At 42.3% G+C, this 130,295-nt stretch overlaps 2 protein-coding genes, 1 long non-coding RNA gene, 1 other non-coding gene and 2 pseudogenes across 4 annotated transcripts; 2 read left to right on the forward strand and 4 right to left on the reverse strand.

The window, feature by feature from the left end:
* Window positions 1-1,316: 1,316 nt before the first annotated feature.
* LOC127484147 (translation machinery-associated protein 7-like) lies at window positions 1,317-1,511 on the reverse strand. The gene has a single exon (XM_051823410.2). It carries the CDS (start codon window positions 1,509-1,511, stop codon window positions 1,317-1,319), a length of 195 nt encoding a protein of 64 aa, XP_051679370.2.
* Window positions 1,505-8,221, forward strand: LOC127484146 (ubiquitin-conjugating enzyme E2 D2-like; annotated as a pseudogene).
* Window positions 8,222-23,005: 14,784 nt separating this feature from the next.
* LOC138845347 (uncharacterized) lies at window positions 23,006-29,398 on the reverse strand. The gene is made up of 2 exons (XR_011382377.1): window positions 27,700-29,398; window positions 23,006-27,571 (listed from the first exon to the last, which is right to left on the reverse strand). It is a non-coding gene; the product is annotated as an uncharacterized lncRNA (long non-coding RNA).
* A 6,264-nt stretch (window positions 29,399-35,662) lies between these two features.
* Window positions 35,663-39,338, reverse strand: LOC100343590 (homeobox protein NANOGP8-like; annotated as a pseudogene).
* On the reverse strand, window positions 36,734-36,840 carry LOC127484311 (U6 spliceosomal RNA). The gene has a single exon (XR_007911180.1). It is a non-coding gene; the product is annotated as a U6 spliceosomal RNA (small nuclear RNA).
* A 17,164-nt stretch (window positions 39,339-56,502) lies between the features above and the next one.
* On the forward strand, window positions 56,503-119,961 carry SLC16A12 (solute carrier family 16 member 12). The gene is given in 8 exon segments (XM_002718378.5): window positions 56,503-56,582; window positions 89,288-89,414; window positions 89,417-89,535; window positions 102,933-103,036; window positions 106,743-106,886; window positions 110,318-110,882; window positions 113,446-113,705; window positions 117,200-119,961. Coding segments are annotated over 7 exon segments (1,536 nt in total). The 5' UTR covers window positions 56,503-56,582; window positions 89,288-89,333; the 3' UTR covers window positions 117,463-119,961.
* The last annotated feature ends 10,334 nt before the right edge of the window (window positions 119,962-130,295 follow it).

Below are 130,295 nucleotides of genomic sequence, written 5' to 3' on the forward strand. Positions count from 1 at the left end.
CATCTTCCTCTGCTTTCCCAGGTACACTAGCAGGAAACTGGATCAGAAATGGCAGCAGCTGGGACTTGAACTGGAGCCCATATGTGATGCCAGTGTTGCAGGCAGCAGCTTAACCAATTATGCCACAATGCTGACCCCTACTTTTCATATTTTAATTTTACATTTCCTTCACATTTGCTTGTGTATACCTGTCAAAGAATGGGAGTATGAGTGAATATCTGAGAAAGGATGGAGATTAGCCCAGTGTGGTCAGAGAAGAGGGAAGTCAGTCAAGGTTTTATTTTTCCTTTAAAAACACTGTACCCAATAGAAATCTCTTGGGCCTCTTCTATGGGGGAGACTCCAAAATATTCGTGGAAAAATGAAATTAAAAGATAAACTTAGTGCAAAAGCTTTTGGAATCTATGCAGAGTTTTTTTGTAGTACACATTTTCCATGAACTTGGAGCCATCTTCCACTCATTTCCCAGGCACATTAGTGGAAAGCTGGGTCAAAAGTGGAGCAGCCAGGTCTCGAACCAGTGCCCATATGGGATGCCACATCACAGGTGGTGGCTTACCTGCTATGCTACAATGACGACCCCAACAGACAACATTTTCATATGTTGATTTCATTTTCTTTGAGTAAATTCCCAGGAGTGGGATGACTGGGTCGTATGGTAGATCTGCTTTCAGATTTCTGAGGAATCTCCGCTCCATACTGTCTTCCATAGTGGTTGTATTAATTTACATTCACACAGTGCATTAGAGTACTTTTTCACCACATCCTAGGCAGCATTTGGTATTTTTTGACTTTTGGGTGATAGCCATTCTAACTGGTTTTTATTTGCATCTTCCTGGTGATTAATGATCCTGAACAACTTTTTATGTGTCTGTTGGCCATTTGTATTTCATTCTTTGAAAAATGTCTTTTCATATCCTTAGTCCATTTCTTAACTGGATTGCTTATTTTTCTGTTGTTGAGTTTCTTGAACTCTTTATATATTCTTGATACTAATCCTTTATCAGATGTATAGTTTGCAAATATTTTCTCCCATTCCGTTGGTTGCCTCTTTACTTTGTTGTTTCCTTTGCTGTACAGAAGCTTCTTAGTTTGATGTAATCCCATTTATTTATTTTTTTTTTTTTACAGTAAAGTGGGGTCTATTCCCCTTTTTACAAAATTTTATTTGTAAATCTACAACAGGCTCCAAGATAACACTTAACTCTTAACACTTCATTCTAACTATGGGTGCCATAAGATGTTATGGCCGGGAATCGAGATGTTTAGCTAGGAATGCAATCAAGGGCATCATCACTTCAGGCACAAGGAACAGCTTACTTTTTGCCAGATTTCTTAATTCCACCTGTGACCAGGGGGCCCTTCCCCACCGCCTTCACTTTTAGCTCCTCAAGTTTCTTCTGCTCCTCTTTCTGTTTTTGCTTGAAAGCCTTATCTTCCTCATCCATCTCCTTGGCCTGCTTCTTGGGCTGTTTCAGGGGCTTCTTCTTGCCACCTTCCTGGCTGGACATCCCATTTATTTATTTTTGCCTTTAGCCTGTGCTACTAGGGTCTTATCCAAGAAGTCTTTGCCTATGCCAATGCTTTGCAATGTATCTGCCATATTTTCCTGTAGTAATTGAATGGTTTTAGGTCTGAGATTTAGATCCCTGATCCACTGTGAATTGATTTTTATACGGGGTGTAAGGTAGGGCTCTTGTTTCATACTTCTGATACAGAGATCCAATTTCTCCAACACCATTTGTTGAAGAGTATATTTTTTCTCCAGGGAGTGATTTTAGCTTGTTTGTCAAAGATTAGTTGGTTATAGTTGCATGGATTAATTTCGGGGATTTTTAGTCTGTTCCATTGGTAGACGTGTCAATATTAGGGTATTTTGATTATAACTACCCTGTAATATGGTTTTTTTTTTTTTTGACAGGCAGAGTGGACAGTGAGAGAGAGACAGAGAGAAAGGTCTTCTTTTGCCGTTGGTTTACCCTCTGATGGCCGCCGTGGCTGGTGCAATGCGGCCGGCGCACCACGCTGATCCGATGGCAGGAGTCAGGTGCTTCTCCTGGTCTCCCATGGGGTGCAGGGCCCAAGCACTTGGGCCATCCTCCACTGCACTTCCGGGCCACAGCAGAGAGCAGGCCTGGAAGAGGGGCAACGGGGACCAGGCAATCCGGCGCCCGGACCAGGACTAGAACCCGGTGTGCTGGTGCCGCAGGCGGAGGATTAGCCTATTGAGCCGTGGCGGCAGCCCCTGTAATATGTTTTGAAGTCAAGCATTGTAATGCTTCCAGCTTTATTTTTATTGTTTAGGAATTGCTTTAGATATTTGGGGTCTCTTGTGGTTCCATATGAATTTGAATTTTAGGGTCATTTTTTTCTAGATCTGAGAAGAACATCCTTGGTATTTTGATTGGGATTGCATTGAATCTGTAAATTGCTTTGGATGGTGTGGACATTTTGATGATATTAATCCTTCCAATCTAGGAACATAGAAGAGTTTTCCATTTCTTGGTGTCTTCCTCTATTTTTTCCTTAATACTTTGGAATTTTCATTGTAGGGATCTTCCACATCCTTGGTTAACTTTTTTTTTTTTTTTTTTTTTTGACAGGCAGAGTTAGACAGTAAGAGAGAGAGACAGAGAGAAAGGTCTTCCTTCCATTGATTCATCCCCCAAATGGCCGCTAGGGCCGACGCGCTGCGCTGATCTGAAGCCAGGATCCAGGTGCTTCCTCCTGGTCTCCCATGCGGGTGCAAGGCCCAAGCACTTGGATCATCCTCCACCGCCTTCCCAGGCTACAGCAGAGAGCTGGACTAGAAGAGGAACAACCAAGACAGAATCCAATGCCCCAACTGGGACTAGAACCCCGGGGTGCTGGCACCGCAGGTGGAGGATTAGCCTGGTGAGCTGTGGCGCCAGCCATTGGTTAACTTTAATACCAGGTACTTAAATTTTTTGTAGCTATCATGAATGGGCCTGATCTTACAAGCTCTTTCTCAGCCATGGCATTGTTTTTGTATATAAAGGATATTGATTTTTAAGTGTTGATTTTATATCCTGCAACTTTGCCAAACTCACTGTGAGTTCCAACAATCTCCAGCTCTCCCACATGGATGCAGGGGCCCAAGCACTTGTGCCATCCTCTAATGCCTTCCCAAGCCATTATCAGGGAACTGGATTGGAAGTGGAGCAACTGGGACATGAACTAGTGCCCATATGGGATGCTGGTGCCACAGGTGGTGGCTTTACCTGCTATGCCACAGTGCTGACCCCTTCAGTAATCTTATGATCATTCTTTTGAATTCCTTCTCAGGCATTTTATCAGTCTCTTCATCTTCACATTCTAGTATTGAAATATTGTATTCCTTTTGGGAATTCATAAATTCATATTATCTCCCTTGTTCATTTTTCTTGTATCTATGCATTTATTTTTAGGCATCTATAGAAACACTTTTTTTTTCCTGAGGGCAGTTCTCTTTGAAATATACCTCTGTGGCTTAGTGGAGTGTCTGCTCCCTCAGCAGATACCAGAAGCATGTGCTGAGTGGGGCCGGGGAGCTCTAGCCAGTGCTTGAGGGTAAGGCAAGAGTCTAGAGTGACACGCTATTTTGGCATGGTAGACTCTGTGGTTGGCAGGTGGGGGAAGGTATGATTGTGTCTGCTGGCATAATCACAGCCTCACCCCCTCTGCCAAGGTGAACCAACTGCCCAGAGTGAGCCCATAGTGGCTATACACTCCACCCACACAGGTACATGAACCACCAGAGGCTCTGTGAGTTCTTCAGTGTGAGCGTGGAACTGTCCGTGGTGACCCACCATAGGCACTCAGGGAACTCTGAGCCCCTGAAGTCAGACACAGTGATTGCCCAGAGACCCAGCCACATCCCATGCCCTATTGCACCATCACAGAATCCCCACAGTCATAGCGTGCAGAGCTCCCACAGTCACAGGAAGCAGGGATCTGCTCTTAGTCCCATGAGAGCTGAGGCGTTCCCAGAGCCAGGTGCCTACCTTATAGAAGTTGGTGCTCCACCTTGGCTGGTTGAACCTGGGTGCCTTGATAGAACTGGGGGAGGGGAGGGTTTCACAGGCCTAAGTGGGCATCCTGCCCCTTGCCAGCCCTCTAGGCCAGACTCAAAGTCAGCGGGGATTGCAGAATTATCCGTTTGATAAAATCCCGCATTGCAACTGGGCTGCTGCAGCTTCTACTTGTCTTCCTAAGATGGCGTTTTCTCTCTGCTAGTTACTGGGTGCCCTTGTGGGAGGATGGGGAGAAAGAAATGTGCTCTCCCTTCACGGGGTTAGGTGGGCACACTGCCCCCCTGCCCAGCCTCCAGGACGAACTCAAAATCAGCGTGGTCCACAAGGTTCCCCCTCAGGTAAAATATCACCAGTGACACGGGCTGCAGCAGGCTCCTCTCACCTTGCTGCAAGGGCATAGCATCTCCTCCAGCCACCAGCCTGCTTAACTTTTATTATTTTATTATTATTTATTAATAAAGCGTGACAGAGAAGGGTGAATGACCACTTGCTATGGGAGTTCAGAACCAGAGCCACTTAGTGTGACCTAGGTTGGCCCAACCATGGACGAAATGTGGAGATTCACGAGGCAGTAGGAACAGTAAGTACAAAGGCACTGAGGTGGGGAAGTACCCCGGGGTGAGAGCACTGCCTGATTCTTCAGAGTTTGTGGTGGGGCTGATGTGTGCGAGGGGTTTGTGGGTGGCTAGAGCGCTGGATACCATCAGAGGAGCAGCAGGAGCCAGGGCTTTTAGGATCTTGCACACCACACTAAGAATGCCTGATTTTGCCTGGGCAGCTTTGAAACAGAGGAGCAGGATGGGAGTGGGGGATTGGTAATAAAATTACCTCGTGTTTCAGATAAGTGTTTCTGAATGGAATTTGAAGGAAGGCTCAAGAAAGTGACCAACTAGAGGTTTGGAGAAGCAGTGCAGATGGGAAATACAGTGAATGACTCAGGGTAATATTTTTATTTATATTCTTGGTGCTTGGTGCCTTGAAGGACCTGTGATAGACATATTTGACAGGCATTTTTGTATTCTAGGTAAGAAATCCAAAGTGTGTATAAGGAGCTAATAGACTCCATTGAAATCAGAAGTTTGGCTCTAATTACCTGGGGGAAAGTGAAAGAATGGAATGAAATAGATCAAAGAATTGAGGAGAATAACCTTCTGTGCTCATGCTATACCCAGGTCATGTCTTGGTCATTGCACCTTTCTTTTTTTGCTGGAATAATCTTGCTGTGTGTTGGAGTTTTTAACAGGGCCAACTGTTGCAGAAAGGCAGGCAGAGAAAGAGAGAGAGAGGTCTTCTATCTGCTGGTTCACTCCCCTGATGGCCATAACAGCAAGAGCTGGCCCAATCTGAATCCAGGAGCCTGGAGCTTCTTCCAGGTCTCCCACGCAGGTGCAGGGGCCCAAGGACTTGGGTCATCTCCCACTGCTCTCCCAGGTCATAGCAGAGAGCTGGATCAGAAGTGGAACTGCCAGGACTCGAACCAGCATCCACATCAGATGCTGACACTGCAGGTGACAGCTTCACCTGCTATGCCACAGCACCGGCCCCAGGAGTGTGTTTTGTTTCCAGTATTACTGCCATTGCACAGTTTCAGAGGACTCCCTTCATATGTCTGTGTTGTTGTGTCTATACTGTGAGTACTGCCCTTTGACTAGTGCTTCAGCTGTTCCTACTTTGTTGATCTGGGCAGCTGTGATGGTATCTGCTATGGTTTGTCTGGTTTGACAAATCATATTGAAACTTAGTCCCCATTATGAGATAATGAGAGGTGAGACCTTGGACTGCTGTAGCAGGCCCGGGGGCTGAGTGAGTCCTGGCTTCCAGCCTATCCCTTTGAACCTGCACCACCCCAACTCCTGGTCCTCTCCTGCCAACCTCAATCCCAAGTCAGCCTCAGGCCCGCTCATTCCTTCCCTGTCCCACCCCCATCACTGCTGGGGGTAGCTGGGTCCCTGCTACCCACCTCCCACTATGACTCTAAAGAGAATTTACAAGGAATTGAGTGACCTGGCCCAGGACCCCCACCCCCGCCGCAGCACAGTGTTCAGCAGGTCCTGTTGGAGATGATCTGTTCCCTTGGCAGGCTAATATGGGGCCAAATGACAGTCTCTATCACATTGGAGTATTTTTCTTGACATTTCATTTCCCTCTGGATTACCCCTTCAAACTACCCAAGGTTGCATTTATAGCAAGAATTTACCACCCTGATATTAACAGTAATGGCAGCATTTGTCCTGATATTCTATGCGCACAGTGGTCTCCAGCAATAACTATTTCAAAAGTCCTCTTGTCCATCTGTTCTCTGTTGTGTGATCCCAATCAATGTGATCCTTTAGTACCTGAGATTGCTTGGATCTACAAAACAGAAAAAAATTACAACACAACAGCTCGGGAATGAACTCAGAAGTACACAATGTAATTAACAAAACTATTGGATAACCTCTACAAAGAAAGATAAGGGCACTCTGAAATAGAAAGTCCTTTTGATTTCCATTTGACTCTTTCTATAAGCCCACACCTCATCTTCCCCTCTGCACATGTTTACCTATTCAGCAGTGCTACGTGTTGTACATACTTGGAACAACAAGCCAGAAATACTGTACTTCAGTACCAACATCGCCTTCTAGCCAGCTCTCCTGGCATAACCTAGGTGTGAGGCTAAAGTCTTTCCTTATTGGCTTAAATCTGACTAATGTCAAGGTGTGAGGGGTGGTGGGTATGGTGTGTGGTTGGCTAGAAAAGTTCCACTGATCTGTAGGAGGTTGGTTTTAAGTGGAATCCATCTTAACCCACAGCAGTTATGAAAGGCAAAGTGAAGAACACGAAGCTGCTTCTGTATTCATTTTATTGTGAAGGACTTAAGTCCTAGGTAAAGTGTTGTCCAACCAGATTAAACTCTATCCACACCCTGTACTTGAAGGCCTACTTTTAACTGGTCAGCATTTAAGTGGATTGGAGCTATTAGTATGTGAAGTGTGACAAACTTTGTTCCCAACTCTTACATCGCCCCACCCCTTCAACCTTTAAAAAATCCTCTCTCCATATTCCTTGGTTTGTATGTGGTTTCTCAGTTAATACACGCTCTTATTTTTCTTATGTTTTCAACTGCTTAGGTCTATTTGGATGTAAGAGTGAAAATTAACTTGGTGGAAGCACTGGTGAATATTTAAGGATCCAGTTGCTCCTCTGGAGCTTGTCCAGTCAAGAATGATTAATCTGTGTAATACACTGATGACTACATTCATTAAATATTAAAGAAAAGAGAGGTGATACCTTTCAGAGTTGATTAGTGTTCTGCCCTTATGAATGGATTAATCCATTCATGCAATGAATGAATTAATGTTTTATCTGGAGAGTAGGTGTGCTATAAAGAACCAGTTTGGCTGGATCTCTTGCTTACTCCCTGTCTCTCACCATGTGCAGCCCTGCAGTACTCAGGAGTCTGCCAGCAAGAAGGCCATCACTAAATGTGGCCTCTTGACCTTGGAGCAGAACTGTGAGACCAAATGAATCTCTTTTCTTACTGACTTACCCAGTCTATGCTATTGTAAGCAACAGAAAACTGAACCAATGGCAAGTGTTTGATATGTTCATTGAATAATTTAATAAATGATGCTGCATAATCTTGAGCAGCGTAGGAGGAGAATGGAGTGCAAGAAAGGAGGAAGCAGGGGTCCGTGGGGAAGGACAGCCTATCGTGGAATTTCAGGGAAGGGTTTCAGGAATGGGAGAGGTCAACAGTGACAAATGCCACAGACAGGTTGGTTAATTAAGGGTAGTGGAGTAAAAACTGGCAGTTGGGAACCATTGGTGATCACTGTCAACAACAGCTTGCGTGGTGTACAAGGGAGGCAGGAAGCACATTCCACTGCACTGAGGTGGGAATAGGAAGAAGAGTGGGGAAAAAGCAGTGTGGACTGGTTCCTAAGAGACTGGGTTTGTGAAGGGATGGGAACAGTTGGTAGTAGTCATAAAGGGTGGGAAAGCTAGAGGGAGATTTTCCTCCCTGCTCTTTTTTTCCTCTTCCCTTCTTTTCTTCCTTCCATTCTTTCTCTTGCTTTCAAGAGGAGAGAAACTGAAGTAAATTTATAGACTAAGAAGGATGCAGTGGAAAGGCCTAGGTTCAAAATATAAAATGAAAAGAAGGGATACTGACTGAAGAGAGTAAATAGAAAAGAGGTAAGGATGCATGTGGATATGGAGAAACTGGAGGAATAAGTAGAATGAAAGGAAATGAGAAAAACCCCAGCCCAGCTCAATTCTCCTTATAAAGTGGTGGCCAACGAGTTTGGAAACTTTCTATATTCCAAGCATTGCTAAAAATACTTTCATGCATGTAGCTTGATAAATCCTTATCATAACTCTGTGGAATGGAATTATTCTCCAATTTTACAAATGACACAGAGTGGTTAAGCCACTTTCCAGAGGTTACAGAGCTGAGTGACAGCACAAGGATGCAGAGCTGTTTGCCATCTTCTGTACTGCTGAAAATGAGGGGGATAAATAGTACAAAAGATTTCAAATCACCAGTGTGCACAAGGAGCAGGCAAAGCATATTGTTACTGAGTCACAGTAGGCCCTTAGTTTCTGCTGGAATTCACAATTGTGTTGCACCATTAGTCAGCAAGATTGAACAATTTTCTCTTGCAGAACTTCCCTTACCAGTTATATGAGTGGAAATGGTTGAATTGATATGGAATTTGGGATTGGTAGCTTGGGTGAAGGTGCCAACAAAAGAACCATGAGTTCTAGTTCTAAGAAAAAAGAAAAGAGCAGGACCAGCTGATGGAATAGGAGAAAGTAGAGCAACAAAAGTCCTAAGAACTCAAGGTGGTTGAGAACCAGGTGCATTGGGGCCAGCACTGTGGCATAGCAAGTAAAGCTGCTGCCTGCAGTGCTGGTATCCCATATGGGTGCCAGTTCGAGTTCTGGCTGCTCCACTTCTAGTCCAGCTCTCTGCTATGGCCTGGGAAAGCGGTAAAAGATGGCCCAAGTCCTTGGGCTCCTACACCCATGTGGGAGACCTGGAAGAAGCTCCTGGCTCCTGGCTTCGGATTGGTGCAGCTCTGGCCATTGTGGCCATTTGGGGAGTAAACCAGAGGATGAAAGACCTCTCTCTCTCTCCCTCTCCATCCCTCCCTCCCCTCACCCCCCACCCAGCCTCTCCTTATCTCTCTATGTAACTCTGACTTTCAAATAAATAAATAAATCTTTCAAAAAGAAAAAAAAGAAAACCAGGTTCAATAGGTGTTAGGGAGGTGGAGACTTGTGGAGGATAGAAGCTTGGGATAGAGAAGGATGCTTAATTGTCACAACAACTGTAGATTTTAGAAGTGGTGGCTGGCACCTGTGATGATAGGTTGATGGTGTGGCTTTGGGAATACATGACTGAAATGGATTGGAGGTGAATCTTATGGGAAATAAGGTGATCAAAGTTGAGGCTAAAATCATCAGAGACATTGCTAGGTATTGACAAGGCCTACTTCTCAGTGGAGGATGGTGCCCGGTAGCTCTAAGGACTGGTCTAAACTTTAGAAGGCTGCAGATCAAATGTGCATGGTTGAAGGGGAAGTTAGAAAAGGTTCCCTGGTATTTGTGTACAATGAAGCTCAGTATCTCAATAAACCACTGTCAAAGAGCAGTTAAACAGATTACATTTTTCTGTAGTTTTTTTTTAAAAGATTTATTTATTTTATTTGAAAGGTACAGTTACAGAGGGAGATACACACACACACACACACACACACATATCTTTGAACTACTGGTTCACTCCCCAGTTGCTGTTATCAGCTGGGACTGGGCAAGGCTGAAGCCAGGATCCAGGAAGTTCGGTCTTCCACATGGGTGGCAGGGCCTCAAGCACTTGGACCACCTTCCGCTGCTTTTCCAGGTGCATTATCAGGGAGCTGGATCAGAAGTGGAGCATCTGGGACTTGAACCAGCACCCATATGGGATACGGTCTTGCAGGCAGTGGCTTAACCCGCTGTCCCATAATGCGGGTCCTTTACCTATAGTTTTTGAAAAAGAACTTGAAGTGTGAATTGGCAAAGTAACACATTGCCTGGGTAACTTTGGATGCTTTAGCAAAATCATCAGTATTGCCCTGGGAAGAAAAGACTCCATTCCCTGATGAAATCCCCACTTCCTTCTCCTCCCTCTTTCTTCCCTCTTGGTTGTGTGAGAATAACACTCTCTGGGCAGAGAGAGGCAGCTGAAGATCATCAGGCTTCCAGATGTGAAGCTGTGTTATGACTTGTGTGGGTGGGGGTCGTGGGAGCAGGGCCGGAAGTTTCAGTGGGACTCAGTGTGGTGTCGCCTGTTTCTATAGTTAGCCACATGATGGAAAACCAGCAACATATTCTCTTTGTACAGCTGGACATATCATTGTCTCCTTTTTTCTTCTGCCCATGTAGGATTCAGAAAGTCAAAATTAGATCTACTGTGAACTTACAAAGCTCCATATGTGAAGATAGGGAGCTGCTGCATAGGGATAGACTATGAGTACCGGGTCTGATATGTGAGTGGCGTGAGTAGATAATATATCCAGCAGGATATTTTTGGGTGTAAGGGACTCAGATGGACTTGGCCTGGTTTCAATCATAAGGCCAAGAATTCCCTCATGTAGTAGGAAGTCCAGGAGTAGAACGTCTGCGCTCTGGGTTTCCTTCTTTCTGATTTTCTTGGCTCTGTGTGGCCATATATTGATCTCATTTTCAACCTGATTCCTTCTCCTTGTGGGCCCAAGATGGCTACAGCAGTTTAGAGAGTCAGTCTAAGACAGGAACTGTATGTGGAAGACAGAGATGACATCTCCATGTCTCCTCAGCAGCAAGGGAACCAATCCCTGGGGCTTCCAGAAGATTCTTCTTCAAGTTGTTGGTAAGAATTGGGTCTCTGCCCTTTCCCTAAACCTATCCATCACCTACAAAGGGACCAGCAGTGTCAATTTCCAGATTAACCATTTTGGGTAAACTAGATATTGGAACTTAACTATAATGTCCATGCTGGAGAGAAGGCTAGAAGATATCATCATGACTCAGAGAGCACTGCCATGGGGAAAGGCCTCCCATGGCAGTCAGGTCTCTAATGCCAGCTCTTGTGAGCAGTATGGACCTGGACAGATGACCAGCTTCTGTGAACCTCATTTTTCTCTTACAGGATCATTGTAGGAACTGGGTGCACTTTATATAAGCTCTATGTGGCCATACATGTATGAATTGTTTGTTTAATAACAATAATCATGATAAGAATAATACTTCCATTTACTCAGTGCTTGATTTTCCTGGCACTTACTACATGGGCTGCATTCTCCTTATTACTCACAAAATGCAAATCAAGCAGTGATCATACTTGTTTCCTGTTTCTATTAAGCTGTAGTCTGGCACATTATGGCTTACGGGTAGGAGCAGAGAACAGGTGCAGGCTGTTTTACCCAGGAGTTCCTCTGTGACAGAGTGGTAGCAACTGTACTAGTTCAAGGTTCACTGCACAGGTGATTTTTCAAAACCTAGGTGTATATGTACGTTGAAAGCCCTTGATTTTTCCACTTTCACTTTATTTCTCCCAAATACGAGATGGTTGTATTTTTATGTTTTTCAAGCAGTAGATGGACTTACAAATGCTTGTTAAGTTCTTGTATATACCTTGTCTTTCTTGAACCTTATGTCGAAGTCAAGCCTTGTTTCATTGTGTATCAAGACTTGGTGGCCACAGGACCTGGCAGTGAGGTATACAGTTAGGAAGTAGGAATCACAGTTTTTTTTTTTTTTTTTTTTTTTTTTTGACAGGCAGAGTGGACAGTGAGAGAGAGAGACAGAGAGAAAGGTCTTCCTTTGCCGTTGGTTCACCCCCCAGTGGCCGCCGCGGCCGGCGCGCTGCGGCCGGCGCACCGCGCTGATCCGATGGCAGGAGCCAGGAGCCAGGTGCTTTCCCTGGTCTCCCATGGGGTGCAGGGCCCAAGCACCTGGGCCATCCTCCACTGCACTCCCTGGCCACAGCAGAGAGCTGGCCTGGAAGAGGGGCAACCGGGACAGAATCCGGCGCCCCAACCGGGACTAGAACCCGGTGTGCCGGCGCCGCTAGGCAGAGGATTAGCCTAGTGAGCCGCGGCGCTGGCCCATAGTTTTTTTTTTTTATATGTCACAAATGGCCTTGCTGTGAACATCATTAGGATATGAAAATTTTCCATAATTTAGTTCATATTCTTCTGTTAGTTCCCCAAAAGGACAATAGCTAAGTAAAAAGGATTTGAATTTTTTAAATGTAGATTGCCTGATTGATCTGTGGATTTTTTTTTTCATTTTACTTGAAAAGCAGAGAGAGAGAGAGAGAGACAGAGAGAGAATCTTCCATCTGCTGGTTCACTCCCCAAATAGCTGCAACAGCCATGACTGGTACAGGCCAAATCCAGGGGCTCAGAACTCAAACTGGGACTCCAACAGGAGTGGCAGGAACCTGAACGCTTCAGCCACCACCTGCTGCCTTCCAGGGTGTGCATTTTCAGGAAGATGAAATGGAGAGTAGAACTGGGACTGGAACCTAGGCACTCCCATATGGGATGTGGGTGTTCCAAGCATTGTCTCAACAGCTACACCAAATACCTGCCCCTGTGGGAGCTTTTTGAATGTAAAAGTGACACACTTGGAGTGTTATTTGGAGAATATGTATTTTCTTTTCCTATAGTGTTTTATATGCCCAAGATAATAAATATTTCCACAAAATTTAAGTTGTTCTGATAACATGTAACCTGCTTTCCCCCAGACCTCACATGCAGTTATAATAATAATAATAATTATTATTATTATAATAAATAATAAAACATGTTCCTGTGGCTCAGCCTGTACTACAGTTTGAGGAAATCCAACCGCTGTCATTTCCTCCCCCAGTATTCCTGGGAAGAAACCAAGTGTGTGTGTCTTAATTCATCCTTCCCTAGAGTGGCTTACTTCTCATGAGATATCTTGATCCTGTATGCACAGAGAGTCCCTGAAGGCCTGGCCCTAGACACATCTGCTTTTTATTCATAGTTCTGGCTCTCATGCTGGGACTCCTGCTATTCTCTTTAAACAATTTGTGGGTACATTCATAGGAAACATGCATTGAGAGAGGCTGGGATTTTTTTTTTTTTTTTTGCTACCAGAGTATGAATATGGAATTTTTGTTTTGGACTTATAAGGGAAGTAGAAAGACTTTCATTGATAATTGCTTGATGTCTCATAAAATTCTATCAACAATTTCTAAAATGTTTCTCTTCAATTCTTCCTGCCTCCCACAGGATATATTGGTGATGAAGCTGCATAGCAATGGCAGTTCAGAGGGATGAACTGCCATTATTCTTAAAAAGATTTAAAAAGTTTTTTTTTTTGACAGGCAGAGTGGACAGTGAGAGAGAGAGACAGAAAGGTCTTCCTTTTGCCGTTGGTTCACCCCCCAGTGGCCGCCGTGGCCGGTGCGCTGCGGCCGGCGCACCGCGCTGATCCGATGGCAGGAGCCAGGTACTTATCCTGGTCTCCCATGGGGTGCAGGGCCCAAGCACTTGGGCCATCCTCCACTGCACTCCCTGGCCACAGCAGAGAGCTGGCCTGGAAGAGGGGCAACCGGGACAGAATCTTGCTCCCCGACTGGGACTAGAACCCGGTGTGCCGGTGCCGCAAGGTGGAGGATTAGCCCAGTGAGCCACGGCGCCGGCCTAAAAAGATTTTTTTAAGGTGAACACATTTCATGTATTTCATATACACAGATTTAAGAGCATAGTGATGCTTCCCACCCTACCCTCCCTCCCACCTACATTCCCATCCCCCTCCTCCTTCCTTTCTCATTCTTTCCCTTTATTCAACAGTAGAGACAAGGGCTGTAAACAATCATTGAAGCTCAAGTCACTGTTTCTCATAGTGTCCATTCACTTCAACAGGTTTCCTTTTTGGTGATCGGTTAGTTGTCAACGATCAGGGAGAACATATGATATTTGTCCCTTTGGGACTGGCTTATTTCACTCAGAATAATGTTTTCCAGATTCCTCCATTTTGTTGCAAATGACCGGATTTAATTTTTTTTATGCAGTATAGTATTCTATAGAGTACATATCCCATAATTTCTTTATTCAGTCTTCAGATGATGGGCATTTAGGTTGATTCCATGTCCTAGCTATTGTGAATTGAGCTGCAATAAACATTAAGGTGCAGACAGCTTTTTTGTTTGCCAATTTAATTTCCTCTGGGTAAATCCCAAGGAGTGGGATGGCTGGGTTGAATGGTAGGGTTATATTCAGGTTTCTGAGGAATCTCCAGACTGACTTCCATAGTGGTTTTACCAGTTTGCATTCCCACCAACAGTGGATTAGTGTCCCTTTTTCCCCACATCCTCGCCAGCATCTTTTGTTGGTAGATTTCTGTATGTGAGCCATTCTAACTGGGGTGAGGTGAAACCTCATTGTGGTTTTGATTTGCATTTCCCTGATTGCTAGTGATCCTGAACATTTTTTTATGTGTCTGTTGGCCATTTGGATTTCCTCTTTTGAAAAATGTCTATTGAGGTTCCTTGGCCCATCTCTTAAGTGGGTTGTTTGTTTTGTTGTTGTGGAGTTTCTTGATCCCTTTGTAGATTTTGGTTATTAATCCTTTATCTTTGCATAGTTTGCAAATATTTTTTCCCATTCTGTTGGTTGCCTCTTCACTTTCCTGACTGTTTCTTTTGCAGTACAGAAAGTTCTCAATTTGATGTAATCCCAATTATATGTTACATTTTTTTGGTACCCATAATTTTTTGGTACAGATCAGGGGAAGCATATAGTTTTTGTCTTTGGGGGACTGGCATATTTCATTAAGTATAATAATTTCCAGTTGTATCTGTTTTGTTGCGAAAGACAGGATTTCATTTTTTTAAATAAAGATTTTCTTTATTTGAGAGGTAGAATTACAGATAGAAAGAGGGAAACACAGAGAGAAAGCTCTTCCATCTGCTGGTTCACTCCCCAAATGGCCACAATGGCTGGAATTGCACTGGTCTGAAGCCAGGAGCCAGGAGCTTCTTCTGGATCTCCCATGTGGATGCAGGGGCCCAAGCACCTGGGCCATCCTCTACTGCTTTCCCAGGCCACAGCCGAGAGCTGGATCAGAAGAAGAGCAGCTGAGACTCAAACTTCCCCCATATGGGGTTCTGGTGCTTCAGGCAGAGGATTAACCTACTGTGCCACAGGACCAGCCCCCAGATAACTCTTTTATATGCTGATTTCATTTAGTTTGGGTAAATTCCCAGGAGTGGGATTCCTTGAGCTTATAGTGATCTATTTTCAGCTTTCTGAGGTATCTTTATATTGTCTTCCACAGTGGCTGTACGTGCCTGCTTCCCATTGGACAACAGCTGCTGAGGCCCAGGGGTGCATTGTCCTCTCCAGGACCCGCCTGGGCTAGGCTTGCAATGTGCTCTGGACACAGGGGACTTCCATGCTGAGAGCGCCCTGGCAGCCCAGCCTGTTGAGAAAGGGGAGCTGTTTGTGCTCTCTGCCTGCCTCCCTTGCTGTGGTGTCCCAAGCAGAGAACAGAGGCCCTCCACAGTGGAGAGTGGGGGAGAGGCCCAAGAGTTGCCTCTTGTTCATCCCTGTTTCAATAGTGTCTACCTTGGGTGCCCCTTTACAGTTACATTAAAGGAGTGAAGAGATCTTTACCCCAGGTCTGCAGGTAAATCATTGAGTGACATTGGACAAGTCACATCAAGATTAGAAGTCTGGGGGCCAGCATTGTGGCATAGTGGGGAAAGCCACATTCCGGCTGTTCCACTTCAGATCCAGCTTCCTGCAAATGGCCTGGGAAAGCAGTGGAGGATGGCCCAAGTCCTTGGGCCCCTGCCACCCATATGGGAGAACTGGAAGAAGCCCCTGACTCCTGGCTTTGCCGTGGCCCAGTGCCGGCCATTGCAGCCATCTAGGGAGTGAACCAGCAGATAAAGAGCTCTCTCTCTCTCTGACTCTCCCCCTGCCTCTCTCTAACTCTGACTTTCAAATAAATAAATAAATATTTTTTTTAAAAAAGATTAGAAGTCTAGGGGCAGGTATTGTGGTACAACAGGTTAAGCCTCTGCTTGGGATGCCTATATCCCATATCCATGTAACTGGTTAGAGTCGTGGCTACTCTGTGCCTCTGATCCAGCTTCCTGCTGTTGCACCTGGGAGGCAGCAGCTGATGGTTCAATTAGTTGGGCCCCTGTCACCTATGTGAGTGTCCCAGATGGAGTTCCTGGCCTAATCTGGCTTTTGTGGGCATTTGGAGCATGACCCACTTGGGGGATTATCTGGTTTTCTGTCTGTCCTTCTCTATCATTCTGCCTTTCAGATAAAGAAATAAATCTTTAACAACAACAAAAATTGGAAGTCTAGTCTTAGCTTTCTCCTAGTCTAACATGTACCTTTTTCCTTATTTTATTGTTTCTAAAGTAAGATATGGTTTACATTATGTATATGTATTTACACATTATGTGTATGTTTATATTAGGTGTATGTATTTAATAATGTTTCTTTATTTTTCCCTCTTCTTGAAAGTGGGGTGAATTAGCGTTTTGTTATTTAGGATGGTGGGAATATGGCAGTCTGTTCTGTGAGGAGCCCTTCGGGGAGCAGCTACTGCCTGGCACTGTTTTGTGAATTCTGAACTGCTACACAATATAAAAGCTCATAAAACTGACCAGTTTCTTCACTGCTGCTCAGAGATGCCTGGATAGGAACTTCTCAATTTAAAATGTGGTGACATTCTTGTGTTCACTAAAGTTGATATTCTGTGCTCTAAGACTATATTTCTATTCTGTCTCTCCCCGCCATGGGGCTCAGTGAGCTATTTTTATTTCTAATTAAATAAACAAACATAGCTCTTAAACATTTGAATTTTTCTTGAGTTAGGCCTTGGTAGGAATGGTTTGCTTACCATGGATTTAGTGGAGTCCTGACCTTTACTGGAAATACTGTATCATGATGACCGTAGAACTCCTACAACTTAACAGATGTTAATCCAAAAGGAAGTGCTATAATTAAAAAATGGAAAACTAGAATGCCAGGAGTGCCTATACCAAGCCAAATGACCACAAGGTATTAGAAACAATTACTCAGATACTCTGTTCCAATCCAGGTGAAATTCACTTTGGAGGGAACAACGCATGGAGCCTAGGCACTGAGCTCAAATTTCAAATTTTCAGCTTAGTTTGACCTATTTGTTCTAATAACAAGTCTGAAGGAGTGTGCAGTTTGAGAGGAAACAAAGTAGACATTTAGCTTGACCACTAAAACAGGGTACCTGTCAAATAACCAGCAGAAACAAGAGCACACAGATAGTATTTACATCCCGACAAGAAGCTCCCCAGTTATTCAGATATCCATCTTTCAAATAACTTAATAGTCTGTCACAGCATTTGATAGGGTCAGATGTCCTTAGGGCCTTGAGTGCGAAGTAGCTGGGCTGTGACACGGTCCATAGGGGCTGGGGCTAAGAGGGTGTGGCAGGGTTTGTTCCCTCCCTGTTCAATAGGTATGGACGTTCTATCCTCAGTACTAGGCATACATCAGTGGAGAAAATCAATAAAAATCGGGGGAAGATTCATGGAGAGAGGATAATTAATGGGTAGAGAGGTGCAGATGAATAGGAGGAGTAACTTATAATGTTCCGTAGTCGGGTAACTATGTTTAGCAACACTTAATTATATATTACAAAATAGGAGAGTAGAATTTTGATTGCTTCCAACATTAAAAGATGGCAAATGTTTGAGGTGATGGATACAACAGTTACCCTGATGTGATCATTACACACTGGAGACATATTGAAATATCACATGGAATACCATAAGTACATACGATTCTCATGTTGTCAGTTATAAAATTTAAAAATCGACCAAAAGCCCTGCCGTCCTGGAGTTTGCATCCCCTTTGGCTGCTGCTTTAGAAGACAAATAACTAAGCTCATCAGAACTCTTTTTGGAGGAGGAGTGAATGAGTCAGACACGTTGGTGTGCTCCTGTGAATAAATCACATGGATTTCGATTTTGTTGGCTTTTAGCCCTTTTGCACATAGCTGATTTCTGGATAAACAAGAGTAGCATAATTATTATAAGTGAAGGTAGCTTATTTTCGACATTGTACTTGGCCTGTTGCCTTGATTTGCCTTACAACCATAATAATAGAATATTATTGGCTCTACAAGGCAGTGCCTGCTTTTTATCTAGATTTGCACTTCAGTGGAAAATCAAACTTCATTGTGGAAAATCTCATTTCTCTAGACTGATACTGATTGCAATGACTTTCTGAAGTTACCTTGTGATGATTTAGGGCTAGGGGGCCACAGGAGGGGATTCGATGGCTTGGGGCTGGAGCGCTGTGATTTAGCTGAGCTCCGCAGGAAACGGTCATACAGGGAGCAGCTTGCAGGTCTGGCTTCCCTTCCAGCAGCTCACTCAGGCTTTTCTGCAATGCGACCCAGGTGAGATCACTACAACAGCCTGGGAGCGTGGACCTAGAAAGCTGTGTGTCTTCTCTTTGAGTTTCTTGTGGGAAAACAGGGATAAGAGGCATTTGTATCTTCACTTACGTTCCATTTCAGTAACGGAACTTCCCCTAGGTCTGCAAAGTGAGGTAACATTGGTGGTTGCCCAGAGAGAAAAAGCTGGCAGTTGGCAGGGGGGATTGGAGCCCTCAGACATGGATGGTTTAGTCTTCCAAGCCCTGGGGGCTGTTTTGTTTTGTCAGCAAATTACTGGGCATTAAAGATGTGCATGCCTGAAGCTGGGTTCCTGTTTCAGGAATTCCTGTTTCCAATGTGTATCCTGAAACTCATTAATTCTACCAAACCAGGGCATCAGTGTTCCTGAATGGGGAAACTTTTCCATTGGAAGGGCTTGAGAGTCCGGACTGGAGAATCACAAAAGGGGTCTCGGGGAATCTGTGTGCCCTGCAGTCATCACACCCTTTGCTGAAATCACTGCCAGACACCTGATGGGCATCTCTCCAAAGCCCATGGGGCAGCATATGGACCGAATGTTGTGTCTCTCCACATTTATACATTTATGCCCTCACACCTATCAAAAGACAAAATTACAACCAATAATTTACGGGTCTTAATCAGCTTTATTTATGGTTCTAGAGTCAGGCAATACCATGTTCCATAAAATGGAATGAAAGTTGTTATAAACAAAGCAGAAGAGCTTGGTTTTATAGACTGAAAAGGGTGTGGAAAGCAGAAACATAGAACAAAAAGTAGATTGGTCGCTTCAAAGCTATTTTTCTTACAAAGGTTAAAGCAGAGGGGATGTGCCAATCATGCTGATTAGATCTGGCCTGTTTGGAGATTTGGCACATGTCCTTCTCAATCTCTCCCCTCCCCCAATTTTCATGGAAAATAAAATAAACAACTTGGGTTCATCATGGGGACATGGACCTTTACCATGAATAACTCCATTTTGGTTTGGTTTAATGAGCTTCATGCAGGATCCCAGTCCAAATGAATGATCTCCTGTGAATTCTATTTAACACTTCCAATGTGATGTTGGTATTTGGAGGTGGGTCTTTGAAAAGTGATTCGATTTAGATGAGGTCGCGGGGGTAGAGCCCGTTAAGATGAGATTACTCTTACAGCAAGCTCTCTCTCCACCAAGCACAGGCACTAAGGCAAGGCCATGTGAGCACCTAGTGAGAAGGCAGCTGTCCCTAAACCAGGAAGAGGGCCCTCACCAGAACCTGACTGTGTTGGCACCCTGATCACAGGCTCCCACCCTCCAGAACTGTGAGACAATAAATGTTTTGTGTTTAAGCTTCCTAGTCTATTTTGTTAGAGCAGCCTGATATAGGACTGGCACAGTGCATGTTTTCCTAAGGTCTTAGCTGGTTGATGGTGTTATTATTTTTATTCTTTGACTTCAGGGACATTATGCTTACCTGGATTTCTCTTTACCTTTCTGGCCATGTTTTCTCCATTCCTTTATAGTATCTTATTTTCCTAATGATTTCTTAGACACTTGGGTTCCTCAAGTCCTGATTTTTCTTCTCTTTCACCTACCTGCAGGACACCTTGCTACTCAAATCATGGTTCCTTGACCAGAATAAACCTCCCTGTGAGCATGTCAGATGTGGATTTTAGTCTCTACCCAAGCCTGCTGAGGCTGAATCTGCCACTTGACAGGCACTGCCCACGGAGGTCTGAGGAGGCCTGCTCTTTGGATATCAGTGATGTCCAACTGTGTGCCCAGCTTCCAAGTGTCCATCTGGCACCTTGTCACCTGAGACTAGGCAGTTTATACAGGAAGGATATTTATTTGACTCATGCTTCTGGTGCCTGGAACGTCCGACTAGCATGGTGCTGTCATTTGGCCAGGGCCCCCTGCCTGTGTGACAATGTGGTAGAGAAGTGGATGGGGAAGCATGTGTGTGCAAAAAGGCCCAGCACATGCAGTGGCCTTGCTTTATAACAACTGGAATTCTTAGTAACTAGTCTAGTTCCATGATGCCTAAGCCACTCCCAGGAGCCGGGCATTAATCCTTTCCCTAGGAGGTGTTTCTGTGACCTACTCATCTCCCTCTAGGCCCCACCTCTCAGGGGACCACCTGTCTCATTAGGAACAAAGCTTCCAGCACAGGAAGCTTTAGGGAACAAATCAAATCTGAACCATGGCTTCTGGACACAGACCTCTCTCCTAGGCTCTCAGTTTATCCAACAAAGCCCCTGGCCTGTCCACGTCCACGTCCACAGGGATCCCACACTGTGCCTGTACACAGTCTGACTCCTCTTTTCGCACATATGTTCCTTCTTCTTCGGACAAACAACAAAAGATAGTGAGATAGAGCCTCTCCAGAAACTTTTACTCTAGAGCTCCCACGTGCTCCTGGTTACAGGGTTTCTTTGGGGTTGACCAGGCTAATAGTGGGTATGTGCTGGTCTGGTGGGCCTGTTGTTCAGCTAGCCTCTTTTCTGAGCACTCAGCCTCTGTCAACCTCCTGCTGAATACTTTGTATATACCAGAAGTATTTAAAAAGTTCATGGGAAATTCACATTATGAAAAAGCTCTGCATGGAATTAAAATTTGTTAGTCCCCAAATAAGGTTATCTTTTAACTCCATTTTCCATGCATTTTGGAAGTAACCTCTTTTACTCATCATCACATTCAATTAGTAAGACATCTAATGTTTTGTCTTCCCTATCAAGTTTCAAAATGTAAAATCATTTTATAAAATAACATTAATCATTATAGTTATTAATATATTACAAATATGCATGGTTAATAAGTTAAATTTTTAAAGTTTATTTATTTTAATTTGAATGAGAGAGCTTTCATCTGCTGGTTCACTTTCCAAATGTCCATGACAGCTAGGTCTGGGCCAGGCTGAAGTTAGGAACCTGGAATCCATTCTATTCTACCACATGGGTAGTACTTGAGCCATTGTCTTCTGCCTTCCAGATGCACAGTAGCAGGAAGCTGGATTGAAAACAGAGTAGCTGGGAGTTGAACCGGACAGCAGGCACTCTGATATGAGACCCAGGTGTTCCAAATGGTGACTTAAACTGCTGGGCTAAATGCCTGCCCTAATACTTTTTATTTGAAAGGCAGGATGACAGGGGGAGAGAGACCAATCAATCTTCCATCACTGGTTCACTTTCCAAGTGGCAAAATAGCCAGGACTGGGCCAAGCCAAGGCCAGGAGCAAGTCTCCCACATGGGTGGTAGAGTCTCAAGCAGCCTAGTCATCATCTGTTGCCTCCCAGGATGTATACCAGCAAGAAGCTGGATTGGAACTGGAGGGGGGACTCTATCCCAAGCACTCAGATATGAGGCACAGTCATCCCAAGTAGGTGCTCAACTTGCTGTGCTACAGCACCTACTCCTAGATAGTTTTAATGGTGAGGAGAAATGATCTCTGATTGTAATGTCAGATTTTCAGAATATCTGTGAATGGCTATCATGAGTCCAAAGAAGGACCATCAGGAATATAATATGACTTGACATGTCATGTAATTGAATTATACAAATTATTTTTGGTAGAGAGTAGTCAGAGGCAAACTGGTAGTTTGGTGAAATCAATTATGGTATGGTTTTACAATGAAATACTTTGCAAGCCATAAGAGGTTAAGATAGTATTTTTTTACATGAAAGTACATTTAATTTATATGAAGTAAAAAGAAAATTACAAATGATCAGTTTTGTTTTTTTTAAAAATTATTTAAAAAGTAACACAAAATTTACCATTTTTTATTTTTTTAACTTTTATTTAATGAATATAAATTTCCAAAGTACAGCTTATGGATTACAATGGCTTCCCCCCCATAACGTCCCTCCCAACCGCAACCCTCCCCTCTCCCACTCCCTCTCCCCTTCCATTCACATCAAGATTCATTTTCGATTCTCTTTATATACAGAAGATCAGTTTAGCATACATTAAGTAAGGATTTCAACAGTTTGCTCCCACACAGAAACATAAAGTGAAAAATAATAGATGATTTTTTAAATGATGATGAAATCAGATCAGACCTATTGTCATGTTTAATCCCAGTGAGAGTCAAGTTGGGAATTGATAATTTCTTCTTCTTCTTCTTTTTTTTTTTTTTTTTTTTTTTTACAGAAGATCAGTTTATTATACATTAAGTAAAGCTTTCAACAGTTTGCACCCCCATAGAAACACAAAGTGAAATATACTGTTTGAGTACTCATTATAGCATTAAATCTCAATGTACAGCACATTGACAGAGATCCTACATGAGGAGAGAGTGCACAGTGACTCCTGTTGTTGACTTAACAAATTGACACTCTTGTTTATGGCCTCAGTAATCTCCCCATGCTCCAGTCATGAGTTTCCAAGGCTATGGAAGCCCCTTGAGTTCTCCGACTCTTATCTTGTTTAGACAAGGTCATAGTCAAAGTGGAGGTTCTCTCCTCCCTTCAGAGAAAGGTACCTCCTTCTTTGAAGACATGTTCTTTCCACTGGGATCTCACTCACAGAGATCTTTCATTTAGGTGTTTTTTTTTTTTTTTTTTTTTTTTTTTTTTTTTTTTTTTTTTTTTTTGCCAGAGTGTCTTGGCTTTCCATGCCTGAAATACTCTCATGGGCTTTTCAGCCAGATCGGAATGCCTTTAGGGCTGATTCTGAGGCCAGAGTGCCGATTAGGACATCCGCCATTCTATGAGTCTGCTGAGCATCTCGCTTCCCATGTTGGATCACTCTCCCCTTTATTTATTCTATCGGTTAGTATCAGCAGGTACTAGACTTGTTTATGTGCTCCCTTTGACTCTCAGTCCTTTCATTATGATCAATTGTGAACTGAAATTGATCACTTGGAGTAGTGAGATGGCATTGGTACATGCCACCTTGATGGGATTGAATTGGAGTCCCCTGGTATGTTTCTAACTCTACCATTTGGGGCAAGTCAGCCTGAGCATGTCCCAAATTGTACATCTCTTCCCTCTCTTATTCCCACTCTTATGTTTAACAGGGATCACATTTCAGTTAAATTTCAACACTTAAGAATAACTGTGTATTAATTACAGAATTAAACCAGTCATATTAAGTAGAACAGACAAAAAAACTACTAAGAGGGATAATGTATTAAGTTGTTCACTAACAGTCAGGGCTATGCTGATCAAGTCACCGTTTCAAGTGTACAGTTCTGGGGCTGACATTGTGGCATAGTAGGTGACCTTCTGCCTGCGATGCTGGCATCCTATTTGAGCACCAGTTCGTGTCTTTGCTGCTCTACCTCAGATTCAGCTCCCTGCTAATGGCCTGGGGAAAGCAGCAGGAGGCAGCCCAAGTGCTTGGCCCCTACCATCCATGTGGGAGACCCAGATGAAGCTCCTGACTCTTAGCTCTGGCCTGGCTCAGCCCTAGCCCTTGTGGCCATCTGGGGAATGAACAGCGGATGACAAATCTTTCTCTGTGTAACTCCAATTTTCAAATAGATTTTTTTTAAAAAAAATGTACAATTTTGTGGCATTAAGTACTGAATAAGGAAAGAAAAGTGTTTTTCTGTCTAGGCTATTCCTGGTAGTTCACTTATGACACCAGGTGTGTGGGGTTTTCCACACCAAGCAATTCTCCAATTCTCTGTGGACATGGAATAGGTGTGCATCCTACAGTTTAAGGCCATCCTGACACTATGCCCTTGGAGATAGCGGGTTCTACAAGAATGCTCCCATCTCAGAGGTGCATGGCAAGTCCAGGCTGTTTCCTATACTTTGACCTGATTGGCTGTTAAAAGAGGTTCCAATGCCCCTGTTGAGTGTGAACATTTGCTCAGACAGCTCAGAGAACTCAAGCAATCAGTTTCCTGACTAGGGGTCCCCTTTATGACCATACAAAGAACATACTAAAGAGCACAAAGGCAGAGGCAGCTGAAGTTACCTAGGGAGAGGAGGGAGCAGTCCTGTGGACAGAAGCTTCTCCTTGTCTGAGGTTGGACCACCCTCCTGGCACTTGCCTGCATCCCCCTCCACCAGCCTGGAAGCTCTCTGGACCCCATCCTTTAAGTTTTCATGGAGGTTTCATTATTTAAGCATTGTTGATTGAATCATTTGCCATTGGTGATTAAGTCAATCTCAGGCCCTCTCCCCTCCCTGAGGATAGGGGTGGGGCTGAGAATTCCAAGTCTTAATCACATGGCTGCTTTTTCTGGCAACAGGCCTGCCTCTTGCTACCCAGAAGCCCCAGTCACCAGTCATCTCATTAGCATGCAAAAGATGCTTACCATTTCCAAAGTCTTTAGATTTTCTTAAAATTTCCAGGGCTTTTAGGATCTGTGTGCCAAATATCTAGTTCTTATTATGTCCCAGGAGCATTCAGATAGTACATCCATTATCAGTATTCATCCCCAGAACCTTCTCATCCTCTCCAACTGAAATTCTGCACTCATTAAACACTAACCCAATACTCCTCCTCCTACCCTGACAACCGCCATGCAACTTTCTGTCTCTATACATTTGATTACTCTGGGTGCCTGACAGAACTGCAGTTAGGTAATGTCTGTCCATTTGTGAATAGCTGCTTTTTTTTCTTTTTTTTTTTTTCACTTAGCATGATGTCTTCAGACTGCATTCATTTTGTGGTATGTGTTAGAATTCTCTTCCTTTTTAGAGCTGAATTAATAGTCCATGGTGTGTGTGTGTGTGTGTGTGTGTGTGGATAGATAGATAGATACTGCACATTATTTACCCATTCATGCATTAGTGGGTACTTGAGTTGTTTCTACTTTTTGGCTGTTGTGAATAAGGCTATGCACAAATATCTGTTTGAGTCCTGCTTTTAATTATTTCCTGGAGCAGCATTGCTGAATACTATGGTAATTCTATTTTTAGTATTTAAAAATTACTTAATTACTTATTTATTTGAGAGAGAGAGAGAGAGAGAGAGAGAGAGCCCACATCCACTGATTCACTCCCCAAATGCCTGAAACAGCTGGGACTGGGCAAGGCCAAAATTAGGAGCCTGGGATTCAATGTTGGTCTCCAACGTACATGACAGGGACTCGACTCCTTTAAGCCATCATCTACTGCCTCTCAGGGTGCACACCAGCAGGAAGCTGGAGTCAGAAGTGGAACCTGGACTAGAACCCAGGCAGCTGATATGGGGTGTGGGCATCTCAAGCAGCATCTTAGCCTCTGTACCTAATGCTTGCCCCTGTTTTTAATATTTTGAGGAACTACCGTCCTGTTTCCCAGGGTCTGCCCCATTTTTCACGACTGTCCTCAGTGCCCAGGGTTCCGATTTCCCCTCATCCTCTCCAGCATTTCTTATTTTCTTTTGGAGCAGCCATGGTGATAGGTATGAAGTCACACTTTTGTTTTTAAAACAATGTATTTACGTAGATCTCTAAGTATAGAAAAAAAAAAACATTCCAGATGAAAATAGTGGCTAACTGAGTGGCAAGCTGCAGATGATTTTTATGATTGCCTTTTTTGCTCTATTTTCTCCTTTTTCTACATAAGCATATAGAACATGTTTGATGAAAAATGTTTGAAAAGCAGAACTGAACTCCATCAACTCAGAGGTCAACAGCAACTCCTGTTAGCCTGCGGTTGTTCAGCTTTCATGCGGGTCCTCACCTTCTCGACTCAGGGCTTACGCCAGCACGCCACATTCTGCACGCCGAGGCCATTCTCACACGCTGCAGGGCATGGGGTCCAGCTGCCACACGTTCCTTTGTCCAGTGAAACAAAACCGGGATTCCTTGTAGAGACATGACTACAGACACATTGTGATCGTGTCCCAGAACACGCCTGGCCACGGCCCTTGTCCATCTCCCTTTGCCATCTTAATATTTAGCACAAAGGAATCTCCTTTTTGGATTTATTTACTTACCAAGATATTAATTTTTTTATTAATTACAACTGCAAGGGAAGGGTACTTTTCCCCTCATTTTGTCAGGCTGTATATTCTGTGATTTTCCAAAGTCTTCTTAGCTGACTGAGTGACCATATATAGATTCTATATATATAAACCAATTTAGAAAAAGTTGAAAGACATCTTCTCATACAGCCAATGTGAAAATAGGATGATGAGCCTTGGCAGCTCATGTCAAAAGCCTCGGGTGATCACTGATGCCATAAATAAGAGTGTTAATTGTTAAATCAACAACAGGAGTGTCGCTCCCCCTCTTCGTGGAGGAACGACACCAAGCCCTGCCTAGGCTCCATATCCGAGTCACGGCACCATTATGTCGCTCCCCCTCTTCGTGGAGGAACGACACAGGACCCTGCGCTGTTCTTTCGTCTGCTCGGCCCTCCCCGGGTTTGCTGCTGGTTCTTCCCGGGTTGGCTACTGTCCCTTCCACCTCCGTGGAAGGGCGGTTCCCCCTGGCCACTTTCCCCACTTCCGCAGGGGAGCGGCACACCGCCGGCCGGCTCTCTCGGGGGCTGCACAGGTGTTCCCTCAGATGTTCCCCTTAGATGTTCCTGGTGCATGCCGTCTCTCTCCTCCTTTATAGTCCTCCTCCACCAATCCCAACTCGGCTGCCCACACGCCGAGTACGCTGCTCTCCTCCAACCAGGAGCAGGTCCTACAGTTCCTTGGTTGAACTGGAGGCAGCTGTGTAGAAGCCTGTTTCTTCTCTCCCAGCGCCATATTGTGGGAGAGCAGATGCATAGAATAAGTCTTAATTCCAGTAACAATATAGTCCGAGTTGCTCCCCACAGTGGGAGAGCAGATGCATAGAATAAGTCTTAATTCCAGTAACAGTATAGTCCGAGTTGCTCCCCACAGATCCCCCTTTCTTTTTATTTTTTTTTGGCGTTGATACGCGCCTGTCTTCGGTGTCCCGCGGCACACACTCTGCTCTGCTTGCTAGAGTTGCCACAGGTTCTTACAAGTCCTATCAATCAGGCAAACCGAATCCGGGTCCTCTCTTCGCCATGTTGTGAGGAGGTTTTTAGGTGCTGATGCGTGCCTGTGTTCGGTGCCCTGCAGTGCATGCTCTGCTCTGCCTGCAGGGGCTTACAAGCCCTAACAATCAGGCAGACCGAATCCAAGCCTTCTCATTGCCGTATTGTGGGGGAGACTTATTAGTGTTGGTTCGTGCCTATCTTCGGTGACCTGCAGCTCATACTCTGGTCGAGCTGCCTGCTGGTGCTTATCGCCTAATCAGACAGACCGAATCCAAGCCTCCTAATTGTATTGTGGGGAGGCCTTACTGATGTTAATTCGTGCCTGTCTTCGGTGACCTGCGGCGCATAAGCTGCTAGCCGCCGCAGGTGCTCATCGCCTCACTTAATCAGGCAGACCGAATCCAAGCTTTCTTATTGCCATGTTGAGGGGAGGCCTTTCTATTTCTCTATTTCTCTATCTCCGGGCATTCCTATTTCTCCCATTCCACTTCTATCTTCCAGCATTCCTATTTCTCTCACTTTACTTCTAAAACTTCTGTTTCTCTTATCCCCGCAGCTTCCCGGCGCCCGCCCGAGGCTGCTTCTCGGCACCTCGCCCCGTGGCGGCTTCACAGCTCTGCGCGGCTTCCCGGCGCCTCGCCCCGCCGGCGCCCGCCCCGCGGCGGGTTCCCGGCTTTGCGCCGCTTCAGCCCGCGCTTCTCTCATCTGCGCGGCTCGGCTTCGCGCGCACACTCCGCGGTCTCCACGCACTTCGCGCCCGCACCATGGCCTCGCGCCAGCCCTGTGTTCCCTATCTATTCACGCCCCGTGCTCTCTCTGCACGCGGCGGCTTCCGCGAATGTTTCCGCCACCACCGGCATTCAGTCCAAGTTCCCCGGACTAACCTGGCGAATTTCAACCTGGCGGCCCACGTCTCTGCCTCTGGTTCCAGATCTTCGCCTCTTGCTCCCCGGGGTGACTTGAAGAATTCCAAGGTGGCTTATGTCTCCGCCTTGGCCTGCACTCGTGGCTTCATCCTCCCTAACATTTTTCTCTACCCGGTATGTTTCCTTAAGTTTTCTTCCAACAATATTCCTCTCATTTCTCCTGGCTTCTCCCCACAGTCCGTATCCAAGTCTAAGTTTCTTCTTGCTTTCACTTTAAATCCTAACTTCTTTCCCACAGTCCATATCCGAGTCCAAGCCTCCTCCAGGTTTCACTTTCGCTTTCAATCTCCTAGCTTCCCCGCCATAGTCCGCATCCGAGTCTATGAAAGCTTTCACTTTCGCTTTCAATCCTAACTTCTTTCCCACAGTCCATATCCGAGTCTATGCCTAGGCTTTCAATAGCTTCTTCCGGCACCTAGGCTCTTTGCTAGTCTCTCTCTCCGGTATTTTCCTAGGCTGTTTGCTAGTCTCTCTCTCCGATATTTTCCCAGTTCTTCCCGTTTCTTCCCTCCTAAGTTTGCTATCCGTCCTAGGTTTCCTATCCGAGTCACGGCACCATTATGTCGCTCCCCCTCTTCGTGGAGGAACGACACCAAGCCCTGCCTAGGCTCCATATCCGAGTCACGGCACCATTATGTCGCTCCCCCTCTTCGTGGAGGAACGACACAGGACCCTGCGCTGTTCTTTCGTCTGCTCGGCCCTCCCCGGGTTTGCTGCTGGTTCTTCCCGGGTTGGCTACTGTCCCTTCCACCTCCGTGGAAGGGCGGTTCCCCCTGGCCACTTTCCCCACTTCCGCAGGGGAGCGGCACACCGCCGGCCGGCTCTCTCGGGGGCTGCACAGGTGTTCCCTCAGATGTTCCCCTTAGATGTTCCTGGTGCATGCCGTCTCTCTCCTCCTTTATAGTCCTCCTCCGCCAATCCCAACTCGGCTGCCCACACGCCGAGTACGCTGCTCTCCTCCAACCAGGAGCAGGTCCTACAGTTCCTTGGTTGAACTGGAGGCAGCTGTGTAGAAGCCTCTTTCTTCTCTCCCAGCGCCATATTGTGGGAGAGCAGATGCATAGAATAAGTCTTAATTCCAGTAACAGTATAGTCCGAGTTGCTCCCCACAAGGAGTCACTGTGCACTTACTCCCCATGTAGGACCTCTGTCCTTAATGAGTTATACTATGAGAATCAAATGTAAAACTTGTTTTCAAACAGTATTTTATACTTTGTGTGTCTGTGTGGGTGCAAACTGTTGAAATCATTACTTAGTACAAAGTTAGCCTTCTATATATAAAGTTAATTAAAAATGAACCTTAATGAAGAATGGGATGGGAGAGGGAGTAGGAGGTGGGATGCGAGTGGGGGTAGGAGAGTGGGTATGGGGGGAAGCTGTACCTATGAAATTTGTATTCATTAAATAAAAGCTTCCTGAAAAAAAATAAAATGAGATTTTCCTATAAAAAAGAAAATAGGGTGATGGCATGTTTACAATAATATAACTTATTCTTTTATTTTTTTCATCTACTGCATTTGATCTTGCACAGGCTCAAAGGGTAGATTAGAAATTACATTTGATGTTTAGGGTTAGAGGGCTTGGTGAGCCAAGGGACAGGTGATAAGATAAGGCATAGTTAAGGGTTAAAGGACTCTTTACACATGATTGACTATTTTAATAAATGATCAGTGACCTTTAGTGGGAACCTTTTTTTTGTTTTGTGGTGTTTTGTTCTGACATGAGGATTCCGGCTGCATAATTTTAGAGCCAGGAATTTTAAGCAAAAGGACAAGACTGTTGGAGCTGCCTGCCTGAACTTGAACTGTGGGGATACGTGCTGGTTTTGTGCAGGTAGGGAAAGAGTGGTAAAATTTAATTGACTATTTTGGGATAGAGATGGAGGACAAATTGTGTATTGGTGAGGCACAAGGGTAGCTCCATTTCCCTTCCTCCCTCTCTCCCTTCCTCCCTCCTCCCTCCTTCTCTCTCTCTCTCTCTCTCTCTTTCTTTCAGATTATTTATTTGAAAGTCAGAGTTATGGAGAGATGGGGGGTGGGGAGAAGTTGGGGCGGAGAGTAAAGGTCATCCATCCTCTGTTTTACTCCTCAAATGACTGCAATGGTCAGGGCTGGGCCAGGCCAAAGCCAGGAGTGAACTCCATCCTGGTCTTCCACATGGGTGGCCGGGGCCCAAGTTCCTGGGCCACCTTCTGCTGTTTTCCCACGCGCATTAGTAGACAGCTGGATTGGCAGTGGTGCCCATGTGGGATGCAGGCACTGGCTTAACCGGCTGTGCCACGATAACGGCCCCCTCTATTTCTCAACCATGAACAAGGCATCGCTTTTAGTCTCCCCTCAGCATGAATTCCTGTGCTCAGTTTTCTCACACTTTGCAAAGGAGAAGCAGTTGATGGCTTCGGGTCTTTGCTTTGTCTCACCTTCTTCCCAGGCCTCCAGCTTTCAGGCACACAGCCTCGTCTCCTCCACATCCTGTTCCTCTCCATCACTGTGGTCCCATCTGGTGGCCCAGATTGTATGGGGATCATTGCAAGCTCAGCTGCAGGCATCTCTCAGTCTGTTCCTATTCTCATTGTGGACTTGTCTTCTCCAATTTCAGACAGTCCTGACTTAAAATACAATTTCAACCTATGACAGCATGGAAGCAGTACTCAACCAGTAGAAACCCCACCTTAAACTTTGAATTTTGACCTTTTCCCAGGCTAGCAATATGCAGTACAATGCTCTCTCTTGGTACTGGGCAGCTGTCCCAGTCAGCAGCAGCAATCAGGAGGGCAAAGAGCAGATATCCCACAGTGTCCTGTGTGGCCTACCGTGTGACTGGTGCTTTGGGGGCATTGTGGTTTTTTTTGTTTGTTTGTTTGTTTGTTTTCATGTTCCATCATGTCTACCTTACACTTACCTCTGTGTGTATGTGAGATATTCAACACTTTTTTTTTTTCATAAAGTAGACTTGTGTTAGGGGCCAGTGCTGTAGCGTAGTGGGCTAAGCCTCTGCCTGTGGTGCAGGTATCCCGCATGGGCACCAGTTTGTGTCCTGGCTGCTCTTCTTCCAATCCAGCTCTTGACTATGGCCTTGGAAAGCAGGGCAAGAAGGCCCAAATGGCTTCGGATTAGCTCAGCTGTGGCCGTTGCAGCCATCTTGGGAATGAACCAGTGAATGGAAGAGCTTTCTCTGTCTCTCCCTCTCTTTGTCCATCACTGTGCCTATCAAATAAATAATTTTTTTTAAATACACATGTGTTTGCCCAACTGTAGGCTAATGTAAATGTTCTGAGCATATTTAAGGTAGGCTAACCTGAGCTATGATGTTCAACAGGTTAGGTGTGCTGTATGTTTTTGACTTACAGTATCTTCAACTTACAATGAGTTTGCTGGGATGTAGCTCCATGTAAGTTGAGGAACCCCAGCATTCTGCACATGCCTGCTTCTGTTGACCTACCTGGCTCCTTGTTCCTCTTCAGGTCGCTGCCTGTAATTCATTTGTCTATGTCTCGGTAGGCACTTCTGGAAGTCCACCTGGCCTATGCTCTTTCTGGACCTACCCTTCTCTCTCTACCCTCATGGTGTGAAACCACTTTGTATTTCATCTGCTTCATCACGCTGTGTGGCTGCCCAGGAAAGGTCAGTAAGAATGAGGCCTTGGGCAGGCTACTTGACTTTTACAGGGACCTTGCATGATTCTAACTGGAACTGGAATAATAACTATGGAATAAATGGCATTACATTAATTGTGAGATTTGGTTTTTTCTTTGCCAAAGTGAATCACCACCTTATTTTTTCATCTTTTTCAAATAAACAAGGCTGTTTACATAATGATGCTTATGCAGAATGTACCACATTGGTAAAGCATATTTAATGTAAAAGGAAAACAAGGCAAAAAAGAAAAGGCTACACGAGAAATCAGTCTTTTGGGTAAATATTTATAATTTAATAAGATTTGTTATGCCAAGAGTGTTGCTTTGTTTTCTTTAATGCTTCTTGTCTTTAATGATGTGAGGCTATTTCAAAAATAATTGCTGGAGAGACATGAACTAAATGCTTGTCTGTTTTGACAAGGTTCTTATTACCAAATAGAAAGCCCCCTCGCCCCCAATCCTGACCTCAGATTGCAGATTTGATTGGGGGCAGAGCACACATTTCCTAAAGGCTTTCTTGATCACTGTCACTCCTTTTCTTTTCAATTTTTGATGAAGAGAGGAGAGAAAACAGACTGCAGGCTTCTTTGGACTGATGCAGTTCTCACTGATGTGAATCTGGGGAGAGATCCCGATCCTCTACCAAATTAATATTTATGAGTCATGTGCTTTCTATCTGTGACGACCAATATGACTTGGCAGCTGGAAACTTAAATGCATGCTCCTTATGGAAGAGTTATTGACTTTAACAATGCCAAGAGCATTGTGCACATGTGCAGCCAAGTGGATGACTAATGTTTATTTTCTTCTATAATCCTAAAGGCCTTTAAAGGCGCTTGGCCCATTTCTGATAGCTCTCCACTGTGAGCTTGGAAATCCTGTCAACTCCTAGGCAGGGTGAGTGCATGCAGGATCTCATTCTCAGTTGTCCCACTACTCTCTTTGTGGGTGTCACTTTTGCCTGAATTCCAGGATCAAGTGGTCATTGAGCTGTGTACTGCCTTGCTCCCCTCTAACTAATGTGGGCATTTTAGGCAGTTGTGAATCTGGGCAGTTGTGAACAACCAAGCATGATTACTTAAAAGCAACATGGCAAGGATCCAAGTTGTCTTCCACTCATGTCTCAGTGTCAATAACATTTATTGGGACTGGCATGGTGGTTCAGTGTGTTGAGCCACTGCTTGCAACACCAGCATCCCACTAAAGTGTTAATTTTTTTTTTTGACAGGCAGAGTGGACAGTGAGAGAGAGAGACAGAGAGAAAGGTCTTCCTTTGCCGTTGGTTCACCCTCCAATGGCCGCCGCGGCCGGCGCGCTGCGGCCGGCGCACCGCGCTGATCCGATGGCAGGAGCCAGGAGCCAGGTGCTTTCCCTGGTCTCCCATGGGGTGCAGGGCCCAAGCACCTGGGCCATCCTCCACTGCACTCCCTGGCCACAGCAGAGAGCTGGCCTGGAAGAGGGGCAACCGGGACAGAATCCGGCGCCCCAACCAGGACTAGAACCCGGTGTGCCGGCGCCGCTAGGCGGAGGATTAGCCTAGTGAGCCGCGGCGCCAGCTTAAAGTGTTAATTTGAGTCTGGATGCTCTGCCTCTGATCCAGTTTTCAGCTATGTGTCTGCAAAGGCAGCAGAAGATGGCCCATGTGCTTGGGTCCCTGTCACTCACATAGGAGACGCAGATGGAATTTGTGGCTCCTGGCTTCTTGGCTCAGCCCTGGCTGTTGTAGACATTTGGAGAGTGAACTAATGCATGGAAGGTCTTTCTCTCTCTCTCTCCCCTGCCCCCCCATCTCCCTCTCTGTTGCTCTGCCCTTAAATAAACAAATACATCTTTAAACAAAAATAAAACATTTAATGGGAACCCTTTCATGTGTTAGGCATACATATAGGAGAATTCAGCAGCAAATAAGATGAACAAGAGTTCCTGCCTCATGCAACTTATACTTTGTACTGAAGATGAAAATAATTGAACAAATTAATAAGTGGGACAACTTCAAAGAGTGGTAAATGTGCTATAAAGGAAATAAAACAACCTAATTTAATAGAGTGGGTAGGGGGAAGAGTCCTTAGAAGGAGACATTTGAGATTAGACTTTTAGAAAATTATTTATTTGAGAGAGAGACCCTTATCTGCTGGTTCACTCCCTAAATACCTACTGTACAGCTAAGGCTGGGCCAGGCTGAAGCCAGGATCCAAGAACTCAGTCCAGGTCTCCTATGTGGGTGGCAGGGACCCACCTGCTTGAGCTGCCTCTCAGGGTGCACATTAGCAGGAAGCTGTAATTGGAAGCAGAAATGGGACCCCAATCCAGGCTTTCTGATATGAGATGTGAGTGCAATGTGAGATGCCTGCTCTCCAAGCTGAGGTCTGAGTGATGAAGGAGCGGGCAGTGTGAAAACCGAGGAAGAGCATTCCATGCAGGAAAGAGCAAGTACAAAGGCCTGCGGCATGAATGAGTTTAACATGTTCTGAGAACAGAAAGGAAAGCTGGGAAGCTGGTCCACCGTGACCAAGAGTGGTGAGAAGTTATGTTTGAAGCTTTTGAAGGGAGTTCAGATTATTCAAGGCATTGTGGGTGATAAGGAGGTTGTGTGGTCTTTTTGGAGCAATGAAGAAACCATTAGAGAATTTTAAGCATGGAGTCATGTAGCTTAGTAGTGCTGCCTTCTACTCAACTTTACATCAATATTCTGATCTAAAAAGCCCTTGAGAATGTGTCACTGTACCTATTTGTAAGAATGCTATTGAAGATGTTAGCTAGTCTTATGTCACATGGCTTTTCTATGAGGCATTGAGGTACTGTAGCAGATAAATTTGCTCTATCTGAATCCCAGCATCAAACGGAGTTTGAAGGGACTCTGGACTAGGCCCTCTAGGCAGAGTTTAAGCATTTGTGTGACCGTAGGTGAGAGGTTCACTTCTGTGTGCCCCCATTTTCCTATTATAAAATAGTGCTTGTTTGAATTATTAGTACTGGGGCCAGGGTTGTGGTGCAGCACTTTAAGATGCTACGAATGTCACCTATTTTTGTCCTGGCTACACGACTTATGATTCAGCTTCCTGCTAACGCACTAGGGAAGGCAGTTAGTGAGGGGGCCCTGCCAACCATGTGGGAGATGCAAATGGAATTCTGGATCCTGGTTTTGGCCTGTCCCAACCCTGGCTGTTGTGAGCATTTGGGGAGTGAGCCAGTGGATGAACGATCTCTCTCTGTTGCTCTGGCATTTAAATCTATCAATCCATCAACAAATCTTTAAAAAATGAATTACTGATGTTGATAGACATTTGGGTTTTTCCAGTTCGGGTTTTTCCAGGGGTTGCCTGCACGAACACCTTCATCCATGTGTTGTGGTGCATTTGTGTATGCATGCACTTAGGAGAGGTGTTGCAGGACACCTTTCTTTAGATATTTTAGATATTGCTGAGCAGTTTTCCAAATTAATCGTGCCGATTTTCACTCCCACCTACAGCGTATAAGAATTCTTATTGGTCCCCTTCCTTGCCAACACTTGATATTTTTTTTAACTTTTATTTAATGAATATAAATTTCCAAAGTACAGCTTATGGATTACAATGGCTTCCTCCCCATAATGTCCCTCCCACCCGCAACCCTCCCCTCTCCCACTCCCGCTCCCCTTTCATTCACATCAAGATTCATTTTCGATTCTCTTTATCTACAGAAGATCAGTTTAGCATACATTAAGTAAAGATTAAAACAGTTTGCTCCCACACAGAAACATAAAGTGAAAAATAATAGATGATTTTTTAAATGATGATGAAATCAGATTAGACCTATTGTCATGTTTAATCCCAGTGAGAGTCAAGTTGGGAATTGATAATTTCTCCTTCTTTTTTTTTTTTTTTTTTTTTTTTTTTTTTTTTTTTTTTTACAGAAGATCAGTTTATTATACATTAAGTAAAGCTTTCAACAGTTTGCACCCCCATAGAAACACAAAGTGAAATATACTGTTTGAGTACTCGTTATAGCATTAAGTCTCAATGTACAGCACGCTAAGGACAGAGATCCTACATGAGGAGTAAGTGCACAGTGACTCCTGTTGTTGACTTTACAAATTGACACTCTTGTTTATGGCATCAGTAATCTCCCCATGCTCCAGTCATGAGTTTCCAAGGCTATGGAAGCCCTCTGAGTTCTCCAACTCTTATCTTGTTTAGACAAGGTCATAGTCAAAGTGGAGGTTCTCTCCTCCCTTCAGAGAAAGGTACCTCCTTCTTTGAAGACCTGTTCTTTTCACTGGGATCTCACTCACAGAGATCTTTCATTTAGGTGTTTTTTTTTTTTTTTTTTTTTTTTGCCAGAGTGTCTTGGCTTTCCATGCCTGAAATACTCTCATGGGCTTTTCAGCCAGATCGGAATGCCTTTAGGACTGATTCTGAGGCCAGAGTGCTGTTTAGGACATCCGCCATTCTATGAGTCTGCTGAGCATCTCGCTTCCCATGTTGGATCACTCTCCCCTTTATTTATTCTATCGGTTAGTGTTAGCAGGTACTAGACTTGTTTATGTGCTCCCTTTGACTCTTAGTCCTTTCATTATGATCAATTGTGAACTGAAATTGATCACTTGGAGTAGTGAGATGGCATTGGTACATGCCACCTTGATGGGATTGAATTGGAGTCCCCTGGTATATTTCTAACTCTACCATTTGGGGCAAGTCAGCCTGAGCATGTCCCAAATTGTACATCTCTTCCCTCTCTTATTCCCACTCTTATGTTTAACAGGGATCACATTTCAGTTAAATTTCAACACTTAAGAATAACTGTGTATTAATTACAGAATTAAACCAGTAAAAATATGGAACGCTTCACGAATTTGCGTGTCATCCTTGCGCAGGGGCCATGCTAATCTTCTCTGTATCGTTCCAATTTTAGTATATGTGCTGCCGAAGCGAGCACAACACTTGATATTGATAATATTTTAAAATCTTAAAAATCAATTTGGTGTTTGTGTTTAGAGACCTGATTTTGTGTGTGTGTGTGCACACGATTAGTTAACAGAAATAAAGCTATTTCTTAGAACAGTTTCTAAGTTTACAGAAAAATTGAACAGAAAGGAAAGTTGGAGAGTTCTCCTACACTCTCTTTTTGGCCCCCAACCACCTGCCCAGTTCCTCCACTATTACTGTCTTACGTTGGAATGGAACATGTGTTACAATTGATGAACCAACAATGATATAGTACTGTTAGTTAAAGCCCATAGTTTACATCGGTGTTCCTGGTTCTCTCATCATACATTTCATTTGTATTTTTCTGATTATACATAAGGCTGGGCATCTTTTTGTATATTCTCTAGCCATTAGATTTTTCTTTTCCATGAATTGCCTAAGATCTTTTTTGTTGGATTGCCTCTTTTTCATACTGATTAGTAGCGGTCCTTTTACATTCTTGTTAAGAACCTTTGTTGGTTCTATAGGTTGCAAGCATAGTCTTTCCCTCTTGTCTTGCTTTTTTAACTCCTAATAATGTCTTTTATAGACATAAGCTATTAATTTTAATGTAGAGAAATGCAAATGTTCTCATTTTTTGCTGGAGCTTTTCGAGCTCTATTTTAGAATTCTTTCCCTTCCTCAAAATCATGAGATATTATATTCTTAAAGCTTACTTTTTTTTGCTCTTTTTTGCTGCTAGTTTTTGGATAATAGATCTGAAATCAATTTTTTTGAATGGCATGACATGGAGGTTGTGGGGTTTTCCATTAATTTTAGTAAAACATATTTTGGGTATGTTTTTAGGGTGTTTATCATTTATTTCACTTTGTTTTCTTTGTTTCTTGAACTACTATTGATTAAATATTGGACATCCTGAATTAATTAACTAATTTTCGCATTCTTAATACTCTATATATTTATGTTTTTGTTTATTTTGTGGGATATTTCTTTGCCTTAACTTCCAATCCTATTACATTTTAAGCTTACACTATTTTATCTTTAATTTCAAGCATTTTTTAAGTTTCTAGATGCATCTTTCTTTCTTTGTCTCTCTTCTTTTCTTTCTTTTAAAGTTCAATTGGTTATTTTATTTATTCGTTATTAAGGCAGCCAAATTGGTAGTTATTATCATGATGCATCCAAATACAAAACATCTTTCTACAAATATTGGAGTAATGAGCTAACTAACAAATTAAAGTTTGTAGTAAAACACAGAACCAGAGACCAGAGGAAATTAATAAAGCAAACTATAGTTGAATTTGAACAATTGAGGCCTTCAATGAAGTCAAGCCTCCCAAATCTGAGAAAATAATTTTTCATTATATATCTTTACTTCCTGCTCCTAAGGCTAGATTCTAGATCCTAAAGCTCTCCAAACTAGAATTGTATCTACTCATGCATACCCAGAGATATCTTGCCATCTGTAGCAGCCAAGGTTATTGAACTGGCTTTGTATGACTCCAATCATACCTCATCTCCCAACTGACCTAAGAGACATAATGAGAACCAGATCATGAAAGCAGAGATCCACAAATAGGTCAGAAACAGCGATAGTCTCAAGAGAAAGCAAGCAGTGTAGCCAACCAGCGTACCCAGGCTGAAGTTGAATAATATACCCATCTTCAGTCTGCACATTCACAGAATAATGTAGGAGCAAATCTGTGGTTTGTGGGACATTGAAATGCTTGGTGGTTGGCTGTACAATGTTCTTGCTTTCCCCAGAAGTTTTCATGACACCCTGCAAGTAACTGGCAGGAAAATTCTGCTGGGACTACATACAGGGCTGTAGAACATCCTCTCTGCAGTCAAAGAAGGGATTGTTCCAGGCTCAGGGCTAGCAGGTCTGATTGTCCCACAGTGGCTGCTCCAAGACTGACTGCTCCAGGTCTGGATGCTCCACAGGGGAAGGTTTCCAGATGTGTTCACCAGGCATCCTTGGTGGTAAGAAGAGCAGCAGCCTGGGTATTCTGCAAGGGCTGAGCCCTCCTGAGTCACACGGCTGATAGTTTTTGGCCAGTTGTTTCTCTGCCATCACTTGTATTGCATTCTTTGGTTCTGGAACAAGGTTCCAACCTGTTTGTGGCTAAGATTCAGGATGTTGGAAAGTGTTTGCGTCTGCTGGAGGCTGAGGTATATATGCGTCTGAAATCTGTCACTGAGGACACACAGCTGGGTATAGGAGAGCACGGTTCTGACTTTCTGCTTCTTCACTTTCTCTCTCCTCTCTGCAGAAATGGGTGCTTTTCCTCTGGGGCTACTGGAAGAATCAGGGCTGTCCTGCACGAGCAGATCCATGCAGGAATGAAGGGGAGAGGCTGTGCCTGTGTGGGACATCTCAGTAGATGGCATTTGCAAGGTTGGATGGTTTTAGGCAGGTCCAGGCATAATGGGCTTTGGTGTAGAGTCTTTAACATCAGCTTCTTCTGAGCCAGGCAGGCTTTGTGAACAAGCTGGGTCCACACTCATGTTATTGGGAAGGTGGGAAAAAATTCAAAGAGCTTACTGTAAGCTAAAACTTTAAGACTTAAGATTAAGACTTCAATAGTTAAAAAGTAGGTGGAAGATCTTAGACAAATTTGAAACTTTCCAGAGGTAAAACTATCAGAAAAAGCCAGGATAAAGTGAAGACCCTCCTCAATAACAGAAGGCAACCAGTCCTATCCAGCTGATGTATCTTTCAAATAATTTTTGGTTCTTAGTTTGTGTGTTATCTTTGATCTCTCTGAATATTAATGATATTTTTTCTTGACCTTTTCATTCATGTCCTGAATTGTCCTTGTTTCCTCTTAGTTCCTTTCCTTCCTGATTCTCCCTATCCTATTTTATACGAAAAATGAATATGATTATTAATTTTATTGATAAACTAGCTTATTAATTAATTGATCATAGTCAGTTGTCTATTCATTTTAGAACAAAACTGAGCCAAATTGCATTGAAGAATGAACAACTCTTGATAGAGCAATTGGTTGTGGTTCCTGAGCAACACTTCCAAGAGTTAGTGCTTTTTCTCATCTTGACCAATTTCTCCACAGACAGCTGTCAGCCCTTTTTCCTGGTGTCTAGAAGCCTAACTGCTGGTGTTCTTGGAGTCAGATTGGACCAAAGTTTGGGAACAGGGGTTTTCACCATTCAGTGTGTGTTGTTTATTTAATCCCCCTGTTTCCATATGGTACCCTCACCTTCCCAGGCTACCCTCAGCTGTGTCTGCTGTCTCCAGAAACAGGATGTAGTGTGTCCACAGAATAAATACAAGTTTTCTTCCAAAGATGGGAAGGCTAATTTCCTGAAAGGCAGAAACTTTTTTTTTAAATACTTTTTATTTATTTAATTGAGAGGTAGAGTTACAGTGAGAGGGAGAGACAGACAGAAAGGTCTTCCTTTCGTTGGTTCACTCCCCAAATGGCCACAATGGCTGGAGCTGTGCTGATCCAAAGCTAGGAGCCAGGTGCTTTCTCCTGGTCTCCCATGTGGGTGCAGGGGCCGAAGCACTTGGGCCATCTTCTACTGCTCTCCCAGGCCACAGCAGAGAGCTGGATTGGAAGAGGGGCAGCCAAGACCAGAACCAGCGTCCATATGGGATGCTGGTGCCACAGGTGGAGGGTTAACCTACTGCACCATGGACCTGGCCCCAAAAGGCAGAAACTTTTAAAACTCTCCTTCAATCCTATTTTTAGCTTCATACTGTATTTGCTGTCTTTAGTGATTCTCTGGTCTTCTCCACCCCTGGGCCTTTCTGGACTTTTCTGGACTTTTCCGGGCCTGCTTCTTTCCATTTCCCTTCTCTGTTAGATTAGCTTTAGGTGCTCTCTACTTTGCTAACTCAGAGACCATCGGTTCTTTCACATCCTTGCTTCTGAAATTTGGTGAAAAATCTGTACAATTTTTCTGAGCATTTGGGAAGCCTTTTTTTTTTAACTTTTATTTAATGAATATAAATTTCCAAAGTACAGCTTATGGATTGCAATGGCTTCCCCCCCTATAACGTCCCTCCCACCCGCAACCCTCCCCTTTCCCACTCCCTCTCCCCGGGAAGCCTTCTTATATGACAAATTCCTGACTATGGCAGCATTGAGTCAGAATTTAAGCCATTTAAAACTTTTGATAAATACTATCAAATATCACTGCAAAAAAACTGAACCAATTAATATTCCTGTCGACAGTGTGTGTGAGATGGAACACGTGCTTTTCTTAACAAACTAACTACATGCCCTTTGTGAAGCTGGACCCTTGGATTTCTTTGATTTTTTAAAAACACTTCCTCTAGTTAATAATCTTTGCAGGCTTTCATATTAGGTAACTGAAAAACCCAGTAGTAAATATTACTATCCCAATTACTCAAGAAAAATATGTATTGTGTGGGTGATTAAATTAGTTTGCCAACAGGAACAGAAGAAACAGATTTTCTTGGATTTTTCTTTATTTCTACCATGTTTTTGTGGGCTCACAATTTTTCAGTTTCATAGAGTTTCAGAATCTTTAGCATTAGAGAAACCCAATACTGATTTTGTTTTAGTCTGCTTAGCCAAAATTTCTTTAGTAGGAACTCTTCATTTGTCTGTTTTGTTTTATAAATTCATTCTTCCAATCACCCTGCTTCTGACATTGCTATAGGCCCCTCTAATTATTTGAGTATTTGTGCAGAAAAATATGGAAATGTATTTGTTGCAGCCTATAAATACCAGCTGGTATGCCTGTGTGAGAAGAGCCAGGGACTGGGAGTTTGACAGCTCAGTTTTCATGTTGCTTGGTCACATATGTATTACTGCTGATCTTGCACAATCACATAGGTGTTGAGCTGTAATTATAAGACCTGGATAATGATGGCTTTAAAAATTAGTCAGGGCTATAAGGTAAAAGTGACAAATCAATCTCTAAGAGCAAAATATTAATCACTTTATTCATTTACCAGAGAACCTCAAGAGTGGACTTTAGATAGAGTTCAGTTCAGAGGTTTAAACAATTTCAGGAATATGTAATCAGCCTTCAATATTTGTGAGTTTCACATCTGCAAGTCCATCCTACAGCAGATTGAAAATACTGCATTAGCAAAAAAAATTCTTTGTACTGAATTTGTAGACTTTTTTCTTGTCATTTTTTCCTAAACAAAGAAAACAAGTATTTACATGAGATTTCTGTTGTATTAGGTACAAGCAATCTAAAGATGATTTAAAGTATACATGAGGATTTACATTAATTATATACAAATACTATATCATTTTGTATAAAGGCCTTGAGCATTCATAGATTTCGGTTTCTGCAGAGACCAATCCCACAGTAGGAATGTTTGATGATTATTCTGTTCCTCACTCACTCCTACTCTTTCTTAGGTTGGCTTAATAAAGATATAAATGGCCACCAACACCTTTGTGATTACATTTGGGGACTTGGGAACTCTGTACAAAGAAGGCTCTTCCAAGGTATCCTAGCAAATGCCTGAGGGCTGACTCTTCTTGGTTTTACTCAAAGTGTGATGGCACCTTTGAAACAGCCCCTCGTTTGTTGGTACTTATTTTGATGCTATCCATGAATTATTATGAACTTCTCTTGAATCCATTTATAGTTAAGTTGGTATTGCTTCTGGAGATGAGTTCTTTGATTATTTTGTAGGTGTCAGATACATGTTCATCCCCTCCCGCCTTTCTTTTTTGACAGGCAGAGTGGACAGTGAGAGAGAGAGACAGAGAGAAAGGTCTTCCTTTGCCGTTGGTTCACCCTCTAATGGCCGCCGCGGCCGGCGCGCTGTGGCTGGCGCACCAAGCTGATCCAATGGCAGGAGCCAGGTACTTATCCTGGTCTCCCATGCAGGTGCAGGGCCCAAGGACTTGGGCCATCCTCCACTGCACTTCCCTGGCCACGGCAGAGAGCTGGACTGGAAGAGGGGCAACCGGGACAGAATCCGGCACCCCGACCGGGACTAGAACCCGGTGTGCTGGCGCCGCAAGGCGGAGGATTAGCCTAGTGAGCTGCGGCGCCGGCCTCATCCCCTTTTATGCCTTCCTTGCAGAATGTAGTAAAACTCCAACTTTATTTTTCATCTCCTACTTTCATTTTCAGACTTGTTCATTAAGGGTTGCTTTCTGCCATTTCTGCATGATGGCTTAGCTCCCAAGGCTCGTTGCAGAGAGCTGGATCAGAAGTAGAACATCTGGGATTCAAACCAACCCATGTGGGATGCTGCTTTACCATCCATGCTACAGTGCCAGCCCCTCTGCTCATTCTTAACAGTTAGTTCAAGACATAAACACAGCCTCAATTCAGAAATTAGATTACCCAACACACGCAAATATTAATAACTTAGAATTTAATGATAACTCTTACCTCCTCCCACAAGAGGACCTCTATAAAGTTGACTGTTTTCAGAGAAGGGGACTTGATCCTTCCCTCTTTTCCAGCTATATGTTTCATCTTTCCCAGCTTGCTATAATTTTTAAAAACTCTTCTAGAGCCTAGCTCAGTAGGAGAGGGGATTACACAAATAGGGCCCAATCTTACTTGGTATGTACACTGTTGACCCTTCAGCAAGTGGGTGATCTCATGTTTTGCTTTTTATTTTGGAGACTTCCTTGCTTGTGCCTTCTCAGCACAACACCTGTGAGTCGTGTAGCAGACCTCTTTTGGCTGGTTGCAACCCCTGCAGCTCTTGGTCCCCTCTTGGTTATGGACCCTTGCTGTTAGAAACTCATCCCCCGCCCAGAGCCCTTTTTGGAAGGACTACAATGGCTCCAGGCAGCTCTTTTTTTTTTTTTTTTTTTTCCAGCAAGATCTGCAACTGGCGCTTGGGAGACTCTCATGCACCCTTGATTCAGGGGAAGTGGGAGTGGAATTTCCTAAGTAATAAGAGTGATACAGAATCTTCTGCTGTAATATTTGGTTTCTGTCACCAGTTCCTGAAATAGCACTGGAGTGACAAAGTGAAGGAGCATCTTTTGTTATTCATAACAAGCCTTTCTCATCTATACTCCCATTGACGCTAATGAGATAACTTTTAGAAAGTTCTTTAGGATGAGGTTCTGGTTGCCAGGGGAACCATCCACATAATGAAAGGACTGGACTTTAAGCAACCACCCCTTCCTCTTGGCGGGCCGGGGTCAGGGGTGGCATGGCCTTGAAAGTTGAGTTGATATCCCTTTGTTGTGCAACACTTGGCTATCTGCACCCACTCTCTGGACTGCTCACCACAGCCAAACCAGAAGCAAGAGCCCTTCTCCATATGGACTGCCCTCCATTCCAAAGTTTTTCCTGATTTGTGTTACCCCATCCATCTTATCTCTAGCTAATGTAGGTTCCATGTAAATAACTTATACCTTTCTACCCTACAGTTTGTAAAAATGCTCTTAGTTTCAGTCTAACAGACATAATCCAACTGCCTTCTGCCCTGCATGCTGCAAGCTGTGGGAACTTGTCCCAGGACCTGGCCCTTTTTCTGGCTAACATTTATAATGGCTCAATAAACCTTTTATTTCCGATATCTTTCCATCTCAAGAGTTGGAGTTTAACATAAGTAAAGTGTTCTGTGAGTCCTTACTGTAGATCATTGAACCAGAGAAAGGGATTATGGGGCCCCCTGATCTTTGGGGGGGATTCTTGATTTCAATCTGGTCCCCCAGAAGTGAGAAGGGAGGCCTGGATTTGTGTTGGCATTGAAGTGAGGCAGTCTTGTGTGACTGAGCCCTTAACTCTGGATTTGACACTGATTCCAAATCCATAGTGTCAGAAGTGAATAGAATTATCTGACTTAACAGTTGGAGTGGAGAGTTTGAGAATCATGGAATACATGTAGTATTTTACATATAAGCTAAAAGGATTTCCTCTAGGCTTCAGGAGTTGTCAGCAGTTTCTCAGATTTAATTGTAAGTCTAGGTTCACAATGCTTACTCATTATGCTTTTAAAATCATCAAGTCCATCCATTTGGACTTATTTCTTTGTCCATTGACTAAAGACCCTAGTTTTCTTTAAAAAAAAAAAAAACTTGTTTATTTAAGAGGGAGGGAGAGAGAGAGAGTGTGAGAGAGAGAGAGAGATCTGGTTCATTCACCTAATGTCTGCAACAGCCAGGGTCAGGCCAGGCTGAAGCTGGGAATTCAATTTGGTTCTTCCACATAAGTGGCAGGAATCCAACCATCACTGCTGCCAGCCAGAGTCCTTTGTTAGCAGGAAGCTGGAGACAGGAGCCAGAGCCAGGCATTGCTCTCTAATGTGGGATGTGGGAATCTTATTTTCTAGGCCAAATGTCTACCCTGAACCCTACATTTTAATTCCTCTTCATCTGAAGATCATTCATGTATTGAGTCATTTTCATTATCTATGACTCTTCTAGAATTGTTATATTTTTCTTGGTTTTCTTTTTTTATTTTTAAAAAAATTATTTAAAATTTTATTTAAGTTATACAAGTTTCATGTATTTAATATATTCAGATTTAGGAACATAGTGATTCCCCCCCCCCCTCCTGCCCATGCTCCAACCCTTCTTCCCACTCCCTCTCACATTCCCACTCTTAATTTTACAAAGATCTATTTTCAGTTTACTTAATGATTGTATAGTTAACTCTACACTAAGTAAAAGAGTTCAACAAATAGTATGAAGAAATAAAAAGCACTGTTCATCAACAGAAGAGACAAAGGCTGTAAATAATTATAAATCTCAAAATGTCCATTTCACTTCAATACATTACATTTTAGGTACTCTATTAGTTACCTCAGATAGGGAAAAACATGATATCTGTGTTTTGGGGACTGGCTTATTTCACTAAGTATGACAGTTTCCAGTTACGTTGATCTTGTTGCAAAAGATAGGATTTCATTTTTTACAGCTGTGTAGTACTCCATAGTATGTATAGAAACACACACACACACATATATATACATATATATATATATATATATATATAGCAAAATTTACTTATCCATTCAACAGTTAATGGACATCTGGATTGATTCCATATCTTTTTTTTTTTTTTTAAGGGAAAGGGTTTATTGGGGAACACCCTACAGACCGGAGTGAAGGGGTGGTGAAGGGAAAAGAGAGAAAGAGAATATAAGAGAGAAACAGAGAGGAGAGGAGCTAGCAAGGAGAAAAGATAGAGCGGAGAAGAGGAGAGAGGAGAGCAGAGCCAAGAGAGAAGAACCAAGAGCCAAGAGAACATGTGTTCAGGAACAGGCCCTTTTAAAACTTTGCCTGAGGGTGGGCAGGGAAGCAGGAGCAGTGAATCCCATTAGGATGAGGGTGGAGCCTGGCTCAGGTAGCTGGGCCATGCGGCCACCTGGCTAAAACTGCGCCAGTTTCCTAACATTCCCCCCTTTTGTTTTTTATAAAGCAGGATTTGTATGGGATTACATTAGTCCCAAAAGTCCAGGAGGGGTAGAGGGACGATGATCTGTCTTTAGAGCTACTTCCTGCTGACATGGGGCAACGAGGTACTCTTCGCTGTCATGGGGGAATGTCTCAAGCCGCTGTCTCCTGGGTGGGGAGCGGAGTATATCCCTGTAGCAGCATTTGGTTGACTGCCTGGTTGCTGAAGGCCTTCGTTTGTTCCATTATAACCTGCTGTAAACACTAAGACACTGTAGTATAAAAGACAGGGTGAGAATAGTAACCAATGACCCTAAGCATTAACCAGGTAATGAGAGGATTTCATAGAGAGGAAATGGGGGGGGTCTCTGCACCCTTTTGGGGACAGGATGTGCTTTCAGCTGATTCCAGCCAAGACTGGGAGAAAGGTCACTTAACTTTTGCAGGTAGCTGGGCTTGTCTGTAGAGAAATTCTGAACAATCATACAAAATTAAGTGGGGAAGAGGACCATCAGTACACACAGTAGAGCCATTGGTGGTAGAGTAGAGGCTATGGTTACAAAGGAATGAGGCCCAAGTGGGCTAGCCAGGGTCTAGAACAAAGGACAGAATCATTATTAGAGGAGCTAAGAAAGGTTCTGTCTAAGCTACACATAAGTTTTCTGATTGAGAGGCAAATAGAACCTGACAGAAGGGGCTCGATTATAATCTGGTGGGCTTTAGACCTTATAAATTAAGAGGCCCAGACCTATCTCTTTACATAAGGTACATCCTAAGAGAGGTGTGAACCTCCTTGGGGAAGGCACCCTGTTGACTTCCATTACCTACCTGGCCAGGTAAAGGCAGGTGGCATCTCTATAACAGGAAATTTACAGTTCTGCCTGCAATGTTACTGACCCTACTTGGCCATTTCCTCAGTTGCAGTGGTCACTTTGGAAGCTGGGCTGAGTGAAGGGCTTTTCAGCTTAGAGCCAGTAAGATCTGTGGCTCTGACTTGGGCGTCCTTCGACTCCAGGGCAGTTCCATTTCCAGTTATCCAACTCGGCTGGCAGAGCTGACAGGGCTCTTCATAAGCTGACTTCTGCTAAAGCCCAGGCTTACCAGATTGAAAGCCACTGCAGGACTGGCCTGTTGGGTCTCCTTGAGGGCAGATCACTGTACAGAACAGCCATTAATAGGCCTGCCACCCATTGCTTCTGATGCTTAGCTTTCTTTTCCTCCTGGTTTTTGTTAAAGCAGACCTGAGGATGCAAGTCAAGGAGGTGCTCAAGTCCCATCTCTAATCTTGGTTCCATATCTTAACTACTGTGAATTGTGCTGTCATGAACATGGGTGTTGCTGTGGATTTGTTCTGCGTGGTGGGGGCAAGAGGCACAGAGTCATGACACAGACACGGGGAGTTGGATGAAAGTGGGCTAGAGGTGAGCAGCTCGCAGACTCGTTTATTTCAGTTGGTACAGCAGCTTATATAGCCAAGGAGCCAATCTGGTCAAAGGGGCAGTTTATGCCCTAACCATTCACTTCCTGTTGCCAGGCAGGCTCCTTTGCCAGGTGGGTTCTGAAGCCATTCCTGAGTAACTGACACTTGCTTGCCAGCGGCCATCTTGGCATGGCCTTCTCATTCCACCATATATGGGGATACAGATAACTCTTTCATATACAGATTTCTTTTGGTTTGGGTAAATTTCCAGGAGTGGGATGGCTGGACCCTATGGTAGATCTGTATTAATATTTCTGAGGTATCTCCACACTGTCTTCCACAGGGGTTTCACCTGTTTACATTCCTTACTGACAGTGGACTAGGTACCTTTTTCCCCACATCCTTGCCAGCATTAGTCATTTGTTGATTTCTGTATGAGAGCCATTCTAACTGGAGTGAGGTGAAACCTCCCCATGATTTTGATTTGCATTTACCTGATGGCTGGTGATGCTGAGCATTTTCTCAATTTTCTGTTGGCCATTTGATTTCCTCTTTTGAAAAATATACCTGTTGAAGCCCTTTGCCCATTTCTTAACTGGATTGTTTGTTTTGTTGTTGAATTTCTTGAACTCTGTAGATTCTGGATGTTAAGCCTAGTTTACAAATAATTTCTCCCATTCTGTTGGTGGTCTCTCCATTTTGCTGAGTGTTTCTTTTGCAGTATAGAAGTTTTTCAGCTTGATTTAATCCTATTTGTCAATTTTACCTTATAATGCCTTTGCTTCTGGGATCTTTTCCAATAAGTCTTTGCCTATGCCAATGTCTTGCAGAGTTTCCTCAATGTTTTCTAGTAATTTCATGGTACAGGTCATAGATTTAGCTCTTTGAATGGATTGTTGTGTAAGATGTAAGATATGGGTCTAGTTTCATAATACTGAAAGCAGAGATCCAGTTTATCCACCACTATTTGTCGAAGAGATTTTCCTTGCTCCAGAGATTGATTTTAGCTCCTTTGTCAAAGATAAGTTGGTTGTAGATGTGTGGGTTTATTTCTGGCATTTCTATTGTGTTCCATTGATCTATCCATCTGTTTTTGTACCAGTACCAGGTTGTTTTGATTATATCTGCCCTGTAATATTTCTTGAAATCTGGTATTGTGATGCCTCCAGCTTTGTTTTTGTTGTATAAAATTGCTTTAGCTATTCGGGGTCTCCTGTGTTTCCATTTGAATTTCATCATCTTTTTTTTCTATATCTGAGAGAAATGTCCTTAGTATTTTGTTTGATATCATATTGAATCTGTAAATTGCTTTCAGTAGTATGGACATTTTGATATTGATTCTCCCAATCCATGAAAATGGAAGATTTTTCCATTTTTTTGTGTTATTCTATATGTTTAATGTTTTGTAATTTTTCATCATAGAGATTTTTGACATCCTTAGTTAAATTTATTCCAAAGTATTTGATTTGTTTGTAGCTATTGTGTATGGGATTGATCTTAGAAGTTCTTTTTCAGCTGTGGCAATGTCTGTGTATACAAATTCTATTGATTTTTGTGTTGATTTTATAATCTGCCATTTTACCAAACTCTTCTATGAGTTCTGATAGTCTCTCAGTGGAGTCTTTTGGATCCTCTCTCTCTCTCTCTCTCTCTCTCTCTCTCTATATATATATATATATATATATATAATCATGTCATCTGCCAATAGGGATAATTTGACTTCCTCCTTCCCAATTTATATCCCTTTGATTTCTTTCTCTTGCCTAATGGCTCTGGCTAAAACTTCCAGGACTGTATTGAATAGCCATGAATGAGAGTGGGCATCGTTGTCTGGTTCTGGATCTCAATGGGAATGCTTACAACTTTTCCCAATTCAATATGATGCTGGCCGTGGGTTTGTCATAAATTGCCTTGATTGTATTGAGGAATGTTCCTTCTATACACAATTTGCTTAGAATTTTCATCATGAAAGAGTGTTGTATTTTATCCAATGCTTTCTCTGCATCTGTTGAGATAATCATATGGTTTTTGTTCTTCTATTTATTAATGTGGTGTATCAAATTGATTGATTTGTGAATGTTGAGAAGTCCCTGCATACCAGGAATAAATCCCCCTTGGTCCAGGTGAATGATCTTTCTGATGTGTTATTGGATTCAATTAACTCATATTTAGTTGAGGATTTTTACGTCTATGTTCATCAGGAAAATTGGTCTGTAGTTTTCTTTCTCTGTTGCACCTTTTCTGGGTTTAGGAATCAAGGTGATGCTGGCCTCATAGAAAGAATTTGGAAGGATTCCTTCCCTTTCCATTGTTTTGAATAATTTGAGAAGTATTAGAGTTAGTTCTTTAAATGCCTGGTAGAATTAATCATTAAAGCCATCTGGTGCTGGGCTTTTTTTTGTTGGGAGGGTCTTTATTACTGATTCAATTTCTGTCTTGATTATTGGTCTGTTTAGGTTTTCTATGTCTTCATGGCTCAATTTAGGTAGGTTGTGTGTGTTCAGTAATCTATACATTTCTTCTAGGTTTCCTGATTTGTTAGCATACAGCTCTTTCTAGTAATTTCTGATAATTCTTTTTATTTCTGTGGTTTCTTTTGTTACATTTCCTTCTCTACTTCTTTTATTGATTTTGGGTCTTCTCCCTGTTTTTTATTTGTGTGTGTGTGAGTGTGTGTGTTGGACCAATAGTGTGTCATTTTGTTTATTTTTTTTCAAAAAAACAACTGATACTTTTTTTTGGTTTCAATTTTATTTATTTACTCTCTAATTTTAATTATTTCTTTTGTCCTACTAGTTTTGAATTTGCTGTTGTTTTTCCAGTTCCTTGAGATGTACTGATGGCTTATTTATTTAGTACCTTCCCAGTTTCTTCATATAGGCACCTGTTGCTATAAACGTCTCTCTTAACACTGCTTTTGCTGTATCCCACGTGTTTTGATATGTTGTATTGTCGTCTTCGTCTTCATTCATTTCTGGAAATTTTTTGATTTCTCTTTTGATTTCTTCAATGACCAACTGTTCATTCAGGAGCATGTTGTTCAGTCTCCATTAGTTTGCTTATGTTCTAGAGATTCTTGAGTTGTTGATTTCCAGCTTCATTCCATGTGGTCAGAGAAGATGCATAGTATGATTTCAATTTTTTTGAATTTGCTAAGATTTGTTTTATAGTCCAGCATGTGGTCTATCCTAGAGAAAGTTCCATGCACTGGTGAGAATAGTATGTATTCTACAACTGTAGGATGAAAAGTTCTGTAGATATCTGTTAGGTCCATTTGGTCTATAGTGTTGATTAACTGTGTGGTTTCCTTATTGATTTTCTGTCTGGGTAATCTGTCCTTTGCTGAAAGTGGGGTGTTGAAGTCCCTCATTATTATTGCAATATCTATGTCTCCCTTTAGATTCATTAATTAATTTATTTTAAGTAAGCAGGCACCCTGTAACTGGGTACATATATATTTATTGTATTCACATCATCCTGTTGAATTAATTCCTTAACCATTACATAGTGCACTTCTTTGTCTCTTTTAACAGTTTTTATCTTAAAGTCTATTTTGTCTGATATTAAGGAAGCAGCACTTTCCTTTTTTTTTTTTTTTTTTTTTTTTTTTTGCTTTCCATTAGCTTGGAATCTCTTTTTGCATCCTTTCACTTTAAGTCTGTGTATATCTTTGTTGGTTAGATGTGTTTCTTGTAAGCACCAAATAAATGGATGTGGTTTTTCAATCCATTCAGCCAGTCTGCATCTTCTATTGGAGAGTTAAGGCCATTTATATTCCACATGACTATTGATAAGTAATGACTTGGCACTGCCATTTTTTCCATAAATATTCTTATGTTTACTTTGGGTTTCTTTTATACTTTTATTAGGGGTATTTTCTGCCTTTACCTTCTTTTGTAGTGATACCATGTTTCTGTGTTTCTGTGCGTAACACATTCTTAAGTATCTCTTGTATGGCTGGACAAGTGGTGACAAATCTTTCAATTTCTATTTGTTATTGAAGGTTTTTATTTCACCTTCATTCATAAATGACAGCTTTGCAAGAAACAGTATTCTAGGTTGACAGTTTTTTTCTCTTAAGACTTGGAATATATCTCGCCATTCTCTCCTACCCTGTAGCGTTTCTGATGAGAAGTCCACTGTGAATCTAATTGGAGATCCTCTGAAAGTAATCCTGCATTTCTCTCATGTACATTTTAGAAACTTTTCTTTATATTTTACTGTGGAGAGTTTGACTACAACGTGCTGTGGTGATATCTTTTCTGATCATGTCTATTAGGAGTTCTATGTGCTTCCTGTACTTGGATATACCTTTCTTTCTTTCTTTATTTGAAAGTCAGAGTTATGCAGAAAGAAGAGAGGCAGAGAAAGAGAGAGAGAGGACCTCCATCCAATGGTTCACTCCCCAATTGGCCGTAATGACTGGAACTGCACCGAGCCGAAGCCAGGAGCCAGGAGCCAGGAGCCAGGAGCTTCTTCTGGGTCTCCCATGCAGGTGCAGGGGCCCAAGAACTTGGGCTATCTTCTACTGCTTTCCCAGATCATAGCAGAGAGCTGGATGGGAAGTGGAGCAGCCAGGTCTCGAACCGGCACCCATATGGGATGCCGGCACTTCAGGCCAGAGTGTTAACTCACTGCGCCACAGCGCCGGCCCCTGGATATACCTTTCTTTCTCCAAATTAGGGAAGTTTTCTGTAATTATTTCACTAAATAGGCCTTCTAATCCATTCTCTATTTTCACACTCAGGAACTCCTAAGACCCATATGTTGGGTCATTTAAATTTATCCCATAAATCTCCAATAGTGTTTTGAAGTTTTCTAATTTCTTGTGTTTTTTTTTTGCCTTTTTTTTGGTCCTATTTAAAAATTTGTTTTCTAGCTTGGATAGCCTTTCTTGTGCCTCACCAAGTCTGTTGTTAATGCTTTCCTCCACATTTTTTATTTGATCTATTGAATTCTTAATTTCTAGTATTTTGTTTTGATTTCTCTTTAAAATCTGTTTTATGGGAAAAATTTTCATTCATATCGTGTATGGATTTCTTTAGTTTGTGGATTTACTTTTTATTACCTCTCTATGATCAATTTTTTAATTCCTTTTCTGTCATTTCATTAATTTCTTCATTTTCACATTCTATTATTGAAATGTTGTATTCCTTTGGAGGGGGTTCATGGTGTCTTCCTTATTCTTGTTTCTTGAATTGCTGCATTTATTATTTGGCATTTGTGGATATACTCATTGGTTTCTTCCTTGTTTTTTCCATGTGATGATTTTTTTATCTTTAGACTATTCCTCTGTGGATTAGTGGAATGCCTACATTTTCATTGAATACCTAGAGGTGTGTGGTGGTGTGGTCCAGGGGCTCTGTTCAGTGCTCCAGGGTGAAGGGAGTATCCAAGGTGACACCCAGATTGGGCATGATAAATCTCATTTTTTTTTTTAATCAAAGGGGAGGTTTGTTCTGCTCTGTTGGCGTAGTCTCAACTCACCTCCTCTCCTCAAAGAAGACATGCCTGGGAGCTAGCCCCAGTGGCTATAATATTAGTCTGCCCAGCCGCATGAACCACACAAAGGATCTGTGTAGTCCTTGGTGTGAGCACAGATTCCACAGCAGTGACCCTCACCAGGGAATCAGGGAGTCTTGAGCATGTAGAGACTCCCACAGTGACTGCCCAAAGGCCATCTGAGCCCTCCCACGTGGCCACAGTGTTTTCTTTCTTTCTTTTCTAGTAGTTTTTTAAAAGTTTTATTTCATTTATTTGAAAGAGTTACATAGATAAGTAGAGACAGAGAGGTCTTCCATCCTCTGGTTCACTCCCCATATGGCCACAACGGCCAGAGCTGCCAATCCGAAGCCAGGAGCCAGGAGCTTCTTCCGGGTCTTCCACATGGGTTCAGGGGCCCAAAGACTTGGGCCATCTTTTGCTGCTTTTCCAGGCCATAGCACAGAGCTCGATATGAAGAGGAGCAGCCAGGACTAGAGCAGCACCCATATGGGTTGCCGGCGATTCACGCCAGGGCTTTAACCTACTGCATCCCAGCACCGGCCCCTGCAGTGTTTCCACAGTCCAGCACACAAGCCTCCCACAGTCACAAGCACCCAGCCCCTTGTCAGTTCTCCCCACCAGACAGGCATCTCTGCTCGGCTGGTTGCAGGGCATGGGGACATGAACTGATACAGCTGTTACATATGTCCAAAATGGTGCCTGCCCTCTATCAGCTTGCTACAGGATGCAGTGCAGGGTGGTCAGAGAGAGAGAAATGAGCCCTCCCCCTCTTTTTCTCCTCTACTTTGGCAGGTACACTGTCCCCCACAGGGCCCCAAGCCAGACTCACACCAGGCTCTTCCTGCAGCTTTATTGCCAGTGGCTTGGGCTGCTGAAGAGTGGTCTCTTCTCACTCCAGAGACGATACTGAGGTTCTTAGTGGCTGGGGTCCTGAGTTGTGTGTGTCCATACCCTCCAAAGAGGTCCACAGTGTCCCTCTAATTTGTGTGGAGTTTCCTCTGACACTTTTTCCCTAACTCTTCCTGAGACTGCACTCTCTCCCCTTTTTAAAAACTATCTTCTTCTAGACTAGATCAGTAAGCTTCCTCCCTATTCCACCGTCTTAATCTTCCATCGGTTCTTAAATTCTTATGGACATACCTGTAGAGCTGGCTCTGACATCCTCTTCTGAATGACTGTAATGTGTGTGACCCCCTTAATATTGGCCCACAAGCAAATGCTCAAAACTAGTAGCCACTCTTGATTTATGGAATTAAAATGCTGAGTTATCTTTTGGTAGTGCCATTCTGGACATTTCCTTTAAATACCCAATAGTCAGCTAGACTGTTTCCCCTTAGAAACACTGGTTGCCTTATCCTAACATCATCATGCTCCTTCACAGAAATCTAACCCTTTGTACAGATCTCACAGAGCTCACAGCTTTCTGCCCCATGGACTGTGACAAGAATTCATATCCCCCAGCCATTTGAAGTGCTGCTTGTTGGCAGCGAAAGGGTCTGTGTTTCATCCCATAGTTTTAACCTGAGTATCTTTTGACCTCCAGGGATCAATTCAGTACCAATAAGCCACAAACTCCTCTTCTGGAACACTAGGTTTCTATTCTAGTCTTGTCTTCGACTTGCTAACTACAAAAGCAAAATCAGTTTTTTTCTTCCAAGAGTCACTAGTTTAGAAAACAAAAGGAGAGAAAGCAAGAATTAAGATATGCAGGAGGCACCTGTTTTTATAATATTCCTTTCTTCGCCTTTGTTTTCTAGATTTCTTTCTATTACATGTAATGGTCATAAATTGATTACATATTTGACTCAGTTTAATGATGCTTTTATGAACCCTAAATCTCCTCTGATTTAAGTGATGAGGGAATTCATTGCTCAATCTTTGTAGACTTTTCTGTTTTAAATAAGAAAATAATTAAACCATGCAGGGTTTTCTAAAAACAAGCAGACCCTCCTCAGTGCCAGGAAGTGAGTTTGTTGCCTAACAACCCTGCGAAACTCATACCATTTTCCCCATAATATAGAAAGGGGGAGCTGAGGAGCTTACTGATTAAGAACTAATTTGGCTAATAGCCATTGTTGCAGAGATGTCTGCCTCTGGTTAGGTTTGTTTCACATCTTGGGGAAGTGATACTTGTTGAATGTACCCTATCATGGATTTTTACTGAAAGGCCAAAGTTCTGACTGCATAGTGATGGTTTGCCAAGGAAATATAGATTCCCAAAGGTACTTTTCTTCTATCCATTCAGAGGATGAATTAAGCTCAGTACACTCACAGATATACACATCGGTATTAAAACTGTATATCCTGAGGCATCTTTCAAAGCTGTTTCCACTGAAGTTAATTTATTAATTTCCCCAGTGTGCACCTGCTGATCTAGTTAGTTCAATCTCTGCACAGAAACACATTGTGCTTACTGGCGCTTTGTTGCTCTGACTCAGTCTTTCTTTCACCTTGTTGTTCTTTATCTTTCCCTCTGTTTCTCCGCATGCCTTCTCAACCTCTGTGCATTTTCATACACTGCCTGCCCTGCCTGAATCACTCTTCTTGCCTCCTGGAGTTGTGCTCCCCAAAGCCTTTCTCCAGTATCTTCGGTGTTCAGGTAACATAAACCCATTAAATTGATATTAGAAAAGGGGGACTTCTGTGGGACAATATGTGAAGAGGAAGAACACGGCCTTGCTGTGGTTTGGATGTGGTCTGTTCCCCATGTATTGTGTTCTGTCCATGTACTGGAGGCTTGGTCCCTAATGTGACAATGTGGGAGCTGATGGGTGCTTTAAGAGGCTGGGGCCTACTTGGGAGGTACTTAGATCAATGAGAATTTGACCCTGCAAGACATTAACTAGTTCCCACATGATCCCCTGGTAATTCTCACTAGAGATTGGTATATAGCATGTGCCTTTGCTGCTACCTGGAAGATGTCTAATTATATTTTGTGCAACTCTTATGTAACTTTTCCATTGTCTTTAGCATGGTTTTAAATATCTAAGTGGTATGTGAAATGACTTGTTTTAAAGGAATAAATGAAGTTAAAAAAACATACAAGAGAACAAAGCATGAGCCCAGCCTCACCCAACCTCTCTCTGGCTTCCTGCTTGGCAATATAATTCTCTCACTCCCACATGCACTCCCATCATAACAATGTGCCTGGGAAGGTACAGACAAGGGGAGGCCCTTGTAAGAGCCTGCACCATGCTGTTTGGATTTTCAGCTTCTAAAACAGTGAGCTAAAAAGCATCATTTATTTGTGAAGTTAGCCTTGGGTATTTCATTGCACTAGTGCAAAATGGCCCTAAGTGCAAGGAACCTGGGTCCAGAAGAGCCATTAGGCTTCATGAGTGTGGTAGAACCCCCAAAGCCTGGATCTGCTTGCCTGAGTGCTGCAAGCTAATCATTGACTTAGGGCGTGGGGAAGAAAGTAGGCACTCATTGCAAAGTGCACAGCATGGACTGGGCAGCTACTGCTTAATTCTGAGATGTCTCAAGGAGTTCAAGGTAAAGTGTCTTACAGATTAAAGTTGGGGTAGACAGCTGTGTGTTCAGCTTACTTATAGGTCACTGGTTGGTCTGCAGTACTTATAGCCCTCCTTTGATTGGCCAACAATGTCATGTTCTTTGGGGGAATTTTGTTGGTGGAAATGTGGGTTTCAGTCAGTTAGGTGATAGTTACTTCTTCCTCAGGGCCTGAGGTTCCTGGAAAAACTTTTGAGACAAGAAGGAACATCAAGATGTTATCTATAGGAGATACATGACCATATGAGTCATGTAATCAGTGACTCTGAAGGGCTGGCTGAACCATACTTTTAACTGAGTGAGTTAATTGTAGTAAGAGGTTGATTTGCAAAGAAATGGTAAGCTAAGGAAGGGCTGTGGAAAAACTGTGGGAGTCCAGGGCTTGATAGTATCTGGTATCTACATCATGGGCACTGGATAGGGGTTCAGTTCATGAGATTGGAATCAGGACCTGAGGAACCATTGGAACCAGCTCAGCTAATTTCTCCATCTCACCCTCTCTTTGGTTCCACGTGGTTTCTTGCCCTGGATCTAGAGTTTCTCAGCTTTGTCACTATTGATGATTGGGGCCAGATAATTTTTTAAGGGATGTTTTGTGCATTGTAGGGTGTTCAGCAGCATTCCTGGCTTTGGCTCATGTACACCCTGATTGTTATGACTAAATAACTCTTGAACTGCCAGCTTGCTCCTGGTTGAGAACCACTGGTCCATATGAAGCTGCTTTCATGTTCCCCTGGATTTGGCTCCTTTGTGTAAATGGCAGAAGGTGGCCCCCTAGTCCTGGCTCTACCACACTTCTCAACGCCAACCTGACTCAATTGCTCCATTTCCTGATTCCCAGATCCAAAGATGTAGAATCCAGGAGCTAACCTAGCCTTTGGATTGGTCTCTGGGAATGGGGTGTGGATTCCTTGTCCAATCCACAGGACCAGGGAGGTGCAGATACATAGCAGTCAGCATGAATCTGGCAATGGCTAAAGATGTTGGTTGTCACAATCAGGGAGTGTATGGACAAAGGCCAGGGATTCTGCTAAGTAGCCTACAATGCCCAGAACATCACTAAAAATTTTGTTTTTGGCGCAAATCTAAAAATCTGATAGGATTTGTGTCCTCATGTTGTATGTATTTCTTGTTGCTGATAATACAATACCACAGACCAGGTAAGTTATTAAGAAAAGAGATTTATTTTGGCTGAAATTTCTGGTCCAAGTGTGGGGTCCGGGGTACATGTAATGATGGCTTTGTTGCTGGCAGAGTCCTGAGGCAGCAAAGGGCATTATAGAGTGAATATCAGGGAATATGTGAGAGACCAAAGCAAACCAACATTTCTAGCAGACCTTCCATCAAGATAACCCATGAATGTCTTAATAACATGAATGGACTCCATTCTTGAGAGCAGAAGTCCCTTCCTACAAAGCAAGAATCATTCTGTGAAGCTGAATTTCCCTTGTAGCTGAATGTGTACTCCATTAAGCACCCAATAGCCCAGATCTGTATGGGAAAAAAAGCTAAAAAATATTTTGAAGAAGCAATGTCTCCTTAAGCAGAACCTAAATAACTGATGGAGTTGGTACCATGCAGGGGTTAGGAGCTCTGGCTTTGGAGCCAGACTGTTAGGGCTCACAGCGACTGTCCCACATAGTAGCAGTTACTTGGACAGGCTCTCTTTGCCCAATGTCTTCATGGTAGTGTCAAAAGACACGATGATGACAATTTCATTTAAAGATCTTATTTGGCTTTATTTCCATTCTAAGATAGGGTAACACCTCATAAAACTGAATAAATATTCTGATGAGCTGAGCAGAAATTGGTTTATAGACAGAGAAAGGCAGCAGAGAGCAGAAACAAAAAGTAAAAGCACATTAGTCATTTCAAGGTTCCTTGTAAGGTAGGGATAGGGAGACTGAGCAAAGGGAAAACACTGATTAGTTAACACTGGGGCACTTCACGTTGCCTTTTTGTGTAAAGTTTGAAGCGGAAGGAATGTTAGTATCATACCATTCTAAATTGGCCTGTTGGAAAATTTGGATATTGTCTAATTCTGATTTCTTTCAAGATCAGATAAATAAGTTAGTTTCAGCTTAGTGATGTATGATTCCAGTTTGATTTTTTTTGAAAGGCAGAGTTAGACAGTGAAAGAGAAAGACAGAGAGAAAGGTCTTCCTTCCATTGGTTCACCCCCAAATGGCTGCTATAGCCGGCGTGCTGCGCCGATCCGAAGCCGGGAGCCAGGTCCATTTTGATTTTTAGCTTAGTCTGTAGGGGCATAGTGGAGGTGCTTTTGTCCAAAAAGATGGCCTCTTATCATTTTTCTTTAATAGTGGCAGTAATGATAAAAATAGTTACAATTTGGATGCCACTCATTAGATTTGACAAGCACTGTTTTAAAGGTGTTAATTCAATGAACTTAATTCACATTGCTGTGAGTTTAAGTTTTTTTTTTTTTTTTTTCCAGAAGACTTTAGGACCAGATGTTTTGTTACAGGATGTAGAACAGAAATTTGTAATCTCCCAGTAGACTCCGAGGAAGTCCCCTGTAATCAACTACAAGTGATTCTACAATGAAATATATCAATGTTCTACTAGGAGAGATCTGTAAAAACTATCAATAATTTAGGTCTTCTCACCAAATATGTATGCTACCAATTTTTGGAAAAATAGGGGTTTCAGAAGCTTTTCAGAATTGTACCTTTGTAGTTTATTTGCATTTTATAATTGAGGAAACTTGGTTCAGGGAGACTGAGTAACTTGAGCAAGACTAAACAGCTAGAAGTGCAGAAGCTGAGATTTGACGTCAAAGCCCTGTGGTGTTGTGTGCACAACCTCACATCGGAGCGTGGTTGTGAGGATGAACTGAGCTCACACATATAAAAAACACAAGGATCAGGCCATGGCATGTAGTGAATGCTATTCAAGCATTAATTATTAGCATGACTTTCTGCATTCTAAGGGGTTGCTATGATTTATTATTGCTGTGGCTGAAAAATGCAGTGATGCATGCGGTTCATTAGGGCAGAGTTTTTCCAGCCTCTCTTGGGGAGGTAGATCTCAAAAATCACCATCTTTCTAAATTGCGTTGAAGATAGCCTTGGGCTGTCCCTGGCTATGGTCACTCTGGGCTGTGGGCTCCCAAGCCTCAGCCCAACTGCCCTGTGAACTGAGGGATCCTGTTATGGTCTGAATTGTGTCCTTCCGAAGGCTTTGGCCGAAGCCCTAACCCCAGTGTGACTATGTCTGGAGATGAGGCCTCTAAGAAAGTCAATTGATAAAGTGAATTGTTAGTTGAGGTCCATACAGGTGGTCCCTGATCTGCTAGGATTAGTGTCTTGTGTCTTAGTCCATTTTCTTTTGCTAATAACAAAACACCACAGAACAGATAAACAAAATTTGGCTCATGGTTCTGGTCCAAGGTCAAGGAGGAGCCATACCTAGTGACGGCCTTCTTGTTGGTAGAGTCCTGGGCCAGGGCAGAGCATCACACAGCCAGAGACAGCGAGTGCACGAGAGACTGAGCCAAACCAGCTTTTATAGCAACCTACCCACTCTGGCAATAGACCATTAATTCATTTATCGCATAAATGGAGGGCATTAGCTCTGTCACCTCAAGGTCTCACCTCTTAATCCCTCATAATGGGGATTAAATTTCAGCAAGAGTCTCAGAGGGGATGAACTGTATTCAAACTGCAGCCCCTTATAAGAGACAGCAGAAGACTCATGCCCACCCTGCCTTCATTCCCTGGTCTGAGGCAAACTCATGTGAGGACGTAGCTGCCTGCAAGCCAGAAGGAGAGCTCTCATCAGGAACTGGATTTGTTGGCCTTTAAATCACAGACTTAACACCTCCAGATCTGTGAGAAGCTATGTCTCTGCCATTTTAGCCATCCAGGGTGTGGTGTTCTGCTGTAGTAGCCTGAGCAGACTGACATAGATCTATATCACACCTGTGGCCTGGCTCAGAAATTGGGGAGCTCTGCCTTAGGGTGCGTTGATGTGTTTGCCTCCAGACAAAATGATTTCAAGCTGTTGGATTTTCTGGGTCTTGTCTTTTCTTTTTGTCCCCTCTTGATCTGCTTTATTGTTGTTAAACACCCTTTCTTAAAAAAATATTTTATTGGGGCAGCGCTGTGGCGTAGTAGGTTAAGCCTCTGCCTGCAGCTCCGGCATCCCATATGGGTACTTGTTCTAGTCCTGGCTGCTCCGCTTCGAATCCAGCTACCTGTTGAGGGCCTGGGAAAGCAGTGGAAGATGGCCCAAGTGCTTGGGGTCCTGCACCCATGTGGGAGAACTGGAAGAAGCTCCTGGCTCCTGGGTTTGACCTGGCCCAGCCATCTAGGGAGTGAGCCAGCAGATGGAAGATTCTCTCTCTCTCATTCCCTGCCCCCGTCTTTCTAACTCTTTCAAATAAATAAATAAATCTTTTAAAAGTTTTAAATTTTATATATGTATATATATGATAGGATATTACTCAGCCATTAAAAAAATGAAATCCTGACATTTGCAACAAATGTATGCAGCTGGAGATCATTAGGCTAAGTGAAATAAGACAGACCCAAAAAGACAAATACCATATGTTATTTGTGGTAGTAAATACATAGAGAGGGTATAAAAATTGTGTTTACTTCATATCATTTAGTGTATAGTTATAAATATTGCTTGGCTGGATCATACTATGTAAATAACAATATATTCTTCTTTCCCACATTAAAAAAAAGAAATAGAGAGGAGAGAAAAGTGAGGACTTTTAAGGTACCAGTAATGTGGTGTTCTTAATTTGGATATTGGTTATGAGTATGATCAGAGGACCAAAAACTATATACTTAATCAGCATTTCTTAGTATGCATACTGTATTTCAATAAAACACTTTTAAATATTTATTTATTTATTTGAGAGGAAAAGTTACAGACATTGAAAGGGAGAGAAACAGAGAGAGGTCTTTCATCTGATGGTTCACACCCCAGATGGCTGTAATGGCTGGAGCTGGGATGATCTGAATTCAGATCACGTGGGTCTCTTCACATGAGTGCAGGGGCCCAAGCACTTAGGCCATCTTCTGCTGCCTTCCAGGTCATTGGCTGGGAGCTGGACCAGAAGTGGAGCAACTGGAACAAAATCTAGCACCCATATGGGATGTCAGTGTTGTAGGCAGGGACTTTACTTGATATAACACAGCACTGGCCCCATATCACATTTTCTTTATGCAATCATCAGTTGATGGACATCTAGGCTGATTCCGTATCTTAGCCATTATGAATTGAGCTGCTAGAAACAAGGGAGTGCAGATAATTCTCATAGGCTGATTTCATTTCCTTTGGATGTATTTCTGGGGGGGATAGCTGGGTCATATCATAGATCTATTTTCAGTTTTCTGAGGAATCTCCATGCTGTTTTCCATAATGATTGTACCAGTTTGTATTCCCACCCACAGTCTATTAGGGTACTTTTTTCTCTACATCTTTGCCAATTTTGGTATTTTTTGATTTTTGGATGATGGCCATTCTAATGTTGTCAGACATACAACTTTGACTTCTCATACTTGATTACAGATTTGTCTGATACTTCCTCCCATATCATGATCGCAGTATATTGTTGGGCCTGAAACTCAGGAAATCTAACTTGCTAGCATAGAACATACATGAATGTATATTGAGTACACTGGCCTTTAGAGGACTTCTAAGAATGAAGTATGTTAACTTTGTCATGTAATCAGCAGCCATCGGCAGCCTTTTTTTTTTTTTTTTTTGCTGTTTTGAATTGGTGTGTTCTTGAGTAATGAAAAAACAAATAAACTGAATTTGTATTAGTTACCATTCTATTGTAAGTAGAGAGCATGGGTTTAAGGCACCAATGACTAAGTATGGACTAAAAAGTACTTTTTAACTTTATGGACATCTATTTTGATGAAATCCAAATGTCTATTTTGTCTGTTTAGACAATCACGTTCAAATATTCTTTTTTTTTTTTTTTGAAGATCTGTTTTATTTATTTGAAAGAGTTACAGAGAGAGGTAGAGACAGAAAGAGAGAGAGGTCTTCCATCCACTGGTTCATTCCTCAGATAGCCTCAATGGCTGGAGCTGCGCCTATCCGAAGGCAGGAGCCAAGAGCTTCTTCCAGGTCTCCCACGTGGGTGCAGGGCCCAAGGACTTGGGCCATCTTCTGCTGCTTTCCCAGGCCACAGCAGAGAGCTGGATCAGAAGAGGAGCAGCTGGGACTAGAACTGGGACCCATATAAACTGCCAGAGCTTCAGGCCAGTGCATTAACCCACTGCGCCACAGCACTGGCCCTCAAATATTCTTAAACTACTTTGTGTAATGCAAGCCTTAACTTATTTTTATCCTGAATATATTAACCAATTCTTCTCCTATCTCCCAGTAAGGACATTTTGTCATCAGCATTTTCTCAAGAAGTTCTTCTAAGAAAAGAAAGTGATTTCCTCTTGTGAGCCTAAAATGCCATGAGAAAGAACTTCACATTCTCACTCTATGTTGTGCTGTTGTCCTAAAGAGGACTTTTTCATTCCATGTCATTTACTTATCAAATATTGCATCACTAGCCAGAGGCAAACAATTCTGAAAATTATAGTGAAAGACTGTGCTGGAATAAAACTTTTATTTTGTCTGTGCACACATATGTGAAAAATAGACAAGCACCATCACTGTATCATAGTCAAGCTTAGAATTGATTAATATATGACTGAAAACCTATTCTACAAACAGATTCTTGTTTTCAGCTTCTTGGACAAACAAGAATTGAGAAAGAAACCTTTAATCCAAGGATCAAAGAATAGTCCCAGAGCAAAATTCTTCCAAGAGTTAGTGGGAGGAGAAATTTTGATAGCTTGTCTAAGAGGGCAAGCATAAGTATGATGAATGTATAAAATAGCAAATGCCAGCTAAGCCAAGTATATAGAAAAATCATGTGCACCATTGGAAGCAAAATAAAGCAGAATGCACACACTTAGTTAAAACTCCATAAAAGTGGTTTTATGACTTTGGATAAAAAGAGGGTAAGTTTTTCAAGAATTTCAAAACACATAGGAAAAGATCACTCATAATCTCATTTTCCTCACACAGTTATCTTTATTTTGTCCTGATGCCTGTGTGTTTCTGTATTTGTAGTCATAGCACATACGTTTTGTGTTCTTACTTGGAGTTAATACATTAATTTGGAGTTAATTCTTATTTGGAGTTAATACATACATTTTGTGTTATTGTTTGGAGTTAATAGCCCAGCATGGGCATTTTTGAGTGCTGCTACTATCTTCACAACTGTCATCTGTAAAGGCTTCATTATAATAATCCATGGATTGGACCTAGTGTCTGTGTGCAACTTAGAAAAATCAATCAAAAGGGAAGAGAGCATAGATACAGGCAGTTGCTATAATGATGTTCAATGTGCAGTTCAAAAGAAAAAAAAATCAACCAAACACTGAAAAGATGTGAAAATTAGTTTACATGTACAAGGAACATAGAATTTCCTAGGTTTAGAGTTTTCTCTCTTATGTTCCCTTTACCAGTCTCCTTCACTCAATATTTAACTCTTCCGTATTTTTTCCATAACATAAGAGAAAATTAATCAGGAAGGATGAATCTATTGAGTTTGTCAACACTTTTTCCTTTTGGGCTTTCAGCTATATTTGCTAATAGCTATTATGAGTAAAGTGGTAGTATTAATGGTACTTATTAGTTTTCTAATCATGTCACTATTTAATAAGTGTAATCATTTAAGCCCTTTTTGAGTTTCTAATATTTCTGCTGTCTATTGCTATCAGAGTATCCCATGTCTCTTTAATTTGGAAAAGTATTGAAAGAGACAAATGAAGTTGAAAAAAGTGTATCTACTGGTATTCTATAGGGAAAGCAATAATTTTATTAATATGTGAATGTTTTAATAGGTGTTGGGTACTTTTGCATATATTTTGCTATTTAATAGTTACTGAAGCCCTGTTGAAGAGGAACTGTTAACCCCATATACACAGCAGAAGAGATTCAGAAAGCAGAGTTGCATGTCATGAAGACACAGCTAGTAATTGTCTCAGTTGGATTTCAAAGCCAGCTATGCCTGACCCTATGCTGAGGGCTCTCTGTTCCATGTGTTTAACTATGCCATGTGGTATGTGTACTTGTAGCCCAGTTTGAAAGGCCTCAAAGAGCAGCATTATAACTGAGCGGGGGAAACACCCTGGAATCCTTGGGAGAGGAGTGCCTTGTCTAAAGAATGTGGGTTTCTTTTTAAAAGCCTTTTTCTGAACTATGTTATGTTTCTGTTTACAGCTACAGCATGGCCTCAGGGCCTCTCTCATGAGCCTCCTTTTCCCGACTAAGCTCTTGTAGAACATTTTCACACCCTCTTTTGGAGCATATGTAAAAGCCTGTGCATGTCACCGTTGGACAGCGAATGGTGATTGCTCTCCCTTGGCAGGTTAAGAAGTTCTACTCAATATAATGATGCACACTCTCCAGATGGTCATAACCTTAGCACATGGAAATTTGAAATTTCTAATCCCTTACAGAATACTCATGGAGGCAGTCAATAGCAGTGATAACAATAATAGTAACAATAGCGACCATTTATTTGAACATATCCTATCAACAGGTCCTAGGCTTTATGATATAATATGAGTTATCCTGTTTCATTTGCACAACAAATTCAGGAGGTAGTCATTGGGATTTTAAAGGATCAATATGAAAACATTCATCTTTCCCCTAAGTTCCAAATCCATTTAGAGGTAGAAACAAGTATAAAACAGATGAAGCTCAAAAAGCTACTGTAAGCGCTTATAATACTGATGACTGGGGAATGAGGCTTAGAGCTATCAGCCAAGTAGTGTTGCATTATTCAGTCCAAGAAGAAGACACTTATCCAAGTTGTAACCACCTGCTGGTTGCACAAGCCCCTCAACAACCACAGGCTTCCTTGTAAGGACTTCTGTTCTGGTTTTGTTTATAGCATGGAACTGCTGAGAAGGATGAGCACTCTACCAACAGGCAGATCCCATGTTCAAAAAAATAAGAGGAAGGGGCTGAGGTAAGCATATGCAATGGTTTCTTCCATTAGATCAGTTCACTAACTTTTTATGGAGAACAGAGAGGAGGAGGAGAAGGACCAGAAGTATTAACTGTACTGGAGTCCTTGCCACATGGAATCATGGAAAGGAGGTCTTTTCCCCAGCTGTAGGTACTCTCCATGGACCTATCTGACAGATAAGGAAACTGAGGCACTAAGAAAAAGCTCACAATTAGTAAATGACAGAGAAGTCTAAATGAAATCACGGAGTGATCTTAGAACTGAACTGATATCAGAAGTGAACAAGGCAGGCCAAGACAGGCTCAGGCTTAGTTCAGGTACAAGGCACTGGGAAATAAAAAGAAGAGGGAGTGTTAGAGAGATTGAAAAAAAGGAGTGACAGGGGCAAATGTTTAGTCTGGTAGTTAAGATCTGATATGTGGTATCTGAGTTCAACACCTGGCTGTAGCCCCTGATTCTGGCTTCCTGTTAATTCAGACCCCAGGAGGCAGCAGGTGATGGCTCGGGAAATTAGGGCCCTGGCACTGTGGTGTAGCTGGTCACCACCTGTGACATGGGCATCTCATGTAGGTACTGTTTTGAGTCCCAGCTGCTCCATTTCTGACCCAGCTCCCTGCTAATGGCCCGGAAAAGCAGTAGAAGATGGCTCAAGTACTTGGGCCCCTGCACACCCACATGGGAGATTTGTTTGAAGCTCCTGTCTCCTGTCTTCTGCCTGGCCCAGCCCCAGCTGTTGTGGTCATCTGGGGAGTGAACCAGATTTCTCTGTCTGTCCCTCTCTCTCTGTAACTCTGACTTTCAAATCAATCAATCAATCAGTCTTTAACAACATGAAAGAAAATGGGTTCATGCCTCCTACACTGAAGACCTGGATTGAGTTCCGAGCTCCTGATTTGCACTTGGCCTCGCCGTCATCCTTTTGGAAATCTGAGGAGTGAACCAGCAGAGGGCAGCTCGCACGTCTCTTTTCCTCTGTTAGGCTCACTTGTTATGAGAGTTGGGGAAGATGATGCAAAGTTTTCTAGGTGGAAAATGGTGACAAATTTTGAAAAAAGTACATATTTTTAGCAGTGAATAGCCAATTTTTTAAAAGATGTATTTATTTATTTATTTGAAAGTAAGAGTTATAGGGAGGAGAGAGAGAGAGAGAGATACATACATACATCTTCCATCTGCTGGTTCACCGCTCAAATGGCTGCAAAGACCAAGGCTGAGCCAAGATGAGCCAGGAGCCAGGAGCTTTTTCAGGTCTCCCACATGGGTGGCAGGGGCCCAAACACTTGGGCCATCTTCTGTTGCTTTCCCCAAGCTATTAGCAGGGAGCTGAATCAGAAGTGGAGCAGCCAAAACACAAACTGGCTCCCACATGGTGTGCTGGCATCACAGGCAGTGGCTTTACCTGTTATGCTACAATTTTGGACCCAATGTTTATGTTTTTTAAAAAAATTTAAATTTATTTTTATTTATTTGAAAGATACAGAGACATAGACATAGACACACACACACACACACACACACTCACACAGATCTTCCATCTGCTGGTTCCCTTCCAAAATGCCTGCAATAACCAGGGCTAAATCAGGATGAAGCCAGCAGCCGAGAATGCAATTCAGGTCTTCCATGTGGTTTGCAATGGCTTAGTCAGCACTGGCTGCCTCTCATGGTGTGCATTAGCAGGACTCTGGAATTGGAGGCAGAGCTGGGCCTTGAACTCAATCACTCCAATGCAAGACACAGGTGTCCCTAGTGGCATCTTCACTTGTTCCAGATGTCCTCCTTTCCTGATAGCCAGTGCTTCCCCACCCTGCCCCCAACAGATTAACTTGAGGTAACTTGTAAGTTACTGAAAATTTGAGTCCATAGCTTGGGAGAAAGATCAAAAGCAGAGATGCCGATTTTATCATCATCTGTTTAAAGGTGGCGGCTGGATGAAACTAAAGGTGTGCGTCAGACTGGGTAGTGAAAGAGGACATCATTTCACAAGTGAGTTTTGTGCTTGAAACGTGAAATATTTCAGTAAACTTACCAGTTAGTGGGTCTGGTTTAAAGGCAGAGCCACCATGGCTCAGGACTTGACCTTATCATTTAGCCAAACCCTAGGTCATGCAGGGCAAGCTTACAGGTGACACAGGCGTGCAACAATTTCCCTCACCCATTACCAGGTTCACCCTCTCCACCCTGTTCTCAGTCATTGAGTGTGGGGGGCCTGACATTTGTGGCCCGTGTGGACTGGTCCCCACTGGGTTCAGCCAGCACTCTCCGGCACTTAGGAGACAGGAGGAGTGTGAGGCTGGTGCACAGGCCTTCCTCCAGGGTAGTGTGGGTTTGGTTTCAACTATAGCAATAAAGTAATATCACATGAGCTTTTTGGTTTCCCAGAGCATATATAAAAGTTATGTTTATGCTATACTGCAGCCTATTGAGTGCAGCAGCATCATGTCCAAAAAGAAGCACATACCTTCATCAAAAAACACCACACACAGAGACACAAAGTGAGCATGTGGAAAGATGGTGCTGATGGACTTGCTACGGGCAGGAGTGAACACAAACCTTCAATTTGTGAAGTGCAGTGGTTCGGAGCACAATAAAAAGAAGTAGGTCTTGCGTTTATTTGCTCTACTGTTAAATTTTGGGACTGTTTCTCTTTATCTAAGACCTCTTCCTATAGTGACCCTCCAGGGTCCCAGAACTGCCCCTTTGGGCCTAGAGGTGGGAATAGCTTCCAACTTTTTTTTTTTTTAAGATTTATTTATTTTTTAGAGAGGCAGAGAGATAGAGAGGTCTTCTATCTGCTGGTTCACTCTCTGCAAGGGCCAGCACTGGGCCAATCTGAAGCCAGGAGCTTCTTCTGGGTCTCCCACGTGGGTGCAGGGGCCCAAGGACTTGGGCTGTCTTCCAGTGCTTCCCAGGCATGTTATCAAGGAGCTGGATCAGAAGTAGAGCAGCCAGAACCCAAACCAGCACCCATATGGATGCTGGCACTGCAGGCAGGGTCTTTACCTGCTACACCAAGGCACCTTTCCCAATAGCTCCCTACTCTTACAAGTTCCAAGGAACTCTACTTCCTTTCTTATATTTTGTAAAACTACTCATATCTTTATAAATAATGTGCTTAAGTCATTGCCTGCGATGCCCATGTTTCATTTTGCATTTCCTGGATCTAGTCCTGGCTCTGCTCCTGCTAATGCACACTGTGGGAGGAAGCAGGTAATGGCTCGACTGCTGGGGTTTCTGCAACCTACATGGGAGACCTGGGTTGAGTTCTGGGCTCCTGCCTTTGGCCTGGCTCCACCCTGGTGATTGTGGTAATTTAACGAAGAAAAATAAATCAATAATATATTTGTTGAAATCTTCCTCACCTCCCAGTTCTGACTGGACCTTGAAACTGTATACCTAAGAAATCACAAGGAACTCATGCTCTTCAAGGCTCTAATCCTACCCTCAATGAAAAGTCAGTGGGCTTCTAATCTGGGCTCTCAACCTGGGAGGAGACAACCAAATTAGTACAGGGATTGCAAATCCACGTTTATGTGCAATAGTGCCAGTGGATGGAATGATATATACTTCCCCTCATTCTCCAACTGTGTGTAAATGCCTTAATGATTCGTTAAACAAAATGCATTTGAAAATGTCATGAAATTCATTTTACCTGTTGTCTTTGCATATTTCTTCACCAACAGGAAACTTACTTTAGGAATATATTTGTTGCTGGACATACTTTAACACATGTATGTGTACTTTGAAATATCTTCACCTTTTTAAATATTTATTTAAGAGGCAGAGAGACAAATGGCAGGAGAAAGTGAGAGCAAGAAAGGAGAGAGAGAGAGAGACAGAGTCAGAAACAGAGTTCCCATCTGCTGGTTCACTCTCCAAATGCCAGCAAGAACTTGGACTGGGCCAGGCCAAAGGAAGGAGCAGGGACCTCAAAATCTAGGTCTCTTACATGGGTGGCTAGGACCCAATCATCTTGCAAGGATCCAACCACCTGAATCATCCCTTGCTGCCTCCCAGGGTCTGCATTAGCAGGAAGCTGGAGTCTGCAGCAGAGCCAGAACTTGACCCCTTGTACTGTGACACAGGATACAGGTGTCCCAACTTGCAGTTTAACTGCCAGGCCAAACACAAATGCCAGGATATATTTATAAATATATAGATTGTACTGACAAAGGAAAATGTTGGGAATTACTTCCAAGGCATTTGTTGTGAAATGTTAAACAAACTTCCTTGAGTTTCAAACTAGAAGGAGATGGAGTGAACTGGTTCAGTTGGAACCATTTCTGGCAGGACAGGGACAAACAAGGCCACCCACATCTTGAAGGAATTTTTGTAAAATCAGTTCTAACTCTGTCACTTCAAGGGAGAAATCCAAGCCCTCGGTCTTGCAAAAGGAGGACACCACATTTTCAGCCTTGGCAACACCTTGTCCTTTGTGTGACCTGCTGGGGCTCAAGCAGTGAGCAGAGTCTACAGAATGCAAAAATAAACATCGCTGAAGGCCTGTGGAATTTGATGGCCTGTGAAATGTAGGGCAGAGACAGGGCTGAGTGCCAGGCTCTGTAGGTGAGCTCTCCCACAGCCCACATTCATTTTTAGCCGCTCTGCAAATGCAAGGAGAGGACCCAAACCTGGCAGGAAAGTTCTGTTGCCAGGTTTGGCCTGGTCTGGGGTTAGGGTCTGCATGTGTTTCTGTGTTCCTGGTAAGATAGAGTCACTGGGCGCTTTTGGACAGCCACACCGGGAAGGTCAGTTACAGTGGATACAAGGAGCAAAGAAAGCGTGATTTCTTGCCCCCATTCCTTAAGCTTCCTGTATGCCTCCCCATGAGATTTGAGAGAATAAGCCAAGTAGAGAATCGGAGAAGTTCACTCACTAAATGTTCACTGTGTACCACACTCCTGTAGGCCCTGCCCTAGGCCTGGAGACAGACCAGTGAATGGGACTGGCAGAGTCCCCTGCTCAGGGAGTGTACACTCAGTACAGACCTGGGCTCCTCCACCTGCTCTTCTGCATTTCCAAGTGCAGCTGTTCTCAGTTCTACTCCCTGACACCAGGGGTTCACTTCTAGCCAACTGACATATTTCACTGAATGCCCTTCCTCTTTCAACAGCATGCTAGAATGCAGTGTTAGAGAGTTGGGAAAAGATTGTGATATAGGTAGGCAGCCTGCTCTTTGGTAACAGGCTTTTTGTGTTGACTTCCAAAACACTGTGAACTGCATCTCGAACCTTCAGTGTCCCCTCTGCAGCCAAGAAGCCTCTGGCATACCACAGTCTGAATGAAAAATTCCATACTTGGTCAGAGTGCAAAATTAGAATTAAGAGTTCGCAAGGCTGCCAAGGGAGATGCAAAAATGTACTCACTGAACCACATGAATATTGAGCACTTACTGTATGCCAGACATTGTGCTTAATCGCATGTTTTATATATATATGTGTGTGTGTGTGTGTGTGTGTGTGTGTGTGTGCGTTTTCACAAACAGAGCTGTGGCTCAGGCCAAACACATATTTTATGTTTACTTCCAAACACGATAAAAATGTACTCAGAAAATGGTGACTGAGGGCAAGTTCCTGGTCACAAACAGCACTGTCAATAACTTGGAAGTAAACATTTTTCTAACGTTGCCTAACAGCTGTTCCATGGATTAGGGGCTGAAAGGATGGGAAAGACTTGCTTTCTACTCTCTGCCTCTTACGTGAGTCACAGGCTGTACTTTTTCCTTCCATTCTGTTGACCAAATATCATATCAATCACTCCCCAGTTTTCTCTGGGTCTTATGTAAAGCACACTTATCCCAAAGTGTCACACACTATGTAGAAATTTTGGCAGCTTCTTCAGCAAAGGTCAATGTTTCAGGCTAGTGCCCAAAGGTCTCAGAAAGACATGCACAACTTCTGGTTGAAGTCAGTAATTATTTACTTTCCTGTTAGCAGGATATGTTTGAGGACTAAACAGAGAGAAACAGAATGGGAAAAGATAAAAGTGAGTCAGTAGTCTTCTTGCAGCTAAGAAGAATATATTTTTTCCATAGCACATGTACAATGTTATTGAGCAACAAAGATAAATAAATCCATATGCAGTTGAAGAGATCCCTAACACCCAGAGACTCTTAAGTGGACAAAAACAAGTGGTCCCTGAGCCAGTCAGTGAAAACCTGAGCAGAGGGACAGGGGTTTCTTTAGCTTCTCCTACATTTTGGACCTTGACCTTGCCAAAGGATGGACGTCTATAAGGCTACCAGCTGAAGCACTGCTTAAAGGTTCTACAGAATGGTGTCAGAATTCTCCCATATCTCAATCCACACGGTCTCCTCTGTGTTTGCTAGTCACAGGCCAGGGTGTTACATGGTGCCTTGATTTCTGGGTTAAATTAGAACCAGACATTTAATTCTTTGTAAAAGAAAGAATAAAATTTCAAGTGACTAGGAGATGTGGATGGCTGTAGATGGCTTCCACCTAACAACAACATTGAACAAATATATGACAGGCACAATATCAAACATAGCAGTTACGGCTTCCACCATGACAGAGCTTAGAAGCCAGTGGGGAGGGAGGGAGAGAGAGAGCAAGCGAGCACACACTGGATGCAGTGTTAAGAGTAAATGCTTTGAAGCTCCACCTCAGGTTGAATCTTGGCTGATTAGAAGATTCTTCTTTAAAATTTTACTGAAGGCATACAAATTTCATGTATTTCATATACACCATTTTAGGAACATAATGATACTTCCCACCCTACCTTCCCGCCCCTCCACAACCCCCTTCTTTCTCTTCCCTCTCCTATTCCCACCCTTAATTTTTTTTTTAAGATTTATTTTATTTATTTGAAAGACAGAGTTACAGAGAGAGGTAGAGACAGAGAGAGAGGTCTTCCATCCACTGGTTCACTCCCCAGATGGCTGCAATGGCTGGAGTTGCGCCAGTCCGAAGCCAGGGGCCAGGAGCTTCTTCTGGTCTCTCACATGGGTTCAGGAGCCCAAGGACTTGGGCCATCTTCTACTGCTTTCCCAGGCCATAGCAGAGAGCTGGATCAGAAGAGGAGCAGCTGGGACTAGAACCAGTGCCCATATGGGATGCTAGTGCTTCAGGTCAGGGCATTAACCTGCTGTGCTGCAACACTGCCCCCCCCCCGACTCTTAATTTTTATAAAGATCTATTTTCAGTTTACTTTATACTCATAAGAGTAACCATACACTAAGTAAAGAATTCAACAAATAGTATGAAGAAGAAAAAAAAAAAACTGTTCCTCAACAGTCAAGACAAGGGCTGTAAACAATCATCAAATCTCAAAATGTCAATTTCACTCCACTCCTATGCATTACATTTTAGGTACTCTATTAGTTACTGCAGATCAGGGAAAACATATAGTATTTGTCTTTTTGGTACTAGTTTACTTCACTAAGTATAATGGTTTCCAGTTGCATCCATTTCACTGCCAAAGGAAGAACTTCACTTTTTTTAGAGCTGACTAGTACTCCATAGTGTATATTTATCATGATTTTCTTTTTGAAAATTTATTTGATATACAAGTTTCATCTATTTCTTTCTTTTTTTTTTTTTTTTGACAGAGTTAGTGAGAGAGAGACACAAAGTGAAAGGTCTTCCTTCCGTTGGTCACACCCCAAATGGCCGCTACAGCTAGCACGCTGTGCCAATCTGAAGCCAGGAGCCAGGTGCTTCCTCCTGGTCTCCCATGCGGGTGCAGGGCCCAAGCACTTGGGCCATCCGCCACTGCACTCCCGGGCCACAGCAGAGAGCTAGACTGGAAGAGGAGCAACGGGGACAGAACCGGCTCCCCAACCGGGACTAGAACCCGGAGTGCTGGGTCTTCATTTCACTGATCTTTTTTATTGTTTTTTTGTTTTCAATCATTTCTTTTCTAAATTTAATTACTTGGTAGTCAGAGTTACAGAGAGGCAGAGACAGAGGCAGAGAGAGGTCTTCCATCCACTGGTTTACTCCCTAAATGGCCGCAATGGCTGGAGCTTGGCCGATCCAAAGCCAGGAGTCAGGAGCTGCTTCTGAGTCTCCCACATGGGTGCAGGGGCCCAAGGACTTAGGCCATCTTCTACTGCTTTCCCAGGCCACAGCAGAGAGTTGGATCATAAGTGGAATGGCCAGGACTCAAATCGGCATCCATATGGGATGCTGGCATTGCAGGCAGCAGTTTCACCTGCTACGCCACAGCACTGGCCACTTGTTGTTTTTCTGGATCCTTGAGATGCACCGGTAGCTCATCTTTTTTTTTTTTTTTTTTGGTGACTTTGCAATTTCTTGATATAGGTAGCAATTGCTATAAGCTTCCCTCTTAATATTGCTTTTGTTGTGTTTCATAAGTTTTGATATGTTGTATTGTCTTTATTCTTTTAAAGAAATTTTTTTGATTTCTCCTTTGATTTCATCTATTACCCACTCTTCATTCAGGAGCTTGTTGTTCAGTCTCCATGTGTTTGCATATGTTTGATATTTTTGAGTTGTTAATTTCCAGCTTCATTCCATTGTGGTCAGAAAAGATGTATGGTTTGATTTTGAGAAATTTTTTTTAATTTGCTGAGACTTGCTTTATGACCTAGCATATGGTCTATCCTAGTCAAAATTCCATGCACTGATGAAAAGAATGTATATTCTGCAACTGCGGGATGAAGAGTTCTATAGATATCAGTTAGGTCCATTTGGTCCATAGTGTCAATTAGCTCTGTTGTTTCTTTGTTGATTTTCTGTCTAGTTGATCTGTATATTAATGAAAGTAAGGTGTTGAAGTCCCCCATTATTATTGTATTAGGATCTATGTCTCCCTTTAGGTCTATTAACATTTGTTTTAAGTAGCCAGGCACCCTGGAATTCCATCTATATAAATTTATTATAGTCATATCTTCCTGTTGAATTGATTCTTTAGTCATTTAGTAATGCCCTTTTTGTCTCTTCTAACAGTTTTTGTTTTAAAGTCTATTTTGTCTGATATTAGAATTGCTATACCTGCTTGTTTCTGCTTTCTGTTAGTCTGGAATATCCTTTTCCATCCATTCACTGCTAGTCTGTGTGTATTTTTGTTGGTGAGGTGTGTTTCTTATAGGCAACAAATAGGTCTTGTTTTTAATCCATTCAGCCATCTGTGTCTTTTAATTGGAGAGGTTAAGTCATTTGCATTCAAGGTTACTATTGACAAGTAACTACTTGGCCCTGCCACTTTTCTGTAAATATTCATTTTGTTTGTTTTCAATTTCCTTTGTACTTTTACTGGGGGATTTTCTGTCTTTACATTCTTTCATAATGATGACTATTTTTCTGTGTTTCTGTGTGTAGCACATTCCTAGCCATCTTTTGTAAGGCTGGACAAGTAGTGATAAATTCTTTCAATTTCTGTTTGTTATGCGAGGTATTTATTTCACCTTCATTCATAAATATGGGTTTTTCAGAGTATAATATTCTGGGTTAACAGTTTTTTTTTTTTTTTTTTTTTTTGTCTTCAGACTTGAACTATATCTCTTCATTCTGTCTTAGCCTATAGGGTTTCTGATGTGAAGTTAGTTGTCAGTCTAATTGGAGATCCTCTGAAAGTGATCTAGTGTTTCTCTTGTACACATTTTAGAATCTTTTCTTTATGTTTTACTGTGAAGAGTTTGACTTCCATGTGTCATGGTGAAGATCTTTTCTGGTCATGTCTATAAGGAATGTTATATGCTTCCTGTATTTGGATGTCCCTTTCTTTACCAAATTAGGAAAGTTTTTTGTAATTATTTCACTTCTAATCCATTCTCTCTTTCCATACTTTCAGGAATTCCTACCCATATGTTGGATCATTTGATAGTATCCCATATACACAGTTTTTAATTTTTCTAATTTCTTATTTTTGCTTTGCTCTGACTGAAAAATTTCCAAAGGTTTGTCTTCTAGCTCAGATATTCTTTCTTCTCCTTCACCAAGTTTGTTGTTAAGGCTTTCCACTATATTTTTTATTTGACATATTGCATTATTCATTTCTAATATTTCATTTTGATTTCTCTTCAGAATCTCAATTTTGTGGAACATCTCTGTTTCTATGTAGTTGGGACAGAATAATGGGAAAAGTTTTCATGTCATATGTGGACTTCTTTAATTCATGAGTTTACATCTCATTGCTTCTGAGTAATCATTTCATTACTCTTTTGAATTTTATTTCATTCTCTTCATCTTCAGTTTCCAATTTTGAAGTGTTATTGTGTTCCATTGAAAGAGTCTTGTTGTTTTCCTTATTCTTGTTCCTTGAATTTCTGCATTTATTTTTAAGCATTGTGGAAATACATATTGGTTTTTCCTCTGATGGCTTTTATCTTTGACCTATGCCTCTGTGGCTTAGTAGGGGTTTCTGCTGGTTTTGTGAATACTCAAAGGTGTGTGCTCTGTGTGGTGGGAAGCTCTGGGTGGGCTGAGTATCCAGGGTGACACCCAAGTTGGGCATGGTAGAGCTCCTCTTTTTTAGCAGAGAGGAGAGTATGATCACCTCTGTTGGTTTAATCACACCCTCTCCTCTTCTCTTCCAAGGTGATCAATGCCCAGCTATTAGCCCACAGTGGGTGAAATGCTCATCTGCATTGTCATATGAACTACACAAAGGATCTGTGCAGTCCTCAGTGTGAGCATGAATCCCAACACAATGACCCACTCCAGGCAGTCAGGGAGCCCTGAGCATGTGGAGCCACTTGCATTGATGCCCAGAGACCCAGCTACGCCCTGGCCCCTCTCGTGGAGTCACAGAGTTCACATAGTCTCTGCACACAGGCTCCCACAGTCCCCTGGCACAGAGCAATCACTCTACCCCACTATTCTGTCCCAACTACGTAGAAACAGAGAAGTTCCCAGAGTCAGCTGCTTTTGGGTGCTCTACCTAGATGGTTTGAGCCTCGGCACCTGTGATATATTGTGAGGCTGTGGGCACCTCCTAGTCCTACACATGTGCCCAGCCCCCTGACCATTATCCCAGCCCCCTGACCATTATCCCAGCCAGACTCAGTCAGTGGGGAATGCAGATGTTTTCCTCTGCTAGAATCTCTGAATCACATGTATTGCCAAATGTTGCCTCTTCCCCCTGGTTGCCAGCTGTGTGCACCCAAGCTGCTGCCTGCAGTACTGCTGACAAGGTGGCATCCTATCCCAGCCAGTTGCTGGGCGTATGCACAGGAGCTTCCACAGCTGCTGCTTATGCCCCAAAATTGCACCCACCCTTTTTCCACTGGTTTCCGGGTACCGTTGCTGGAGGTATGGGGTGAGAGGAATGTGGCTATTTTTTTCTACCGGGGCAGCAGATACTCTATCCCCCTTAGGGCTCTAGTCTAGACTCATGCGACACTCTCCCTCTGACCATATCACCAGCGACAGGGCCTGCTCCAGTCTCATCTCACCTCACTCTCCACAGCTGGCTCTTTCTCTGGCTCTCGGCTGCTGGGGTTGTGTGTTGTGTCCATGTTTGTGCTGCATGTCTGCACTTTCCACACCCATCCCCGGCATTCCTCTTCCTTCCATAGAATTTCCACTTTGTTTTTCTCTCTGACTCTGCCCTGAGAGTGTACTTCCTACACTTTTTTCACTTTTGTTTTGTTTTGTTTTTGCTATTTACCCCTAGCCTAGCCTAGAACAGTATGCCCCATTTTGGCATCTCCTTGAGCATTCTTTTATTTATCTGTAAAATGGAGATTGTCAGTGTCACCTTGTGGAGCTGGGATGAAGATAAAACGGAATAATATATGTAGAGTAGTGAGCTTAGAGCCTGGTGGGTTAAATGCCCCTAGGTAGCAACTGTTTGTACTTTTACTACTTTGTGACATACTCTCTGACCCAGGAATCCAAGGCATTTGGTACAGTAGTCAAGATGCCACTTTGGATACATGCACCCCATTTTGGAGTGCCTGTGTTCAAGACCTGGCTCCACGTCCAATTCCAGTTTTCTGCTAATGCAACCTGTGATGCAGCAGGTGGTGATTCATGTATTTGAGTCTCTGCAACCCATGTGTGAGACCTGGGTTGAGCTCCTAGCTCTTAGTTTCAGCCTAGCCCACCTCTGGTGGTTGCAATATTTGGGTAATGAACTAGCAGATGGGAGATCTCTGTCTGCTCTGTCTCTTTGCCTTTTAAATAAATAAAATAAAGAAATAAACATAGAAAAGCATTGATTGGTACCTTCATGATAAGAATGCTGTGCTCCTGTGTGTGCTGTTTATAGATAAAATTGTTGCTAAATGCTCCTCATTTTCTAGTTGGAATGGCTAATTTTCTTGCCTTATGTCTGAGGATGAGACCTCTGTGATAAAGATGAAATGCATTTCATATTTCTTTAAGCTGAATTGCCATTTTAAAACTAGTGGCTGTTACTTATGTTTTTAATTTATTTCTTATGACTTGACGGACTTCTCCCTGGTGAAGAAGGAGTCCCCTGCTTGAAGGGGTGGAGGCAATTGAAGTGGGAGTAATGGATCAGTCAGATGGGGAATGGGAGAAGGAAGGAATTTGAAGGTGAAAGAAACAGCACATAAGAACACATGCTGTTTGATTTTTTGTATTCAGTTGCAAGAAAGTATAGGCTCATCAAGTAGGTGGGAGTGGTGGTGATGGGCTAGGGGTGAGGCTGATATTTGGCTAAGAAGCAAGTCTTCTGTGCAGAGATGGCTTCCACTGGGGACCAGACAAGCCTAAGCCAAACACATCGTGGCTGGGGACATTACATTTCCATGGTCAGAAATATTGTGCCTTTGTTTCCTTCTTGCTGCTCCACACAGGAATATCTAAGTAGAAGAGTTTCAAACGGGATACCCTGGGAATTACAAATGGTGTTACCCCCACAAGAGCACATCCCCATCACCTCCCTACTGCAAAGACAGCAGTAAACTCCATTTAGAAATCTTCTCTGGTGGGTGGGAGTAGGATTTAGGTTTGCTCATGTAACAACATGGGGTAAAGATATTACACCTTCTTTGGAGCTATACTAAATTTCTTCACAAGCCCCCAATTTGTTTTTTAAAAATTGTATTTATTTTTTGAAAGGGAGAGAGAGAAAGAGAAAGAGAAAGGGAAAGGGAAAGGGAAAGGGAAAGGGAAAGGGAAAGAGAGAGAGAGAGAGAGATCTTCATCTGTTGGTTCATGCCCCAAATGCCCACAACAATCAGGGCTGGGCCATGCCCAAAGCCAGGAGACAAGAACTCAGTGCAGATCTCCCACATGAGTAGAAGGGATCCAAGTACTTGGGACATAACCTACTGCCTCCCAGGGTGCACATTAACAGGAAGCTGGAACTGGAAGCAGAGCCGGGACTTGAAGCATGGGACCCTGATATGTCATGCAGGCATCCCAAGCATTGTCTTAACTGCTATGCCAAATGCCTGCTCCACAAGCCTCCATTTTAAATGAAGAGTGGCGGGTTCAGTTTGCTGTTTGTGCCCTAAAAAACTTCTGCTTATCACCATATCATAAAGCTTTTTTCTTATGCTTTTTTCTAAGAGTTTATAGTTTTTGTTTTATGTTTATATCTGCTATCCATATTGAGTTAGCTTTTGCATATGATGTGACATGAGACTCAGGATTCACCTTTTCCCTATATGACTGTGTAGATCTATATTTGGATTCGCTGTTATGTTTCATAATAATATGCCCATAGCACACTCTCTTAGTTACTTTGGTTTTAGTGTAAGTTTTGAAATCAGTGTAAGCTGTTAACCTTTGTTCTTTCTTTTAAAAATAATTTTGGGGGCCAGCACTGTGGTGCAACAGGTTAAAGCCCTGGCCTGAAGCGCTGGCATCCCATATGGGCACCAGTTCTAGTCCCGGCTGCTCCTCTTCTGATCCAGCTCTCTGCTATGGCTTGGGATAGCTGTACAGGATGGCCCAAGTGCTTGGGCGCCTGCACCCACGTGGGAGACCCAGAAGAGGCTCCTGGCTCCTGGCTTCAGATCGGCTCAGCTCCAGTCATTGTGGCCATTTGGGGAATGAGCCAGCGGATGGAAGACCTCTCTCTCTCTCTGCCTCTTCTCTCTCTGTAACTCTGTCATTCAAATAAATAAAATAAATCTTTAAAAAATAATTTTGGCTTTTCAGGGCCTTTGCATTTGCATATAAATTTTAGAATCAGCTTGCCAATTTCTATTTTAAAAAGACTGCTGGAATTTTTTATGCCTTTTTTTTTTTTTTTTTTTTTTTTTTTTGGACAGAGTTAGACAGAGAGAGACACAGAAGAGAAAAATATCTTCCTTCCATTGGTTCACCCCCCAAGTGGCTGCTATGGCCAGTGCTGCACTGATCCAAAGCCAAGAGCCAGGTGCTTCCTCCTGCTCTCCTGTGCGGGTGCGGGGCCCAAGCACTTGGGCCATCCTCCACTGCCTTCCTGGGCCACAGCAGAGAGCTGGACTGGAAGAGAAGCAACCGGGACAGAACCAGAGCCTCAACCTGGACTAGAACCCGGGATGCTGGAGCTGCAGGTGGAGGATTAGCCTAGTGAGCCGCGACGCCAGCCAATGCTATTTCTTTTTCTAAAAATCTTCTTTCAATTTTATTCATTTGGGAGGAGAGAAAGAGAACATATTCCCATTTTCTGATTCATTCCTCAAATGCCCACATTAGCCAGGGATAGGCCAGGCCAAAGTAGTGAGTCTGGAACTCAGGGACCTGGTGAAAGGGATCAAATGGCTTGAGCCATCACCTGCTGCCTTCCAGAGTAGGTATTAGCAGGAAGCTGTTTCAGAAATGGAGGTGGCACTCACGCCAGCTACTCAGACATGGGATGTTGGCATCCCAAGCAGTGTCTTAACAGCTAGACCAAATGCCTGCCCCATGGTGTTTCACTCAGTCTAAAAACCAATGTGGGTAGATACAACATCTTCCAACTCTCAGTTCCCACTCTTGGAATTTCCCCATCACACTACTTTACTTCTTTTGTGGCTACAAACCAATTTATAAAGTGAGAGTACTGCAAAAGGTTAAGGCATTGGAAATAGAAAGGATCCAGGAAAGAAAGGTCCATGGAAAGCCAGTGTTGGTAGCCTTCCCAAACAAGTGGTTCCAGATCACACTTTCCTATGCTCAAGCTGCTCACTGACTAACTGTAAGAAATGTGTAGGTTTTCTACTGATGGAAGAGGGCATTTCAGAAAACATCAATGAGGGAAACATGAAAGAATTGCTTCACAAATAAAATGCATTGTTGGAAGATAATTGAATGTTAAGCAAGAATTCTTTGCAAACAATTGGGCTATTTTAAAGCAAGGAGAATGAAATTGATAATATGCCCCAACTTGTGCTATAAGTAATAATTTTAGAAGAACATCATAATCTAGAGCTTCTTTTGTTTCTGAAAATGTCTCTGAAGCCAGAATCAGATTCAGAATAAAATTACATTTTAGTTGTTGATGTCAAAATAAAATGAAATGGAGGCTGATTAGTAAAATGAAGAATTGCATAACAACAGATGCTTCCTTTGCTTATAGTTTTGGTTATACTGTTAACTCAATAAAGGATTTTCTATTATATTTGTCTAGGATCAGGTGGATTAATTATTTACAAGGCTACTCAGGCTAATGTTGTTGGGGAAGTGCAGGCTGCTTCAAAGTCTCTAGGAAACTAAGTTAGCTTTGTCTACCCTGCACGTTTCTCCTAAGCACGTATAAATCTGTTAAATGGTCTGTTTTGGAAGAAATTCACATGTGTTGTTTTGTGAGCAGCAATATATGTGCCCTCGTGTTAATCTTGAGGGCTGCCCCCTCTCCTCCTTCCTTTTGTCATGGTCCCTGATAAGAATAGGACTTAAGCTTTAGCATGGTTTGGAAATCTTGTTGGCAAAATTGCCAATAGAAGTTTTGAAATCTTGATGGCAGACAGGTGCATCATCCAATGTCTTCCAAAGTTATTTATCGCCATCTGTACTGAGATACGGTGTTGTCAGAGGAATCCTTTCACCTCTCGGAGCTCCTGTTTCACCACTGAGAGAGGAAGAGAGAATGCTATTCATCTTGGAGAGTTGAGTTGTGAGTGTCAAGTGTAATCACTCATGAGGATTTGTTCATAATATTGCACACAAATGTTTTCAGAGGTCATCTCTCTGCATTGTGGAATATTGTGAGGATATTTCCTGGTTCTGTGGAGTTACTCAGCTTGCCTCTGAGTTACAACAGCCCTTTGTTCATCATGCTATCACCACAGCAATGCTGAGGTCATAACTTGAAATTTTAAATTTGGATTTATGTAATTGTCATTTTTGAGCTATCCTCACAAATCCATTCTTAACTTATAATACGTGGGATCTCCAAAGAGAGGGTGCTTGACTAACAAGTAAAAAGGGGATGGGCACAGTGGTGAGATGCTACTTGGGACACCACATCCCTTGTCGGAGGGCCTGAGTTTGAGCCCCAGCTCTGCTCTTGATCCAGCTTCCTGCTAATGAGCACCCTGGGAGACAGCTGGTGATGGAAGGTTCAAGCAGTTGGTTCCCTGCTACCCATATGGGGGACTTGGATGGAGTTCTGGGCTCCTGGCTTTATCCTGGCTCAGTCCTAGCTGGTGCAAGCATTTGGGAAGAGAACCTGTGGGTAGAAGACCTCTCTTCTATCTCTTTCTCTTTGCCTTTCAAATAAAATGAAAATAAATGAATAAACTTTTTTTTACAAAAGGGAATCACTTAAGCTTCACAAGGCAAAGTAAAAATTAATGATGCTTAATATTTTTGTAAAGAAACTGAACATTTTATTTTGCCAGGGGCTTGTTACCTTTCTTTACCTCATTTCTGATGTGCAGTATCAATAAATGATATGGTTATCTTTAGTCCTTGGGGAATGATACAGAAGTTTTTTGTGCTCATATCTACACTGCAAGAGTAGATGTAAAATTCCTATTGAAGAGTTTTAGAAATGAGCCCAGCCATATTCCTTTCTGTATATTCATGCTTTGCTCTGTGACAGAGGCAGGCATACAACTCACAGGGTTTATACAATTTCAGAGTCTTCTTTTAGCTTTAACATTGCACTGTAGATATATTTCATATCATGTAATTTTGCCACTTATAAATCTGAAAGGTTGCATACTATCTCATTTGTGTAATATAGCATAATTCTTCCCAGTCATTGAGCATTTAGGTTGCTTCTATTATATGTATTATTTATAATGGAGCTCCCCCAACTCCCCGTGGTGTTTGGCTTCTTCTAAACGATTTTTTCAGGGTAACTTCTCAGAAATGAGATTTCCATTCAGGGAATATGGGTGATTTTCATAATTTTCTAATTCTTGGTCCATTGCATCATGTTGCTTTGTAGAGGGCAGATGAGCAGCACTGCCTGTTTCCAGCGTTCTTGAATAGCACCCAGCAGCACTAACTAAAGAATGGGCTTTACACTGCATGTTCACGGGGAGGTGGATTTTAGTTTTCTGCTGGAAACAACTGCACTTTGGGAGTTACATAAATGAAAAAAAAAATCAGAGGAGGCTAGGCCTACACCAAGGCTGAGATTTTAAGCTTTGGCTTTTTTCCCCCCACTGTACAATCGATTTTGTCATATTGTGACACTTGGCTGCTGACTGTGTCCAAATGTTGTTCTATTTCATTGTGTGAGTTTATGGGCAAGCATATGTAGAATCTTGCCTGCCAGCCACTTTGGAATTGAGAAACAAAGACACACTCAAGGCAGACCATGAAAGTGACACATACACATGGCTGTTCAAAAATCTGTGCTTTTTGACAGCATGATATAGACAGAGGTTGAAAATCTTACTGCCTCCAGGGGCCTGGTGGGTGTGGTACTGGAGTGAAGCAGCCCAGGGATCGGCTACTATGGAGCTGCAGGATGGGATGAAATGGAGTACAGGCCTTATCTGAGAGGGGGCGCTGCTACTTGGCTGCAGCTCATGGCAGAGGGAACGTAGCCCAGTGGTTTAGAGCGTTCCATATTTCAAGCGCATTTGGAAATTTGGATTGTTAGGTTTTAGATACATGTTCTGACATTTACGTGTGATAATTAATGTAAACATTTGCATCTTTACTACATATTGTAGGCATAAGAAAAATGGCTTGAAGTTTGATTTGTGGCTGCTTTAAAACTGGATTCCATTATCTCCTGATGTAGGAAGAGAGGACTTTTTTTTTTTTGTACAAAGAACCCAAAACTCAGAAATCATTGCTCAATGGTTTACTGACTGTCCTGCTAAGAGGTGTTTTATGAAGGTTAGCAGAGCATGGCCCTGCTATGGCTTAAGTTCTCAAAATGTGGCTCAAACTTTTATGTTTAGATGTATTTTGGAGTCCATTAGTTGACGTTGGTAAGACACATACGGGAAGTCTGATAAAGTTTGAAGTAACATTCCCAAGGATAGGATGAGTTTACTCCATGTTTTCACAAATGGGATCTGAGAAGACATTGCATTCTTAAATACAGCATCGAAAGCAAAACAAAAGTACAAACTCCAATGCAAATACATATGTAACCAACTATGTACATGTTTGGAATCCTTTCAAAGCTACATAACACCATAGAACATGAATCAACATACTTTATAAAAGGGCAGATAGGGATGGGTATTAGTCTTAGAGGTTAAGATTCTTGTGAAGATGCCCACATCCCATATTGGAATCCCAGCTCCACTCCTGATTTCAGCTTCCTGCTGATGTACACCCTGGGAAGCAGCAGGTGATGGCTAAACTACTTATGTCCCTGCCACCCACACGGGAGACCTGAATTGAGTTCCTGATTTTGGGCTGGCCCAGCTCTGGCTACTGCTGGCATTTGGGAGAATGAAGGAGCAGATGGAAGTGTTGTCCCTTTCCCTCTCCCTCCTCCCTCTCTCTTTCCCTTCTCCCTCTCCCTCCTCCTCTATCTCCCTCCTCCTCTATCTCCCTCCTCCCTCTCCCTCTCCCTCTCCAATAAATAAATTTTTAAAATAAGACCAGACTGGGGCCAGCACTGTGGCATAGTGGGTAAAGCCGCCACTTCCAGTGCTAGCATCCCATATGGGCACTGGTTCGCATCCCGGCTGCTCCACTTCCAATCTAGCTTTCTGCTATGGCCTGGGAAAGCAGTAGAAGATGGCCCAAGTCCTTGGGCACCCACACCCACATGGGAGACCTGGAAGAAGCTCCAGGCTCCTGGCTTTGGATCGGTGCAACTCCGACAATTGCGGCCAATTGGGGAGTGAACCATCGGATGGAAGACCTCTCTCCTCTACCTCTCCTCTCTCTGTGTAACTCTGACTTTCAAATAAAATAAAAAAATCTTTAAAAAAAATAATACCAGACTGTAAATATTTTATGCTTTATGAGCCATATGCTCTCTGTTGCAAGTATTCAACTGCCATGGAAAACATGAGAGCAGCCAAAGCAAAATGTAAATAAATGGATATGGTTGTGTGCCAATAAAATTTGTTTGCTAAAAGAAACAGCTGCCAAATTTGACTTGAGGGCTGCAGTTTGCCCATCCCTTTCCTGATAGACAGGCAAATTCCCCTATGAAAAAGGTACCAAGCTGCTTAAGTGACTAGCTCACTATGTAATTGTTTAAATTCTTTCCTCTTTCTGTGGATTACTTAATGTTTCTTAATGTTTACGTGTCTGTGTCTCCTTTCTGTTTTCTGTGTCTCGCTTCACTGACTCTGAGGTCTTGGTGGTGTTCTACTGAATGTTTAGCAAGTGCTTCTCCCAAATACCTAGATGGGTGGTTTGCCCACTCAGGAGAGCTGCGGTATAAATGCTCTTACCATGGCCAACTTCACGTCATCAACATGAACATGGCATAGGGATAGTGTACAGTTGATGCTGGCTCTAGCACATCACCAAGTAGACAGATCAGTTTACATTAGTTTGGAATGAGAAGAAACATAGAAATGTAGAATAGTGCTCTCAATAAGTTAAACATGTTGTTACCTAATAGGCCAGAATGGTAGAGGGGGAGGCTCCAAAATCAATCAATTCAGCAGCTCAGTGACATCATTAAGGTTCCAGAGTGTTTGCATTGTTCTGTTTTACTGGCCTTGGCTCACGGACTGACCTTAGGCTGGTTTCCTTCATGTTGAAGAGGTGACTTCTCTATTTGCAGATGTCATATCCAGATCAAAATTTCTCCCGGGAAAAGAAGGTCTTGTTTCTTTCCTGTGTCTTTTCTGAAGAGAGAGGAAGCAGTTCTCAGATGCTGTCTCATTCTTTGTCACTCACCGACTGGGAAGGGAGACACAATCAAAGCTCATTCTGTGCAGCACTGGATTGGGCACCCTCCCTGAAGCCTAAAGCCCCTGGCAAGAGAGCAGGCAGGATACATCCCTGAATAAAACCAGGTTGCACTAGGGTTAGGGTAGAATAGAGGAAGGGATGAATTATGAATTTTGAGTGGGCAACTGGTTCAGTTTTCTTGCTACAATAGACTGTGTTTAGGAAAGCAAAAAGACGAGTATGGTAGATCTTTTAAGTAAGAGTTTTTCTTTGAGTGTTTTTTTTTTTTTTGGGGGGGGGTACTTGATAGTTAATTCTACTTATCCATGACACAAAGTGTATTTTGGAAGAACTGATCCTGAAGCTCCAGACTGTTGGCTACTCCTTTGTAAGGTGAGTTTTGCACTGAATCAGAGATAATTCCATGATGTGTGAAACCAGTGACTCACAAACGTATTTTAGAGAAATGTCAATGATATCATTTAAGAACTGCATTTATGGCTTCATCAGCCTGCAATTCACATCATCCTACTTGTGCGCCATCAGTAAGAATTATATATGTATGATTAGATGAAAGTGTTTATGAGTTTATATTATAGAGTAAGGACATGTAGTAGAAGCAATGCAGGGTGTTGATTAGGAAAAATAGACTTCCAGTCAGATCAAGGCTCATATCCCATTTTTCCTGCTTAATTATATTAATAATTGGACAAGTTACTTAATATCACCAGTCTGCATTTTTGTATCTATAAAATCAGGATAATAATACCTACTTTCTGTGCTTGTTAGGATTAAATGAGATATTTTCTGTACTACTGCTTAATGGCACTATGCCAAGTACTCGGTGAAGGTAGCTCTATATTGTTGTTTGTCCCTAGCACTACTGTTTTGTTTATTATTCAATCCCTATGCCGGTCATTAGCAATATGATCATTTTCAATAATAATTTTTATTTTTTCTACAGTAGGTTTGGTATTTAAGTTTAGCATTGATGCCAGTATCTATTTTCAATATTTTCTATGAATGTATTCCTACATTCACAGGATGGCTGATAAGATGAAAAGGGAGGTTGAAGGCTTCAAAATGAGAAAACCTAAGTATTGCATGTGGGGTCACTCTTGTTGCCTTGGTGAAACTGCTTTTGCTCTCTGAACTTACAGGCTGCTGGTTTGTTCCAGTGGCTTCAAGGATGCATACTTACAAAATTATGTTATGAGCCACTTTTTTGAGAAAGCTATAGTCTTAAAGTAAATTTTTTATTAGGTAAGTTTGTTTGCCCAGTGGTCCATGTTCACCTAATCATGCATACTTTGTCATATTTGAAATGATGTTTCATTTAATTAAGATTTCTTTTAGTGATCATAAGAAAATTTTATCAACAACTGGGTGATGTGCTTAATCCAGGAGAAAAAAAATCTGTCAAAATTCTTATTTTACCTCTTAAGACAATTCATCTTCTGCTCTAATTAAGACAGCCATTTGGCACACCAAAGAATACTGTAAAAAACACCTCACTCCATAGTTGTTGTGGGACCAAAATCCAGGCATAGCTCGGTGAGGTCCTTGGCTTGAGGGTCTCACAGAGCTGCGATCCAGGTGTCAGCCAGTCTTTTCAACTGGAGCTTCAACTAGGGAACAGTGAGCTTCCAAGCTCACTTGGGATGGGGAGCAGGCAGGAAGTAAACAAGGACATCCCTGAGAATGTCAGTGTTTTTGCTGGCAGCTGGAGCCTGCTCTGAGCTCCTACAGGCTACTCACAGTTCCTGCCAAGCAGACCTCACAGTGTGCAACATGGCAGCTGTCTTCCTCAGGCCGGTGGGAGGACTGGAGTGACCTGGCCAGCCAGATGGAGTCTCACATTATATGACACAATCACAGGAGTCATAGGCCCTCACCTAGGCCGTATTCTGTAGGTTAGAAATAAATCACAGGTCCCACCAACACCCAAGGAGACAAATCACATAAAGATGTGAACAACAGGAGCTGGGACCATAAAAATATCTTAAAGTCTACTTATCACTAAATGTATAAGGCTGTAAAACAGTGCATAACACATAGAAGTTTAGTATTTGTACTTCATGAATTAATGTTGCAGATATTACTTCTCTGAACTATGTCTTGCTAATTTTTTAAGCCTATGGTTTACCCATTGTTTTTGTCTATTAATTACAGGCATTAGTGTACATATAATTAATGTTAAGCTAAATTCAATGGTAAATTTTAATTTAGAAAAATCAACAAATGTTTGTCTTGATTTGTTTTATTATTTTACATCTTAGGGAGCCTTCCTTGTAAGATTGGTAAATATTTGCCTATATTTTCAATTAGATTTTTAATTCCCCCCCTTTACCTCTGGAACTTAAGAGTTAAATGGAGAGTTCTCCATTGATCTTTACTATCTTATTTAGATTATGTTGAAATATCATGAACATACTAGCTTCTGGGCTCTCTATTCTGCTTAATTTATTTGTTCTTTTTTCAATTACACACTTAAAAATTATAGCACTCATGGGTCAGGAATTTATAGTCCAATGATTAAGATGCCAGTTAAGATACCTGTGTTCCAATTCTGGCTTCTGCCTAAAGGAGACACTCTGGGTAACAGGTCATGGCTTAGTTGATTGGTTTCCTACCACCCATGTAGAGACCTGGATTGAGTTCCTGGTCCATGGTTTTGTCTGGCTCAGCTCTGGATGCTGTGGGCATTTGGAGAGTGAACCAGATGATGGGATCCCTCTCTGTCTCTCTATTTCTCTACCTCTCAAATAATAAAAAAAATTTAAATTAGAGCCTTCTTAGAAGTACCAAAGAATATTCTGTCAGATTCATTCAATAAAATGATTAGGATATATTCTGAGTAGCTGGAAGAGTGAGACTCCAAAGCATAGAGGCCCAAACCAGATCAAAGCTCGTGTGTCTTTTGTGCAATACTGTAGAGATGTGCAAAGTCTAGAGGTGGAGGGGCAGCTCTCACAGAGGCTGCTGGAGGACTCAGATTGCTTCTGCCTTGTAGCTCTGCCAGCCTCTAGGGTGATGATGTGGTCTGTGAGGTTGATGAAGTCTCAGCTCCACTTCCTTGTTCTAGTCTGTTGGAAAGCGGGTGCTGGGAGTCCCAGGCAGGCACTATTGCCTTGGAGTTGATGGAACAGAAGTGGCACTTGGGACTTCCGTTTAGTCCCTTCCATCTAGACAGTGTTATCACACCCATCTTCAAGAGAAGCTAGGGTAAAGGGCAACAAACTGGGGGGTCATGGATTTGTCTGAAATTTGAGAGGTTCAATTATTGAAATAGAGCAGGGATATGGGTACCAAGGGCATCAAGTTGTCTGCCCTGGTTCAATATTCATAGTTATAAATAATCATATTTAATAGAATAAATAATATTTAATAGGATAAAATCATATAGTAGTTATAAATAATCATATTTTATAGGAAGGTGATAATTCTTTTTACCAAGTGAAAAAAGATCTATCTTTGTGCATGGTAATAAAGTACAATTATGTCCTGGTTTTTGGTTTTAGATGGCTAGTAACCCATGTGCAAGGTAGCATTCTACACCAACCTTGAATGCCAACAGGAAGTCACTGGGCAGCAAATTCTTCCAAGGTCATATCTTGGCTGTTGGAGTTACTTGGAAGAGAAGAAAAAGGACTGACACCATGACAAAAGTAAAAAGAGCTCGGTCTACTTCCCCTCCAGATGGAGGCTGGGGCTGGATGATTGTGGCTGGTTGTTTCCTTGTTACCATCTGCACCCGGGCAGTCACTAGGTAGGTGGGATTTTCTTTTCTATTTTTTAGATGACCTGGTTTGTCGTCGTCATCTTTTTTTAAATTTCTAAATATGTTTCAATTTCAGAACCTTCATTGGGAAACTGTGTGTGTGTGATTTGTGTGTGTTGTGTGTTTATTTCTTTGCTCAGATATCTTTTTCTTTGCACAGAATGTGGTTTTCTAGTACTCAGAAGCCTTGAAGTATGGTCTCTTCTGTAAAATCTGATATTTAACACTGGAGAGTTAGAACATTGTTAGATGAAATGCCACGGCTATTCCAGCCATTTGTTTTCATAAGCAGCCCCTGAAGATGTGGATGTATGAGTAATATTTCTTTTCTCCCTCCATCTTGCATCCAAAATGAATATGAAATATTTTAAGCCCTCACATATGAAATAATATGGTAAGTGCCCTGATCATTAAACTAAGGAAGGGTTCCATGCTCTTCTCATAATGAAGTCACTTTTCTAGAGATTTTAATGGATTGCTAAACACCTACCCAAGAAGGTAAGTTAGCATAAGCTGGCAAGGTTCCAGTGATGAGCAACATAATTTATAAATCATCTTAATGATAAATATTCTTCTTCTTCTTTTTTTTTTTTTTTGACAGACAGAGTGGACAGTGAGAGAGAGAGAGACAAAGAGAAAGGTCTTCCTTTGCCATTGGTTCACCCTCCAATGGCCGCCGCGGCCGGTGCACCGCGCTGATCTGAAGCCAGGAGCCAGGTACTTATCCTGGTCTCCCGTGCGGGTGCAGGGCCCAAGCATTTGGGCCATCCTCCACTGCACTCCCTGGCCACAGCAGAGAGCTGGCCTGGAAGAGGGGCAACCGGGACAGAATCTGGCACCCCGACTGGGACTAGAACCCGGTGTGCCGGCGCCCCAAGGCGGAGGATTAGCCTAGTGAGCCACGGCGCCAGCCAATGATAAATCTTAATCATTAAAATTTTACAGGACAGAGAGCTATTTGGATGTGCGATTCATAACACATAAATCAAAAAAGCTATGGGCAAACTTATGGCAAGAGATCATAATGGTTGATCATGCGGCTTTAAGTCTAGGAATGAGGAATAAAGAGTGCCAAGTGAAAAAAAAAACATAGGATTTGTAGCGGATTTGTGAGCCTACATGTACATGGAATTAATTGTCTGTATTTATTCAAGAAAAACGTGTGAGGTCAAAATCATCCTTGAAAACTCTTTGGTTTGCCAGGCACAGAACATTTGGAGACTTAAAAATTGAATCTAGAATTTAAATTCTTTTGCTTCATTCAGTATTTTGGCTGTGATGGTGGAGGCCGAGTTCTACATTGAAGGCTAGCAATACATAAATACAAGGATCCTTTAAAAAGTTCATGGAAAATAAGTTTATTATGGTACAAAAAATTGAATATGCATATGAGGGACCTTCAGAAAAGTCAAGAAAATGTGTATTATGAAAAATTATGCATAAATTTCAAAAAATTTTTGAACCAAAAATATCTTTTAATTTTGTTTTCCATGAACTTTTTGAAGTACCCTCATACAGGGATTCTCTCGTTCTCTCTGCTCACTTCTCCCTCTCTCTTTTCTCCCAAGGGCGTAGTCTTGAATGTGCTTAAGTTAGATGTATATACATTGTGACTCATGAGTTGCATTCCTGTTTGGTATAAATACATATTTGAAATCTGCATTTGCTAGCTCTTTCCCTACAGTTGCTTCTATTAGAATAGAACTCTTTGTTTCTCTTCTCTGGCAGTACAAGATACTAATTTGCACTAATAACTTTGGTGGCATCATTAATGTTTTGATGCCACTTTCTCCTAAAATGGATAAAAAGCAGGATAGAAACAATAAGGGTTTGTTGATAATTGCCATCATATGCATTTTTTAAGGTAACATGATAAGGTTGAGTCTGAGTTTTCTCCTATCCATATTAATGATCCTTATGTTCTGGGTGTGAAGAGACCATGGAGCTAAAAGTAATCAGTTCCATCTTGGTTTTTGCATGGGAAGTGTCCATCATTCACATGGGGGGAAGTGGGCTCAATGAGTTATAAGAAGGAATCATACTGGACTCTTCCAGATATTGAATCTTCAGGATGAAGTTGCACTCCTGTGGAGTTGTTCATGGTTCTTCTAGTTGAGATTCCAAAATACTGTTCCTAATTGCATTGTCTCATGAGAGCCTTGTGATTTAGGCAGTCTAGGCACATCCACCCCATTTAGTAGATTAGTATACTGATACTCAGAAAAGGTAAGGGATTTGCCTATATCTTTGGCTGGTAGAACAGAGCTGGCATGCTAGTCTTTTTGTTTCACATTCATTCATAATCCATTGATTCTTGCAACACGCACGCCCACCCACCCACCCACCCACACACACACCCACTACAGCTTACGCTCTGGAACAACTGTAACATTATGAGGCACATTTTTTTCCAAAATCACCCTGCTTATAGGAAGCATTGTATTAATACAACTACCCTGTAATATCCATCTTTTTACCATGTCAGTGAGGGGAAGTCAAAGTATTAGGGGACAGTTGACTCCAAACTCATCTTAGAGGCTCCCTGTCTTCTCCTTCCTGTTGATGATGGACTATGAGTGATTTTACTCCCAATTTATGTACAAAAAATTGCATATGAAGCCTGGGGGAGTTTTTTTGAATGTCATCCTCTGGAATTATGGAAATAATCAGGGGCAGGGGTCCATAGATAACTGAGAAGTCACATCAAAGACACTAATTTACTCATGGTCTCTCAGGCTCATCAGTGTTATATGTGCTTTGTTTTATTTAGCAGAATAGTGAACTCCAATTTTCTCTAAATAACAGTGAGATGGTCAACAGATCTCATGAAGCCACCAAGGGTGGAAATGCTTGCATCTTTTTTTAGGTTGTACCTTCATATCCTTCATATTTTCAACTGCAATTCCACTGTAATCCATTCCACTAATGTGTACATGGTAGTCATGGAGGAGCAGGCTCTGTGCTAGGTGCTTCCAGTGCACTAAGATATCAGGACACCATCTAGTACACTCAGCCATAAATAACTGAAATACAGAACAAAGTGTGTAAGTGTAACATAGGTTAAAAAAAAAAAAGAATTTAAAGTAACACCGAGAGAGGAATTAATACTGACCTGGAAGTGCAGAGCAGGCTTTCTGGAAAAGTTGTCCCTGGAGTGAGTTCTTAAAGAATGGGAATCATTTGGTCAGGGAGAAATGAAAGAGAAAGATGCTTCAAACAGTGTCAAAGCAATGAGCCTTGGCTGGTACTTGCTTGGTGGTGATGGTGGCAGGCTCCGTTCCTGGATTGCCAAGGGCTTACCCAGAAATCAGAAAAGGGTTGGGCTGGCAAAAAAGGCCTACTCTCAGGGGCTACTGAAGATGCTAAAAGGAGGCAACCTGAGCAGAGTGAGTTTAGAGGAGAAAGGTGTGATGATGTGGCCAGCACTGAAATCCAAGCGTCACAGACCAGGGAGTAGCCAAGAGAACTGGAAATAGGAACAAGGAGAGCAGCCCTGGGTGATTTTTTTCAGTTCTCACAATCAGTCCCTGTTGGGCAATTAACCTTTTTCTGCTTTTTAAAAATTAAACCATACATTCATGCCATAAGAATTCAAACAATATACAAACATATAAAATACAAAAATTTTTCTCCTCATTCTCCTGGAGTCTACCTTCATTGCTCAATGTGAACTTTATCGGGCTGGCGCCATCCTCCACCTGCGGCGCCAGCATCCCATATGGGCGCCAGGTTCTAGTCCCGATTGCTTGGTTGCTTCTCTTCCAGTCCAGCTCTCTGCTGTGCCCCCGGAGGGCAGTGGAGGATGGCCCAGGTGCTTGGGCCCCTGCACCCACATGGGAGACCAGGAAGAAGCACCTGGCTCCTGGCTTCGGATCAGCGCAGTGCCGGCTGTAGTGGCCATTAGGGGAGTGAACCAATGGAAGGAAGACCTTTCTTTCTGTCTCTCTCTCACAGTCTATAACTCTACCCGTCAAATAAAAAAAAAAAAGTGAACTTTTATCAATAGTTTCTTGACATCAATAAATTTAAAAAAATTTTAAAAGTTTAAAAAAATTAAAAAACCTAATATTAACATATAAATGCATTATATGTTATATTACAGTACATTATAAATCAATTATTTTTATTTATATCAATAGGATCATACTACCACACTCTTTTCGCTTAATGTTTTTTTGAAACTCTTTCCATATTAACACATATATCCGTACCTTACTGAAAAATATGAGGAGACTTCAAAAGGCTCATGGAAAAATGAAATTAAGATAAGTTTGGGTGGGTGTTTGGCCTAGACATTAACACACTGGTTAAGACACCTGTGTCCCACATCCTGGCTCCCGATTATAGCTTCCTGCAGGCTCTGGGAAGCAGTGGTGATGGCTCAGATAATTGGGTTCCTGCCACCCACACAGAAATTTGGATTGAGTTCCTGGCTCATTGTTCTGGCTGGCCAGCCCTGGCTGTTGCAGTCATTTAGGTGAGCCAGCAGATGTGAACTCTCTTTGTCTGGCTGTTTTTTGTCTCTCTGCCTCTTGAATTTTTTTTAAAACTTATTTTGGTGGAAAAAATTTTTGAAATCTATACAAAGTTTTTAAATTCCATTCTCCACAGGCTTTTTATAGTACCCTTATAGTTGCTTAAAATTCTACCATATGGCTGTGTCCGTAGTTATTTAACACATTCTGACTCATGGGCATTGTATTTTTTTTTTCCTGATTTTTGTTGTTACTGACAATGTTAAACTATGACCTATGGCTTTTTGTTTTAAAGATTTACTTATTATTTGAAAGGCAGTATTATAGAGAGGCAGAGGCAGAGAGAGAGAGAGAGAGAGAGAGAGAGGTCTTCCATTCACTGGTTCACTCCTCAGATGTCTGCAATGGCCAAGTTGCGCCAATCCAAAGCCAGGAGCCAGGTGCTTCTTCCGGCTCTCCCACGAAGGTACAGGGGCCCAAGGACTTGGGCCATCTTCTACTGCTTTCCCAAGCCATAGCAGAGAGCTGGATCAGAAGTGGAACAGCTGGGACTAGAACCGGTCCTCATATGGGATGCCCGCACTGCAGGTGGTAGCTTTACCGGCTACGCCACAGTGCCAGTCCCAACTTATGCCATTTAAAAGTGACATTTCAGGGGCAAGTATTGTGGTGCAGCAAATTAAGGCACTGCTCAGGATACCTGCATCCCATACAGAGCACTGGTTTGAATCCCTGTGTTCTGTTTCCAATCCAGTTTCCTGCTAATGCATGCTGGGAGGCAGAAGATAATGACCTAAGTGCTTGGGACCCTACCACCCATGTAGATGACCTGAATGCAGCTCTGACCTTGGCCTGATCCAGCCCTGGCTGTTGAAGGGAGTGAACTTGCCGATAGAAGATCTCTCTCTCTCTCTCTCTCTCTCCTTGTTGGACAGTCTTTAAAGATGAAAATAAATAAACATTTAAAAATCTAATCTAATCTAATCTACAAAAATCATTGTATCTAATGATGCTGCTTCCCACACAAAATTTAGATAGAGCTAAAGTTGTGCAGGCTAAGAAACCAGTTATTCCCACTGCTTGTTAATGTCTGTTGATTATTTATCTCTATTATTTTGAGAGCTATCATGTTGCCAAATACATTAACTATGCTAAGAATAATATTTCATGTGTAATTGCATGATAGCCTATTTATAAATCAACCACTTGAACTGGATCTGGTTCTTTAAAAGCTATTTTTGATTTAAATATCAAAAAACAAACAAAAAAGCATCCCAGGTCTGAGATTTGTTTTCTTCCAAATTTTGGGTCCAGATTAATTTAGTTGCAATAAGTGTCTGGAGGTTTTTTTTGTTTTTTTGTTTTTTTTTTCTCAGATTAGGAGTCTTTCGCTGGCGCCACAGCTCGATAGGCTAATCCACCTGCGGCGCCGGCACACCGGGTTCTAGTCCCCGTTAGGGCGCCGGATTCTGTCCCGCTTGCTCCTCTTCCAGTCCAGCTCTCTGCTGTGGCCCGAGAGTGCAGTGGAGGATGGCCCAAGTCCTTGGGCCCTGTACCCCATGGGAGACCAGGAGAAGCACCTGGCTCCTGGCTTCGGATCAGTGCAGTGCGCTGGCTACAGCGCGCCGGCCGCAGCAGCCACTGAGGGGTGAACCAACGGATAAAAGGAAGACCTTTCTCTCTGTCTCTCTCTCTTATTGTCCACTCTGCCTGTCAAAAAAAATTAGGAGTCTTTTTAAAAAAAGATTTATTTTATTTATTTGAAAACCAGAGTGAGTGAGAGAAAGAAAGAGAGAGAGAGAGAGAGAGAGAGAGAGAGAGAGATCTTCTATCTGCTGGTTCACTGCCCAAATGGCTGTAATGGCCAGAGCTGAGCTGAACTGCTGCCAGGAACTGGGCCATCTGCTGCTTTCCCAGGTACATTAGTGGGGAGCTGGAGCAGTGGAGCAGCCAGAACTCAAACCATTGCCAATATGGGATGCTGACACTGCAAACGGGGATTTTAAACTGCTGCGCCACAGCACTAGCCCTGGAATTACGGAGTTCTTTTAATGATAGTTGAATTTCTATAAACAATTGATAACTTTAGCTGAGCACTTACTTGGTGCTTATTGGCATTTGTTGAGACATTTTTTACTGATAAATAATGTAATCTTCCTAACAGAGAGAGGTTGCATAATATGTCCAAGAACTCATAGTAATATTGCTTATAACCTCAAGGCACAATACCTGTGGATCAATTCTTTTGTGGATAACCTCATCCACCACTGAAGTCAGATGTTTTGTTAGCACCAGATGTTGTTAGCACCAACTGCCAGGTGTTGTTAGCACCCAGCTGTACTGGAACAGTGTGGCAGGGGGTAGAGGGTGGAGGGATGGTGGGAATTTTACAGCAGAGTGCCGAGACTCTGACAGCAAGCTTGTTGACCCCTGGCGTGAAAGTATCTTGGAGACTGTCACTTCATAACAGATGACACTTGCATGAGATTTTGTCCCCACATTCTTTTGGACAGAACCTATCAAGTCCTAAAGAATGTTGGGAGGTTTTTGCTACTGCAGCAGGAGCCAGCCGATTCTGATCAATACAGTCGTGATGGCCAAAATGTTTCTTTTATAAAGGAGAAAATAGAGACCTTGAGAGATTAGGAAGCTTGATCAAGAACTCTCAGTTACCTGATGTGAGAAGCCTGCTCTCCTAATATCTGTAATGACAGAAATATCCGAAAGAACATCAAAAATAAAAGCAATCTCCAGAGTGAAGGCTACCCATGCTCCCAATAAAACTTGATTTCTTGAAGATTGTTTTTATATTTAGAAGGCATAAAATGTGAAACCCTTTGAAAAATTCTCTTGTTCATGTGTACTTCAAATAGTTCATGGAAAAATGGAACGAAAAGATAAGTCTGTTCTGTTGCAAAATCTTTTGAAATTCATGCATAGTTTTTTCATAGTATGCATTTTCTATCAACTTTTTGAAGTCCCCTGTAATTTTCCCTTTTGAGGACAGACAAGAAGCAACATGATATTCTTCCTGTATTTCATGAAAGGCACATGTCACATCATTCTGAAGCCTGCATGTGATTCTTAAAAATTTCAAAAAAGAAAAAAAATTCACCTCTAGAAAGCCTGATGAAGCATTTAGATTTTCTGACACCTAATTTTTTTTTAAAAAAGATTTACTTATTTATTTGAAAGTCAAGTTAAAAGAGAAAGTTAACAGAGAGACACACAGAGAGAGATCTTCCATCTGCTGGTTTTCTCCCACATGATCACAACGGCCGGGGCTGGGCCAGTCTGAAACCAGGAACCAGGAGCTTCTCCTGGGTCTCTCACATGTGTGACAGGGACTCAAACCCTTGGATCATCTTCCACAGCCTTTCCCAGGCCATTAGCAGGGAGCTGGATTGGAAGTGGAGCAGCCGGGAGATGAATCAGGGCCCATATTGGATGCTGGCATTGCAAGTGGTGGCTTTTCCTGCTACTCATAATGCCCACTCCCACATCTAACATTAGACTGAAAGAACAGGTGAAGTCAGTAAGAAAACCAGCAAGCAGGAAAGGAAACAACAGTAAATTTTTTTTTAAAAGATTTATTTACTTGAGAGACAGAGTTATAGACAGAAAGAGGGAGAGACAGAGTTCTTCTACCTTCTGGTTCACTCCTGAAATGGCCACAATGACCGGAGCTGGGTTGTTCCAAAGCTAGGAACCAGGAGTTTCTTTTGGGTCTCACACATGGGTCCAGGGACCCAAGCACTTGGGCCATCTTCCACTGCTTTCCCAGGTCATTAGCAGGGAGCTGGTTTAGAACTGGAGCAGCTGGGACTCAAACCGGTGCCCATATGGGATACCAGCACCTCAGGTGGAGGATCAACCTGCTGAGCCACAGCACCAGCCCCAACAGAGCAAGATTTTTTAAAAAACAAAAAATCTCAAGAGACAAATGTAGTCACGCAAACAAATTCCTCAAAAGAATCTAGTGAACAGAAAGAGGAGATTATGATTTACAGTTCCAAATTACCGTCTCTGGACCCTGTTGTTTTAGATAGCGTGTGTTCTTCACGTACCTGCAGCTTCTGTGTGTTCTAATGCTGAGCCTTTCAGCCTGTAACTCCTTCAGAGCCTTCACATCACTCTTTCACACACCGCCCCCGCCCCCCAGCCGTACTCCCCTGTGGAACTGCCGCCCAGTCTTCCTCTTCCTTCTCTCATAGCTCAGGAAGTTACTGTGAAACCACTCTCACTTCCTTATCTTTCAGTCATTTTTCTCTACCAACTCTACTTCCTTCCTCCTTTCCTCCCTCCCTCCCTCCTTCCCTCCCTCCCTCCTTCCCTCCCTCCCTCCTTCCCTCTCTCTTTCCCTCCAGAGAGGGAGGTACTATACTAGATATTGGAAATTCAGCATGAGTTAAGGTAGACATGGTCTTTGCTGTCACAGAGCAAGATAATGGAGCATACAAATGCAAGGAGAATTGCCATACAGTGTGGTAAATGTCTAGCATGTAGCAGAAATACACGAGAGATGTATCAACCCCAATCTTAGACAGTTGGAGGTGGTCAAGAAAGCCTTCTTGGAGTAGTCTTATCTTGAGACTAAAAGAACAAGAGAGGTTGGGAAAGCATCCTAGAAAAGAAAAAAGTCAGGGCTCAGAGGTGTTGGAACAGCATAGGTGGCAAGCTGGAAGGAGTGTGGTGTGGCCAGAAGGAAGTAGTCAACAGGTGTGGAAGAAGGAGAGAGCTAGGAAGAGGCAGCTCATGGGATCTCCAGAGGCAGGGTAAAGGGCCAGGACCTGACCTGTGGTCTGGTAAGGCCACGCTGAATGCAGAATGTACTGAGGGCAGCCAAGTGTGAATCCAGAGAGTTCATGTAGGAGGGTTTTGTCTGCAGTCCAGGAGGAAGGTGCTGGTGTGAATTATGAATGAAGGGGTTGATGATAGGCAGAGGCATTTAAGAGCTATGCATGACAGATGCTAAGCAGAACTCAATAGCTGATTACATCAGGCTTGTTCTGGTCTCTGGGAATATTCTCCAGTGGAGGCCAGGGATGCTGCCACACATGCTACGATGCACAGAACAGCCCACCCCAAGAAAGAATTATCTGGCCCCGAATGTCAGCAGTGCTTTCACTGAACTCTGGGCTAAAGAAAAGAACTATTTTGATAATTCCACTATAACTAATAAACAATTGCTCATTTCACTAGAAGGCCTGCTGGTTAGGAGAAAGTAGCTGACTTCTTAGTACTACGTTGGCAATCTGCAGGATGTTAAGAAACACCAAGGGCCCAAGGACTTGAGCCATCTTCTGCTGCTTTCCCAAGGGTATTAGCAGGGAGTTGTATTGGAAGTGGAGCAGTCAGGACTCGAACCAGTGCTCACATGGGATGCTGGCATCATGGACAATGGCTTAACATGCTGTACCATAATGCTGGCCCCATGGCTTTTGTTGCCAGAACTTAAACTAGTTTAAGGATATTTCAGTTAATTCATCCTTTTTTAAAAAGCTCTGCAATATTCTAATCTCATTTAAAGTCAGCCATATAGTTTGTGCTGCCATTCTCTGTATTGTTACAGGTGTGGCTATGGTCCAGGACTCCAGGTTCTGACATCATCATTAAGGTCACGTGATCCACTGCAGCAGTAGACTTCTCAAATCACCAAGTGGAGAAGGACTAGCTTTTCTATTCCTTTGACAGAGGTGCTTGCCTGCAGCACCCAGAATGGGGCTGTGGAGAACACAGAGATGAGCCACTCAGATGGCCTTAGCTGTAGCGTGTGCAGTCAGCACCCAGGGTCTCTCCCCTATGGAAAGCTGCGTCTCCCTGGAGCACCATTTCACTGGAGATGGGCCGAGGGGGATCAGGCCTGCTTCAGTTTGACCACTTTCTGCCTAATCCTGCATCCTCTTCCACTCTTTCTCCTGCATGCCAAACCCCAACCCAGTGTCTGCTGAGACTTGGAAGTTAGCTCCCTACACTGTTCCCTCTCCTCTTTTCCATCACCAGGACCAGCAACATAATTACAGGGCCCATTGTAAATTGATAATCCAGGGTCCCTTTTTCAAATAGCAGGGAAGTAGTGCTATTAAAACTACTAAAATTGGGGGCTGGCGCTGTGGCTTAATAGGTTACGCCACTGTCTACAGCACCAGCATCCTTTATAGGTGCCAATTCGAGTCTCCATTGCTCCTCTTCCAATCCAGCTCCCTGCTAATGTGCCTTGTAAAGCTGTAGAAGGTGGCCCAAATCCTTGGGTCCCGACACCCACATGGGAAACCCAGAAGAAGCTCCTGGCTTCTGGCTTCGGCCTGGTCCAGTCCCAGCCCTTGCAGCCATTTGGAGAGTGAACCAACAGATGGAAGATCATTCTCTATTTCTCTATTTCTCTCTCTCTCTCTTTCTGTGTGTGTGTGTGTGTGTGTGTGTGTGTGTGTGTAATTCTGCCTCACAAGTAAGTAAAATAAATCTTTTTAAAAAGTACTAAAATTGACATCTTTTTTTAAAAAAAGTTATTTACTTATTTGAAAGGCAGAGTTAAAGGGAGAGGGAAAGGGAGAGACACAGAGAGAAAGATTTTCTACCCATTGGTTCACTTCCTAAATGGCCACAATGGTCAAGGCTGGGCCAGGTAGAATCCAGGAACCTGGACCTCCAACTGGGTCTCCCACTTAGGTGCAAGAGCCCAAGGACTTGGGCCATCTCCCCCTGCTTTTACAGGTACATTAGCAGGAAGTTAGGTAAAAAATAGAGCAACTGAGACTTGAACTTGCTCCCATATGGGATGTCGGCAAAGTAAGTAGCAGCTTAACCCACTCTGCCATAATTCTAGCCCTGCTAATTTTTTTCTTTCTTCAGTGATCTCTCTCAATTTCTCATGGTGTTTTAATTTGAAATTTCATGTCATTGTAAGAAAAGAAAGATGGGAATGTGAAATTACTAGTATGGATGTATTGTCCATCTTTACATTAAGCAGTGCACTGCTAGTTTTAACAGCAAATATGAGCACTGAACTCATTTGTAGAGTCACTGAAGTTAATAAAGACATAACTCTTATTTTGTAGCCCTCACATACACATGTGTTTCATGCTTACCAGAATAGTACAAACTCTACACAAGACAAAATCAACTTTTTGTACTTGACTTCTTGATACATGTTCATTTTATCAACTTCTTCTTATCTTTAGTTTACTGAGAAGTAAAGGAAGATTGAACAGGAAAGGAAGTATGGGTAACCCCTATCTTTCGCTTCCTTCTGTGCTGTTGTCTGCAGCTGAGTGGTTGACTGATACAGTAAGAAAGATGTGATAGAAACCCTTGCTTGAGTGTGCTTCTCAGGACACTGTCGGTCTCTTTCTACATCCCAAGCAGGTTTTGGTTCAAGAGGAAAGCTTGGCCTTTCTAAGGGTTTTTAGAATTTCTTTCTCCCTACTGGTCATATGTGTAACACATTTGCCTTGCACTCCTTTGGAATCTTACTGAACTCTCTCCAATCACGGATCCACTGGAATTCTGTATTCCTGAAAGATGTCTGTAATGCTTCGTGCCAATGGAACAGCAAAGACCAGTAGAGACACAGATGGCATTGTTACCCCTGCACACATATGGCTTCCATGGTGCCAGTGGGTTTCACTTACAGAACACAGATTCAAAGATAAAATGATGAGGACTTTTAAGTCAGTGACAACAGAGCATTAAGTCAAGTTTCAAGCCTCCGAGTGCCAGGTTTTGTGAGACAGTGTAGGTTGCACTCCAGGGAGCCGGCTGTGCCTAACAGGATTGTTTTGGTAGCGCTAGATTCTCTCTCTTCTTCTTCAGGCTCTCCACCCATCTTCATACCCAGAAGCCACTGGGACGGGGGGAGTATGTGTGGAAATGACAGATTACAGTGGGCTGCTGAAGCATGATGACATGGAATTTAGCCTTCTCCAAAGAGATGTATGACCTCTTATCTTAATCCCAGGCCACAAGGCCTGATTTCTTCCTCTGCTTTCACGGAGCTCTAAAAGCTTCCAGTCCTGAATTAGGGCACCCTGCTAACCTATCTGTGTGAGGTTCTTTCCAACGTGTATAGTGATACAAACTTTTTGCTTCTGATTCACTTATGTCTCTTTTTTCTCTGAGTAATTAACTGTGTTTCAACATAAATCTCTCTCTCCTCTTGGTACATGCACACAAACACATTTCTCATTATACAGGAAATCATGCTCTAAATGTCAAATAGATTAAAATGCAGAGTAAAGACAGAAATGATCATTTACAAGCCTACCATTTATTTAAGATTTGGTACATTTTAGTGTACGTGCTTTCAGGCTTTTTCTATCTACATGAACTACGTTTTTACAAAAATAAGGCTTACTAAATGAAATGTTTTGTAACTTACTTTTTTGCTTACCCTTATATTATGCATTTATTAATAAACATGTTTGTTAGATATGCCATCATTTATTTAGCCAATTTTTTATTGATGAACAGTTAGGTTGTGATATTTGACTATAATAATTAGTTCTCAAGAATATATATCTATAAATAAATATTATTATCATCTGATTCTTACCTTTGTATAAATCTTAGCAGTGAAATTTCTAGATGATGTATTATTCTTTGTCATCAAATTTTAACTTGTATTGCAATCTCTTAGAAGTTGTATATGTAAATAAAACATTCGAGTGAATTAAGAATCCATGTTATTGACTTTATACCTTTTCCATGAAGCCTTCTCCAGAGCAGTGATCTTCACATCTGTTTGGCTTTAATGACACCTCTGGTGGTTGACACCTGTTCTCCAGGAGGGCCCAGATGATTGGCTTTGACTTTCTGATATTTGTGGTCTAACAAGTAAAACCTTTGGAGACTGGAACAGCTGATCCATATTCATTCATTTTTCATATGAAATAACTGCATTGTATTTTTCAGATGTATCTCAGTTTTTTTTGTGGAGTTCCAGACGTACTTTGCTCAGGACTATGCACAAACAGCATGGATTCATTCCATTGTAGATTGTGTGACCATGCTCTGTGGTGGGTATCAGTTTCTAAGAAAGACAATTATTGTTTCCTCTTGAACTGTACATGAAAATGACCTTCCACTGCCATTGATTACCAGTTTCTGAAGTAGAAGTGTTATGTTAGAATTAAGATTGCTCTTTGCAGTTGATTGTCTTCATAGTCTTGGCTGATATTACATGGAAGAGGTAGTTAATACACTCATGGGGACACATACTCTTTGTCCTCCTAACTGAAATAGATTGGTGAGTTTGTAGAACTCACCTTGACTTTGGAGGAAGTTTGATTTACAGTATATGCTTGGCTTCTATCTTCCAAATGCTATGGCCTCCTTCTTCAGTCATGAAAACAGTTATTTAATAGCACCTTGAACCTCTTCTATATGATCTCCATTAAATGAGTGCCAACAATATTGCACCACAATCTTTATTTGCATTCTTTTCTCAGAGTACTCAAATTTTAGTTCATAGATTGCATCTTTTCATGCATGAATCGTTATACTTTCAAAAGTATTGGGCTGGTGCCACGGCTCAATAGGCTAACCCTCCGCCTGCGGCACCGGCACACCGGGTTCTAGTCCCGATCGGGACACCGGATTCTCTCCTGGTTGCCCCTCTTCCAGTCCAGCTCTCTGCTGTAGCCTGGGAGTGCAGTGGAGGATGGCCCAAGTCCTTGGGCCCTGCACCCGCATGGGAGACCAGGAGGAAGTACCTGGCTCCTGGCTTCAGATCAGCGCGGTGCGGTGGCCACAGCGGCCATTGGAGGGTGAACCAACGGTAAAGGAGGACCTTTCTCTCTGTCTCTCTCACTGTCTACTCTGCCTGTCAAAAAAAAAATACTATTGGAGAAGGATAAGATTGTTTAATCATGAGTTGAATATATTTGCCATGGCTATTTCATTCAAAAAGCTTTAATTCACTACACAGAGGATGTAGCATGTTCTGGAAATTATAGAAGCTAATATTTTATCTGTCCAAATATAGAGAGCATAGCAAACTTTGAGAATTCTCTTTTATACATTTCAGGCCAAAGTTATTAAGTTCATTTCTTAGAGAGTTTGTAAGATTGGGTCAAATAGAAATGATCTGTTTGCAGTTTAGATCCACTTAATCCTTTCGTTTAAATGAGTCCTAAGTACTTTCAAAAACTTTCATCACTTCAGGTCTTGTCCTGGTGGCAAAAAGGAAGTATTATATTGTTAATAAACTCATAATAACCTCATGTAAGTCCATTGTAGGTTCTAACACACACATATATATATTTTAAAAAATGTATAATCTCAGGAATCAGTTGAATGGTGCTGAAATGTATTTATTTGGAATTAATTTGAGACAAATTTTAGGACTAAAAGCAGATTTTTTAAAAAAAGATTTATTTCTTTATTTGAAAGAGTTACAGAGAGAGGTAAAGCCAGAGAGAGAGAGAGAGAGAGAGAGAGAGAGAGAGAGAAAGGTCTTCCATTCCACTGGTTCACTCCTCCAAACGACCACAACAGCCAAAGCTGAGCTGAGCTGAAGCCAGGAGCCAGGAGCTTCTTCTGGGTCTCCCGCACAGGTGCAGGGGCCCAAGGAGTTGGGCCACCTTCTACTGCTTTCCCAAACCACAGCAGAGAGCTGGACTGGAAGAGGAGCAGCTGGGACTTGAACCAGCACCCATATGGGATGCCAGTGCTGCAGGTACAGCACCAGTCCCTGAAAGCAGATTTTATAAGAAGGCTAAATTGACTCTCTCCACTGAAAGGAAGGTCTTAAGCGATCAAAAAAATCATACATTTGGGTTTTTTATTCTGTCTTTTTTTTTTTTTGGTTATTTTAACCAGTGAAGCAATCTCTTGATTATCAGGGTCATGTTATTAGTTACAGCCTTTGTATTATCAGCACACCAGAGGCCATGTTTGTCTTTCTCAGAGGATGTGAGTGACTCATTTCCTTCACTGTTATCTTTCAGAGAACATTTATAATCCTCCAAAGAGGAATAAATGGCCTAAGTGACCAACATGGTCGCAATGACTGTCTTAAGATTTTGAGTAGGGTCCTGTGAGAAATGGTATATGTAAGAACATAGGGCCAGCCATAGCTAGTTATCATGTACCCACTTGCTCATCGAACAGCATAACATTAGAACATTAGAGTTCAGAATAGGGACAAGAGGCTGCAGAACCATATCTGGGACACTCACTGGTGACAAATCTGCCCAATGAAGACCAAAGAAGTTAATATTTTTTATTTCATTTGGTACACATTTTTTCATGCTGGTATAAATGTTGTTACATTTCAGTAACCACAGTAGCAGTCCTCTTGAGAATTAGCTATATATTTAGGAGACTTGCTCCTTTGTATTCTTCCAGGTTTGTATTTGCGCACCCCACCCTCACACACAGAGCCACTCACTGTTTTAACCAGACAGGAGACATCTGGCTGATGACTCTATTGTGTACATTTGACTCAATCCTCAATTCCAACCTGATCAATACAAAATGATCATACTCTAATAGGTACTCAGAGAATTGGCTCTTAGGATCTTGTTACCAGAAGTATTGTTGTCAACTTGAATTATTCCTTGGAAAGAAATTCACATGCTTTCCCCAGCTCTGCCATCAATCCAGTAGAACCAATGAATAACAGCGTGAAATAATCTCACACTTGGTGGCAGATGCCTGGTAACCTTGGGCATGCTATATCCTTTGTCTTCAACCTCCTACAGCTTTAATATATATCCTCAAGCCTTGTGATTAACATAGTTCTGATACGCTTGCAAAGCCACAAATAGAATAAAGCCAACCAAAATATCTCCGTGGGTGTGAAGCATTTTGCTTAGATTTTCATGAACTTTGCTCATCTATGGGATGTCCTGAAGCCTGAAAGCCGTTTCTGAATTTGCAAGTTGTCTCTGCTCTTTCCCCTTGGTCTTCCATTGGGTAACACTCTGGTCACACTTTCTTTCTCTACTAGTTAAATGTCATTATTATTGCTAATTGTGTATTTGCAATTCTATACCCAAATCCTTATGCAAGTGACATATAGCTTATTTTTTGAAGGGAAAGAATTTATTGGGGGAAACCCAATAGACTGGAGGGAAGGGGCGAAGTAGGAAAAAGAGAGAAGGAGAGAGTAAGAGAGAGAGTGAGATAGAAAGAGAGACAGAGAGATCAGGAGATGGAGAGAAAAAGAGCCAAGTGTTCAGGAACAGGTCCTTTTAAAACTTTGCCGGGGGGTGGGGGGGAGTAGGAACAGCGAATCCCATTAGGATGAGGGTAGAGATGACACTGGTGGTTGGGCCATGTGGCCACCTGGCTTCCAGCAATGGCAGCGGAAGCTAGAGCCTAGGATGGTGTTGGGGTATAGATCGCACCGTTGATAAGACTGCACCATTTTACTAACATTCCTCCCTTTATGACATACAGTTTAAATAAAGAAATGGTTCACTGTTTAGAAAATGCTCTATATCTAGGACTGAAATAGAATGAAGACAAGGTATGAACACTGAAAGGAAAGTCGGGAGATTTGACCTCTGTTCCGGCTCAGCTACTTATTCTCTGTGTGATCACAGACACAGAGTCACTTCCCCTTCCTGGGCAGTAGTTTCCAAAGCTGTAGAATTAGCAGGATGGGCTTGATGTTTTAAAGATTGATTGTTCTCTGCTCTGCCAATGTAAAATCATAGACTTTTCACAGTATCTGCAAGAATGTTCTGTTGACTGTATTTTTAACTGTTTTTGAAGCGCCACTTGGGAGTGTTGTCAGTAACCACTTATCCTGCCAAATGGGAATCATGCTGGGTGGCTTGCTTGCGTCTACTGGTTTCATCCTGGCCTCATTTGCCACTAGTCTGAAGCATCTCTACCTCACTCTGGGAGTCCTTACAGGTAAGGGCACTTTGTGCCACTTGGCTCACCCTACTCCATTCAGGGGTTGTCTCACCCTAGTCTTTTCTGGGTTTCCAAGCTAATCAAGACAAGTGATTTATCAGACATTGTTGGAATATCATGTAGCTGACCTAGCTTTTGTCTACCTAACTAGCTGTAACACAGAACTGGAATTGGGATTTTGCCACCCTAATGAAAAGGCATCAGCACCTTAATTCAGCCCCATGTTAAAAGTAATGGCTGGATTTCCCGTTGGCATTGGTGTATGACTGAGGTTCTATACCCAGAAGAAACAAGGTATTCCCCAGGGCAGCCTACATGTTCAGCATCAGTCATTCTCTCAGCATCTTTACCAAGACATTAAAGTACAATCATAGTCAAGCCGAGTTGGCCCTGCTTTATATTGAACATCATTGTCCAATAAATGGAAATTTTCTTTTTTTTTAAAGACTTATTTATTTGAAAGTCAGAGTTACACACACAGAGAGAAGTAGAGGCAGAGAGAGAGAAAGAGAGAGAGAGAGGTCTTCCATCCACTGGTTCACTCCCTAATTGGCTGCAACGGCCAGAGCTGTGCTGATCTGAAACCAGGAGCCCGGAGCTTCTTTTGGGTCTCCCACGCAGGTGCAGGGGCCCAAGTGCTTGGGCCATCTTCTATGGCTTTCCCAGTCCATAGCAGAGAGCTGGGTAGGAAGTAGAGCAGCCAAGACTCAAACCGACACCCATATGGGATACTGACTGCAGGCGGCAGTTTGACCCGCTGTGCCACAGCACCAGCCCCTAAATGGGAGTTCTCAATTTTAAAAAGAAAGCTCCTGTTGTGCATATTCTTATATTACAGATTCTTTCTCCTTACTACGGAGGTATCACTTTCAAGAGTAATAATGACTCCCATAGAGAGAGAAGCAGTATGTATGCATTCCATATATCACTCATAAGGGGAATGCATGTGATCAAGACAGGATTGTGTGGTGGGACTGGAGTAGCAGTTTGCCCATCACTCAGAGGACAGTAGAGGGTACTGTCTGGGTACTGTGAAATGGGGGCAGCACTCATTGGGCCAATGGAGGATGTCACCTCATTAATAGTCTGTAAGCTGGGCTCTGGCAGTTAATGAAAGTAAACACCCTTAGTAGCCCAAAGGGCTACGGTAACCGGCAATCCCAGTTTACCACAAGCTGTCCTGGCTTTAGCATGGAGATTTCCACCTCTGGAAACCCTTTGTGCAGGGCACTCAGGATGACTGGCCACCCTGCACTAAAGATGGAACCAGGAACTGCAAGAAATTCTCCTTTTCCTTCTCTGACATAGATGTCATGAAACCCGGGCTGAAAACCTTCCAGATTTTCTGGACTTAAAAAAAGACTACAAGTTAAAAGTCTTTTAAAGGGCTTCTGGACTGTCAATATTTTTCTACTGATCTGAAGGGAGATTTTCAGTTGCCACATTCACATGTACATCTGGTGTGGCAGTTCCCCACTATGTGAAATTGCTCTGGAGCTTTCATGATGTCATGCATGTTATCTGAATCCAAAATCTAGAATGGTACAGATTATCTGTGTTGTATCTTCACAGTCAAGAGTTGAGGCAATTATCTAGATATTTAAGTGTAAAACAGGGAGAAGGAATAAATTTCTTTTTAAAAAGATTTATTTATTTGAAAGGCAGAGTAACAGAGACAGAGGTGGAGAGAGAGGTCTTCCATCAGTTGGTTCACTCCCCAAATGACCACAATGGCCAGAGCTGGGCCAGTCTGAAGACAGGAGCCAGGAGCTTCTTCCGGGTCTCCCATGTGGTTGTGGGGGCCCAAGGACTTGGGCCATCTTTACTTCTTTCCCAGGCCATAGCAGAAAGTTCGATTGGAGGTGGAGGTGGAGGACTCAAACCGGCACCCATATGGGATGTCAGCACTGCAGAAGAAAGCGTCACCTGCTACACCATGGCACCAGCCCTGGAATAAATTCCTTTATTCATCATTATCTAGATTTTCTAGTTAATTCCATTTGTGTAATGATTTTTGAATTCTTAATTTAGCTATTTTTAAAGTCATATTTCCTTAAAAGTGTTCTTTCCAGGAGCATAGCAACTTAAGCCACCGCATGCAATACTAGCAAACTTTATGGGCACCAGTTTGATCCCTAGCTGCTCCATTTACAAGCTACCTCCCTGCTAATGTGCCTGGGAAAGCAGTAGAAAATGGACCAAGTGCTAAGACCCCTGCCACAAAAGTGGGAGTTCTGTGTGGAGTTCCTGGCTCCTAGCTTCAGCCTGGACCAGCCCTAGCCCAACCTTGGCCATTGTGGTCATTTGGAGAATGAACCAGTGTCTCTCCCTTTCTGAAACTCTGCCTTTCAAATAAATAAATAACTCTTTATTTAAAAAAAGTGTTCTTTCCAGGTGGGTGTTGTGGCATGGTGGCCTAATCCACTGCTTGAGATGCCTGTATCCCATATCACATTGCCTGGATTTACATCTTGCCTCCACTTCCTATCCAGTTTCCTGCTAGTGTGCACCCTGGGAAGCAGCAGGTGATGGCTCAAGTACTTGAGTTACTGGCTGCCACATGGGAGGTCCAGGCTCCTAGCTTCAGCCTGGACCAGCTCCAGCTATTGTAGGCTTTTGGGAATAAACAGAAGATAAAAGATCGATCCTCCCTCCCTCCCTCCCTCCCTCCCTCCCTCCCTCCCTCCCTTCCTTCCTCCCTCCCTCCCTCTTTCTCCCTCCCTCCCTCCCTCTTTCTCCCTCCCTCCCTCCCTCTTTCTCCCTCCCTCCCTCCCTCTCTCTCCCTCCCTCCCTACTTCTCTCCCTCTGTGTGTTTGTGTGCATGTGTGATGCTCTGCCTTTCAAATAAATAAAAATAAACACTTTTAAATAGTGTTATTTCCAAGAGGAAAGTAATATAAATTCAATGTTTTCGAAATTGTAGATGAGGACAGGCTAATTTTCAGCTCAGTGTAGAAAACAGCTTTAAAAGGGTCTAAACTGGGGACCAGTATTGTGGCGTAGAGGGTAAAGCCACTGCCTTTGATGCCAGCATCACATATGGGTGCTGGTTTGAGTCCTGGCTACTCCACTTACAATTCAGCTCCCTGCTAATGCACCTGGTAGAGAAGCAGAGGATGGCCCAAGAACTAGGGCCTGTGAACCCATGTGGGAGACCTGGAAGAATCACCTGACTCCTGGTTTCAGCCTGGCCCAGCCCTGGCTACTGGGGAATGAACCAGAAGGATGGAAAATTTCTGTTTCTCCCTCTCCCACCTCTCTCTCTCTCTCTGACTCTGCCTTTCAAATAAATAAAATGAATCTTTGAAAAAAATAGAAAGGTCTAACTGAAGGTTAGTCTCCCTCGTGCAGATAACTTTATTCTGAGATACTTCCTGTTGTCGGCTGTTGTGGAATACCAGCCCTCATAGAGTTCTCTTTATCCACAGGTCTTGGATTTGCACTGTGTTACTCTCCAGCCATTGCCATGGTTGGCAAATATTTCAACAGACGGAAAGCCCTTGCTTATGGGATCGCCATGTCAGGGAGTGGCATTGGCACCTTCATCCTGGCTCCTGTGGTTCAACTCCTTATCGAACAATTTTCCTGGCGAGGAGCATTACTCATCCTTGGGGGTTTTGTGTTGAATCTCTGTGTTTGTGGTGCCTTGATGCGGCCAATTACTCTTAAAGAAGACCATACAACTCCAGAACAGAACCAGAGACGAGACTTTGAGCAATCATCTCCCTATTCACCTTTGACCAAGAAATGGCTGCAGACCTGCCCTTGTCGCTGTCTGCAGGAGGAATACAGCTTTTTACTGATGTCAGACTTTATTGTTTTAGCCGTCTCTGTTCTGTTTATGGCTTATGGCTGCAGCCCTCTCTTTGTGTACTTGGTGCCTTATGCTTTGAGTGTCGGAGTGAGTCACCAACAAGCGGCTTTTCTTATGTCCATCCTTGGGGTGATTGACATTATTGGCAATATCACTTTCGGATGGCTAACTGACAGAAGGTAAAGTCCATGAAACCATGTTTAGTCCCCGACCAGGGGTCATTAAACCTTGAGTTTCCCCACATTCCCACACCCTGTGGAACACCTAGGTCTTCAATATCTGTTAACAAGTCTTCAATATCTGAAGACACTTTCCTTGCTGGTTCTTGTAGGCCAAACTCTTCTGGCGAATTTTTTTCTATAAAAGGACAGATGGTAAACATTTTTTTTTTTGGCTTTATGGGCCATATGATCTTTGCCACTACTACCTAATTCTACTGTTATTGTAGCACAAAAGCAGCCATGGGCAATATGTAATTCAGAGTGGCTGTGTTCAGATAAGTAAGACTTTATGCATACATATGGAAATGTGAATTTCTCTTACAACTCTTATATCTCACAAATTGTTTCTCTTTTGATTTTAATAACCATTTTAAAATGGAAAAGCCATGTTCAGTTCACAGATAGTACAAAAATAGGTGATGGGCTGGATTTAGTCATCATTTGCTGACTCTTGTTCCGGATAGTTTAGGATGGTGGGTCTGTCTGTACTGCAGAAGCCTTGAATCACTGTAAGTTCCAATGATAAATTTGGTTCCATCCCAAATCAGTCCTCAAGCAAGACGACTTCTGATTGGGTTGTAGGTGGTTGGTTTCTTCAGAACCACCCCAGAGACTGGCTATGGAAAGAGGAGCAGAGTCTCCTCCATGCAGGAGGATTGGGTGCAATGATACTACATTATCTGTAGCCACATATTTATGGTGGACATTACAAATAGCAAATACTTTATTTTAATTGTATGTTTAGAACTTAGAGTGGTAGGAAATCTACCAATAGTTTCTTCAGCAAATGCTCATCTGTTTGGACTGAAGAATGCAAGTTGCTCATATTCTCCTTGGAGAGCTATCATCAGGTGGCTTCTCAAAATTTATGCCTTTGGTAGTTAACCATGACCCAACTGCCATTACCCAGTGTTACAAATATAATATTTGGGATTAATTCCACATTTTTAGTTGTAAAAGAAGAAGGACAAAAAGAACTCAGAGTACCTATCTTCATAATGCAATAACTCAGTGAGAAGCAGCCTGGTATAGATCCAATGGAGGAATATTTAGCTGGACCTAAGTTCTTGGGCCAGCTCTGTGTCTCATTAGCCTTGTGATATAGGAAAAACCATGTAACCCCCAGCTCTTCAAAAATCTTCAACTGTAAATCAGGCCAATGCAATATTTCCCTGTCAACCTCATACTATCTTGTGAAGCTCAAATGAGACAATGGGTAGAAAAACATTTGTATGGCATCAACTGCTAGAACTGACACTATACAGTTTGGTATCATAGATGGATTCGGAATTACAAATGGAAAACATAATCATAATGGAACTAACATTGGGAAAGTTTTTTTTTTAAGATTCATTTTTTTTGACAGGTAGAGTTAGACAGTGAGAAAGAGAGAGACACAGAAAAAGGGCTTCCTTTCCGTTGGTTCACCCCCCAAATGGCCGCTATGGCCAGTGCACTGCGCTGATCTGATGCCAGGAGCCAGGTGCTTCTCCTGGTCTCCCATGGGGTGCAGGGCCCAAGCACTTGGGCCATCCTCCGCTGCACTCCCGGGCCACAGCAGAGAGCTGGACTGGAAGAGGAACAACCGGGACAGATTCCGACAACCCAACCGGGACTAGAACCCGGGGTGCTGGTGCCGCAGGCAAAGGATTAGCCAAGTGAGCCACAGCGCCGGCCTAAGATTCATTTTTTTTAAGTGAGTGTTACACAGAGAGAGGAAGAGAGAGAGAGAGAGTGAGTGGGCTTCCATCTGCTGGTTTACTGCCCATGCCCAGATGGCTACAATAGCTGGGGCTGGGCTAGTCTGAAGCCAAGAGCTTCTTTCAAGGTCTCCCATGTAGGTAGCAGGGGCCCACACACTTGGACCATCTTCTGCTTTTCCCAGGCCATTAGCCAGGAATTGGATTTGAAGTGGAGCAGCCAGGACACTAACCAGCACCCATATGGGATGCTAGCATTGCAGGTTTCAGCTTTACCTGCTATGCCACAATGCCAGCCCCTCTGGGAAAGTCTTGAAATAAGACTTTGTCATAGCACAAGATTGTCATCATCTCTGGCAAATCATTTTAATCATTTAAAACCTCCCCTTGGGTAACATCTATGATGTGCAGATACAAACAGATAACATTTCTGAAAGCATCTAATATGGTATACTGCTATAAAGTAGTATTTTCCTCTATGACACAGGTAACATCATTTTGCACCTAAAGAATTTGAGGTTACAGTTAGGTAGTTAGTGGGCAACAGAACTGGTTTCATTATTCTGCATTTATAATCTTTGAGAATATTCTTTCTATTACCCATGGGGTAGATAAATTATTGCATTGGCACATACCAAAAGAAAGATAGGAGTGCAACACAAATGATGCACGATGGGGAAGCCATCTCTATAAAAGAAATTGCAAGGCTTCCTGCTGCATGGCCATGGCCATGGTTCTAGAGGTTTTTTTGTTTGATTGATTGTTTGTTTTTTGGTGGTACTTGTGTATCCTGCACTCATTCTTGCTCTTCAAACCCACAGGTGTCTGAAGAATTACCGGTATGTTTGCTACCTCCTTGCTGTGGGACTAGATGGGCTCAGCTATCTCTGCCTCCCGATGCTTCAAAGCTTCCCTCTGCTCGTGCCTTTTTCTTGTACCTTTGGCTACTTTGATGGTGCCTATGTGACCTTGATCCCAGTAGTGACTGCAGAAGTGGTGGGGACCACCACTTTGTCATCAGCACTTGGCGTGGTGTACTTCCTTCATGCAGTGCCATACTTGGTGAGCCCACCCATCGCAGGTAAGTTTCCTTCCAGACCTCTTCTCTTTGTTATACTGATGTAAAAATAGTGAATCTTCACATAGATGATGCGATAGATTGGCAAGAGTTGGGAAAGAGTGAAAAAGAAAAGGGAGACAAGAGCCACTAAAAACACCATGCTCTCACCTACATTCCTTTTTCCCCCCAAGCTTTATTTCTTTGTTCTTATTTTATTTGAAGAGGAGGTATAGAAAGCAGGAGAATCTGTTGGTTCACTCCCCCAAATAATTCCCACAACATTGTGGCTGGGCCAGACCAAAGTCAGGAGCCTGGAACTCAATTCGGTCACCCATGGCTGTAGCGGAATCCCAACTATCTGAGCTGTCTCCTGATGCTACCCAGGGTGCACCCTAGCAGGCAGCTAGGCTTAGGAGCAGAACCAGGACTCAGATATGAAGTGTGGCCGTACCAAGTGGCATCTTAACCTCTGTGCCAAATACCTATCCCCTGGACCTATGTTCTTCAAAAACTGAATATTATTATAGTTTGTGTGAAAATGGGGTAATATAGAGAAGAGTGTATTTTGGAAAGTGTTATCTAGCAATTTAGGGGCAAGGTAGTTAGGATTTTATACAAATAGTCCAGGATCAAATGGAAAAAAACTCTTGAACTAGGGCTGCTGTAGTAGAAACGGATGAGTTCTGGAACAAAGGAGGAAGTTTGGGGGGAACAATTAATTAGCATATGGGGTTGAAGGAGAGAAGGATATCAAAGATGACTTAGAAAATAAAGTTGTGGTTGAAAGAATGAGGAAGTTGGAAGAAGTGACTCTGCTTGAAAAAATAATAACTGGAATGCTTCGATGTATTGAGATATCTGAAATGTGCAAATGAAGATGCTCAATAGAGTTATCTAAGGATAAAATCTGAGCTTTAAAGGGAGACTAGATTTGGAAGTTAGATCTGAGAATCATCAGAATGAGTATCTATAATGTTTTGTATACTGCGAAAGCTAAAGCATTATTAAATAAATAATTTGATAAATATTTATTGCATTAAACAGGTAATTCAACAAATATTTACCGCTTGTAAGCAGTACTGCCTTCAGTGCCAGGGACAGAGCAAACAGATTCATTCCTGGGGCAGGTGGTATAGACAGTTTCTCCAGTACCAATGTCCTGGACCCTTGTATCAGAATCCCCTAATGCCCTTACTACAGTGCAGATTCTGTGACCCTCTCACCTGTGATCTGAAACTGTGGGGATGGGTTTCAGAAATCTACATCTCAGCAGCTTTCTTGTTGCATGCATGCACACTAACGTTTAACATTAGCTAATTAGAAAGACACTAGATTATTACTAATTTCTAAATTAAAATCTAGGGAATGAATACTGTTTCTGAAGACAGGCAAAAGAGAAATGAACCCAATATTTACCTAGAAAGAAGGAAGAGAATTTTTTTGAAGAAGGCAGGATTTTTGCTACTAGCTACTACTGTTAATGACAATTTAGGGTTATTTCTAATTGCCAGAAATTTTCACAGCAGCAAAGCAGGGGAAGCTGTGGCTGCCTAACTGCTGCAGATAAAAAACTTCCATTCACTTTAAGCTCTGTGATACATGATTATATGTTCAGTGCTGCGGTTTTGAAAACTGCCCCCAATTGCTTCCACATCTTCCCTCTGTAATCAATTTTGGTGTTCACCAATTTAAGAACAGTATAATCTTGTGAAAAGTCACAGCCTAGAAAGAAAATCAGGATTCCTGGATCCTTTTCTCAATTCGCGGAACTTCATTTGGCACATCAGACATTATACTCATTCCTAAAAATTCAAGGATTAGGATTTTAATTCTTACTGTAATACATTTCTCATTTACCTTTAAAATGAGTACTCAACTCAGTCTTTTCTGCTTGTTGCTACAGAAATGCACCACAAATCACATGATAACAGAAGGTATTGGAGCATAGGAAACTGTGGGGCACAGAACAATTTCTACATGCCATTTTTGATTAGTGGATTTGAAGTGGGTCAGAGGAGAAGCCATATATGGCCGGCGCCGCGGCTCAATAGGCTAATCCTGCGGCTCTGGCACACTGGGTTCTAGTCCTGGTCGGTTGGGGCGCTGGATTCTGTCCCAGTTGCCCCTCTTCCAGTCCAGCTCCCGGGAGTGCAGCGGAGGATGGCCCAAGTGCTTGGGCCCTGCACCCCATGGGAGACCAGGAGAAGCACCTGGCTCCTGGCTTCAGATCAGCGTGGTGCGCAGGCTGCAGCGGCCATTGGAGGGTGAACCAATGGCAAAGGAAGACCTTTCTCACTGTCTCTCACTGTCCACTCTGCCTGTCCAAAAAAAAAAAAAAAAAAAAAAAAGAAGAAGCCGTATATATCTCTGGTGGTTTATTTGGCATAATAGTAAAGTTTGGATGAATTTTTTGAAGACTTATTTATTTATTTGAAAGGCAGAGTTACAGACAGAGAGAGGGAGAGAGAGAGAGCAGTCTTCCATCTGCTGTTTTACTCCCCAAATGGCCACAATGGCCGGAACTGGGCCCGACAGAAGTCAGGAGCCAGGAGCTTCTACCAGGTCTACCCACATGGGTGTAGGGGTGCAGCACTTGGACCATCTTCTGCTGCTTTCCCAGACCATAGCAGAGAGCTGGATGTGGAAGTGGAGTAGCCAGGACTCAAACAGGCGCCCATATGAGATGCCAGCGCTGCAGACAGAGGATTAACCTACTGCTCCACAGTGCTGGTCATGATGAATTTTTCGAAAACATTTGTAATGACAAAATAATTGTTTGCCAAGGTATAATTTTATTCCAACAAGTCTGTGATCATTGTCGTCAATATGTAATACAGCAGATGCTATGATTTTCCTCAAAATTTAGAGTTAGGATAGACACTGAGATTAATTTTTTGCAACAAGGGATAAAGGGAGAAAAACAAAACCCTGTGTGGTTACAGAAGTGTGCATTTGCATATTCTGAGATGGCCCAAAGTTCTGATTTTCAAAGTGGATGGAGTACAGTGGCTGGATTCAATTGAAAATTTGGATACTGCTATAAAACATGTTATACTATTCAGGATAACTTACGGGTTCTGGGAATATTAGCATTTTATATAATTATATAATTGTTAATTTGCCTAACATTCTAGATAAATTATCTCAATTTTATTAATTGGAATGATATTAAAATTATAAGGACTGCAGTAAAATTTTGAAATTTTTTTCTCTTCCATAGGATTTCATGGGATTAAAAATGACTGTATTTATTGTGTGATTACTAAGTATGTGTCATTATTCCATGCACTTTACATAACAACAACCAATTCATTTTAAGTTTCCCTTTAAAAATAGAATGTGTTTTTCAGTTGCTTCACAGGATATTTAAGAAATTTGTTTTTTGCCCCAAAATTATGATGGTGGGGTTAGCAATCCACTGTTGCTATCCTTACAGATTATTAGATTTGAGAATGGGGAAGTACAGTGATTGAATTTCCAACTCAGCAATGTGATTTTGTTTTTGCTTGTTCCAGGCTGGCTGGTAGATACGACTGGCAGCTACACTGCAGCGTTTCTTCTATGTGGATTTTCAATGATATTTAGTTCTGTATTGCTTGGCTTTGCTAGACTCGTAAAGAGAATGAAAGAAACCCCACTGCGGTTCCTTGCCAAAGAATCTGATCCCAAGCTGCAGCTATGGACCAATGGAACGGTGGCTTATTCTGTAGCAAGAGAATTAGATCAGAGAGATGGAGAATCTGTGGCTACAACAGTGCCTGGTTACAGCCCCATATGACCAATGGCCTTGAGCCTGGGAATCTTCAGGGTTGAGAGAGTTGGGGCCATCAGATGATTCATGTTTCTGAAGCATTTTATTTTGGCAGAAGTATTTCCTTCCAAGGAAATTATTATTGTTGTTTTGTTGAAATATTTATAAGGGAAGATATCAAAAATACTAAGCTAGACTAGCCTGGGGTTTCCTTATATGGCATTTGTACTCCAATTCAATGTGGATGGAGATGAGGACAGTGACATAATTAGCTGTAATTTGAGGTAATTTCAAGGCATAACCAAAGCAGATAACACTGGGTTGCAGCCTTGTCATTCCAAAGCCTCCACATCTCCCTCTTCCCTCCTCAGTGAGACGGCAAATGGAAACACTGACCTGTAGGTTCACTTACCTTGTGCTACTTGGAAAAGCGGGGTCAGTTTGAGTGTGGTATGGAGAGTGAAGATGCACACTTTTTCATGGTGGAGGTCCTCATTCGGGTTTTTAATAGAGAGTTAAAGAATACTTGATATTCTTCCAAAGGCAATGCAATGATTAATATAAAGAGACTGGCTTCTCCTCAGTCTTACTTAGTCTTCAGCCAGTCCTCATCCCTGTCAATGGGTAGATATCGCTTTGAGAACCCAAAGACTCATGGAATGGATCTGAAAGCCTGGCTGGTAAGATCTTCTATTTGAACTTGTTCTCTAGAAAGGGAAAGCGCTTTTCCTAAGACTGTACCCAGGGACTCACCTCCATTACTATCACATGTATTGCTGACTCCAAATTTAGTAGAACACCCACACCACGTTGCAAGGGCAACCCATCAGTCTTGCTTGAAATGTTAACAACATAAAAACTCCCCCACCCCCACTTGTTTTTCCTTCAAGAAAAAAAAAAGTTCTTATTTAAACTACAGACACATTCCTATTAGGAACAGAAAAATGTTGACAACATTCCAACTGGGCAGGAATTGAATTCCTGAATCAGCAGGTCTCTGAGAGAGTTTTCTTTGCAGTTTAGATAATTAGGGTCATCATTATCCAAAAGAGGATTTGAAAGATTTTACCTGAAAAACATTATCCTGATGATTTTCCAATGATTTTCCTTTGCCCCCGTGTTAATTCTTGTTCCAATGTCTGTCAACCTTCATTCCTTAGAGTTAATAATTAGAACTTAACTCATTGGATTATAATAGTTTATTCCTTACCATATACTCCACTTTTGTATGGGTTGGGATAGTCTTCAGATTGAAGAGAGAGGGCATGGAGAGAGAAAGGAAAGGCCAAGTTCCCTCACTTGTCTTTAATTGTTTGAAATATACAGAATTGTAAACTTTACTCCTAAATCATGTCATACCCATAAGTAGGTAAAATTATGCAATTAAAAGAATTTTAATTATTCAAGAATTTAAAATCCAAACTTCAAGAAAATATTTTGACCTTGAAAGCCTTTTAATCCACTGTCTCGCATGAGACCTCACAAGTGCCCTGTCAGGTGTACTGGAAGAAAAAAAATCAATGAGGAAGGTCCTAGGTAGACTGAGCTTGCTTAGCAAGAGTCCTTGCCTAGCATTGGATTATTTCACAAAATCACACGTTTAAAACATTGTTTTTGGAATAAAATCCAAATGATGGGAGAAAAGGGTAATGTTTCATAGTTGTTTTCCAAAGAGAAATTTGAATATTTTCTGTTATCTCCTTCGTCTGAGAATTTCATTTTGAATCCATTTATTTTGTCATTTGTAATTCTTTTAAAAATTTGGAAAATATATGTAAGATGTCAATGTTAAAATGAAGGTACACTTGTTGAAACAGCACTTTACCCAAATGTTATTTCTTAAATCTTCATGCTCAAGAATTTTTTGAAATATGAATAGCTATAAATATGAGGATACTTCAAAGAGTTCATGGAAAATTCACATTATCTTTTATTCCCATTCTTGCACAGCTTTTTGAAGTCCCTTTATATTCTTACACATTTTTTAATAGGAATAATCACAATGCGATTTTGTTTATGAGGTTCTGCAGTATAACTTCTCTAAAGTATTATAACTGAAAAATTAACATAGTGATCAGAAATTTTAAGTATTTGTATAAAAATGTTTGGAATAGTTTGTACATATGCACTGATTTGCATTTTACTTTCTCTCTTGGAGCAGCATTTTTAGAAAATCAGTAAGGAAAATGTTGATCTTCAAGTCTACCATTTTTGGCATCTACATAAAATTGTACTGTTTCATGTGCCTATTCTGTTTGTTTCGAATGAGGAATTAATGATAATGATATATTTTGTAAAATTAAAACAGAAGTATAGCAGGATGTTTCTACATCTTAAATATTTCTTTATACCACTACAAACTCTACTTTGGAATTGATGGAGTGGAGCAGCAGAAGAAATTATCTAACTTTTATAAATACATTGTACCATTGGGGCCTTTGTTCAGATTGTAATTTCACAAATAGATCGGCTATTTATGCTAATACTTTCTTATTTAAAAAGCAAAATAAAGTGAGTTTATGGTCATATGTTTGGAGAAACACTTTTTCCTTGCAAAAGGAGTTTGAATTGCATGGTGTCTGGAACATGCTAAGATATAGTTAAGTTGCATTTTAAAATATGGTAAGTAATCAAAACCCTTCACAGAATACTCTCAGTACTGTGCTAGGCAATTTCTATGCATTGTTTCATTTACTCCTCATAATAATCTATGTTATCACCAATCTGTAGATGTAGAAGCCGAGGCACTAGGACCCATAGCCTAGTAGGTGCTGCACTCTAGTGCGTGAAATGAAATTGAATAGAACTAGACACCAGTCTAAAGCTGAAGCCTGTGTCCTTCCCTTTTTGCCTACTCTGGTCATCTTGTATGGGTTTAAGAGATGGTTTAGAAATAGGCCTTCCACTGGGCAGATACAATCCCCTAAATTATATTGCAATTTTCCAATAACTGTAGGAGAGAAGATTTTTGATCGGAACTTCCAAAGAGGTTTGACCACTACTTCCAGGCTAAGTTGTTTAATTTGATGTTGTTTGACTAATGCTTCTCTTTGTGAGCGTCTGCGTGGGTGAAGAGTGGGAGACAGGGGAGTATACTTTGTTCTAGCAGTGAGTTCCACCTTCCATATTACCAAAGTCATGCTTTCTTGGTCAAGAGTTCAGTTCTTTCTGAAGTGCCTGCATCATTGCCAGTGTCTATTTGGCACCCACCTTCCTGGTCCAAATAGGTTTAACTCTGAAACTGTTTATTGTGATGAAACAGTGTGAGTTCATGGGAGTTTCTCTTCTCACACTTAAAAGCTGGAATGTTTTAAAATTTTTCAATTCTATCAAATAATGGATTTTATCCTTATTGTCATAACAGCTACCGGTAACAGATAACTAGGATTTTATTCCATAGTACAGAAAAGTATTTGATAGGAGATATGGGAAGATATCAAATAGTGCTAAAAGACTGACATTAAAACAAAGCATTTTGTTATGAACTCTCAAACATATGCAAAAGTAGAAAGAACAGCAAAACAAAGTTGATGTACCCATTCCTCAGCATATACCATTATGTACCAACGTTTCCCCCTCCATGAAGAGATCTGAAATATATGAACATGCTCACAGCACACGTCCTCCAGCTGCCAAGGAATGACTAAACTCAGCAAAAATAATTTGTTCACATTGGCAGAGGGTATGAATGGTTAGTATTGCATCACCTGTTAATGAGCCACACCGTTACAAAGCTGATGGGGCCCTTTCTAGCTATGAGATTGGAGTATTGAAATTACAGGTTAAAGTTTCCTCCTCTCCCCAGCCTCCTCATCAGACTTTGGCTGTGTCAAATAAGGGAAAAGTGCTTTTGAGGTTATTTCACTATTTTTCTTCATTGTTTAAGAGTCAGAGGTCCCTGAGGGGTATGAAATCCAAGATTGGTCTAAAATTTAATAAGAACCATTTGATCTTGAGGTTTGAATTGACATTAAAAGGGCATTAAAATTGGGGCTGGTATTACATTGTAGCAGGTCAAACTGAAGTTCTGCTCATGACACCAGCATCCCATATTGGAGTACAGGTTCAAGTCCTTGCTGCTCCATCTCAGATCCAGTACCTGGGCCCTGGCCACCCACATGGGAGACCCAGATAGATTTCCTGTCTTCGGCATGACTGTTGTGGCCATTTGGGGAGTGAACCAGCAGATGAAATCTCCCTATCTCTCCCTCTCTCTGTAGCTCTGCCTTTAAAATAAACAAATATTTTAAAATGCATTAAAATTGATATTTTAAATGCAATTTTTCAAAAATTTTCTCATAAAGGTGTTTTTTGTGACCTTTGTCACAGGTAGTAATGAAAGAGCTGGAGGCCCCTACCTGAGCAAAGATGAAAAATTCTCATTCATTCCTGGACAGCTTGCTTTTGCAGTTGGGGCCAGAGCAAGGTCATGGTGGGCAAGAGGTGGGGGTGGGGGCAAGGGCTGTGGAGCACCCTCTTTGTGTGACCACCAGAAACTGGCAGACACCTATGCACAGAGACATGTTATGCAGCACTGCCATCTGCTGGAATTAGTCAGAACACCACCCCCCATTGGTGCTTCCAATTGTAATTCACTAGTACAGGCTGGCCTTAGAAGAAACATGGGTTGTTTCCTCCACTTCCAACATCCCCACCCCACACCCTGCTTGTTACCCATCCCACATTTATCATCTTTCTCTTGCAGGTACAAATACTGAGATAAAGATGCTGTGTTACAGGTTTAAGGATTTTGATTGTTTTTGTCAGTTTTCTATGTAGAGTATCAAAGTTAATGTAAATGATGATTTTGATTGGCTTGACTAAAATAGCCATTTATAAAATGTAAGGTTAAAAATATTTCTTGGAGTCCTCTTCCCTCTGAGGAACCAGATTTCCATTCTTGGTTGCATTTTTGTTTCCTGTTGTTAACCCTACCAATGTGCTAATTGATTTGATGTCATGATAAAGGATTAAATTGAAATATGAGACATTGAATCTTAAATATACATAAGAACCCAAATTTTTGTAAATGCTTAAACCACATGATATATGAGAGTAGACCCCATGTCTGGAAACCTAAAACATCCTCCTTCTATTCTATATACAAGTTATGATAAATAGTGATTGAATTTAATTTAAGATGTGTACCTACTATGAAATTGTGAGGATGCTAGTTATAATTTATTCAGAGGAGAGTGAATCCTGTTAAAATGAAAGATTCTGTTGAACTAAGCAACTTGATGAATTTGATTATGCGTAGGTGGGTCTGTGACTGAGTGTGAGGATAAGAGAGAGAAGTGAATGACTTTGTTCCTTGTTTTACCAAGAGAAAAGTGACTTAGGAAGTAGGCAAGGCCCAGAATCACGAAGAGACAAAGATCAGGAAAAGGCCAAGGTTCCTTTCCTTCCTTCTCTTTGCTTCCTTCCTCCATCCTGCTCTCTTCTCTGTTTCCATCTTTCTCCCCAGACACCCCCCCTCCCTTCCTTCTTTCCTTGCTATAGTCTCTATGAAGATTTGGTTCTATTTTTCCAAATCTTTCATCTCTAATTTTAACATTATTTAGAAAATATTACATAGTGACTAAGTGCTAGCTTCTAGAACGAGGCATCCAGGATTTGAATACTTTTTCCACATCTTACTAAGAATGTGACCTTGATCTTAACTCCAAATTCCAATTTACTCATTTACAAAAGGGAATAATTAAAATGCCTATTAATAGGAGTTTTGTAAAGTTTTTTCACAATTGAGATTATATTGGTTGGGTTGAGAATTACAACACAGACATTCTAATTCTTTTTTAAAATGGTTTATTTATTATCTATTATAAGACAGAGTGGTAGATAGATCTTCTGTCGCTGGTTCACTTCCCAAGTGGTGACAAAGTCAGAACTGGGCCATGATGAAGCCAGGTTCCAGGAACTCCATCTGGGTCCCCCATGTGGGTGTCAGGGCCCAAGTACTTAGGCTATCTTCTGCTGCTTTCCCAGGCACATTAGTAGGAAGCTGGTCAGCAGTGGAGTATCTGAAACTCCAACTGATGTTCCGATACAGGATGCCAGCATCACAAACAACAGCTTAACCCAGTGTGCCATAATGCTGGCCCCATTGTACACAATTTTTAATGTCCATACTGAAAATGCAAAAAGCCATGTAGTCCTTTTTAAAGTTATTCCAGTGACTTCCAAGCTTCCAGTTTGGAATCAAATCTTCTTTAGGAGGATATCAATTACCAATATCTTTAAATGTTGGTTCACAATCACATAAGCCCTGCCAACTCACAATTTAATAAATATATACTACATCCTCAAATATTCAATCTTCCATGGCACATTAACAAAAGCATTAGGAAAAATGACTACCAAGACCAAAGTATGTACAGAGTACACACAACTCTGACAGGCAACAATTAAGGAGGACGTTTCTGTAGTAGAATTGTTATTCTACAAAACAATAACATGGGAGTAGAAGAACTGAAAATATTGACATTGTAAGTGCAAAATATTGAAGGCATATTAAAATATTGAAAGCATATTAAAAGTCATTAAATCGACTTTAAATTTTCATTTAGGATGCTCTGTACTGTGGGATCTAGAAAGTCTCCCCACCTCCATCTACAGAATGAGACAGTCAACGCCTCCCGTAATTCAATATCTTACTGTTTTCTGGTTGTACCAAAAAAAGGGAACAATCAGCAAATGATTTCACCTCCTAAAATATCATTTACAAAAAAACAAAAACAGGATGAGGTGGGATTCCCTTCTTTAAAACGTTTCCAGAGCTACTTACTTGCATTTACAAAACAGTTGATAAAAATATTCCTTTGGGTTGTACAAGAAGGGAGCCAGGGACACTGAGAACATGCACGCATGGTACTCAGACTTGGCTTCTTTCTCTTCTGCTTCATCAGAAGTTGGAGTCTGATGGTCTACAGTGTCTGTGTTCTGCAAGCAAGTCTTCAGACTCTTGGTGAGCCTCTTTGGCCTGTTTTCCTGTAGCTCTTCTTTTCCCTTCTGTTTAAAGCACTTTTTTGTCTGGTGGCTTCCCTTCTCCTGCGGCCTTTTTGGGCTTCATTCCCCTCTTTGCAGGAGCTGGTGTAGCTGACAACCTTGCCCATTGCCTCTTGGGCTCTTTCCTCACCATTCCTTCAGCTGAGTTGACCGTTCTCTTGGGCTGCAGAAAGGGCACAGTGCCAGGTGCCCACAGGCCTGGGCTGCTTGTCTGCTGCTGCTGTTCCCACTGCCCATGCTGCTGGGACCCACTATAAAGAATTTTAAGTTTAATACATGCACTGTTCTTGGAGCAGCCCAGATATGCGTGTAATACACTGTATGGAGTTAACCACAGGAATTCAATATGTGACTTGAGCCAAGACAGAATATTACTGATTAGTGTCTTCAGTGTTCCATCCAGCTGGCATTACCATGTTTTCTTTTCAGAGGTTATCAATGTGCTCCCATGACGTATGGCTGTCCCAAAATATCTCAGCTTATTATTTATTTTTAGGTAACATCATGAAAGGAGGTATTGAGAATTTTAATTCATCACTCATAGAAGAACTCAGTTCAGAGGAGTTAAGGGCATATATTTGGCATTTCTGTGCATGTCTCATTAGATACTGTTTTTTTTTTTTATTTAATGGGAATTACAACAAAATGTTAATGAACAAATTTATCTCAGTAAATAAGAAACTGCCAGAAGAAGGAGGTAGTTGTGGTTGGGATGGGGTGTGGCATGATTTTATCTCAGAAAAGAGGACGCTAAAGAAAAGAAACCACATGTCAATGATCCACCAAACCTTGGCTAAGAAGAGAAGTGCAGAGCAACAGGGAGGCTAGTCCTGGAAGACAAGGGGGGAGGGAATAGGAAGATATTTGAGCAGAGGGTTAAGAGAAGGTGTAGCCCTTAAAAAGAGACTTACTATGTTGTTCTGTAGGGAGGGGAAAGAGGAAGAAAAATCAGGTGTGTGTGACAGGACGGTTTATCATAACCTGTCACAGTGACTGTGGTGTGCTTATAATGCTATTTTTAATCTTTGTAATATAGACTTTATTGATTTCCTGCTATGTTGCGTTAGAATTTATCTATTGAATTTGTAGAACTCTCATCCCAGTTCCTTTCTAGTTTGACTCAATTTTTACTTACCTCATCAATTAGTTTCATAATTCACAACTTGCTTGAAACTTTGACACAGTTTTTTTTTTTAAGATTGATTAATTTATTTGAAAGGCCGAGCTACAGAAAGAGGAGAGACAGAGGGAGAGATCCTGCATTTGCTGGTTCACTCCCCAAATGGCCCCAATGGCTGGGAGTGGGATAGGCTGAAGCCAGGAGCCAGGAGCTTCATCTGGGTCCTCCATGTGGGTGCAAGGGCCTATTCACTTGGGCCATGTTCTGCTGCTTTCCCAGGTCCTTTAGCAGGAAGCTAGATATTGGAAGTGTCATGGCTGGGACTTGGGTGCATATACAGGATGCTGGCATCACAGGCAGTGGCTTAACCCATTGCACCAACACGCCAACCCTGAAACTTAATTATTTCATCAAATGTTTTCTGTATATCTTGGCTTCTCTTTTTTGTAAGATAAGATACTCTGTCTACCCTTCTGCAGTGGTTGAATGTTTTTGACCCCCTCACATGAGCTTCATGTGTTCAAAGCTCAATTCTCAACACAACAGTGTCACAGGCAGGGCCTAATGGGCAGTGTTTAGGTTGTACATGGATTAATGCCCTCATAAAAAGATTGCAGGAGTGGGTGCCCCCCACCTCTTGTGCTCTTCTGCTATGGAGGACCAGGGGTCCTCCCCTCCAGAAGATGCAGTGGTCAGTCACCATCTTGGAAGCAGAAACCAGATACCCTCCAGACACCAAACCTGCCATACCTTGATTTTGGACTTTCTAGCCTTGGAACCATGAGAAATATATTTTGACTTTTTATAAATTATCCAGTCTCAGGGGTTATGTTTTACCACTACAAATTGGATGAAGACAACTTCCTTTGTTTTGTATTTCTCCTCTTTGCCAACTCATATATTATCAAGGTTGTGAATGTCTATGTTTTGTTCTATAATCATAATTACTGATCTAAAAAGTTGAAAACCAATAAATAATCCTTGTATAAACACAATTTACAATATAGTCATTTAGGGTCCTCTAATTGTGTTTCCTCAGGTCTGTCACTTTGATCCAAGATAGGATTTGAGAGGTGAACTTCTCATGGCCTTCATGTTAGGCTTATCATGTTACCTGTTCTTGACCTACTCAAAGGAGACTGTTATAATTGTAAAGGCCAAATGGATTCTCATTTCTTATAACTCACCAGTTATACAAAAGTGTGCCACACTTTGTTTGATTTTTGTCATATTCTTTAATCTCAACAATAAACATATTTCATTAAAAAATTATCCTGGGCCTACCTTTTTTGTGGTTTGTATCATGTAGGCATGGTCACATCATGTGCAGACCAATTGTCAATTAAAGTTTAACCTGATGTAATGAATTTTATCACCAGTACAAATTCTTCCAAATGCAGAATTGTGCTACTGAGCCAGGAACCAGGACAGGATATGAGTCAACGAATTAGCTGTGAAATCTGAGTAAGTTATGTCTCCAGTCTGGGCCCCAAGTGTTTTTTTTTTTAAGAGTTAAGATTTTCCTTTTTTTTTTTTTTTTTTAAAGATTTTATTTATTTATTTGAGAGGTAGAGTTACAGACAATGGGAGGGAGAAACAGAGAAAGGTCTTCCATCCATTGGTTCACTCCTCAAATGGCCGGAGCTGTGCAAATCCGAAGCCAGGAGCCAGGTGCTTCTTCCAGGTCTCCCATGCGGGTGCAGGGGCCCAATGCCTTGGGCCATCTTCTACTGCTTTCCCAGGTCATAGTAGAGAGCTTGATCAGAAGAGAAGCAGCCAGGACTCAAACTGGTGCCCATATGGGATGCTGGCACCGCAGGAGGAGGATTAACCTACTGTGCCCCAGGTTTTCTATCAATAAAGTTGGTTGGAGCAGGCATTCTCTGAGGGTCCTCCCAGATTTGAAGTTCTGCAGATATATAAGGTTCTTCTTGAATTGAGATAACTTGAATCTTGAACTTAATCCAGAGTTCACAATAAGCAGGAATAGTGACTGCTCACATTGTCTTTGAAACTCTGGCTGATAGCATATGATCAACTGTTAAGAATAGTTCTGCACCCAGAGATGGGAGAAAATACTTCGAAGAGTTCCATTACTCTGAAGCCAGTTTTCCTGCCAGCTGGTTTATTATTTGCTGAAAGGGCTTTTCTCGGCTTTTGCAGGGTGTGGAGAAACCTTCACAACTGAAAGAGATAATTTGCTGGAGTGCCTTTGTGATTTGGAGAAGAGGCACTTGTTTTCTTCAAGGGTGAAATTGCTCTGAAGGGCAAGCATGCTCCCTTGCCTAGGCCTAGTTTTTTATTTGTTTAATAGAAAAGAACTCAGGCTTGGCATCATAGAGTTTTCTGAGGCTCGACAGAATGAGTTTATCTAGGAGGATATACTTTTTAAAAGACTTATTTATTTGAAAGTCAGAGTTACAGAGAGGGTAAGACAGAGAGTGGTTGGTCTTCCATCTGCTGGCTCACTCCCTAGATGGCTGCTGTAGTCAGAGCTGATACAGGCCAAAGCCACGAGCTTCATTCAGGTCTCCCACGTGGGCCCTGATTCTCTGCTTTTCCCAGGCCATTAGCAGGGAACTGATTTGGAAGTAGAGCCACTGGGACATGAACCAGCACCAATATGGGATGCCAGCGTCACAGGCAGCAGCTTTACCTGCTATACCACAAAGCTGGCCTCAGAGTAGGCCTTTGCCTTCAAAGAATATATATATATAGGAAAACTTCAAAAGGGGGCCAGCACCATGGCGCAGTAGGTTAATCCTCCGCCTGCAGTGCCGGCATCCCATATGGGCACTGGTTCGAGTCCCAACTGCTCCTCTTCCAATCCAGCTCTCTGCTATGGGCTGGGAAAGCAGTAGAAGATGGCCAGTGCTTGGGCCCCTGCACCCGCATAGGAAACTAGGAAGAATTACCTGGCTCCTGGCTTCCCATCAGCACAGCTCTGGCCATTGCAGCCATTTGGGGAGTGAACCAATGGAAGGAAGACCTTTCTCTCTGTCTCTCCCTCTCACTGTAACTCTACCTCTCAAATAAATAAAATCTTTAAAAAAAAAACTTAAAGTCCATGGGCAAATGGAATTAAAAGTTCATTTTCATGCAAAAACTTAGTTTCTAATACATGTTATACATGAAGTTTTTAAAGAGCCCTCATATACGTGTGTGTATATAATCTTAGCTCTGTTTTCTGGAGTTGTCTGAATCCCAGATGGTAGCAGTTGCTATAATGTAGTTTCTCTTGACCCCCTACTGCATCCTACCCTCTGCCCTCTTTGCCACGTGGTAGAAAGAAGTGAAGAGGACCCAGCCAAGGGGGGACACCTTAGCTAACGTCCCAATGCAAAGTTTACCAGTGTCTTCAGTGTTGAGAATGACTTCAGTTCTTGTTTGAAATGTTTTACTTGAGACAGAAATGTGTGGAGGGAGCAAAAAACACATTGATGCGAATTTACATACACTTGGTGTTTTAGGCTGCTGGTATCCAGTATCAGTTTTCTTGGCATCTTCACCTCTGTACATTGCAGTACATATGCTTCTAAGGAAGTCAGTTCCTTTTGCCCATTCCTGGCTTTCTGAGCGAATTATGTGGCTCAGAATTCAACAGCATTGATATCTTCCTTCTCCAGACTATGATGGTTTAAAAACCGGCATGTTACCCTTAAGAGGGTTCTACTGGACTGCAAACTTGGACTTCCTATATAGTTGTGGGAGACATGCTCTTTTATACTGGATAGGATCAAGAAAGTATGTGACAGCCATCGCAGGATCACAAGGTAAGAGCTTTCTCATAATGCAGCAGACGTAGGTAAGTACCTTTGAAATGGTGAGACCTGCATCTTGGTCACACTGCTTAGGTCAAGCTTTGCTTAAAAATGTAATTTACTTTTGTTACGGTTTTAAAGCCCATTTTAAGTTGGGTTTTCATATCCTACAAGTGAATTTTTCCTAAATTTTATAAAGCAATATGGGTCACCCTAATTAAAATGCTGAGTGCAACCAAGTGACAAAACATTTTTAAAAAGCCAACTAACTGGCCGGCGCCGTGGCTCAATAGGCTAGTCCTCCACCTTGCGGCGCCGGCACACCGGGTTCTAGTCCCGGTCGGGGTGCCGGATTCTGTCCCGGTTGCCCCTCTTCCAGGCCAGCTCTCTGCTGTGGCCCGGGAGTGCAGTGGAGGATGGCCCAAGTCCTTGGGCCCTGCACCCGCATGGGAGACCAGGAAAAGCACCTGGCTCCTGGCTTTGGATCAGCGCATTGCACCAGCCGCGGCAGCATTGGAGGGTGAACCAACGACAAAAGGAAGACCTTTCTCTCTGTCTCTCTCTCTCATTGTCCACTCTGCCTGTCAAAAAAAAAAAAAAAAAAAAAAAAAAAAAAGCCACCTAACTGCTCAGGAACAAGATGTGAAAGACATGCTATAGAATGGTATGTGTGGAAAAACCTACATGTGAGAATAGGTAACAGGTGGATGTTTTGATTTTGGCTACTTTAATAGATGTATAATTCATACCAAAAAGGGGGGGAGTCATTCTACCAGAATCTTAAAAACTTACTTTGGATGTTAAGTTAAACTCTGAGCACAAACTATCAGCAAAGAATAAAGACAATTTGGAGATGCTTTATACTGAACATGTTGGGGAGGAGACCAGAAAGTCTATTATGGGGACAGAGTGAAAGACAATGCTATGCTTAGAAGATTCAGGGGACACAGGACACAGTTTCAAATATGTTA

Source organism: Oryctolagus cuniculus, chromosome 15 (genome assembly GCF_964237555.1).
Source record: "Oryctolagus cuniculus chromosome 15, mOryCun1.1, whole genome shotgun sequence".
Classification (NCBI taxonomy): Eukaryota; Metazoa; Chordata; class Mammalia; order Lagomorpha; family Leporidae; genus Oryctolagus; species Oryctolagus cuniculus.

Bases quoted from the DNA above. Each gene is read 5' to 3' on its own strand.
- LOC127484147 (XM_051823410.2), bottom strand. From the start codon at position 1,511: ATGTCCAGCCAGGAAGGTGGCAAGAAGAAGCCCCTGAAACAGCCCAAG.